Source organism: Momordica charantia (genome assembly GCF_013281855.1).
Source record: "Momordica charantia cultivar OHB3-1 chromosome 9 unlocalized genomic scaffold, Mcharantia_2.0 BLBB01000009.1, whole genome shotgun sequence".
Lineage (NCBI taxonomy): Eukaryota > Viridiplantae > Streptophyta > Magnoliopsida > Cucurbitales > Cucurbitaceae > Momordica > Momordica charantia.
In genome coordinates, this window is record NW_028275167.1 from 25,780,286 (window position 1) to 25,900,980 (window position 120,695).

At 33.7% G+C, this 120,695-nt stretch overlaps 8 protein-coding genes and 1 non-coding gene across 16 annotated transcripts; 3 read left to right on the forward strand and 6 right to left on the reverse strand.

Annotated features, from left to right (window-relative positions):
• The first annotated feature begins 16,235 nt into the window (after window positions 1-16,235).
• On the forward strand, window positions 16,236-21,852 carry ARP5 (actin-related protein 5). 3 transcript variants are annotated; one of them, XM_022283596.2, is made up of 12 exons: window positions 16,236-16,571; window positions 16,691-16,761; window positions 17,062-17,186; window positions 17,432-17,476; window positions 18,288-18,390; window positions 18,674-18,783; window positions 19,307-19,416; window positions 19,497-19,581; window positions 19,732-20,172; window positions 20,383-20,510; window positions 20,677-21,019; window positions 21,129-21,852. In XM_022283596.2, the coding sequence occupies exons 1-12, from the start codon at window positions 16,471-16,473 to the stop codon at window positions 21,624-21,626; spliced, it is 2,160 nt and encodes a 719-aa protein (XP_022139288.1). In that variant the 5' UTR covers window positions 16,236-16,470; the 3' UTR covers window positions 21,627-21,852. The 3 variants fall into 3 exon arrangements, with proteins under 3 accessions (XP_022139288.1, XP_022139287.1, XP_022139289.1); XM_022283595.2 differs by having other exon boundaries at window positions 16,239-16,571; window positions 19,491-19,581; XM_022283597.2 differs by lacking the exons at window positions 16,236-16,571; window positions 16,691-16,761 and having other exon boundaries at window positions 17,092-17,186; window positions 18,283-18,390; window positions 19,491-19,581.
• Window positions 21,853-22,112: 260 nt separating this feature from the next.
• On the reverse strand, window positions 22,113-26,481 carry LOC111010243 (telomere repeat-binding protein 3). 2 transcript variants are annotated; one of them, XM_022283600.2, is made up of 10 exons: window positions 26,181-26,481; window positions 25,338-25,476; window positions 24,428-25,244; window positions 24,102-24,305; window positions 23,941-23,994; window positions 23,771-23,850; window positions 23,356-23,600; window positions 22,861-23,178; window positions 22,710-22,773; window positions 22,113-22,623 (listed from the first exon to the last, which is right to left on the reverse strand). In XM_022283600.2, the coding sequence occupies exons 2-10, from the start codon at window positions 25,416-25,418 to the stop codon at window positions 22,432-22,434; spliced, it is 2,055 nt and encodes a 684-aa protein (XP_022139292.1). In that variant the 5' UTR covers window positions 25,419-25,476; window positions 26,181-26,481; the 3' UTR covers window positions 22,113-22,431. The 2 variants fall into 2 exon arrangements, with proteins under 2 accessions (XP_022139292.1, XP_022139290.1); XM_022283598.2 differs by having other exon boundaries at window positions 24,428-25,247.
• A 9,834-nt stretch (window positions 26,482-36,315) lies between these two features.
• On the reverse strand, window positions 36,316-38,031 carry LOC111010204 (NDR1/HIN1-like protein 6). Its single transcript, XM_022283553.2, has 2 exons — window positions 37,642-38,031; window positions 36,316-36,899 (listed from the first exon to the last, which is right to left on the reverse strand). The coding sequence occupies exons 1-2, from the start codon at window positions 37,935-37,937 to the stop codon at window positions 36,500-36,502; spliced, it is 696 nt and encodes a 231-aa protein (XP_022139245.1). The 5' UTR covers window positions 37,938-38,031; the 3' UTR covers window positions 36,316-36,499.
• A 14,317-nt stretch (window positions 38,032-52,348) lies between these two features.
• Window positions 52,349-53,918, forward strand: LOC111009989 (expansin-A6). The gene is made up of 3 exons (XM_022283237.2): window positions 52,349-52,552; window positions 52,939-53,257; window positions 53,342-53,918. Exons 1-3 carry the CDS (start codon window positions 52,408-52,410, stop codon window positions 53,649-53,651), a joined length of 774 nt encoding a protein of 257 aa, XP_022138929.1. The 5' UTR covers window positions 52,349-52,407; the 3' UTR covers window positions 53,652-53,918.
• Window positions 53,919-56,899: 2,981 nt separating this feature from the next.
• LOC148209261 (small nucleolar RNA snoR143) lies at window positions 56,900-57,045 on the reverse strand. The gene has a single exon (XR_015787509.1). It is a non-coding gene; the product is annotated as a small nucleolar RNA snoR143 (small nucleolar RNA).
• A 1,797-nt stretch (window positions 57,046-58,842) lies between these two features.
• PAT2 (protein affected trafficking 2) lies at window positions 58,843-66,677 on the reverse strand. 2 transcript variants are annotated; one of them, XM_022283336.2, is made up of 11 exons: window positions 66,228-66,677; window positions 66,027-66,103; window positions 65,522-65,771; window positions 64,679-65,308; window positions 64,142-64,315; window positions 63,781-63,907; window positions 63,598-63,707; window positions 62,247-62,447; window positions 60,622-61,592; window positions 60,017-60,286; window positions 58,843-59,467 (listed from the first exon to the last, which is right to left on the reverse strand). In XM_022283336.2, the coding sequence occupies exons 1-11, from the start codon at window positions 66,441-66,443 to the stop codon at window positions 59,098-59,100; spliced, it is 3,396 nt and encodes a 1,131-aa protein (XP_022139028.1). In that variant the 5' UTR covers window positions 66,444-66,677; the 3' UTR covers window positions 58,843-59,097. The 2 variants fall into 2 exon arrangements, with proteins under 2 accessions (XP_022139028.1, XP_022139029.1); XM_022283337.2 differs by having other exon boundaries at window positions 66,022-66,103; window positions 66,228-66,269.
• Window positions 66,678-69,084: 2,407 nt separating this feature from the next.
• LOC111010041 (protein INVOLVED IN DE NOVO 2) lies at window positions 69,085-76,024 on the forward strand. 2 transcript variants are annotated; one of them, XM_022283310.2, is made up of 8 exons: window positions 69,085-69,442; window positions 70,043-70,980; window positions 71,123-71,304; window positions 72,849-72,938; window positions 73,034-73,321; window positions 73,694-73,921; window positions 75,032-75,276; window positions 75,595-76,024. In XM_022283310.2, the coding sequence occupies exons 1-7, from the start codon at window positions 69,162-69,164 to the stop codon at window positions 75,245-75,247; spliced, it is 2,223 nt and encodes a 740-aa protein (XP_022139002.1). In that variant the 5' UTR covers window positions 69,085-69,161; the 3' UTR covers window positions 75,248-75,276; window positions 75,595-76,024. The 2 variants fall into 2 exon arrangements, with proteins under 2 accessions (XP_022139002.1, XP_022139001.1); XM_022283309.2 differs by having other exon boundaries at window positions 69,087-69,442; window positions 75,592-76,024.
• Window positions 76,025-78,206: 2,182 nt separating this feature from the next.
• Window positions 78,207-82,101, reverse strand: LOC111010124 (ras-related protein RABE1c). 3 transcript variants are annotated; one of them, XM_022283455.2, is made up of 9 exons: window positions 81,942-82,101; window positions 81,731-81,840; window positions 80,853-80,925; window positions 80,432-80,532; window positions 79,859-79,924; window positions 79,273-79,370; window positions 79,031-79,093; window positions 78,838-78,930; window positions 78,207-78,740 (listed from the first exon to the last, which is right to left on the reverse strand). In XM_022283455.2, the coding sequence occupies exons 2-9, from the start codon at window positions 81,801-81,803 to the stop codon at window positions 78,657-78,659; spliced, it is 651 nt and encodes a 216-aa protein (XP_022139147.1). In that variant the 5' UTR covers window positions 81,804-81,840; window positions 81,942-82,101; the 3' UTR covers window positions 78,207-78,656. The 3 variants fall into 3 exon arrangements, with proteins under 3 accessions (XP_022139147.1, XP_022139146.1, XP_022139148.1); XM_022283454.2 differs by having other exon boundaries at window positions 81,731-81,869; window positions 81,942-82,086; XM_022283456.2 differs by having other exon boundaries at window positions 81,731-81,837; window positions 81,942-82,081.
• A 2,106-nt stretch (window positions 82,102-84,207) lies between these two features.
• On the reverse strand, window positions 84,208-117,682 carry LOC111010161 (uncharacterized). The gene is made up of 18 exons (XM_022283501.2): window positions 117,211-117,682; window positions 113,358-113,437; window positions 100,892-100,942; window positions 99,475-99,993; window positions 99,082-99,339; window positions 98,448-98,513; window positions 97,862-98,041; window positions 95,768-95,819; window positions 95,379-95,663; window positions 91,366-91,476; window positions 90,385-90,573; window positions 89,501-89,776; window positions 88,216-88,839; window positions 87,113-87,615; window positions 86,928-86,988; window positions 86,742-86,810; window positions 85,202-85,847; window positions 84,208-84,654 (listed from the first exon to the last, which is right to left on the reverse strand). Exons 1-17 carry the CDS (start codon window positions 117,430-117,432, stop codon window positions 85,761-85,763), a joined length of 3,633 nt encoding a protein of 1,210 aa, XP_022139193.2. The 5' UTR covers window positions 117,433-117,682; the 3' UTR covers window positions 84,208-84,654; window positions 85,202-85,760.
• Window positions 117,683-120,695: the final 3,013 nt, after the last annotated feature.

The window sequence follows — 120,695 nt, forward strand, 5'->3', positions numbered from 1 at the left end:
TCTTTTATCTTCCAACTGTGGGAAGTGGGAGTGGAAGAGTCCCTGTTAAGTAATTTCTAACTCAAATGTAAATTTATTGATTAACCCAAACAAATCTTTATTAAATAATGAACCAAATTGTGTAGTATTTGGATTGTGTTGATTTGAGTTATCCAATTACTCATGCAAAATATTGTTTAACAAAAAAATAAAGTAAATGTCAAAACAAGCCTTGCTTAGTGGTAATTGACATATTCCTACATGTTGTACTAAAACAAATAAGGGGTAGTTACAAATATGACAAAAACATTTAAGGAAATAACAAATTTAACATCTACATTTTAGATTTGCAAATATAGCAAAATTTTTTAAAAAAACTGAGGTCCAATAATAAAATGTCAAATTTACCCTCGAAGTATTGATATATCATTGAGCTATGCTCGTTTTGGTAGAAAGATTTGATAATTGAACTGGGGTAGTGATGTGATAGGTATATTATACATTTTCATCACTATAGTAGTTAAGAATTTGTTTGCAACAATTTTGTCAATTTGGGATAAGTTATTGCTCGGATTAAACATTTAATATAACGACGATATAGTTGAAATATGTGAATTCCTAAATAAATATTATACTTGTATCAATATAGTTTGTTTGGGGATGAAATATCCTATTGCCACGTGGAGGACGGGGACTCGTCATTGAAAGAAGATTCAGAGGAACAAATTGAGGGAGTTCCATCTTGGACCCTTCCGTGATGGAAGTACTGTCATTTCCTATTAAGGAACCAACCTGTTATCTCCAAGAAAGTGTCTGAGTTCGATCTGCTCGAACCCGACACGTCCGATCTCAAAACCGACCAAGGAAACTGTCTGTTATAATCCATGTCGGAACCTAAACCTATAAATAGAGAGCCTCATTCCACTATCAGGTATTGAATTTTCTCTTCGAACTAAATATTGAGTCCGAGCTGCTTACTGACTTGAGCGTCGGAGATTTTGTCCTCTTGTATAAGTTTTCTCTTCGCATTTCAGGTCGGAGCAAGGATCGGGTTCGAGCTAGATTGATGTTGTGCAAATCATTGCATAAACATAGTTCCTAAATTAAAATTCCATAATCATACACATTGATCCAATTATTAGGATGAAAAATGATCTAACTTGAATTTTTATCACACATGTTTGAAATTAACCCAAAGTTTTTATTTCATGAATGACGAGATAAATATTTCTTCAGCTCAGATTTTGAAACTTTAGTAAACACTTTATAATTAAGTTATTTGGATTCTTTATATTCGTATATTTTGTCGGAGAAATTGATATATACAATTTTGAACCTAATCTGTAAAAGCTGCTCTCAACAGACATCTGCCCAAATCAAGATGAAAACAAAATCCAAGTTATTAAAAGAGAAAAAAAGGTATTTGATTCAATTACAAAAATCAGACATCTCAAAGACCAAAATCTTAGGAAACCTCGAAAAAAATAAATAAAGAAAATAAAGTAATACAAAACCCAGAGACATCAGACATTATTGTATTTCTTTCAGATAGATTATGCAACTGAAAATGCAGATATTCTTCAGTAGATCAGTTGGTGCAGCTCTGGAAAAGCTCATATAAAGGAACTATGTCTACCGATAAAAGCAACCATTTCACTACTCAGCTGAATTCTAAATCTTTCTCGTCCTAAAAGATAGGACATGTTTGATTCATGGGTCGAGTTTGAATAGTTTCGATATTAGAAAGTTGGACCTACATTCAATTATCATTACGATTTTGTTGATGTTAAGAATTACCTATTATAAATCGATGATATAAATACTTCTTTTAAATTTATATCTTTCAGATAATTATACTAAAGTCTTTTTAAATTAATTAAGAAGCATATGCAATTATAAATATTTTTTAAAAGTGTTTATAGAAAGAGTACTCCACTTGAGATCATCTCTCAAAAGAGAAATCAAATTCCATTAAATTTTTTAAAACGATTATTGGTGTGTTAAAATCCACCCAAATTTTTTTTCCAACTAAAGACTGAAATCAAAATATGAGCAAAATAACACAAACCCACATCTCCAAAACACATTTTTCTACACAATTAAAATACACATCACACAAATTCAGACTTTTCAAACCCACGAAAACGATCGAGGTTAAGAAAAACGATCGATTATATGTCATACTAGCAAATATAAATTAGGTCATTTTATCTAGCTAGGGATCAATTATGAATTAATTTTAATTAGCACCTATATCTAGCTAGTATAGGCTTATCCAAATCTTGCTACTTATTGAATAAGTCTTGAGATTATATTCATTAAAAAAGATCAACAAACTTAACATTATGAATAATCAAAACCCAGAAGCAGATCTCCAGATATTGTTAAGAATAATAAAGGAAAAAAAGAAGAGAAAGAAGAGAAAAAAAGCAACAGATGAGTTTCACCTTTAATTATTAGCAGTCTCTGAAACTGTTGAAGGGAAGGTTTTTTGAAACCATTGATTGCCGCTGCAGCATCATCAAGATTCTCATGTCCTCCATCAGAGGAGATCGGACAATTGACGAAAAACGAATTTCTTTTCTCCCGTCTCCGATGGCGATCTCATGTGAATCTTGAGGATGCTCCGTCGGAAAACAATGGCTGGTTGGAGCTTTCGGTGATCGGGGAAACAATGTCAGCTGCTGAAACTTGGTCGGAACCTAACCCTAACCCTAAACGATGCCAAAGAGGTGAAGGAAAGGTAAAGGTGTGTGGAGAGAGCTTCTATATTGTAAGGGATTCAATGAGATCCACAAGTGTGTGTATGTGCAATTTCAACTTTTAGAATTTCTCACTTTGAGAGTTAGAAAAAAAAGAGGTAATTTTGATGAACTTTCAAATATACAATGATGGAAATATAGATGAAGTGTGAGTTTCATAGTAGTGAGAAATTATAAACACTTTAACAATAGCAGAAGAAAAAAACTTCATGATAACCATCTACGTATCTTAGGAATTAGTAATTGTTCCTATGTGTTTTCAAACACCAAATGTTGAAGGGTCAGACGGTTGTCCCGTGAGATTAATAGATGTGCGTATAAACTGATCCGGACACTCACAGATATAAAAAGATAAAAAAACAAAAGCAAAGATAGCAGAAGAGAAAAAAATTACAAAATAATTTAAATGGTTCAAGAAACCTAAGAATTATTATTTGGATTGTCTCACCTCTTAAGATAGCTATTTTAGAATCTTCATCATCCATAGATGATCTTAAAATAGGCTAAATTTCTCATATTTTTTTTTAACAAGAGTTAAAAAGTTGCTTCAAATAGCACTATTATTATATATCTTCAAAACTATTAGATTCATTGTGCGACACCCAAGTAGATCGCGGGTACTATGAATATGAACCGATATACGGCATTCGAGTTAAAGAGAGATCCTGATATAATGGTTAATAAAGATTTCTTTAAATTATATATATAGGTGTTCTATACCCAAATATACTAAGTCACTGACAATGTGCATTTTTTTTTTTGGTTGAATTATCATAGGAACTACAAAATTAAACATATTTGACTCGTAACAGTACTATAATTCGGTGACTTTCATTTCTAATAATTTTTCTTGTAAAACAGTGAGCGAGAACCTAACATCGTGAAAGAAAAGTAATTTCATTCATAATTCAAATTCAAGATATTCATATGCATCATCCTCACAAAACCTGTTTTAATGGACAAAAATATAGTAATTATGGAATTGAAACTTCAACATCTGGATTAATATTAGACAATAATTAGGTTAATATATTAGAATAAATAAAGTTGAACATCGAAACTACAAAAGCACAAAAATTAGCCAAAAAAAGAAAATATACACATATACAAATGACTAATTTTATTTTGTTTTATTATATACTTTTTACTTATCTTTCAATCATATCATATGAAAGAAATAATTGTTGGTGGCTTTCAAAATATATATTTTAGTTCATGCATTTTTAAATTTTATTTATTCTAGTGAATATCCTTTTAAGTATTATGGGTTGGCTGAGGATTTTTAATTTTATTTTTTGCTTTTTTAGGGTTTTTGGTAAGGACACATGATCCTGACACAGCAATGTACTGAAAGGCTCAAGAGAGAAGTGCTTTTTCTGTCTTTTTTTTTCTCACTCTTTGATCACTTATTTGCCGCTTTAGTTTCTTTTGTTGCCTTTTTCTTTATCACTATCACAGTGCAGTTTCCATTTATGGCTTTTTCTTGCAATTTCCTATTTGGTTTCAAATCTGCTTTCATTTGTACAAACATAACCTTTATTTTCATCTCAAGTTTAGGTACTATTCATCTTTTTAGTGATCAATGTTTGGTCTTATAAATGTGACAGCCTATTATTTTTATAATTATAATTATTTTGAAATGTCCTATTGGTATAAAGACATATGAAGTAAAAGATGCAGTTTAACTTTGAAAACCAACAAGATGAAAGCGTGTGATCTCTTCATATAGGCTACAATTAGGGGTGCACACAATCTAACAAAGTTAATTTGATCGGTTTTTTTGCCAATATGAGTGTTGGACGAAAAATTCAAAGAAATGAACTTGATAGAGAACACAACAACGGCACCACCTCGTCAACACCCAAAGCAGCCACAGTGACACCACCTTATCAACATCCAAAGCAGCCAACTAGACCCCAGTTGCTAGCTAGTAATCATCTCTCTCTAAATCAGTATCTTCCTTAATTACTACTGCAATCGTAATACCTTATTCGTTACAGCCAGTTACTTGTGTAATTAGCGTATCTGTACCAAAGCCTAAATCAGTAAATTCTGAACCAAAGCTAAATCCTTTATGGTATCAGAGCAAACACAGAAAGAATAGTATCTTATTGATCCTTTTTTTTTCCTCCCCCCTGAAATTCAGAAACGATTCAATGGAAAACCAACAAATGCCACTGACCATACAGACTTTCCACCAGTGTGCTAGCCTAGTATCCATCAAATTGAATTCTTCAAACTATCTATTGTGGAAATCGCAAGTTTTACCGCTGATCAGAACACTTGGACTTGAACAACACCTCTCAAAAGATGCACCTGAAGTGGGAAAATCAGTAGATGAGGAAGGGAAACCAGTGAATAATCCTCAACTCAACACATGGACCAACAATGATGGCCTTCTCACCTCTTGGCTATTGGGAATCATTGGTGAAGATGTGTTGGCATTACTAGCAAAGGAGGTATGGCGTTCTCTTGAAGATCTACTCTTAACCATGACTAAAGAGAATGAAATACACTTGAATGAAGCCTTGCTCACTCTAAAGAAAGGATCTTTATCTCTAGATGAATATATAAGGAAATTTAAGAGTTTGTGTGACAAGCTAGCTGCTATGAGAAAACCTTTAGATGAAATAACAAAAATATTTCATTTAGCGAGAGGGCTAGGACACAACTATAAGGATTTTAGGACAGCCATGTTGTCTAAAACCACCCTATCCCTCTTATAACCAATTCATACTTGCTTTGAAAGCACATGATCAGTTTGTTTCCATTGAAGAAGAAGAAAAAACAGGACAAGTGAACCTTAATCAAGCATTCTACTCAAGTCGTGGAAGAAGCAGAGGGAGAGGAAGACAATTCACATCCAGAGGAAGAGGTTTCTATCACAGCAAACAACCTACAAATTTGAATTCAAATAGCAACATATCAGAAACTAAGCAACAAAGTAAGATATATCAAAAAGGCAACAACTTGACTAGTTCAAATGGGAGTCCTTCAAACTTCAAGCAGGAAAAAAGAATCGTTTGTCAAATCTGTAACAAATTCAATCACACGGCTCTTGAGTGTTGGAAAAGGTTTGACCATACCTATCAATCTGAAGAAGTTCCTGAGGTTCTAGCTGCACTTACATTGAATGAAGTGGAAGATACAAACATATATGCTGATTCGGGTACAACCTCGCACATACTCAATAACCCAGGTACAATTCAATCCTTAAGATCCTATAGAGGATCTGACAAACTGTATGTTGGAAATGGTCTAGGCTTAAATATCACCCACACTGGAAATACAATGCTCACAACTCATAAATGCCATATTACTCTTAAAAATGTTTTAATTGTGCCAGAAATGAAGAAAAATCTATTATCCATTAGCAAGCTTACTAAAGATAATGATTGTTCCATATCTTTCTTTGCTAATAAATTTGTTATTAAGGATTCTCAGGGACAAGTACTAGCGGAAGGTTGTGAAAAGAAGGGACTATATGAACTGCAAACACTGCAGCCGAAAATTGAAACTGGAGCCGTTGTTGAACCTGTTGTTTTTGTTGCATCTACTGCTATTTCATTAAATAAAGCTTCTCATATTGTATGACATAGAAGACTAGGACACCTGAATGACAACTTCATGAAAATTCTCTCCAATAAACAACTCATCAATGTCTCAAATTGGAAAAAGGAACAACAAGTTTGCTCTTCTTGTCAATTAGGAAAAAGTTGTAAACTCCCTTTTAAGATTAACAAGAATGTGTGCTCAAAACCATTGGATAAAATTTATTGTGATCTTTGGGGACTCGCTCCTATCTCTTCTTGTCAAAAGTTCAAATACTATGTTAGTTTTATAGATGATTACTCTACGTATGTGTGGCTTTATCCTTTGCGAAAGAAATCTGAGTTTCTTACCTGCTTTACAAAATTCCAACTTTTAGTTGAAAACCAACTTGAAAGAAAGATCAAAGTTTTTTAAAGTGATGGTGGTGGTGAATTTCAATCTATAGCCTTCAAGACAATTTTAGAAAAACATGGAATACATCATCAATTTTCTTGTCCATACACTCCACAGCAAAATGGAGTCGTAGAAAGAAAGCACAGACATATTGTTGAAACTCGCCTCTCTCTCATTTTTCAAGCTTATATGCCTCTAAAATATTGGGTCGATGCTTTCTTGACTAGTGTTTATCTCATAAATAGGATGCCTACAAAGGCCTTAAACATGAACTCACCCTTCCAAAAACTTTTTGGGAAAAATCCCACCTATGGTAACATTAGGATTTTTGGATGTCTGATATTTTCCTTATCTAAGAAGCCATCCTAATACTAATAAATTCTCAAAAAGGACTTATCCTTATATTTTTGTTGGCTATAGCATGGTTCATAAAGGATATAGGTGCCTAGATCCTTCTAATAATCGGGTTTATATTTCTCGACATGTAGTCTTTGAAGAAGAAGTCTTCCCTTTTGAGAAACGAGATACTGATAGTTGTAGCAAGAAAAACACCTCCCTTGTTATCACTGATTTTGCAGGCACTCTAGACAAGGAAGAAGGATCACTTAGCAAGGACATTCTTGGCATTCATACCAATAGAACAAGAGCCAATGTGTGGGCAGATACAATGGCTTTCGACCAGGCTGCAAAATCTTACTCAGAAGGCACACAACAGGCAGACAACGAGAATGAATTAGGTGTTACTGATGCTGGAGTTAATACACCTCCCTTAGAACCATTGCAAATTGAACCACACAATGTGCCATCAGAGACAGCAGCCACCACCAGCTTGGACTTCTCTACTACTCAAGAAGCAGATCCTACATTGACCAACTCAGAAATTGATACAGATTTGCTTTCTTCAACTCTAAATACTACTCCCCCTTGCTCTAACTTAATAAATTGTGGGTCTCTCCCTGATATCAGCAATAGTATTTACATTGAACTTCCCTTCTCTGATGCAGAAAATACTCACACACCTACAGATCCACCAACTCACTCACAAGATAACAACACTCACAACATGGTCACAAGAGGGAAACTGGCTAAAAATCCTCAACTTGATCCAGTCCTATCCAAGGAAGCTCATCACCTGAAGGTTGCCAAGAATCACTCATATATTGCTGAAACACTACATTCAGAACCTAAGAATTACAAGGCTGCTATAGCATCTCCCCATTGGAAGTAGGCTATGGAAGAAGAAATGCAAGCACTGCAACTGAATCAAACTTGGAGTCTTGTACCTAAAACCACAAGGTATAAATATTGTTGGTTCCAAATGGATTGTTAAAACTAAGTGCAAGGAAGATGGGACAGTTGAACGCTACAAAGCTCGCTTAGTGGCCCAAGGATATAGTCAGGTCCAAGGGTTGGACTATGAAGAAACATACAGTCCGGTGATTAAGCCTACAACAATCAGATTAATTCTAGGCTTAGCCACTAGCGCAAATTGGACTCTTCGCCAATTAGATGTCAAAAACGCCTTCCTCCATGGTCATTTGAAGGAACAAGTGTTCATGAAACAACCTCCAGGTTTTGTTCATCCTCTCTATCCATTTCATGTGTGCAAGCTTCAAAAATCTCTTTATGGGTTAAAACAAACTCCAAGAGCTTGGTTTGATCGATTGGCTACCTTCTTACTTCATATTGGATTTTTATGTAGTCGCTCAGATCCTTCTTTATTCATATTTAAAAACAAATCAGTTCTAATCCTTATGTTAATTTATGTTGACGATATAATCCTCACGGGAAATGACATCTCTCATATTCATAAGCTCGTTCAAACTCTAAGCTCTGAATTTGCTTTGAAGGACCTAGGTATGCTGCATTACTTCCTTGGAATTGAGGTTAAATACATATCCAACGGAATCATGCTATCTCAAGGAAAATATGCTCGTGATCTTCTAAAGAAGACTAAAATGCTAACGCATCCCCTATGAGCACACCAATGGCCACATCCACTCAAGCTTCACCAAATGGCTTCACCAAATGATAATCAACCTACTGATGCGAAGCTATATCGAAGCATTGTAGGATCTTTACAGTATTTGACACTCACTCGACCTGACATCGTGCACTCAGTAAATCGAGTGTGTCAACAACTCCAAAAATCCAATGACTAAGGACTTCAAGGCTGTGAAAAGAATCTTACTCTACGTCCAAGGAACAATGGATCATGGAATCACTCTTTATAAACATAGCTCCACTAATTTATATGGTTTTTGTGATGCAGATAGGGGCGGATGTCCTCTCACTCAATGTAGCACGACAGGATTTTGCATATTCCTTGGAGCAAACTGCATCTCGTGGTCATCCAAGAAGCAACCTACTGTTGCTCGATCAAGTTCAGAGGCTGAATATCGCGCCATAGTCAGCACAACAGCTGAACTCACATGGATTAGCTACATCCTCCCGGACATTGGAATTCCCTTACTAAACACTCCACAACTATACTGTGACAATATGAGTGCTCTCTATATGTCCATAACCCAGTTTTTCATGCTAGGACAAAACACATAAAGTTGGATTATCATTTTGTCCGTGAAAAGGTGGCACTTGGACTCCTCATCACTAAATATGTTCCCTCCCGAAAACAACTCGCCGACATTCTGACAAGCCACTTACAAAGGCCGTTTTCAAGGAATTACGAGGCAAACTTGGCATTCTTTCAACCACTACCTTAAGTTTGAGAAACAATGATAAAGAACACAACAACGGCACCACCTCGTCAACACCCAAAGCAGCCACAATGACACCACCTTATCAACATCCAAAGCAGCCAACTAGACCCCAGCTGTTAAATAACAAAATCAGCCATGAAATCAGCAATGAAATAGCCAACTAAGAGGTGCTAGTAATCATCTCGCTCTAAATCAGTATCTTCCTTAATTATTACTGCAATTATAGTGCAGCGTAATACCTTATTTGTTACAGCCAGTTACTTGGTGTAATTAGCCTTATTCTTTGCTTAATTTTATTTGTAATAATGCCTTGTAAGATTATGGTGATTGAAGCATTTTACCTTAGATGGAAAAATGCTATTGAAATTCTTTCTGTGTATGTTTAAAAGAACCCTTCGGGATTTAGTAAATGATTCAGAAATTCCATTGAAACTCATTTTTCTACTGTTTTTCTTAGCGCTGTCAAATTCTGAACTAAAGCTAAATCCTTTAATGGATGTAGTGTACAATCTCTAATGTATGATCTTCTGATGCTTTCTCTCATATATAAACTTTAATTCAAGGATTTGTGAACTTATTTGAATGAATGGGGTTGATGTCTTCCGCTTCTTGCTTGTCGAAAGATCTTTAAAGTATTCGACTTTAAGCTTGTTAAAGAATCTTTGAAGTCTTCGATGTTGAGCTTGTTGAAGATCTTCAATTTGTTGATGAAGTTTTTAGGCTCGTAGCTTAATGAAGTTCTTCGACTTGTAACTCATGAAGTTCTTCGACTTATTAAAATTCTTCAGCTATGTAGCTTATTGAAGTTCTTCAACTATGTAGTTTGTTGAAGTTCTTCGGCTTATAGCTAGCTTGTGAAGTTCCATTGATTGAAGCATTTTACCTTAGATGGAAAAATGTTATTGAAATTCTTTTTGTGTATGTTTAAAAGAACCCTTCAGGATTTAGTAAATGATTCAGAAATTCCATTGAAACTCATTTTGCTACTGTTTTTCTTAGCGCTGCCAAATTCTGAACTAAAGCTAAATCCTTTAATGGATGTAGTGTACAATCTCTAATGTATGATCTACTATGCTTTCTCTCATATATAAACTTTAATTCAGGGATTTGTGAGCTCGTTTGAATCAATGAGGTTGATGTCTTCAACTTCTTGCTTGTCGAAAGATCTTTAAAGTCTTCGGCTTTAAGCTTGTTAAAGAATCTTTGAAGTCTTCAATGTTGAGCTTGTTGAAGATCTTCAATTTGTTGATGAAGTTCTTAGGCTTGTAGCTTAATGAAGTTCTTATTGAAGTTCTTCGACTTGTAACTCATGAAGTTCTTCGACTTATTAAAGTTCTTCAGCTATGTAGCTTATTGAAGTTCTTCAGCTATGTAGTTTGTTGAAGTTCTTCAACTATGTAGTTTGTTGAAGTTCTTCGGCTTATAACTAGCTTGTGAAGTTCTTCGACTTGTATCTTGTTTGAAGTATTTGTATAAGACTCTGAATGCACTTATGGTTCTAAGTCTCCAATTCTTTTGAATCTCTCCCGAATGTCTCCAAATGAGAAGTGATTCCATTTATTTATATAGTTTTTGTAGGTCTTATATATAGATCATGTGCGGTTTAATGGGCTTGGGCCCAGTCTCCTCATGGGTTGTCCAAATAGTTATGTCATCGAACAATTATAAGAGAGACACGTGACATAATTTGATTCGTCGATTTTAAAATTAATTTAGGATACGTATAATTTTATGGTTGGTTCTAAACATAATTTTAAATTGTGACGTGACATTTAGTAATTAGTTGAATTTTCTCAAACGATAATGAAAATAGCCCATCATTAATTTGCATCTATTCCTTCCCAGAGGTGGGAGGTTTAAATCTCATTCTCCCAATTGGTTGGAGTAAAAAAAATTTGATCAGTTATTTATTTTTTATTTTTAATGTACATACCGTTAATTTTTTTTTTGGACTGACATCACAAGTAAGTTACTCACTTTAAATTATATATGTCAATTTGAGTCTTAGTGTTAGACCAAAATGCAGAGAATTTAAGGAAACACGAAATCAATCAATCCGAAAATCCAACGGTAGTGTTGTTTTCTCAAAACAATTCTTTTCACTCTATGATGCTCAAGGTAACACGAACGATTGTCTCTTAAGATAAGAAGGATTATCAACCTGTGAATGCAGTATTTCACAACTCAAGAAACTCTAATCATTTAAGTCATCATATAGAGAAGGAGAATTTCGAGGGAAAAGTTCTTCCCTTTTTCAAACAAGCTATGACTTATATATATATTCTCAGGTAAGGGGAGTGTCTTTTGATATAAAGGACAAGACTTTTCTATTTCTCATTTTTGAGAAACGTTTAAATATTAGATATAAATTTTGAAAACAACAAAATTAAGTTTTTTTTTCTTGTTTTGTTCAAGTTTATTTCCAAAGTATAGACAAAAAGATTATTTTATCATTTTACTCATAAAATGTATAATAAATATAAGAAATAAATGTATCATAAATAATTAGAAATTTTAAAATTTTCATATAAAACTTTTACCTTTTTTTAATCTAAAAATTTAGAGACTAAGAAATAAGAAAAAATTATTATTTCTCTTTCCTTTTTCGATTAAAAAGAAAAAAACAAGAAACAACATACAGAGTACTAACATTCCACTTGGGAATGTTAAAAAATCTGATGACCCAAAAAAGCTGATTAACCTAACTCAACTCATATGCTTTGGATTGGGTTATAAACTTGTTTAGGTTTGGTTGAGTTCAAATAAATAAACTATGAGTTGAATTGGTTCAAGGATTCGTCTAATATAAATTTGTGTTAAATGGAAGTTATTATTAATTTTAAAACTATTTCTAATACTCACTATAAAAATTATATTTAGTCATATTTATTTTGATTTATTTTATTTAATAATTCTTTATGGATTATTTATTGTACAACAATTTTAAAAAAAGTTTTTTGAGTGTATTTTTTCACCATATAAATAAACATCGACCTACGAATCAAATAGAAGTTTAAGATATTATCATTACTTTCGCTCCAATAAAATATTGTGGAATTTTTACTTTATTTTATTTTATAATTATTTATTGTATAACGACTTTTAAAACAAAATTTAAAAAGTTTTTGGAGTGTATTTTTTCACCAAATAAGCATTGACACAATCCGTCCCAAAATACCTACTAGTTCTAGTCGTGTCTACCACACCTGTGTAAAACAGAAGAGCTCAGGGTATCGTTCTTCTTTGTCACAAATATCACTGGTGTGCCATGGTGACACGCACTAGGTTTGATAGCCTTTATCAACTTAATCTGGTAATTGCCTCCTAAATTCTTTTAACTCCGTGGGAGCCATTCTAGTCATAAAAATGCTCTTGCTCAAAGTCTATTTTAACCTCATGGTCTCTTTTCTTATGATTGCCCTTATGGGTTAGTTGTATCTTGAGTTTCAAATTCTTAATTAAAACATGCGCATTATGCCACCTCGATGCATGACTTTCTACAATGCAATGTATATCACACATTCATTGCCCGAACTATAATACATCTACTACTCATGTTAACACATGATCTTTATGCTTTGATATCATACTGAACTACCCTTACAATATATAAACTTCTTCTCAAAACTTTTACCAACAAGCTCTACATGCTCACACTAACGGCAAAAAAAAAAAAAAAAAAAAAAAACTAAACAGAGGACTAGTAGGTGTGGCTCGATCCAAGATTAGTAGATATTTTGGGACAAGTCATATCAAACATCTAACTTACGAATCTTGATTTAGTGTTAGACAATATATAAATAGACCGTTTAAGACATTATCATTACATTTCTTATTATATAATATTAGACTAAGTACCTCGAATAATACTTTGGATTGGGTTAAACTTATTTTTAATAAAAATTGTTAGGGTGGAATACAAATTTATAACCAAGTAATTGAATTGCATATCATTTAACCCAACCCAACACAACTCATGATACGCGTTAGCCTTATACCAGAGAGGAAAAAACCTAGAAATTAGTCACCAGCATTAATTGGTAGGTCCACTGACTAGTCCCCAAATCTTGTTGAAAAACTATATTCATTAATTACACACTTAATATTTCTATCTTTTAAGACCGTGAAAGAATCATAAATGAACAATCACTTCGCAAAAAAAGGCGAACGTTATTTCTATTTCTCATTACAATTTCTTCTTCAAACTATTTGCACAATTCAGAAAATCATTTACAAAATACCCCAGAAAAAAAACGACCCGACAATAATACACTTTGGAAATTAAATAGATACAAAATCTCAAGCACAAGCTTCTGGTCTCGGAGCAAATAAAATCTCCAGATCCGGCGGCTGAAAGTACCCGTCTTTCGGCGGAGCCTTCCGTTTCATACGAACCGGCTTCTTCCTCGGCGCCGCCGGGCACGACGGAGCCACCGGAGTCCGAGAGCTTCTCCGTCGCGGCGTCTGGCAAACATCCTTCGTCTCCTCCGCCATGGCTGCGATTTAAAGAATCGGAGAATAAATATATATTTTTTGAGTGGTGAAATTCGAGATTCAGTTTGAGAATTTATATTGGAGAGAAACTTATTGTGGAAGTTACAGTGGCTTTGGCTTCGGCTTCTAATTTCCCGCTCCAATCCAAACGTGTAGTCGAAGGTACACCACAGTTTCCCTCCGGTGACGTGGCGGGAGATCCAGAGGATACCGGAAGATTCTTTTCAATCCCCACCGCACGATTGCTCTCCCCCGCCTCTTTTTGAGCGGCTGTGATTCGTTGCTTTTCAGTGGCTTGTGGACTGTGGAATTTGGTGGACCCCACGGGAGTATTAATGGAGATGCGGTGAATAGTTAAAAACTTCTTCTCGTGAAACTAATAGATATATTTTCGGCTGAATTAAAATTAAAAAAATCCTAATTTCATGCCCTTTCAAAAATACATCTGTCCATTCTAAAATTTTAATACTATTCATCTTTCCCAAAACGTTTTTAAAATATCTTTTGAATTAAGTCTGTTACTATTTTCAACGAAAAAGTTTACGTGATATAATTATATCACAATGTGATAATTAATGTGAAAACTTGTTTGGATTGAATTTGAAAAGATAAGAAATACATAATAATTTATCGACTTTTAAAAGGGATTAGGTCAAAATTGGGTGGACAATGGAGAAGCGAACCCTTTTTACCTCGAGGAATAAGATTTTTGGGGTAAATTTGGGATCCATATGCCATGTCAACTTCCATTTTATTCGAGATTCTACAATGTCAACTTACTTAATAGTATTTTTGAAACGTTTATGAAATGGTAAGGGTAGTATTGAATTTTTTTTGAAAGAATAGGGATATTTTATAAATAAAAGGTAAAGTTCGGGATATTTTTATAATTTAGTCATTATTTTTACGAGGGTCAAGGGTGGGATCACTATTTTCGTTATTTTGAATGGGAGATAATACCCTACTACAATAATATTAGAAATTTTTCCATAGATAAATTGATTCTTTCGTAAATAAATTAGCTTAAACATAATTTATCGGTCAAAATATAGGTAATCCCTTTTAAAGGGCCAAGTTCAAATTCTCTCCCATATGTACCAAATAAAGTACGGTATTTGTCAAAGATATTCTACTAAATTTAGAGGATTGATGGTAGATTAACAAATATCAAGCCTTTTTTTATAATCCTTTTGTTTTTAGTTCGCAGAAGTTTGTAAATATTACTTTTATAGTTTTTTTTTTACTTTTTATAAACATTTTTTAAATCTCAACCAATTTGAAAATTAAAAAAGACAATTTTAAAAAAATTATCTAAGAATTCAATTGTTGTTTTGGTGATTGTGATATCCATTGAAGTAGTGGTCTTGGTGGTCAACGGTCACTCCAGATAGATGTATGGGTAAACTCATACAATTTCAAAAGATATAAAATGAAAAGATAGGCCTTAAAACAATCTAATTTGTTCGTAACAATTTTTTTTTTTGGAGAAAGCACAACAATATATTATACTTACAATTACAAAAACTATATATTAATTTGGGAAAAAGAAACTACCAACGTATTACAATTCAACTTTCAAAATTATTTTTGCTTTTCCTTTTACAAAGGAACTTTCAAAATTCTTTGCATTCTAAACATTTAACGATCTAACTATATAATTATATGTGATAAATAGAACAACCTTTGGTTTAAGATTAAAATTTCCTATTTTTATGTAATTGTGTAATAAATATTTGAATTAAAATATATATATATATATATATATATATATATATAAAATAGGTGAAAACAAAATCAAAATTTTAAATACTTATCCAACACTTTCAAAGACCTATGAAATACAATGTTAAAAATGTAGCATGAGACAGTTTTTAAGTTTATAGAACTATTAGACACAATCAATGTTTTAAATGTCGATGTCGATGGAAATGTCAAGCTCTCAATTTCATTGAAATATCGATAGAAATATTGATAAAATGTCGATGTAGATGGATATTTCTGTAAAAGTTAAAAAAATTAAAAAATCGTAAAAAATATTTAAGTTAACAAATAAACATTTTCTTATTTATAAATTAATTAAAAATAGTTAATATTAATATTATGTATATATTAATGATATTTTGTTGATATTTTTTATATTTTGTCGATTTTCTTTGTACCATGATGGAAATATCGGTTTAGCCTCATGTCGATGACGAATCCATAGAAACATAGATATGTCGATAGAAATGTCGACGTGTCGACAAAATATTTAGAACCATGGACACAATTTGAAATAGTTAAAGAAATTACCCCCGTAATTTAACTTTACTTTTTCAAATTTCGAGTACCAAGTGTTTATCGGTTCTTCCGGGGAAATGTGTGATTGCCGGTTCATTTAAACCGGACCGGTTTAACCGAACCTCCGGTTATCACGCAATTCCAGCCCTGCCTTCAACTGGCCTCCTCCTATCGAAGATCATTCTGCCGTCATTCTGTTCTTCCTTCTCCAGCTCGCTGCAAGCTAGGGCTAAGAAGAAATCTTCTTCAAATACCAATTATTTTGAGTTTCAGCTTTCAGAATCACAGACATGCCATTCGTATCGGAAATACAGAGGCAATCTGATTTCAATCACTTTTCCTCTACCGCTCCCATCGTCATCGACAATGGCGCTTCATCTTTTCGCATTGGGTATCTCCATTTTCTGCCTTCAACTCTTAGAATAAACGTCTGGCACTTGCTTTTGTGTTTACGGTAGTATATACTGTGTTCCTTTTTTCCTGGAATTTAGTTCTGTTTGATTCCTTCAGATGGGCTGGAGAGTCTGATCCTCGCGTCATTTTCCGTAACATTGTCCAGAGGCCTCGCCACAAAGCCACTGGTATGCTTACTGTCCATCAGCTAATCCGTTTTGGATTTTTGGTTCGTTTGGTTGTTTAGTTAACGGCCAATAGTAGCTTATTTCTTTCCCATTTCTGAAGAATTCCCACTTCTGAAGTAAAATGAAGAAAGAAGAAGTGATGGAAATTTTCATTTGGTGTTTAAGTTTACTTACGCGTTTGTGCGGAGGTGTTAGTGTGTCATTCTTCCTCCACCCAATTTCTGCGTAAAACATCCTGATCTTCAGGCTTTATAAGACTTAATTTAAGTGTGATATTCCGTTCTCCTCGTTGCAATTCAGGTGAAACGGTTACTATAGTTGGAGACCATGATCTGTCTTTGATGAAATACTTCGATTGCACACGCTCAGGTCCTCGCTCTGCTTTTGATGGCAACGTTGTTTATCAGTTTGAGATTATGGAATATGTAAGTTGGATTATTGATTTATCCAGTGCCACTTTGAATTAGGACCTACATACATGCACTAAACTCATTGTATGGACTTGTTAATTGAGGTAAGCTTATGTGGGCTATAAAAGTAATGGATAAATTTTAGACGAGTGAATAACATCTTCTTGGACTGGGTGTCAGTGAGTGCATGTCCATGTGTACTTATCTGAACTAAGAGAATGTGGTGATATAGCTTTTGAATATTTCGTTGTATCTTTTAGGTTCTTGACTTCGGATTCGATCGGCTGGGAGCAAATGGATCAGAGGTAATTATGTGAACATTAAGTTTCAACCTTTTTTTGGTGTCTTGTGCTGCCATTCCTCCTTGCATTCTCTCTCCGCTTCTTGCTAGTAATGTTTGTTGTATCTTTCCAGTCTGATTATGGGCTTCTGTACCCCATTCCATGATCTCTCATATAACCCTACTATTTTGGTAGACTTCTAGTATATCTTCTGTTCCTAGCTTGAACATCAATATGATGACGGAGTAAGCTGTCTTGGATCCTCCACTTCAGGATAAAGGCTGTTTGTTATGGAAAATTGGTTTTGTGCTGTTTGGAATAATTGGTTGGAAAAAGAAAAGGGAGAACCACCTTGGGTTTAGAATTTAGATAGGACATGCTTCGTGGGAAGTGATTTAGAGTTGGTGCATTTTTGCTTAGCTCCTTTCTTTGGGTACATAATTTGAAACTTTTTCTTATCGTTCTTATACTATTTCTTTTTGCAATCACCAACAGTTGGGGCTGCTGCTTATAGTATTTGTCTTATCAGGGCTGGCTGCTTTTGGGGTAATGTGTTGAAATGAATGTTTTGATTCATAATTTTTATTTGAACATAAACTTACATATAGTTTAGACATTAATGACAGTATAGAATATGACTTAGATGGTGAAACTGGTAGTATTAGTATTTTTATTTCAATATGCATTATTCTTGTTTGTTACTATTGCTTAACTCCAATGAACGTTTGAATTTAATTTTTTTACTTACAATTTCAAATAGTGCTAGTTTTTACTAGTCCATAATTATTTTTACAAAGTCCTTAATTTGATTTATGTTCATTTGAGGGCAGAACAGATTGATCACCCTGTCCTGATAACAGAATGTGTATGCAATCCAGTTCAATCTCGTAGTAAAATGGCAGAGCTTTTATTTGAGACCTATGGAGTTCCTTCAGTAGGTATGGTACTTGTTGAATTTACTATGTTCTTATAATGAATGGGCACCATAATTTCACTGAAGTAATGTTTTTAAGCTCTTTTCTTTGGCTGCCCATCTCTGCTGGGCTATATATATATAATTTTGCAAAAGAAAAAGGAAGATCGTGTACAAACTTTAAACTATTATCTTTGGCTTGTTGTAAAAAGTAAAAACCTCTAGACATAACCTTTAATTAAATTTACTTATAATATTGGGTACTACCTGGTAATATTTTTACCTTTCTCCCTATCACTTTACTGCAGCGTATGGTGTTGATGCGGCATTCAGCTATAAATACAACCAACAACTTGGGATTTGTGATAAAGACGGCCTTGCTATCTCCCCAGGATTTACTGCAAGCCATGTTATTCCGGTTTGTATATTCTTTCATCCTCCTACTAGTTCATAGAACTCATAAATTAATTATTGTTTTTGTTTTTAAACATCGATAATTATTTTCATGTCAGAAATGTTACTATCTCTCCCCTCCCTCCCAGAACATTCTTTTGTAGGACCAGACTTAATCCAGAATGTTGAGGATTAATGTTATCTGGGATATACAGTTTTTCTTTCTATGTTGGTAGCCACTGTGCATACTTTTGCGCTCTTGCTTACAATGCACCAAAGCATCTTGCTTTTGATCTTTCTGACCATAGCAAAGTTGGAGTCGGTATTAATATTGTTTTTAGTCAATTAACTTTACTTTTCTTCAATATTTGGGCATGGTTGTAATTTTGTAGATTTGAGGTTGAGTGTTTGAAGCACTCAACTTTGATGTTTTTGGTTGTGCTATTCATGCATATATTTCAGAATTGACTGTTTAATGAACTGCATCTAGAACACTTGATTTTATTGGAGAGTCGATGATAGTTTTTATCGCTGATCTTTATTATCAGTTCATTGATGGGGAGCCCATTTATAAAGGATGCTGCAGAACCAATATTGGTGGATATAATGTGACTGATTCTCTGAAGCAGCTTCTTTCACTAAAGTACCCTCATCACATGTAAGTAGAATTCATTTAACATGTTTAGTGGCTGTAAAGTTGTCATAAAATCATTACTTTTATTCATGGGATAGGACCAGATTCACATGGGAGAAGGTCGAAGACCTGAAGATGGAGCATTGCTATATAGCGTCAGATTATGCATCAGAGGCTCAATTGTTTCAGGCAATCTTCTTGGCTTTATTATCATTATTATTGTTAATTGTTTCAGGCAATCTTCTTGGCTTTATTATCATTATTATTGTTACTATTATCATTGTATGTGTATCGGTCCCTTCACCTCAGTTTGAGATCATCTCTTGAACCTATGAACAGAAAGGGACCAAGGAAGCAGAAGAGAAAACTAGGTGTTGGCAACTCCCATGGATTCCACCACCTACTGAAGAGCCTCCTTCAGAAGAAGAGATTGCAAGAAAGGCTGCAATAAAGGAGAAACAAGGTCAACGATTGAGAGAAATGGCTGAAGCAAAAAGATCTTCAAGGATCAATGAACTAGAAAATGAAGTGCGTGGTTTGGAGTTTCTTTTGCAGCAGCTTGTGCAAGTGGCAGAGGCTGATATTCCATCCTTCTTGTCAGAGACTGGCTACGTCTCTAGGCAGGAAATTGAGTCTGCTCTGACGAAAGCAACACAATCTTTGCGGAAAGCTAAGGGCGAACCAAAGGATGATCAAGTGGAAACTGAGGAACAGACAGATGCCACAAATGAAAAGTTCCATCTCATTAATGTCCCTGATGACATGCTGTCACCTGAGCAGGTAAAAGGCTGCTTATGTCTGATAAGCACCTGAATGCTTTAAATATTTGTTCTTTTATTGTTCACCATTGCTATATATTGTCTAAATATGATCCTGACAAGGTCCCAATAGATATTAGTGCATTTCTTCATAAGGAAATAACTTCCTTGCCGAAATAAATGCATCTCGTTTATAATGATTGAAATTCATGCAGTTTGAGTTTCTTGGCAGCTCAAAGAGAAAAAAAGACAATTGTTTCTTAAAACCACATCTGAAGGACGGCAGCGAGCCAAGCAGAAACGTTATGAAGAAGAGCTGGAACGAGAAAGGAGAAACCAGCTAGATGAAGAAAGAAGATTGTATGCACACATTTTTCTTCCTACGTTATAAAGAACTGCTTGGTGGAAGTTATCATTGTTCATTTGAATGGTTGCAATACTATGATGCCATTATACTGGATTCGTTTCTATGAACCACTGTTTTATTGATACTTGTTTTCCCCTTTCTATTTCTTTTCTGTTGTAGGGAGAATCCTGAGCTTTATTTAGGGGAACTACGTGCCAAATACAAAGATCTTTCTGAAAGAGTGGAGCAGCGAAAACGACTGAAGACTAATGGAGGCCATACAAATCGGAATAATTTGTCTGGAGGAGTAGGGCGTGGTGAGAGACTGAATGCTGCCCAGAGGGAGAGGATGCGACTTTTAACCACAGCAGCCTTCGACCGTGGGAAGGGTGAGGACACCTTCGGTGCAAGAGACGAGGATTGGCAGCTTTACAAACTTATGAGCAAGGATAACAATGATGATGACGATGAAGGTCCTGATGAGGAGGAAGCTGAATTAGTTCGTTTATCATCTAGGCTCCAGGTCAGTCGCAACTTACATAAGTCATAGTCAGCTTTACCTATTACTAATTTCAATATCTTGATCTTGAGTTGGCTGAGATATCAATCTAATGCCTTACTAATGTAACTAGGACATAGACCCCACTTTTATTCCCAAGTCAGATGTTGTTCAACCAACCGAAGTGCCAAAACTCCGTCCTCTTACCAAGGAAGATTTCCAGATTGTTATGGGGGTTGAAAGGTTCCGATGCCCCGAAATTCTATTTCATCCCAACTGGATTGGAGTTGACCAGACAGGGTTAGATGAAATGACAGGTGTCTCGTTACGGAGGTTGCCGTCGTACAGTGACGATATTGCAGAGAGATTAACCAATTCGATACTCATGACAGGTGGGAGTAGTCTTTTTCCCGGCATAAGGGAACGCTTAGAAGCTGGAATCCGGATGGTCAGGCCATGCGGTTCACCTATTAGGGTGGTCAGAGCATTGGATCCAGTTCTTGACGCATGGCGGGGGGCCTCTGTTTATGCTGCTGCCCCAGAATTCACAACACAAACTTTCAGTAGGATGGATTATTACGAGAAGGGTGAGGATTGGCTTCGCAGATACCAATTACGGTACTCGTTTTAGTTTGAGTTTGAGTTTAAGTTGGCTAATGGCTGCTGTATTCTTGTCGATTTATGGTTAATTGATGTATACTACTTACTAGCCATAATCTAACATGCTTCTGAGTATAATGTCGATAATCAATACATATCCTTAGCAAATACCTGCCATTACAACAACCATGTATTTTTTAGGTGAAAGAAATTCATTTTACACTTGCACTTTGCTAATTGAGCAAGTTAGTTTGGAAGTTTAAGTTCAATTTTATTAAATTAGACTTAAAAACTTGCATGAGTAGAAACTTAATATCTATATTGCTTGATAGTCAACCTTTTAAGTTAACTAACAAAATATCCAATTCCAATAAAAAAACACTCAAACTTGGCCACCAAAAAATGCTCAATCCAACACCAGCCTAAATTACATCCAAATAAATGTTAAACTCGAGATAACTTTGTCCAATGATGAGATCATCCATATCTAACTACAAATTTCTTAGAAGCATAGGAATAGAAAAAATAACTTGGGTCAAAATATTACCCAGCAAAGATTTACAGTTGAGTTTCATGACATTGATTTGACTGCAATAAAACCGAATACATTGAATGTCTACAGACAGAAAGAATTCTGTTAGAATTTCATTATTACAAGAATCATATTTACAAATGACAACTCTTCCCAATGGGAAACTAAACAACGAATCGAAGTGTGAGAATACAGCAATTTGAAATGCTTACAGTTTGTCTTTCTTGATTTGATTACAGCAAAGTGTCAATTTTACCTATTCCTTTTTACATATGATGTGGGTGTCTTCTTTAAGATGACAAGCCTAACTGCTGGAGCCCTCAATGGCCTTCACAACTCCAGCTTGATGATGCTTGCCACTGTGTTGCTTTGCCTGATGTTGCGACCAATAAGCGTGTGCTGCCAGCACCCGGTCCAGAAGTTCTTGGGGAACAGGCTCGCCCCTTCTCTGCTGAGGCGATATTCTCGCCGTATGAACCAATGTTTTCCATTTGTCCTGCAACACATCCTAATCAGGTTACAATCTTACTTTTTAAGTATAGAAATCGATTGCCCGAACACATTAAGGAGAAGGAAAGCCACCTTTAAATCCACGTAAGTTCGGTGATCTGCATTTTCAAATGCACGGAACTTAACGTCCCGCCACCTGCAAAAAGGAAACACATGGTTTGAATCTTTTGTTTAAACTTGTGTTTCGGTAACGGACGGTGATGTTGTTATAGCATCGACAAACCTTCCAGTTCCTAGCTCCTCAACGGCCTGAACTAGTGCCTCTACTTCTGAAACAGAGAAGGGTCTCCTTGTTCGACGCTGTACAACTTCGGAACGCTTAGATTTTGGATTCAAGGGAACTACAGCTAGTGGCTCCATAGTCATCTCTGGAACAGGAACTAAAGCTTTGCAATCTTGTAAAGAATCGTCAGGTAACTTGTCAATGCTTGTTGTAATCAGTTCGTGTTTATTTTCATCTTGGTTTCGGGAGTTGGTCAACGTAGTGTTAGGTAAGGCGACATCACGTATTTCCAAGCTCGAAACAGGATTTACAGGCGAGCTGTAAAGAAAGTGACATAGCATATAAGCTACATCAGACAGTAGCTAACATTTGAAGTATACGAACTCTTGATAGGTACTTGAACCAAGGAAACAAAAGCAAAAACTTCCCAAGCCCTCCAAAATCTCGAGATAAAGGAAATAGACTCAAGTTGTGTGTTTGAATGTATTGATATACCTGGGTAGGAGTTCGGACGTGTCATGTTCTAACATCGAAGGAGGATCGTCGGAACACAAAGGTATAGTTGTATTATGCACAAGATTTGGCTCCAACGAGAAACCAACAGTATCCAAATTATCTTTACAAGAAAGCCCGGTCTGCAATAGGGTTCTGTTGTCATCTCTAACCTTCTTCCCGTGAACGAGAACCCCGACGCGTAATCCGCCCTTGAGAATAGCGGTTACTGCCTCAAGTACTATCTTCTGAAGAAAGTTACAGGACAAAAATAACTTATTCAGGAAAGGGAGAAAGATCCTTTACCAACATTCTTCATTCACATAAAGAAGTTGAAACACATTATAGGATGAAAGAAGTAATTTACAAGAAAATACAATCTATGTTTAGTTCAAAGGTGAGCTGCACTTCATTTTACCTTCAGGGAACCAACCGTAGCATCTTCGGGCACATCAATGAATAACTCTGGTACCTTGAATGATCTAATGCTAAATTTCACTGTCGAACAATTGACGAGCAGGCAATGAGAAACCGTTTCGTTACCAAATTTACAAGATCAATGAAGTACTCTTCAAGAAACTTTCATACCATGAGCATCTTTGGAGGGGAAGGATGCTTGTTGGCCTGATGTTGCCATACTTGCTGCAAAAATACATAGAAGAAATATATTGAGATTACTAGAGAACAGAAATGTTGGTTTCAAAGGTCAAAAAAGAACTCTAAATTAAAGTTACAAAGTAGCTAAGGACCTCCATGCAATACTGCAGCTAAGCCAGTCTTATCGACATGGATGATCTTCTCGGGAGAGTTGGTAACGCTTTCACTGCTCATCCCTCCATCAGAATTCACCATGGAGCTTCGGTCGAAAAATCGCCTACGTTTACAAAGTCTATCACCTTGGAAATACAACTTCCTCTTGCGAAATGGGTTTCTTGTTTCCTCATCAATAGATTCTGATGCGAAAGCGAAAAGTAAATGACAGAGACAGACATTACACCCGGAGTGAGACATTACACCCGGAGCGAACCAAGACGAAAACTTGAAAATGTAGTCTAAAGCATTTAAGAAATCTCACCAGATCTAGGAACCTCACAGTCCTTCAGTTTTGGAGCTGCTTTCCAGTGTTTCGAATTCAGTAATTTCCTTATTCGTCGACCTGCAATTCGCGATGGAGGCCTAAACGAGTTTGAGTGAATGCTAGATTTATTGAACCTAAATTTTTCATCATCATCTCTACTTGCTAAAAAGTAATTCCTATATCTGGAAAAAGAACTACGAATTGCATCGGTCGACAATGGCGATTTAGTTTTGAAGCTCGAATTGGCCATAGTTGATGATTTCCCATAGGATTTTTTAAAGCCCTTAGAATTGTGTGAATCAGCCATGTTTGGAAATCCAATTCCAAATCCCTTAGCCTCGTGTTGTTCTTCATTTACAGTCTTCATACCAGTGTCAGTTGATTCTTGAAAATCAGGGGAGCCTTCCTCCGGTTTCGCACCGTAATCTCCAAACTCCGCCTTGCAAATCACATGCTTAACATCGCCACAGGCCTCGTCCGAGCAGTTAGAATTTACGACTACTGAAGTACAATCGAAAACAGTATTATTATCTACATATTGGGGTTTCTTCAAATTTTGCTTCTGATCAGTCTTTCCTAAGACAAGATCACAACTTTCGCAGCTACCACCATCACAGCATTCCACCTTGAAAGCTTTCTCTTCGCTCGATCGTTCTTCCTTGACAACATTCGTTCCAATCACCGAGTGATCCCCATCAGACGTGTTACTACAAGCCGTGCTTTCGCCATCCTGCAGAAGCTTCCCTGCTAAAGAAGCCAGCAATTCAATTGCACAGATCTGGCCATCTTCGAAATCTTCCTTCCGATGAACCCTCTTCTAGAATCAAAGACGAAACTCGAGTAATTACGATGCAGTTCAACATATCAAAGAGCGATAGAGGGAAATATGAAGACGCAATTTACTCACTCTAAGAGATCTCGGACCTCTCGGCACGGTCCAGTCCGAAAAGCCACTGAATCCATTATCCAATCTCTTCTTCATCACCATGTCTTAGGCATTCATTGCCATACAAACTCATCAAACGCGCAGAGATTCGCCACTTTCACTGTCATCAATCGAAACAACATTCAGAAAAACTCATCCAAATCTGAAACTTGGGATTTGAATCAAAGACAGGACGAACACCATATGAATAGAAATGCAGCAAAAACGCAGCTCCAGTTCGACAATGTCGAAGCAATGTTCTTATCATCCTCTCTTATTATTACCAACCATACGAAAGGAGCACTAGCTAAAAGTTTCATAATGTCAGCAAGAAAAAGAAAACCCAGATTTAGCAATCAAAGAACATGCAAAATTTCAATGTCACAAACATATTGATGGGTGAGACAGAAACTTGAACTGGGAAATCTGGAGCAAGAGATCGCAGTTCAAAAACTCAACTTGGTGCAGCTTAGAAGCAAAGAGATTAGAGAAATTGAAAAAAAAAAGGCAAATTCAGAATTCCAAATCAAAACCCAATTCCAAAACCTGAGCATCGGATCAGAGAATTGAACTTCGAGAAGAAAAGTCAATCCCCAGGATCCGATCTTAAACCCAACAGAAGTTTCAAACAACAGACAATTTCTGAAGACCCAATTCTTCACAATTTCAACAGAAATCAAACAAACGAGACCAAACCCTCCAAAGAAAGACAAATTTCAGACAGATTCCCGTTCTTCACGACAACCAAACAACCCGAAGAACACGACCCACAAAACCACAACTCAAACTCCATAATTCTCTGCGGAAAACACATCGAAAACCCACCTGTGGAAGAATGATCTTATTTCAAAACAAGATCCAAATTCGAGCTCAGATTTCAAATTATTCGACGAGAAGAAGAAGAATAATGATGTTGCCAAATTACACGAATTTCAAAGGGGGGATCCGGAATTCAGTGGGGAAACGGAAGAGATCCATGAAATCAAGAATCCAATTCCCGAAGAATTAATTGAGAGATCAAAATCCGAAATGAAATTCGTATATCTGTGGGTGAAAAATGGAGAGGAGAAGACAAAACCCCGTTTCTGGGTAGAAAAGAAATGAAAAAACAGGACATAAACAGTGGCTAAAACCTCTTACAGACATATATCCTAAAATATTTGACCATGAAACCGGCTCATCCGGTGGGCAGCCATCGTGTTACCGGCTATATCGGGTTAAACCCACCAAAACCCTTTCTTTTCTCTCCCTTTTCCGTGTAATTATCGAGAGACTGGTTCTCAACGTAATAACTCCCACTCCTACAAGATAGCTTTTGACACGTGGCACCCTTCTTTCCCCATACGCAACCTCCTTAAACTTTTCCCCAGCCAAAAAAAAAAAAACCATTACCAACAAAAAAAAATAGTGGTTCTTTGTAATTAAGAGTTTAATTTTTACGATCATGCTGGAAAAGAAAAATATACATATACTTAGCGAATGACGATTAGTGTGCGATTATATTTAAACTAAGTTTCTTGTAAATTTCTTTTTGGGTGATTTTGCTTGGAGATTAAATTTTGATGAAATTACGGAATAACCTATGGTAAAAATAAGGGTATAATATTAGAAAGAAGTGAAATGGGTAAAAAAAAAAGGATTAAACATGAAAACAAGATTGATTAGGCGATGTGCAATGTCTAGTCACATTCAAGGGTAAGTGGGGAATTTGGTGGACCTAAAATTTAATAATAATAATTATTATTATAAATGTAATATATTTTTTAGGGAAGAGAAAAATAAGAAAAAAAGGATAATTAGAGAAAATTGAAAAGTATGATGCGGAGAAGGTAGAGGCGTGAGAGAATGGAGAAACGAGTGGACCAAAGTGGTTTACGGATATCCCATTGTTTTTTTTTTCTTTTCTTTTAATCTAAATTTAAAATTTGAAAATTTGAAAAGAAAAAAAAAAGGGAATTTGCATTATCCGTGTGAGACACGTCTCGTCCAGACAGGTGGATAGATAAAGCGCGCTTTACTATACGCCAATTGTTATTTTATTGGATAGGCCCTTTGTTTCCCGCCACGTGTCACTTTGAGGACACGTTAATTCTCATGTAATATGAGTTGAGTGATCTCGAAATATATTCTCGAATATAGTTTTGATCCGAAGTATAATGTCAACATAAGCATAGTTCAATCGAAATGACATGTGCCTTACCTTATAATTTGAGGTTCAAATTTTCAAATTCGCATTTACTGTACTGTAAAAAGATTCGGGGTTAAATATTTATCAACATATCTATATTTCTTTGAGGTAACTATATATAAAAATGTATTTTAGAATACGGTGGGACGTTTAAAACTTTATAACAATAGTATAATTTAAAATAATTTCAAAAGGGAAGTTATATATTTGAAAATGAAAAGGTTATCATGTTTTAAAAAATATATACGAGTTTTTTCATGTTTGATGTTGATATAAGGAGGGGTTAATCAACAATTTTGAAAGTACTTTGAAAAATGTTGATGAGATTAAAACTTTTCATAAGAATACCATTGATGTGGATGTTAATACTAATATAATAGGGGTTTATAATTTATTTAAAATTTTGAAATATTTATTTACTGTACAATTTTTTTTATTTATTTTGATGTTATTTTAAGAAATATTCATTTGACCAATATTTTTATATTTTTATTGATAGGTCAACTAAAATGACCTTCTCTGGTCAAAAAATAACATTGGAAATATTTGGCGATATTTTAACTTATTTCAGGTTAGATTATTTTCTTTTTTCTATTTAAAATTTTCTTTTTGTATCATTATATCATAAATTATTTGTTCTAACATAATTATTTTTAATTTCTTTTTAGAATATAACATATATGTGATAGTAGATATTTGAGTCTTGCCGATTGATAACAAATATTACTAATGCCTTAATCAATTAAAAACTAATACTTTTTTTTTCTAAATAATTGTATAAAATGGGAGTTTTATTATAACCTTTTTAAACACATCTACACTAATATAAGAATATAACAACACAATTTAACATTTTCACCCTATTTTAATATAGAATTTTTCATTTTTGAGAAATTTACTTATTTAAACATTATTAGAATCATGATTGACCAAATAATTAAACCTTAATGAGGAAAAGAATCTTGCATTAAAATATTTTTTTTATCTAATTGATTATTTAAAATCCGTCCGTCCATGAGGTGATCTTGTTAATTATTTCTTTAAAACCTTAAAATTTTTGTACCTATTCTTTTTTTAAGGTCTTCCAACATTATGTTTAATTTTTTAATATCACATTAAACAAAATTATTTTAGTTATTATGACTTAAGCTTTTATAAGACGTTTAACAAATATATTACGAGACATACTTGGCGCATGTATCCGATCCTTAAAATATATACCCTTAGATTTTTATTAAACAGAACATGAAAAATTTAGGATAATAATTAATTTTTGTAAACGAAAATTCAAGGACAGAAAAAAAAAAGACGACAATTCAAAAACTAAAATATACTATTTTATTCTTAATTTCAGGGGAAAAAACTAGAAAACAATATACACCTTGAATATGACATAAAAAGAAAAAAGAAAAGGGATATATCGACATTGGTTGTCAATTAAACAACAAATCTTCCAGGATCATGTCTTGTTAATTCTTTTGAGAGTCATATGAAACTATTTATAGGTATGCATATGCTACAATATCTAATAATAAGTTTTTATTTTCCTCAAATTCAAACATACAATTAATAATAAGTGTCCATGCACCGCCAAAACCAGCATAGCTCAGCAATAATTAAGGTGGTGAGTTCAATCTCCACTCCCACATGTTGTACTAAAAAAAATGTATTCATGGACCATAGGTAAAAAATATTAAAATCTTAATTTCTAAAGATATCAATAAAAGAATCAACATCGACCAAAATATATATATATATATATATAAATAAGTGTACATACATCATACTTAAATAAACCAAAAAATTATTTTTTTTTTCAAAAGATAAAAACTCATTATTAGTATTTATTTTCATATCAATGATATTTTATTTATTAAACTTTCACAATACAACTAATATATCAATTAACCCATCATATCCAATGTCAAACCTTTTTTTTCCTTTAAATATATCATCATATTGGTATATATATCTTATTCCCTTATACACAATTAGATGGAGTGATTCTAGTAGAATACATGAGGTTAATTAGAAAAAGGGAGGATCAAGCACTAAACCAACAACCTACGAAATGAGTTAACGATGATGTCTGATCTTTTTAAATACCATAAAAAAACACATTTATGGTCCATGTACTTTCATAGAAAAATAACAATCGAGCCCTTAAACATTAATATACAACTAATTTGATCCCTATAGTTTAAAACTTTTAGTATCTTACAGTTTAATCCTTGTAATTCATATCTTACAAAGGCTTACGCTCGAGAATGAACCAATACCTAATTTATAACTAACATAAAGTAATTATTTTTCTTTTTTTGGATGAAAGAGAGAGGAGAGGAGAGAGAGAAGAGTATAAAGGAGAATAGTGTGAGATGTGAAAGACATGTGGAATCATGAGAGATCTAAAGGCAAATGGTGAAAGTGCATGTGACATTGCTTGTGAATACAGCTAAGGTAAGCTAAGAAGGCAGCCTTAAAAACTAAACAAATAACTTATAAACCCTAAATCCCCATCCTATCCCTTATCCCTATAATATCTTTATATTTACTTTATACCCAAAAACACAGCTGCATAAAAAGTGGAGGTGGTTGCCTCTCCAATAAGCCAACCCATCACAATACCCATTTCTTACTTTTATTACAAATTTGACCTTTATTTATTCTTTAGAAATGTTAGAAAAAATATTTATTCTTTTGCATTTCTTTAATATTCTATTTCTCAAAAATTTAGTAGTGGTCAGTGAATGATATAAAAATGGTTTATTGTACTTAAATGGTTCTTTTTCTCATCATCGAGTTTCTAGACCCTCTTTTAATTGGGTAAATTTTGTATTTTTCAAATTGTCTTTATATTATGTATTTATAGTAAGTATTTTCAGATTATTGTAACTTACAAATATACTAATGTTAACAAAATTTGGTCTCTTATCTAAGGTTGTATACTTGTCTTAGTTTTATTTCACTCAATTTTGCTATTGAATTGTTCACATTCCAACAATTTAATAGGCAGTTTAGAAAGGAAACAACATATTTATTGGTGTGTATATATATTACATATAATTTTAAAATAAAATAATGAAAGCTTAGGTACTAAATGAACAATATCCATATCTTTTGTGCAAATATTAGAGAGGCTAGTTGTTTTTACACAAATTCAATGTAATTATGAGATTTTTTTAATTAAAAAGATCAGAGCTCTCATGTTTGTTGCCATTTATACAAGGACAAAAATCTACATCTTCTAAAGAATGGGATTCTTTTGGTAATTGTTTTAAATTTTTGTTTTACAGAACTTTTATCAAATTAAGACCTTACGTTTTAGATGTATATGAATAAAAAATGTTGATAGGAGTAGAATCTTGCCATGTGTGTCCCTACGACATCATTTTCGTTAAATCGTAACACAAATCAATCAAGTATTTAGATTAAAAAGTCCACGTGAAACTTTATTATTTCTTAAATTTCACTTCGGATATTTTCCACACATCTTAAGGTAGAAGGTCCCGTCCGAATAATATTCGTAAGGTACTATTTTGGAAGAGCTAGAATTCTAACTTCAAAAGTTGCAGGCCAAAGAAACTGACCCAGAAATATTCAATACACAAATTAAAAACTTACAAAAATATTAAGTAATTGGTGTAAATATTAAAAACCAATAAAGGAGGCAAATAGATTGAGATTATAATTAATTAAGCTAAAGTTACAGCATACAATTGATGGATTAATAAATATATTTTTTGTATTAAAAGGGTATTGGTATATGGTTGGGGTGACAATGTGATTGGTTTGGAAATTAATTGATTAAAATAAGTTGTGGTATCAATTTAAACAAATAAAATAATTCGTTTATTCTAAAAATAATAATAAATAAATAGTTGGAGAGTCCTCTCAATGACCCATTCCAAGATCCATGAATGAGATTTGTCGGTTGCATATATTAAAAAACCTAAACCACATTATAATTCTTTTAACAGGCTTGCATTATTGTTAAATTTGGGGGTTGGATCCTGGATTTGTTCACTAAAAAAGATTAACATTTCATAAGCCTAGTTCATGAGATTACCAAATCTAAGCATATGATGAGTTGTGTAGTCCATGAGAATTATCAAATCTGAATGTGAGCATATGGTAAATAAACTTACGTGTCAACTAAATATAAATTTAGTTTATTGACTTTGAGTTACACAAATTTGATTGGTAAGTCAAAAGATCTTGTTAGTTGGAGTATAACTTAGTGAATAAGACATCTATTATCATCTAAATGGTTGATCGTTAAATTTCTACTTCCATCCTTGCAACGGTTAAAAGAAATAAATAATAAATAAATAAAATCTCGTTCATGTTTGTAGTGGAGGGCGAAATGCGACTGCCACGTGTCGCACCACCAGAACAATGCGCCAAGAAGTACTCCAAGGAAGGGACCATCATTACTACACATCTTAGTTTGTTCTACCACCTTCGAAGCAGTTGACGATTTTGGAAAGGAAGGTTAGTAAATGTGTTAACACAAATCTCTATAGAATCCTACAATTCGAGGATGAAATGACGAGGGGTTGATGACTTTTCCCCAACTATGATCCCCTATAAATCCAAACAATCGGAAAACTATTTGAGAGTGAAAGTTTGAATTTCTACTAAAAATTTATACATCTCATTCATGCTTACAGTAGAGGGCAAAATCTGACTGCCACGTGTTGCACCACCAAGACAATGCACCAAAAGGCACTTCAAAGAGAAGACTATCATTACTACATGTCTCAATCAGTTCACCACCTTCGCTAAGCAGTCGACGATTTCGAGAAGGAAGGTTAGTAAATTTGTTAACACAAATCTTCGTAGAATCGTGCGATCTGAAGAGGAAATGACGAGAGGATGATAAATTTTCCCCAATCGTGATCTCCTATAGATCCAAACGGCTAGGAAAACCATTTAAGAGGAAAGTATGAATCTCTACTAAAAATCTATATATCTCATTCATGTTTGTAGTTGATAAAGATAAACTTTCCCCTACAGGACACGTCATTGTTAGTTCGGCAAGGAGCCACGTGTATGAACCTCCCAAGGCGAGAGTTCGACAAGCCAATTTGGAGAACTGGTGCAACGTAATTGTCGAACTCTATTGTTTACATTAGAGGAATTTCCAAACTCGGTTCCAACATTCGAGTGGATAACTGTCATCATGACAGTGAATTTGAATTTGAATTCTTTACACCAACAGTTATATGAGCTCCCTAAAAATACCCTCAAGTTAAACGGTAAGGTACGCGAACTTTTGATATTAACATTTATTGAGCAAATTGTATCCTATATTGACAAAACTTTCGGAGTGCTAACTCATTTTTTGCAGGATCCTAATCTTCGAGTGTTCTTGAAGATCGTATTGATTTAATCAAATTTTTTAGTTAAAATAGTAGTGGAGGGCGAAATGCGACCGCCATGTGTCGCACCACCCAAGCAATGTGCCAAGAGGTACTTCAAGGAGGGGACCATTATTACTACACATCTTCAGCCTGTTCCGCCACCTTAGAAGCAGTTGACGATTTCGAGAAGGAATGTTAGTAAATGTGTTAACAAATCTCCGTAGAACAATCCTGCTCAAATGATGAGGGGCTGATGACTTTCCCCCAATCGTGATCCCCTATAAATCCAAATAGTCGGGAAAATCATTTCAAAGGAAAGTGTGAATCTGTACTAGAAAGCTACACACTAAATTTCAACTTGTACCGATTTGAGCATCTGAATGCTCTCCCTTTACCTTGTAAATTCTTAGATTACGAAAGGGATTCATTGACTCGTTTGGAGTGAATATTATGTGCCCAACCAATGTTCATGATCTATAGAGAAATTGGAAACCTATTTCAATCATGATTTTACTTTCTCAATGTAACTTGTGTTAAAAGAAATCAAATATTTGAAAGAATGCAAATGGGAAATCTATTAAGAAGGAGAAGACTTTTCTCCACTTGCTTCCCAACAATCAATGTGCCAATTTCTTAAACCTAAAGAACACCTTTCATTTCACGCTCAACCCATCTCCACCTTCCTTGCATCATAAATCACTCAAACTCTTTATTTTAAATCTTCATTCATTTTTCTTATATTATCAGCAAATGATTTAGAAATATCGAAATATTATACACTTAAAATTACTATTTACGATTTCAATAGATTGGCTTTTTCACATGCCATTTATAAAAACAAACTAAAAGATTTTTTTTTAAATTATTATTCAAACATACTTTTGTCAAACTTTTATTCTATAATGTTGGAGAAAATATTGTTTTAAACATATAGGTATATATTTAAATACTATTTTCATCCTTGAATTTTAACACTTTTGGTCTATAAATTTTTGAAAAAATATTTTTTTATTAGGTACTTTTTCTCGTTATGGTATTCCCCCTGTCTGTTTTTGGTCCAAAGATGAAATTTTTAATAATAGTTGGTTGTATTCACCTATTTTCGCAATAATAGCCTGTTCCACATCAGGATTAACAACATTTTATATATTTCGCATCTACTTACTTACTTTTAGGGACATCTGAACCTTTATTTTAAAAATTGCAGAGGAAAAACAAATAACTCCCTCTATTCAATATTATTGTGGGATCAATTTATGTCTTTTAACTTTCCAAAAATAAAGATTTTGGAGTTTGTTGTTATTTTGCACCTGCCTAATGTTGGTTCAAAAAATAATCAATTTAGTTGACTTATGTCATATCAGCATGTTAATTCACATGCTCAATGTTAACGATGACGGCCACAATAATTATTTTAAAAAAATCTAGAGACTAAAATAGACCTACTATTTTAAAAATATATGGATCAAAATAAAATAATCAAGGTTAAATTAATCTTACAAAAATATCTTGTGTTTCTTTTGAATTTGATTACTCTGAAATTAATTTGGTTGGGGCCTTTACTATGAAAAGAAAGCTCACATGATTGCTCTTTGAAATTTCCAATGGGAATGGATGAGTTTTTGGGATTTGAGTTGTTCAACCACTTCTCTACTTAATTCTTGTAGTTTAAATTATTTTGTATAAAGTAATAGTATATTTTCTCTTTTAATTTCACAATGAGTTTAATATGCCACTAAAATAAGTATAATTAATTAAATTTTAAATAATACAAATATATTAAAAAATTTCAACCACATTCTATGGGACTCTATTCTCCAAAACCAACTACTATAAATTTATTCTCTCTTTTTAAAATTAAGTTTGTCCCCCTTTTTTTCATTTTTCATTTATTGAAAATTTTCAACCACATTCTATGGAAGTAAACAATATTCTACTACTTTTAATAATTTACAAAGTTGCTATTGTTTTAGATAAAATAAGGAGTGGATGGTAGATTTCAACCTTTGAATGATTGCTATAGCCAGTTGAATTCTATTGAGCGATGATATAACTCTCTAAACTTTAAATCTTGCTTCTCTTCCTTCGTTAATTTATAGTTGGTTTTAATTTTCTGAATATTATTAAAACAACTCTTTGCATATAATGAAAGATATTAGATCTATGCTAACTTAACATAGCTTCGAGGTTAAGGCATACATATGTTTGACTAGAAGATCATGAATTTGAATTATACATATTGTATTAAAAAAAATATTCTAGCTCTAAAATATATTAAAAGATATTATAAATTAAAATAAATAATATATTCAAATTAGGTTGGTTAGTGTAATGTTAATTAGATTTTCTTAATGATAATGATTTTTTTTTTTATCTTTAGTTGAATAAACTTTCTAATGGATTGTTAATAGGTTAAATTACAAGTTTGATCACTAAACCTTTAGAATTGAGTCTATTTAGTTCATTTACTTTGACAAAAAATTCTAATAGATCATTGAATTCTTAATATTGTGTCTATTTAGTTTTTATATTTAAAAGGATATTCTAATAGATTTTATTTTATATTTAATAGGTCATTCACAAAGTTTAAAAGACGGCACCAAAAACTTTTTAAATTGCGGAGATCATATAAATTCAACAATTGTGATATTTCATAAACCTATTAATAAAAATTTAGAGTACACAACATTAAAATTAAATAATTTTAGATATAAAACCTTAACTTTGTAGTACTTTTTATAACTTTGAAGTATGAGAACCTTGAAAGTTCACGTACGAAGCTTATAATTAAATCTAAAACGTTCATAGGAAATTAAGTTCCAAGACGTACAATATTTTAAAAAATATTTCTTATTTAAAGCTATATATCATGAACACCACTTTTTTTTTTTGTTGAAACTATATCAACGTCACTAAAAAGTTTTAAATGTAAAAATAAGTGGACTAAAAAATAAGGGAAAGTCATTCAAATCTTGTTTTGATTCTAAAACATCGCGGCGCTTATTCCAATTTTTTTGGTATCCAAACTTTCAAATATTTTATCTTAATTTTCAAATTTAATGTTACATAAAATTATGTAAACATATATTTTATTCATTTGTCTAATAAATAATATAAGTACGTGGACAAGTTACAACATCCTATTCTTATTAGATGAGTAATGAAAAAGATAATGATAAAGATAGTATTAAAGATGACATGATATGTAATCATGATGCTTCATTGATATCTACCTTTGTTCTAGAGGTCATAAGTTCAAATTCGTCCACCAGACTTATTGTACTAAAAAGGGAAGATGACACAATCACATACATATAACATCAAATTAATCATAAATAATGAAAAATAATACCCTTCAAAAATATATAATTAACTCAAATAAATAAAATAAAAAACTAAAATATATGAAAGGCCAACTCGAGCATAGCTAACAATATATATTCTCGATCAAAAGTTCGGAAGTTTGAATTTCTACCTCCACCTCGACGTGACTCAAAAATTAACTAAATATATGAAGATATTAGAATATTAAAAAAAGATAAAGAGTAGAATTGAAAATCCCTAGACAAATTTCCAAAAAGGAAAAAAGAAAATTAGAGCTTTAACTTGAATTTACAATTACTAGCTTTAATACTAATGGCATTATTGGCAGTCAAGCTATCCACCACCAACAAGCATTCCCCCAAGATCTTAACTTTCTTAAGCTTCAACTTCCCCAATTTCACGGCCACCGGAGCCGCCGCCCGGAGCTGCAGCGGGATGCGCCCCGTCCGCTGTTGCTCCACCAGCGCCGCCATCAAAGTGCTTCCGTACACCGTCCTCCCGGTCAAATCCACGTCCAACGCCGTCTTGTTCCGGTGGCCGTGGTAGAACGCCGGCAGTGACCCTTCACAAAGCTTGTTCTCAGTGTACCAAACGCTCAAAACTCCTCCCTTTTCGTAGTATATTCCGATCTTCTCGTTCGGGTTGTACGCCGTTATCTTCACATCGAACCTACAAGCAAGAGCGGAGCCAAGAAGGAAGAAGTGAGGAATTGTCTCATTTAAGTTCAGAACAACTTAAATATTGTCCTACAATCTTTCACTATCTATTGACTGCCATTAAAATTTTTAAAAATAAAAGAGATAAATTTAAATAATGAGATTTTAATTTTTTTTCTTCTGTTTTTCAAAAATACAAAGAGTATTTAAATTTTTATAAGATATACTACTTACTAAAATAGGATATAGGTTCTAATATCTCCTCCAAATTTTTAAGAAATTGGCATAAATTTTAATGTTTCCTCTCTTATGCGGCTTAATTAATCTATCCTCTAAATTTCTATAAATATGTTATTATATAAATTTATAGAAAATACTTGCGTCCTCATGGGTGATAATTTATCTCTTATATTCTAATCACTAATAAAAAAATTAGCAGCCCATTATTTAAAAAAAAATACTTATTTTTATACTTCCCTCACTTCTCAGACGTTACGTTTGCATAGTAGTTAGGACAAGATATCAAGCTTACAAATATTTTTCTAAATTGATGGTAAACTAATTTTAATATTTACCAAAATAAAAATGGTATAATGAGAAAAATATTAAAATGTACTATTAAACATTAAGAGGTAAAAATATATATTCAAACTTCTTCTCTAATTTTTCTGTGAAAATTTTAGGAGGTAAAACTTTGTCCATATATAAAATAATATAGCTACAAAATTTGAAGTCCGCAGTGTACGTGGGCAAACCTGGCGTAGAGCGACATGTCGAAATTGAGGCGGAGGTCACTGATGTTCAAGGAGTCGACGGAGTACGCCGGAATCTTAGGCTTGAAAACGAGATACAGAATTCCGACGACGGCTCCGACGACGATCAGTAGAACCAAAATAATGGAGAGGCTCCAACACAACCATCTGCACAAACACGAATACCTTTTCTTCTTTGGAGGGACAATTTGGAGTTGCTGGCGGCCCTTCTCCGGCGGCGGCTGTTCGAGATCTGCAACTGGGTGGATTCTGATCTGATGATGGTCTGGGAGTGCCATTGGAAGAGTAGATTTTGGGTATTATATGTGTTTTATTTATATATCTCAACTTTCAAAACAGATAAATTTTCTTTTTTTTTTTCCCTCACCAAACATAGCCTTGTGAGAAGGGCGAATGGAAGTGGTAGTTCAACTAAGTTATACTTACCCATTTATCACATAAAAAGATTTTGGTTATAATAATACTTCTAATTTTTGTTTTCGAAACATTTGTTTTCGTTTCTGTATCTTTTTATTTTGGTCTTTTGAAGTTAATTTTATCTCATTTTTTAAATAACGAAGTTTAATAGAAATGTAACCATAATTTTATATTAGAATGTTTCCATTGTGTTAAAATTCTATCAACGTGGATTGAGTATAAAAATCAAAACTAGAGGAATAAAGTGAATAAAATCTGAAAATACAGTGATCAAAATACTATTTTAAATTTAAATTCTATTCTACTCTTTAAACTTTTGTGTGAAAAAAGAAGATCTTTTTTTAAACAAGGTAAAAAAAAAGTTGAATATATCATAAATACAAGATTTTAACTATGATAATAAAATAGTTAATTTAATCCCAATCTTAAAAGTTTGTATGTAAAAAATAAATAAAATAAAAATCAACTTCAGCATAGGAATTGATTAAGGTGTATATCATTTATCAAAATATTACAATTCCAAATTCCCTTTCAACTCAAAATATATACTATATATAACTCTTATATAATCCCTTTTATTATTATTATTATTATCATTTTGAAGTAGTCTTTTGGTGGAGTAATCCGTTTTATTATTAGTATTGAAAAAAGAATCTGTTTTAATTTTTAGTGGATATGGAATCCAATGAGAAATATGTTGGGTAGGCCCAAGCCTTAAAAATCGTTTTTTAGTAACTTAAAAGGCCCAACTTCAGAAATCGCATGTGACCATTATTTAAAAAAAAAAATAAAATATAGGCACAGGCACGAGCATGTGACCATTATTTATTTCTTTCTTAAACATAGCATAATATATAACCATATAGACTAATGGATGAAAGCCTTTTGAAATTTGCAACTCTTTCTAAAATAACTATTCTATGAAATTGCAACTATTTTTTTAAAATAATTCATTTAACTAAGAATTTGAAATCGTAGCACATGCTCTGTCCAATTGAAATTCTCTTTCTATATGTGTATATACATCTACGATTATCGAGCCTACTATTCTAATGTACCGTTCGAATTCTCTTTTCTATAAGGTACCTATCTATACTATATTAAAAAAGGAGTATCTTGGAAAAACATTTTTGGACTATTCTACCAACCTATCCATTTTAATTTACTAAGAATGTCATCTCTTATTTCTAATAACTTTAATTAATAAAAACATAAAAGTTATGAATATGAAAAGTTACCTATATTTACTCCTAACAATTTATGATTTTACTTTAATTGAAATTAATGGAATTAAAAGTTATTGGAATCTCAAAAGTTTTTCAACTCATATCCATTCCCTACATATGTGTGTATATATATATATATGAGTTCCTCCCTTCTTCCCACCATAATTTAGCTCTCTTCCTTAGTTTGCTTCTTTTCATTTCTTGATCAATTCTTTTAAATTTTATACATATAGATTTAGTATCGTCATAGTACACAATGGCGTAGCACGTTGAGCATCTCTATTTATAAGAGTTGCAGAACAATGTTGCTTATAAGTAGAAGTCATTGAATCTTACAATTTGATCTCAAACATTAATCGAAGGTGGACAATTTCTGAGAAATTAACGTATTAATCATTCTTATAAATGTTATAAATTATTTTACAGTTATGATTTTTTTATTCTATGTAATATATGGATGATAATTTTCTCTCCTATTTGTAGATTAAAAAAAATAAAAAAAATTATCTTCTACCACCATTAAGCAATAATGCTATTATTTTTATTTGTTGAGTTTGATTTAAAGGAAATAGCATATTTTTAGTAATTGTCAAATTAAAAGTAGTTAAAAAATGATATTCTATTATGCATAGGAATATTTTGTGCCGTTAAATTAAAACTCTAAATATATTTCTATTTTAAATTTATTATTACTCATTAACATTAATATAACAAATTAAAAGTGGATTAAAAATAAATATTATAGAAATATAATAATATAATAATTTTTATTACAGTAATTATTATATTTTTTTTATTAAATACCCAAATATAATAAGTAAAATTAACTTATAGACATAAATTTATGAGTATCTATTGTTTTAAAGAAAAATGTTCTTAATGCTAAAAATTAATTAGGGAAAAAAATCAGTCATATTTTTATTAAGTAAAAAGGAAATCAATTTTGAATAAAATGAAAATTTAAATGCACCTAATAAATGTATAGAATTTTAAAAATATTGGATGTGAAAAAATCATTTTACTTTCTTGAAAAATTTTATACTCTTCCAACATTATTTCACCAACAAAAATTGAGTTATATAATCCTATTCATTTATAAATGTTTCTTTCAAGTTTTTTAATTTTGATATATTTTTTTTTCAATAAATAGTGATATTTTTATTAATGAAAAATGAAATAAAAAAAATATTACGTACCTTGCACGTGGTGATACACTAGTCTATCAAATTACTCTAACATTAACACGGATGATACAAACTAATAAAAATTTGTGTTTCTCTTTTTACCGACACTTTAGTTCTTGTTAATTTGTCATTTACACCTACTTTCTTTCTTCTTTATTTCTTAATGCACACTTTTTCAAGGCAAATGCACGCCTTAATCCTATAAACGTTTTTTTCACTGTATCTATTTATTGTCATTAATCTTTCTAACCGATAAGGCATTTCTAGAGTAATTTACCATTAAACCCTTTTCATCAATAATAATCGGTCACAATAAGAATACATATTTCTTTTTATTGAATTGCCTTCAAAACACTCCCAAATACCATACCCTTTTATCCTTTAATTGGTAAATCACTTGGATTCAAAAGGGGAATCCGAATCAAATTATTATGGGAAGAAAATTAATCAAAATTTAAAATCAAATTCAATCAATCAAATCTTGATTTATTTAGATTTCCATAAAGCAAAATTTCCTTCAACATAATGAGCTTAGATTTTTGGAAACGAGTGTCGTTTAAATTCAAATTCCAATTCAAATAAGCAATAATTAAAGATAATCGACCCCACCATTTAAATTTAACAGAGATAATAATTAAGGTAGTAAAAATAAACAATTCAAGATAACAGTAAAAGAGAGATTAGTGGGAAAAAAATGTGTAAAGAAAAGTAAGTGTGAGATAAACATAGTTGAAACTATATTCAAGTATTCTCCCTTTTTTCAGGGGAAAAACCCCTCAAAATTGTAGCCAAACATAACATTTCTATGCATAAATTAGTTTTAAGTTTTAACCATTAAAATAATTTTTTTTACTATGATTAAAGGCACACAACTTACTCTTTCATCTTTAAAATAAAACAAAAGAAAGAGAGCAAAAAATGGAAAGCCCACTCACAGGAAAAGCTTTAATTTTAGAGTGATTCCACGGCAACTCCATGAAATTAGTCCTCATTGTTATTCTTAATTTCATTGATTTTCTAAAAAAAGTTCCAATTTTATACTACTCTGTGTTAAATTTATATATTCAAGCAAAAAAAAAAAAACATAAAAACAATCTTGTTTATCGATCATCACTGACCACCACTAAATATTTGACAAGTAGAAGAAAGAAAGGTAGAAAATTAGATTTTTTTTTTCGAAAAGTAAAGAAAGTGTCAAATTTTTATCCGTGGGAGCGGTGACGATTTGAAAACATGAAAAGTTTTTCTTTTTAGTAGAAAAAAGAAATGGCCATTAAAATTTCTCCTCTCATTGAAGAAAGCATGACATATGCAAGAGAGAGAGAGGGGTCAAAAAGTGATATATTCATTTTTGCTTGTTCATAATAGAAGACATGATTATTTATTTTTATTTATTTTTATCTTTATTGCATGTTGTATATATTGGAGGGTAGTTAGATTCTTTGATGTTTGGTAGTTATAGTCTCCATCAACCAATTCCAAAAGTAATAGTTTTTTAGTCCACAACCCCTCCACTATGATTTAAAACAAATTATCTAATAATAAAATGCTCTTTAACCTATATACATTTAAGTTCATATATAAATCAAACGCTTCAATATAGCTAAGCTAGTTAATATGAACTTCTACCTCCAACCAATAAGTCATGAGTTTGAATCCACATCTCCCTTATTGTATTAAAAGAAAACAGAAAAAGGATTTTAATGCACATCATTTAAATCTTTTGAAAAGTGAAATCGATTGTAAAATACTTTTAAATTCTTTTAATTAAAATTCATTGTGAACCACTAGAACGATTGAGTTTTTATGCTTCATTTTTAGATTAAGAAATTATTAGTAGACGAGCTTAATATTTGAAAATAAATAAGGAACCTTCATTAATCAAACTGGCGTTAAATTACACTTTAGACTAAACCGAACATTTAAACTATCGACAAAAGATTTTCGATCTCAACATTGGAGAGACAAGAATGTGTGGAAGGAGGAAGCAAATCTAAGAATATGATTTCAAACTTTGCTTGTATTAGAAACTTGGAATTATGCTCTTGGTTTTTCGTTCTTTATTTTTTTTTATTTTTTTTGTTGGGTGGGGGTTGCGTAAAGCTTGAGAAAGATATAAAACTAGAGATTCATACATTTTTTGAATCTAAAGATAAAGCAAAAATGATCAAAATAATTTGTCACACTATAGGGATCCACTAAAGTTAAGGCAACTTGAAAATTTAAAGCCTCCATAGAGCAACATTTCTTCAATGCTTCACTATATAATATGGTGGACTAGGGATAGCCATATTATTACACACATGTCACACCATAATTTTCATTATTACTTTTCACTGTCTTTATCACAATTTGTATCTCTAAAGTTTTAAAAATTTGTGTTATTGTTTTGTCCTTGGATTAAAGCCTTACTAGATATATGTTTGTGCTGTTTGAGGGGTTTGATTCTAGGCCATTATACATATTAGAAAGGAAGAGAAGAAGCCAACTTGTATATTATTTTAATTACCATATCCAAATAATCATACTCGAAAACACGATTTTTCCTTTTTAGTTAGTCAGTATAATTGTGTGAGCTGGGAGATTAAACCATCGACCTTATTTTTTAGTGCAGTAAGTGGGGTGAGGTCGGGATTCAAACTCATAACTGTTTGGTTAGAGAAACGTATTAATTATCGTTGAGCTAAGCTCATATTAGTATTAAACAATCGACGACCTTAAAGATAGTATGATCATTATCATTTGAGCTAGGCTCTCGATATTGGTAAAAACATATCAGCATTGAAAAGTAGAATAAGATAAGATAAAAATGGCAGTAAATCACATGTCTAGATTAGGGGATATTTAAAAGGGGGAATAAAATAAATCTTTATCTCATAATCTCTCCAAAAACTCAGGGGGATCATATGTGAGGGAGGTTGCAAGGTTGGTATGAAGTTGTTCAACCATATATTACTGCCTAAGGCTTAATTATTTTTGATGATGTGGCCAAATCTCATCACTTTTTTTCTTTATTATTATTGTAAAGTTATAATATTCATATTTTTTTTCTTCTTCCTCCTCCTCACTCAAACCCATTTCTTAATTCTAAAGTTGCCTGACCCCTTTTCAACTGATCCTAACTATGTTTCATGTCCTAATTGCGGACTTCAAAACCCTAATTTTCTTTTTCATCGTGTTTTGTTTACCTAAATTATTGGTGATAGAAATCAATAGAGTACTTGATCGATCCAATTAAGATTGGCATGATCTTTGTGTGTGTCGTATATCATGACTTGAAATATAGAGACGGGTGATTCCTAAAAAAATCAACAAAAAAGACAAAAAGAAACAACAACACAATATAAAGAAACAGAATGAGGAGGCTTACAACATAATCTTGACAAAAGTAGAACAACAATATTTATGTACTGACTCGTGAGCACCTATCTTTGTGTTAATTACTATTAAAATCTAACCGTTCACTATTTAGAAATATATATATATATATATATATGTTTTTTTCCAAAGTAAAATCGAAACCAAGGCAATTAAGGGAAATAGAACAAAGAGAATGACACAATTCAAATATATTTTTTTTAATATTTAATTTGTCCCAAAATATTATTACAGATTAAAAAATCAACAAATCAACAATATCCATACCCCGTACGTGTCAAAGTGATTAGCATAGTTCAGCAGTAACTTGTATATATCTTTTATTAAGAAGTTATGAGTTCGACTCCATCCCACATGTACTTTAAAATAAAATAAAATAAACGATAGGCGGAATACATAATTTTGTAACAACATATGATATGAAAAAGAGAATTGGAGTCTACTTTTAATAGATAAGGTTTGAAGATGGTTGAATATTCATCCTACCTATAATAAGAAATTAATTTTCTCATAGTGGCATTGGAGAAAGAGAGAAGATAATTTCATTTCTTTCAAGGTAAAAGCATAATCTTAGTTGCTAATTTCTTTATCAAATGTATCATTATCAATTCATTAAATTTGAACCATCCAAACAAGAGAGAACTTGATGTGTGAACACAAAATAGATTTTTGGTAAAGAGGATTATGATCCCCAAAGTGAGTCAAAAGTTTCATTTGGGATAAAAAGCATAAAGCCATAGCAAATATACACAAGCCACAAGATGAATGAATGTGATGTGTATATTAATAGCTAGACCATATGTTATTTAAATAAAATTCCAAATGACTCATCTATAGGAATTTCAAAGTATACTTAAGTTGCTCAACTAATTCAAATCAATTAGTGCAATAATTTGTTAGACAATTAATAATCTTTTTCTTAGCTCAACAAACAACCATGTAAATTAAAGGTGGAGTTTTGAAGTTCTGATTTTTAGTCGAGTATATATGTCTTATCTGTCTTATCTAGTTAGACTAGATTAACAATTCTATCTCGCTATCCATTGCTTTATCATTTTTTTATTGGATAAATATATATGATATCTATATCAAACTAGATTTTAGCTCAATAAATTATATATATATATCATACCAACTCAATATTGTAGAGTCATATGATTGTCACGTGAGATTTAGCCATGGTTCTAAATATTCGTCGATACGTCGACATCTCCATCGATATGTCTATGTTTCCATGGATTCGACATTGACATGAGGGGTAAATCGACATTTTCATCACAATATAAAAAAATCGACAAAATATGGAAATATCAACAAAATGTCACTAATATATACATAATATTTATTAATGATTTTTTAACTTTTTTAGAACATGAAAATGTTTATTTGTTAATTTAAATATTTTTATTTTTTAATTTCTATAACTTTTATTGAAATATCCATCGACGGATATTCCCATGAAATTGAGATTCCACACTTCCATCGACATTCACATTTAAAATTTTGGATTTAGCTAAGATGTACACACAAACTAACTCTTACCCTCATGATTAGTTAAGAAAAAACATTTAGTGAACGGAAGACACATATACTTCATTTATTAAAAATGTAAAACAAATGGTAAGTAGAAATTATTGAATAGGATCGTGTGGTAGTTGTTGCAAAATAAATTTTCTTATATATTATGGCTTTAAATTATATTTGTTTTTTAGTACAGCAACGTTTCTGGAGGTAGGAATTCGAATATGCAACATTTTGATCAATGTTGCACATATTAATCAATTTAATAATATTAAAAAAAATAATACTCACTATTAAATCATTTTCGGAGGAAAAAATAAGCAAATATAATATAATCCAATCCATTGAATCCGTGGTCGTGAGAATGGAAAAAGGGGTCAAACAAACGTACGGCTAATGCACGGCGTAATACGTGGACCGATGAATGCGGGTACCTCTCTCTCTCTCTTCGAGCTTTGAAACTTAAAAACTTTTCCTTTTTCTTTTTTTTTAATATATAAATTTAAATATTATTTTGATCTATCTAGTCTGATTTTGATTTATTTTGATCTTTATACTTTCATTTTAGTTTTTTAGTTTTAATTTTTTGTCTATTTTAGTTCTTTTACTTTCGAAACATCTATTTTGGTCTTGAAAATTGAACATTTTAGTCTATATTTATGAAATTTTAACACCAAATTTATACACAATGGAAATCCTTTCATAAAATTTATTACTATATAACAAGAAATTTAAAGCATGTTTAGTGACATTCCCGTTTCTTGTTTTTTCTTTCTAATTTTTGAGAATCATGAGCATTTAGTAACTATTCATGTTTTTCATTTCTCATTTTTAAGTTTTTGTTTGTTGTTCTAGTTTCCGACTTTTTCCAAACCATTATTTTATTATCTTTTCTTATAAAATGCATAATAAATATTCAAAAATAAATCTACCATAAAAAGAATTGTTAAATTTCGTATAAAAAGTTTACTTTTTTTAATTCAAAACTTTAGAGGAGGTCAAATAAGAAATAGTTCCAAACATATTTATGTTTTTTTAATTTGAAAAAAAACAAAAATAAATAAGAAATAGTTATCAACTACAGTTCCTTTTTCATTTATTGAAAAATTAAAAACATTAGAAGCATTACCAGACGAGTGAGTAAACTAACATGTTAAAATTGTAATACAAAGAATTGTGATAAAAATAAAAATGAAAGAATTAAAATAATCTATTTTTTTAATTACATACATTAAAATTAACAAATATTAAAAATACATAAATTAAAATAAATATTTTTAAAATACAGTTATTAAAATAAAGTAAAAGTCGAAAATTGAAGAAACAAAATAATATTTAAACTTTTTTAGGAAAATATTTAAAACCATATGGACAAAAAGAAAGTCTTGTTTGCGCCGTCTTGGTAAATTCAAAAATTGTGGCGTCGGCCACTCTCTCATTCCTACTTTTTCCGTAATGGAATTTCTATACTTTAATACAATATTGTGAAAATAAATATTTTTCCTTTTTTATCATATGAGAAAGACAATTCTAAATTATATTCTCTTTCTACAATTTATTTGTATTAACTTAGTTTAGACACAATTATACTTTTTAGTTTCTCAAGTTCATTCACCCAAAAGAAAAAGAAATTTCCTATTTTTCTAATTTAAGCGTAGTAAGGAGTTGATCTCAACTCAATATGGATCAATAATTACAAATTTCTACTCATTTCAAAGAGTTATTTATCTACCCTCATAATAATCGTATAATATATTAAAGAGAAGAAAAAATTCTTTTTAAGTTCCAATAGTAGTCTTTATTTCGATCCTAAAAATGCAATTGAGTTAGTTTAGTTTGAAAATTTCACATATTTAGTTTTATTGGTTAAACTTTAGTTATGTTATTGATGAAGAATCGAGTATCCACGTGGTTGAATTTCTTGGTCCCACATGATATTGGCAGCAGATCAATCTCGTCACAATAAGATCGTCGAGTTTCGAATGATATCTAGTCTCATCGGTGTCGAAGTCTGTTGCTACGAGACAATCATGTTCGAGGACAATCTCATCTCATTAGTAATGTCGACAAACTGGATTTTGGCATCAGGTTAGTTTTATTATTATTCTTATTTCATTTTACATTTTAAACAAGACTGTTGAAATCTTAGTCAACCTTTAAAACTATATAGGAAATAGAAAAACCAATTTTTTCAAAAAAAGTCGATTTTGAATTTTTGACTAAGATTTTAATTTCTTTCCTTTAGAAAAATTAGATTCAAGGAAAAGAATTGTATTAGTAGTTAATACACTAGCTTTAGATAAATAATATAAAGTATAATTGTTAACTTTTTTTCTTACATAAAATATAGTTGTAATCGAGTCAGAGTATTAGATAACTAAGACTCCGTTTGATAACTATTTTAGCTTTTGGTTTTTCTTGTTTTTAGTTTTTGGTTTTCTGTTTTTAAAAAAAAACAAACAAAACATGTTTGGTAACCATTTTTAGTTTTGTGTTTTAAAAAAGTTAGAAAATTGAAAATACATAATAGAGAGAGAAAATTTTATGTAGAGTAGAGATGGTGTGAGTGCGAGTGAGGATGCTCTCCCTCATTCTCGGGCTCGTGAAAATTTTAGTCTCCGTCTCCACCTCGTTCTTAGTTCCGAGATGTCCTCGAGAAAAATTATCGGTTTTATAAATGTTTTTAATTATTTTTAGAATTTAAATATAAAAAATGTGTAATATATATATTGATTATTTAAAAAATGGAATTGGAGACGGGGTCGAGACGTGCATTTTCTATTCTTGGGACCCGATTCTACGGAAATTTTTGTCTTCCCCTAATATAGAGACATGAAAATAGAGATGTAAATAAACTTTTGGAAGATAAATTTTAGAGATATAAATAAAAATATTTAGAAAAAATAGTTAAAGAAAAGTTAAAGACAAAAAGAGAAAAATTTTGGAGAAAAAATAAAGTCGAGAGGAAAAAATATGTTAAAGAAAAAAAAAAGAAATTATAAAGAAAGAGAAAAATTATAGTGGAAACAAATTTAGAGATAAAAACAATATTCAAAATATAATTTTTGTATAAAATAAATAAATACAAAGATAAATAAAAGTTAAAATTGAACGAGAAAATAAAATATAATTTTTAGAAGAAAAAATAGATTACGAAGAGACATAAAAGTTATAAAATATGAAATTTTCGAAAGAAAAAAGTTATGAAAAATATTAAATTTTTGGAGAGAGAAATGAAACTAAGCTGTTAGAGAAAAAACAAAAAATACAGAAAATTTTGGAGAGACAAATAACCATAAATATTCAAAAATATGAAAATTTTAGATTGATAAAAATAAAGTTTGGAGAGAGAAATTTAGAAATAAAAAAATTTTAGAATGAAAAATAAATTTTTTATAGATAAATATGAGAAAGAAAAAAAAAGTTGAATATTAAGAGAAGAAATGAGATTTTGAAAAACAAAAACGTGTTTTTGAAAACTACTTTTTTTTTTACATAGAATTTCAAAATGGTTTTTGAAAAATAAAAAACAGAAAACAAAAAATTGAATTGATTATCAAACAACCCTGTTTTTTTAAAACTAAAAACTAAAAATGAAAAATGAAAAATGAAATGGTTATCAAATGGACCCTAAATGATGGTTCACATTTTGAAAACCTTATTTAGATATAATAATTACAATAAAACATTAAATTGTAAATTTCAAACACATTCTCATAATTATTATTAGAAATTAACAAAAAAAAATACATGATTTATCCAAGCGAGCCTAATTTAGTAATAATTGACATATATCTTCAATGAAGAGATCGTGAGTTTGTTCTCTACCTTACATGTTGTACTCTAGAAAAGAAAAAAACATGATTTGTCAGGTCATGTCTTACAAAATGAGACAAAGACAATAAATAACAATAAAAAGAACTACCATGTAGTATTGTATTTTTATGAAATTAAAAGATCTTCTTATGAAAAAAAATTTAAAGGATAGGATATATTTTTCTTTTCTTCCTTTTTTTTTAAGTTCACTCAATGCAGATATCAGTAGCATAATATAACAAATATGTCTTTTTCACTCGACTATACTTAAATTTACATGCATCAAATAGTAATTTATATTTTATGTATCTAATTATGTTCAAATTGACTATGATTAAGGTGTATATATATATGTGTGTATTTGAGTCCAACAATTGTAATGTAGGAGATTGGACCAAACTTTTGGGATCAACAATAGTTGTCTTATTCGCAATTATATTTGGAATTGGCAGATTTAGCTAACTTAAAATTATCTTACATCCGTGTAGTGTTCGCGATTATATTTGGAATTGGAACACTACACAGATGTAAGGTAATTTTATTTGCAGGTTGCCAACTAGACCCACATCAAAGTCCATGTCAAGTCGCCTGCTAGCCGTGTCACGCTAGCTACAGTTCAATAAAAACTTAAGTTAGTATTTAGTCCGAGTTGGTGTCAGGTCGAGCTTATGTAAATACAAGAGATTGCATATGTTTAAGAATAGTCTGCATCTGCCAATAGTCAAAAGATCTTCTACGGGCGGAATTCCATCTCCTGTTAGCAGATTTCTTGTCAGTCATAATCTTTTATAGATCGGAGCCACGTAGAACCCTACTTCTGGATACAATTGGCCCTTCCTCCTCATCCTCGACGTATTTGAGCTAAGATTCGAACATATGTGCTTCAACGAGGGAATACCACGTATCTACACGTGATTCTGCCCCTTAACAATACCTATTATAATACATTGCATTATTGGCAAGGTAATATTCGAAAAAAGAAACAATAATAAACAAATAACACTATAAGGTCGATGAATTTAGAACTCTCTGATTTACATCCAACGGCTCCAAATAAATCACGAGATAATCCCAACCCATGGTTGTTCCCGCAGTGGATTATTTCTCTACCATTGGATACCAAATGGAGAATAACAGGACTTGTGAACCAAGCAAAACCGGTTTCATATTTACACGGTTTTGTTATGAGTTATGGCCCACTTCCATTCCACCTATACCCCTTGCCTTTTCTCCAAAACCCCAGAAGTTAAACAGACCCCAAGGGTATTATCGTCAATTCGAAAATAGAAAATGACAAAACTCAATATTAATACAATTATTAGCTCTTCTCGATCGAATAAGAGTACCCCATCGTCGAAGGAAGTAACAGTTTCCAAGCTAAATTATAATTTTATTTCTTACATTAAATATCTTTTTACTTTTGAATAATGAAAAATAAATTAAAATTACAAAGTTAGTCATTAGACTTGGAATATTCTCTGTTTATAGTTATTCAGCTTTTAAAAGTTTAAATTGATGATAAATATTAGATAAATTGGGAGTGAATTGATATAATATCGACAAACTAATAGACATATCACATCAACAAGTACTAATGGTGTCAAACTTGAACATAAATGGGTTAATACGATAATAATCTCCTTTAAATGTCATAGGTTAAAATCTCTATTTTCTTATATGAATTGTAATATCTTAGTTACTCAAAAAAAAAAAAATTGTAATATCCTCATAATAGAAATTTAAATTTGGTTAAGAGATTAATGATTTTCTCTAAAAGTTAAAGGTTCGAATCTTCGTACCTCAGTTGTTTGAACTAAAACTATACATAATAATTAAATTATATTTAATATAAATATAATGTTCATAGTTACATCATTTATTCGTCCAAAATTATACAAACACTTCTTTGCAGTCTTAAACAAACTTGTAACTTTTGATATGATGGACACTGATATGAACTTTAGAAAAAATACCAAGATTTGTTTGTTTTTATTAGGTCAAATAGTAAACTTTTGAGAGTTGTATATATATTTAGTCCAAGATATACATTTTTTTAGTTAAAAAAATGGTGAGTATTATATTTTTTTTATTACAACAACTCCAACTTATCACTAATCTATCAACCAATTTAGCCAAATCTAAGTCAAATGAGTATGTTATATCATAATTTTGTTAATGATATTAACTAAAGAAACTAAAAAAATTTAAACATAAAACAATATATAATTAAAATTTAAAAACTCAGGGAGCAAATGAGCATGTAATACTCAAAATTTATAATCTTAACTTTCTTTTCATTTGGATATTATCCATAATTTTGACTTTAATTTATTTAGTCTCTGTACTTTTTGATCTTTATATTTCTAACTTTTTCGCATATACTTTCGAAATATTTGTTTTGTTCTCTACGTTTTAAAAAAGTGACAATTTTCATCATTTCATTTTCATCTCATATCTTTCTATTAAAATTTCAACATGACATGTACTCACTAAATTTATTAAAATATAGCTATATATTTCTTTAAAGAGTTTTTATTGCGAATAAAATTTGTGTTTAAATACCAAGTCAAATATGGTTAAGTCAGAATTAGCATATATCTTCAATCAATAATTAAATTTTACCTATAGATACCAAAATTATCACTTTTTAAAAGTAAAAGTGACCGGTTTTTTTTTAAGTAGAAAAGTTGAAAGTATAGAAACTGAAATTGACTCTTTACAAAAAGTATGTAGATCAAAAATGAACTAAAACCTATTTTTCTAATTTTTTTTTAAGGAAAAACCATTTCAAATTATGAATTAGAAATAACGGATATATAATCCAACTTTAAAATAAAAAAAAGAAAGAAAATTGAAAATTATAGAAAGAAAATTAATTTGAGAGATTTTGTTTGATTGGGTAGATTTTGAAGAATCCGCAATTATGAGAAATATTTAAAAGGAAAACTGTAACGAAAAATGCTGGCCAGGCCGCTTAATTAGAAAACAGAAATAGGAGAATTTAATTAATTAAAGTAAATGTAGGGAGTAATCTCAGCGCTGAGACCGAACACCATTAATCAAGGGTCATTATTTCGTCTCCTCCAAATCACTTTTCTGACGTTTCTTTTTCCCTCTGTTTCCCTCCATAAATACCACCCCAATTCTCCCCTCTTCTTCTCACAATCTTCCCAATTCACACTCAAATTCCTTCCTTAACCCTAAAAATGGCCGCCATTACGGTTACTCTCCTCTCCATTCTCCTCTCAATGCTTGCTGTCGACGCTAGAATCCCCGGAGTTTACTCCGGCGGCCAGTGGCAGAGTGCTCACGCTACTTTCTACGGCGGAAGCGACGCCTCCGGAACCATGGGTACGCTCTCATTGATTTCTCCACAGTTGGATTTTTCAATCGAATGCTGTGTTTTCTCGAGCTTTCTCTATCGGAAGCCTTGTTATGAATGATTGTTTGAATCGATTGAGAGAGCATTGTGTGTATTTGGTCCAAATGTTGTGTTTACTTTTTCTTGAACTTTCTCTCTGGAAAACCTAGTTGTGAATGAGATCATTTCATTTGAATTGATCGACAGAGAATTGTGTATTTGTTTCAAATGTTGTGTTTGCTTTTCCTCGAACTGTCTCTCTCTCTGGAAAACCCAGTTACGAATGAACATTTGAATTGATCGAGAGAGAATTGTGTATATTTAGTTCAATTGAATAGATTTGAGAAGGAATTGAGCGTTTGTTTGATTGATTCAGGAGGTGCTTGCGGTTACGGAAACTTGTACAGCCAAGGGTACGGCGTGAACACGGCGGCGCTGAGCACCGCGTTGTTCAACAACGGTCTAAGCTGCGGAGCTTGCTTCGAGCTGAAGTGCGATAACGATCCGCAGTGGTGCCATCCCGGGAATCCATCAATCTTCATCACCGCCACCAACTTCTGCCCTCCGAACTACGCTATTCCGAGTGACAATGGCGGCTGGTGCAACCCTCCCCGCCCTCACTTCGACCTCGCCATGCCTATGTTCCTCAAGATCGCCGAGTACAGAGCCGGAATCGTCCCCGTCTCTTACCGCAGGTAAAAAACCTCTCTCTCTTTCTCAGCACACAACGGCGTCGTTTCACCACCGTTGATCTGAAACCGTTTGATTTTCCTGTACAGGGTGCCCTGCCGGAAACAGGGGGGAATCAGATTCACAATCAACGGCTTCCGGTACTTCAATTTGGTTCTGATCACGAACGTGGCCGGCGCCGGGGACATCGTGAAGGTGAGCGTGAAAGGCAGCAACACAGAATGGATGAGCATGAGCCGAAACTGGGGCCAAAACTGGCAATCGAACGCGGTTCTGGTTGGTCAGTCACTGTCGTTCAGAGTGACAGCCAGTGACCGGCGCAGCTCCACTTCGTGGAACATCGTCCCCTCCAATTGGCAGTTCGGCCAGACATTCTCCGGCAAGAACTTCAGGGTCTAGTTTTCAAACTTAATTAATTTGGTCCCTCCCGCTCGTTTTTCTTTTTGTTTGTTTCCTTTTCCTTTAATTGTGGAAAAAGGGATTTTGTTAGAGGGTGGAGTAGGAACTTTTTGACCTTGGGAAAAAGTTGGTGTTTTGTTTTGGTTTTTGAAGGAATGGGAGTGTTAGTTTTATTTGTAGTGATGAGAAATGGCTGAAAGTGGCTGCTACTCGGTATAGCCCGCAGCTGTGCTTATTATCATCAATATATATGATTTTACACAGTAATTATTTTTGCCCCTTGTTCCCTCCTTTTTTTACTGTTTTAAAATACATTTACTTCTCAACCTTAAATGTAATAATGATTATGTTTGATATAATGGGATGCTTATGTGGCTCATCATGTGTATAAATTTAAAGATTAGCCGTATGGATTCAACTTTAAGCCATTTATCTCTAACCAATAGATCATGAGTTCAAATTTCACACCCACATGTTATATAAAAAAAACTTGAGCATTTGTTCAAATTTAGATGGAATCGATCTTGAAAAGTATCAGATTTTTTAATTACCTATGCATACAAATCTATGCCCCAAAACTTGGTGGGGTGTTTGGTAATTTCTGTCAATTGATCTCTCGGATTTCGACGTCCCTAAGAGCAATTTGAGCAACACTCTTCTCATATTTCTCGGTAGTCTCGAGGAAAAAGGCTTTATAAAAATTGTTGCAAAACAAACTATGTTGAATTCAAAATCAATGAAAATGAGAATATTTTCGATACATAATATAGACAGAATTGTAAAAAAAGATCATTTTTAAAAAATTTAGGGTTTAGTTTTAATTTGGATGTTACAATTTTATCATATAGTTTAGGGGTTTGATTTTTACTATTAAAAGTTTGAGAGTTTAATTTTTTTCATTTATAAAAGTTTGAGAGTTTAATTTTGAAAAAAATTTACCAGTAAGATCTGGAAAAATAAAAAGGATAAAACTAAAAAACATTCTAAAATTATAATTAAAATTTTGTGTTATATTTGAAAATTTTAAAATACATCAAAGTTTCTGCACCTATTATAATTTCCCTTTTTTTATATATACTTTCGAGAAAATTTTGTAAGTAAAAGTTTTTTTTTCTTTTATCTTTTCTCAATTTAATAAGTATATCACAACTTTCAATTTGATCCATCACCTCCCATAAATTATAGGAAAATTATAGGAGTAGCTCCATATTAAACCTCATTAAGTATCTTATATTTTCAATGCAAAATCTTTAATAAATAAAACCATGTTTTCTTTTTTTTATCAAAATCTTTTTTTGTATAGCATGTTCGATGGAGGTTCAAGCACCAAAATCTTTTCATGCTTATCATTATGATTTTCAAGTTTTATAGAATTTAAAATAAAATAAATTATTATTATTATTATTTTAAGTAGAAAAAATTTAGATTAGTCTTAAAGATTAAATTGTAATAGTCTTATAGTTCAAGTGTAGTTGGTTCACTTTATAATATTTTAGGATTTAATTATAACAATTCATGAGTTTAGGAGGTAATTCATCCAATAGAAAGTTTGAAGATGTGATTGTTTTTTTTAAAACAGCATGAGGGTGGGTTTTGCAATTTTTTTATTTAGAAAATCTCTTTATTAGATGATTACCTCAACTCTAATTCAATATTTAAAAACAATTAGATAAATTATTACTTCCTTAAATATTTATATTTGTTTTAACAAATCTAAATAAAATTATTAATACAATATCATGATACATACTTAAGAAATAATCATACTTGAAGTTTAAATTATATTTTAAAGAGAAATTACACAGTTTTTGCAAAAAGTTGATGTTTTAAAAAATTTTACGTCATTCCATTTTGTTTTTCAAATATATATTAACTGTTATTTTTTTCAGTGTCTTTTATACTACAACTGAATTCCAGTTTGATTTTAATTGAGCTTCTTTTATAAAATTTCAAATTACCTGCTACATTTAAAAATACGTCTGAAATTACCTTACCTAGGAAAAAGAAGACAAAATGATATTAATGGCAAGTATTTTTCTTACCGCCCATCTGAGAATCATACATTGAATCCCCACCCTACTTAAAAAAGAAAAATTTAAGAGTTGAATGTACGAAATAATATTGGAAGTGGTGTTCCTCGAATTTCTGCTTCTAATTAATTGCAAAAGTTTTGAGTGCTACAGATTCTTCTTCCAAAATCAAATGAATTGTTCAGATTCAAGGTTAAATCAAATGGGTGCTAATTTATCAAATAGACCCAATTTCTTAAAAATTTAGAAATAAATTTACTTATTTTCAGGGTAAATTACAAAAACCACCCTGAAGTATGATTGTTGTTACAGTTGTATCCTTAAACTTTCAAATGTAGAAATTAAACCTTCAAACTTCATAAATAAAAAAAATTAGACCCCTAACTTTTCAAGTGTAAAAATTAAACCCTACCCTACAATTTGAAGAAAAAAAAAATGAAAGTCTCTTATTCACATCTGTTCTCCACAACATCTCACAGAATGCTCAACCACTGCCACCACCAAGCCCAAGAGGCATTTTAAGTTCTAGGTTTATTAGATGATGACCTCAACTTTTTTAGTTTTCTAACTGATTTTGGATTCTGGCCTTTTTTAGGCATTTTAAGTTCTAGGTTTGTTGGACATTTCACCGTTGTAACTAAATTTTCTAATCTTGGACTCTTTGACTCCCTAAGAAATCGTTGCTAGTGTCCGAAATTTCAACTTACATTTTTCTATTGAAAGTTTAGGGTCTAGTTTTTTCTCTTTATGAATTTTGAGAGTTTAGATATTGCAATTGAAAATTTAATGGTTAAATTAACAACTATGGTGGTTTTTGTAATTTACCCTCATTTTTAATATGAAAAATTTTAAGGTCTAATTTAGAGAAAATATGATGATAGAGCGACACTCTGCTGTCTAAATGGTCATTGAGCTCATTTAATCGAACTAACAAAATACTTGCAATAACAATTAATATGATCACATCTAGAACCATTTAGAATCAAATAAACTAAATCACAATTTATAATTATTTTACTTGTGAAACTTATCCGAAGACAAAATAAATACCAACCTCAAATCTTTTAGAACAAAAATCATTAAAAAAGCATATTTATATGTACATTCAATCAAAGCTGATGGAAATCCCACTTTGATGGATTAAAAAATCAAACTCACTTTTATAGGAGAAAAAAAAAGATGAAAGGAAAATCAAATGAAAGAGGGGAAAAAGAAGAAAAATATGAGATGGAATCAGTAGACAAAATGGGATTAAAGAACCCATCATCTGTGGATACCATCCCTACGGTTGTCTGGCCGCTGCCCGATCGCCCAAACCCCTTGTTTCCCGGAAAATTTTGAATTTCCCGAGAGAAAAAGAGATAGAACAATCAGGCTTTCTGTATAGCATTCATTTTTCTATGAGAAAACCCACAATAAAAAGCTGTTTCCTCACATCAAACGCAACGAATGCCAGAAAATTTAAAGTATCATTCAGAAACAAGAGAACCTAGTGAGGCTTAGGGCTCATATCAAGTGTATAGAATATTTCGAAGAACCCGTCACTGTGAGAGAAAACCCTAATCCAAAAAATCGCAAGAAAATTGAAGCGAAAGAAGAAGGAAGAAGTTCGAAGATACCAATGCCGTCCTTGCGATTGGAAGGCGGCGGCACCTTGCAACGATCTTCTCCCCCATCGATCGTTTACATTTCACTCGAGAAAGTGGATCGGGGTTTTCGATTGGAACCCCACTCGAGCCTCTCTCTTTGTAATCATAGCCCACGCCTGAGAAAGATGAACTCAAACGATCAGGGCAAGCAGTTTAAAGGAAATAGCGATTACGAGTGAGGAGGAATGTGATGAAGAATGAGAAATTTTTGTTTCTGTTAATTTTGTGATTCGAAATGGCGGTGATGGCTTTGAAGAAGCGGCGAAACTCAGCTTAAATAGGCTACAAATTCAAGTGCTAGGGTTTCCTCTCCCGAATCTTGATTTAGAGATGACGACATGTCGAACTACTTTGATTGGACTCGATCAAATTTTAATTTAAGGGACGGCCGGACGACAGGTCGTTCAGCAAGGGCATCAATACTTCTAGTTTTAATGGTTATTTATTCCGAATATTTAGAGTGGGTGATCAATTAAATAGCCGATTGCGGGCGGAACAAATTAAGGGTGTTCAAAAAATCCGACAACACGACGAATACAATTCAAATCATAAGGATTGGGTTGGATTAGATGAAGTAGGTTGGGTTAGATCTCGAATTCAACCTTTAAAAAATCAGGTTAACCCAACTCAACCTGAATTTATGCATAATATACGTGTATTTTTAAAATTATATTTATATATATATATATATATATATATATATATATATATCAATGTCAATCGTCTATTTAGTTTTAATCATAGTCTTTTATTTAAGGTTTTCATATTATGTTCTTCTATTTTGTATATTAATCTCGATCGTCCATTTAGTTTTTATTCTAATTCTCTGTTGCTGCAGTGATAATTAAAAATTAAAAAAAAAACACACAACCCGATAACCCAACCCAAAGATATTGGATTGACCATCCAATTCAAATCCAATGGTTCCTATATATGGCCAACCTGAAAATTCGGATTGGTTTTAAAACCCTTCCTAATCCAACCCATGAAGACTCCTGTATCAAATATCTTTTTCATAAGATAGTTGAAGAGATGATTTTGAATTAATGGTGTTCTGGGAAACTGTTTATCTTGAATTTACATTATTTTAAGAAATGTATTAAAATAATATCTTGTACTTTTGACATATGTTCATTTGGATTTTCAAAACGCCAACGTTTAAATTTCGTATAAAATGAATATCAAATTGTCACTTTTGAATAAATTTTAAAAGTATAGAGCTCGGAATAAAAATTTAAAATAAACTAAAGTCATATATTAATTAAAAGTCTAAATTTCTAGATTCCACTTCACTAATTTCACCCATATAAGATTTAATGGGATGAAATTAATATTTTAATATTAAATCAACGCACTAGTCTAAATATAGGAATTCAAAACGATATATATTTTTTAAATTATTCTTATTTGAAGTATGAATCTAATAAACCTATATAACAACCTCAATGTTATTTTTTCTTTTATTTAAAAGAAAGTAGCACTTACTATTTGCGAATAAACCTACTTATCAGATTTTCTATGAACAAAATTTTATAAATCAATAAAGCCATGATACAAGTGATATGAAAGATTTTTCTTTCAAATAAGAACATAGACATTTTATCCCATATGCTTCCCAACAAATTGAAACATGAAACTTGCACATGCTTCCGACAAGGATTCTTAATACGTGTTTGGGTTCCTAATACTATGCTCCAAACAAGGGTTTGGCTTCTGATGCGAAACCCACCTCATTCCAACTCCTTCCTCCAAACACCCCCTTAGCGTCTACTGGTTGGGAACGGGAGGACTTCCTAAGAAGTTCACGATTCTGTTCAAGAAATTCAACCCAAATACAGTTTCTTCACAGTTGACTTTCACAGTTACAAGTAGAGGTTCTAAGCATTTTCCTTCAACGGTCAGCGTAACCAAGCACGGGATCGAGTTGCTCAAAATCTCTGCGCTGAATCGTAGGCACAGACCAGTTGCATCGTCGAGCAGGGCAGCCACCGGGAGTTCCATTGATATGAGAAAGACGTTTGCGTTGCTGAGCATCTTCAACGCCAGGCTCTTGCAGATGAGAAGAAATTTATCTTCTTCTATTGGATCGTCACCCTTTCCGTTGTTTAGCTTCCCAAGGTGGTCAGTGAATGTGCCTCTGAAATACACAACAGAGCCAGAGTTAGAACAGCAAAGATGAGGTGGTTCCTTTCCACTACATCAGACTACTCATTAAGACTTTCATTTGCTATAGTATCAGATTACCAACTAAAAGAAATCAGACTGCCTTCTAGTTCTTTCATTCTCGTCAATTCGGGTGCACAAATACGAGTTTTAAGAACAGAGGAAAGTAATTATAGAGCACAAAATTAAACAAATATACTGCAAGAACTCGAGGGTAAAAACGGGGTTAGAACTTAGAAACAGTATGCTAAGAAGGGGAAAAAAATATCCAACAAATCTAGCTAATGGATGATACCCACATATAATATATATATATATATAAACTAAATATTGTAAATTAGTGTTCAGGTAAAGAAAAAGACGGACATGATTTTGATAGACTGCATCAAAAAAAATTTTTTATCAAGAAATGAACTTTTCATTGATTAATGAAAAATAACAGAATCAATACAACAAAAAATACATGCCGTTGCTTCAGTTTATTTCTGTAGTTTATAGTGAAAGGGAGTAGGGATCTACTAACCTCCTCATGTATTCAAACATTCCCGGTAGCTGAGACTCCTTAGCTGTGAAGGCTTCAATGTCCATAGGAAGTGGTCTCACAAAATATCCAATGTCAGGATGCAACTTAACAGGATGCTTCCTGCCATTACAGTACAAATTTAGTTTCATAGGCAAGAGGTGGTGATGGAACTGAACCTCGAGGATTCTATTGATCATCTGATCGGGTCCCAGAGAATCAATGTTTTCCATGGAAACTGGTGGTGTTACAGTGCTATTAGATGTAGAGGAGCTGCAGTATTAGCAAAGTTAGAAGAAGTTAGCCATTATATAAAAAGCTAACAGAATTGGAGAGTCATAGAGGAACAATGATTATTTATGCTGCTGGAAGAAAGAATTAAACTAGATTGCCCTGAAATTCTAACTAGAAAAGGAAAAGCATGCTAAAAACTGCAAGCCTAGTTGTTGAGTGAACTCCTACTTGGGAAATGGGTCCAATAAGGTAAGGACCACATTTATACGATAATATATATACAGATCCATCCATCTTACTAGAAGCATTAAGTGGTGAGATTATAAAATTTCATAAGATGATATGGGAAATAACATGCTCAACCTAAATCTCACCTCTCAGTTCCGACCAGAGCTTCATCTTTTGGATCTATAAGTTTGTCAGATTCCTCAAGGGACAACATTATTTCAGTCATGGGCTCAGTAGAACAATTTTTGAAGGATACTTCTATACAAACGTGCAGAGGAGATATGTTCGAAGTCTGAGACGAAAATGAGTATTCCACATTTAAGCCATTTCCTTTGGCAGGATCCAGGAGTTGATAGTTTTTACGTGTTACATGTTTCCCAAGATCACTTATAGATATTCTAGCGGAGGATCTTCGAACTTCAGTCTTCTCTGATGTACTCAGACCTGATAAATTAGGCTGTTCATTCAGCCATGATTCTAGGGCATTCTTTGACATCAACTCATCCAAATCTGTAGAACTAGAGGGAGAGGCTCCATTCTCAATTTTATGAGAATTTCCATGATCAGAAAGTTGGATCAAAGGATCAGCATCATCATTTTCCTGTTGATGATTTGCCCCATAACTGCCATCCCTGCCACTTGAACCGCTGAAAGAATGCTGAGAATTAGAATCAGAAGCACTCTCCTCATCCAAGGATCCAGATGATGACTCTGTATCATCAGTATTATATGAATCAGTCTCAACTGCTTCATCTCCTGATGTACTAACAGCTTGACCCAAGGTGCATGGTTTTGGAAGAGGTTCATAACCTGGAGCTGCATGAAAAACTATTTGTGAAAGAGATCCAGGAAGATAAAATCGATAATTGATAGGTTCAGGTTGGATTGCTTTTAGTTGTCCTCCAAAAATGCAATCTGCAAGTGCCCATGACTGATCTCTAGGTTTGGATAGACTTTCTTCAGGAACTTCATTATCCAAATGGGATGATAGGATCTTCTGAATAAAGGCAGCTCGGTCACGAAGGTCATAGTTTAAATCACATTTCCCCACTTCAAGCATGTAGCCTAAAATTATTTTAAATGTTAGCATATCTTCCCCCTTTGCTCGCAATAAGACCTACAGAACATGCAGAACGAATTAAGAAAGGATATTGAGTAATTAGTATTACTTAATTACAATCAGTTAATTAACAGTTGACCGAAAATATTTAGGTTTAAAATACTATTTAGTTCGTTGTACTTTCAGCTTTGATTTATTTTGGCCCTAAAACTTCAAAACGTCTATTTTGATCCCAATACTTTCAACTTTTGTCCATTTTAATCCTTCTACTTAGAAACGTTTGTTTTGGTTCGTATCCTTTTAAAAAATGACTATTTTGGTCTTGTTTGTAAAATTTTAACATAAGTTCTATACACAATGGAAACCCTTAATACGAAAGTACCAAAATGGTTATTTTTCAAAAGTACAGAGACCAAAATGGATGTTTCAAAGTACAAGGACTAAAATAGACAAAAGCTAAAAGTACATGGACTAAAATGGGCATTTTGAAAGTACAGGGACCAAAATGAATCAAAGATGAAATTATAGGGGGCAAAATAGTATTTAAACTGTATATTTATCTAACATTTTCATACATCTTATTCTCACACCAACCTTGAATTAAATTAACTCAAAAGGTTAAGAGCGGCTAATTTAAAGATTTGTAAACCCAAAAATAAATATAATGGAAACCAAAAATCTGAAATTGATAAATGCAGTTTCTCAAAATACCTTGACCATTGAATTCAGTATCTGAAGCTTTGTTTCCAATGCTTCTGATATAAATGACCTCGCAAGATACTTGGCCACAATAACCAACATCCTTGGAATAATATCCCCCAAGGTGCTATACTCCCCTACCATCCAAATAATCATGGCACGGGCAGCGGGAACCTTGACTGAATCCAAACCACGAATCAACTGAATAATAACCTGTAAAAAGTGGAAAGAATCACCTGACAATCATATTCCAAATGATATATCACGTAATTTTAAGGAAGGTAATATGCATTGCAACTGAAGCAAAGAGTTGAGAGATAGAAGATAGATGGTGCAAGAAGTTGAAGCCCGTCCTACATGCTTTAAACAATCAACAAGGTTTTTAAGCTCATCCACATGCAAATTGACAAAATTTTCCCAACTCCATCATTCATGCATAAGAACAATCATACATCTGGAACGGCTATCAGACTATAAACAGCAATGAAATGAACTTAGCTGTTAATATATATGTGTCAACAATAATCAATAGACCGGACAAGGGAGAAATACAATAAAGTGATCCTTATTGCGTAAAAGTGTAAGCACGGGCGTAACCAAGGATGTAACTGTTTTTAACTTGGGCCACAAAAATTTCAGGCTAAATTATAATAATAAGTTTTAATCAAAAACGTTTTTCAGACAAATGAGAAAAGTATAATACCCATCTAAATGCCTTGAACAATCGACAACATTTTAAAACTCGTCCATGTACAAAGACACATTGACAAAAGTTATTCATTCTTGCAATTATGAATTAAATATTCAATCATATATCTAGAATGACTATCAGATTATAAACTGGAAAGAAATGAAATAACCAGTTAATCATCAAATGAGTAAAAAATCATCAATGGACTGGTACAAGGAAAGCAATGCAACAAAGTAATCCTTATAGCCAAAAGGAAAAAACACTTGGCATGACCAAGGACGTTATTGAATTAACTAAGCCAACAAACTTAGAGCTAAATTCTAACAAGTTAATGAGTCCAGTGCCATAATTGAAATAAAGATAACTTATAAGACAACCTAAATGTAAAAATAACAGCTAAAGGAGAATAACACAACCTAGAAAAATGATTAATACATTATTTGCACCCTTCCATAGAAAGTATCAATGCTGCAAGAACCGCAAGTAGAGGTTTTAAAAATATAAACATCAGCACGTCACTATCACAGATTTTACTATCAGGAGGAAACCATACAAATGAAAACCTTTATATAAAAATAAAATAATGCATAAGCTCAACAATTTAAATTCATAGTAGGAACTTAAGGCAGGGATGTGGAAATGTTGTAGCTGAAAAGAGGTAGATAAGAATGCCTTCTCATGGCTGGCTGGATCTTTCTTTACAATAAACTTGATGGATGTGATTGCCTGAATCAGTACAGCTGCCTCTCCATCCATGGTTCCATTGTCACAAGCCGAAGTTTCTGCAATTTTAAATTTTAGAATTGGAAAGAATAAAGAACTTCAAAGAATACTTCACGAGAACAAATTGCATACCCTGCCTTAGTAAAGACAATAGCCCATCCAAACACATTTTGGCTATTTTTGGGAGCCGCCCTGCACATAAGCCAATTGCAGCAACCGTATCAGCTGCAAATCTTCTGTTTGGGTTTCTAATGTAATCCTAGAAACAAAGGAAAAGGCGAGTAAACATCTAAGGCTTGGAGTCTAATCAACCAAAGAAAATAGTATCATTCAATATAATCAGCTAAGATTCATTAGGTCCAATGATGATGAAAAATGACAATTACCCATGCAAGAGGTATGAACTCTCCACAATCTACCACTCCATATCAGCCCCACCTAACCCAACTCTCTCAGATACAAATAAGTGAGAATAGGGGTGCAGAAATATTACCTGAAACTCGTTAAAAATTGGTAAAATAGACGAATCAGTAGCAATGTATGATAGTATCTCAAGCTTCAATGCTTTTACTTGATATGAATCCGAAGAGCAGATGAAGAAGTCTTCATAGCGTGGAGCAAAGAGAGAAGGCATTGCCTTAGCAAACACTTGAATATTGCATAGAGCCTGTGGAGGTCAATTGACATTTCTTACCATCTGACAACAGAAAACTACCGGATGATAAAAATGCAATGAAAGAGCACATACAAGAGCAAAAATTGGATCCGGAAAATAGCATTGGTTCAGGTTAATTGAACCATGTATATTTAGAACTCTATATATTGCAGTTGTTCATTTTTTTCCGCATATATTGGCAATATTTCAATCTTAGTTTTGGAGTGAGAAAAGTTAAAAATTATTAGGATTGTCCACACTTGTCTCAGTGGATATATTAATATGAACTTAATTAGGAAAGGAAGCCATTTATAATGTGTAGTCCCCGACTGAAATACAAGATATGATAAATAATGTCAAAAATAAGCAAAATACCACATATTTTGCAGCATCACACGATCTGAGTAGAAACACTAATGGTTTAACAATTCTTTTTATGTTTTCCCTTGGAGCCATAATCCAATGTACGCTAGCAGCCGCAAGAACCACTGCACTATTGTTACTCCATAACAAAGGCGATGTACACTGCAATAAGATCCTGATATCATCATTCTCCTTACTAGACACAAAATGTCCATCATTCAATTTAGGAAAAACTTCATTCGAATAACTTAGTCGTGATAAATATTCATCTGGTCCTTCAGTATAACATCTGGATATCATATTTGTTAATGCTGTATCACAAAATCCATTCATCTCACTATCTTCTTTGGCTGATGTAAGATTGTTTGCAAAGCCATTCTTTTCTGAACTATAATTCTTCTCTGCAGGTTGCAAAGAATGCATAATGGATTCTCTAACAAGCCCAAAACTTGCTACAACATAGCGCAAAAGGATTCCAATCAAGATTATTTGACCCCATTCCTCAACATCAGGTAAGACTTCACATAACCTTCGATAATTTCTTCCAATCAGAGTCAGATCGTTTGGACAGATAGAAGCAAATGCAGCAGCCGCAGCACCAATGACACCAGGGGAGGAATCACTTAACAGTATCTGTACAGTCTGATAAAAAAAAAATGAAAGCTTAATTATAATTTATAATGCAGTAGCACTCAGCAAATATTCTATGGAGCAGAAATACTAAAGATAAGAGTTGAGCGAAGAATCAGCCAATAGAATAAACATTATATACACTTCCCCCTCTATTTGACATACCAATAATATTCATGATTTAATAGCGACACAGTTACTTGTCAAGCCATGAATCAAACAAACCTCTTTAATGTCCGAACCATTTTCTTCCAGGCGCAAATCATGAAGCTTTGGAAGAGCATTGGCTGCACATTTTCTAACATAAACAGATGGGTCCCTGGCACATTTCCTTACTGCCACGAGAACAAGCGGTGCAATGGCATGTAGACGAATTCCTGCCATGGTCCGCAATGCCCATGCCCTCACGAGGGGATTTGTATCCCCCAAGTCTTTCTGGAAACAATTGATCGACAGCAATGCTTCATTTGGACGCCTAAAGTGCAATACACAACTTACAGTAAATATAACATAAATTGTCACACCTTAAGCATTCACCAATGGACGACAAATCACAATTCAATAGCAGCTCATGATGATCGAACCTAGCACATGTTAAGATGCTAATGTTATGGCATTATAAGCCACGACCACCCACACCACAGCCATTACTCGAGGAAAAACAGATTAAATAAAAAGAATAAGGAAAGATAGTTATGATTCAGGAACTAAAATTCGGAATATACCATACTTTTCAGCATAATGCAACAGATACAAGTAAACCAGCTTCTTCACCTCCAACGTCTGTGATGCAACATTCTTGACAACCTGAAGTTCCATATCAAATAAAGGCAAAGCTCAGTCAATTAACTGAAGTCGAATTCGAGCAATTGAAAGTGGATACAATTAATAATTATTATAAATTAATTTGACAGTTCTTCAAGAACATAACCTGAGGGAAGAAGTTGGACACATCAAAACCCTGAGCAATGAGAGCGAGTAAGCGCTTAAGAGCCTCACACTTCTCGGAGTCGAATTTACTGTCGAGTAAGGGAGCGATGTTCACGTCCTCGGGGTCGTCGTAGAGGTGGGCGTCTGTGCCGATCCGAAACACCATGGTGGAAGCTTTACTCAGCGTGTCGGAGGTCGATCCAAATTGAGTGAACATTTTCAGATTCGAATTCCAGCGACTAAATTGTGGAGTTTTGCGAAGAGAAACTGGTCCGAGATCAAGAAGCTCGGTTGAGATTTTGGCCGGCGATGGCAGATAATTCCGGTCAGTTTGGACGGATTTGAAGAACGAATTCTATTGCCGCGCCATTGCCATGTTTGGTTGTATAGAGGCTGAACTGTTTGCAGAAAGGTGAGAGCACGACGCAGGCCAGCTGATTGATATGGTTAATTTACATTACAAAAAAAAATAACAAATAACAAAATAAAAAAGCACTTTCTATAGTTTTTTTTTATTTATTTAATATCAATTTTTTCCTGCTAAACTCTTTGGTATTTTTGTCGTTAAAATAGATTTTTTACAGAATTATTTAAAATAGACTAATAAAAAAAACCGCTCGTATCTAGCGATACAAGGGATTAGAGAAGTCATCAATAATCGCCAAGAAAAAAATGCAATGGCAACACATCCATAAAATATTTTTTGTAAAATTATTATACCTTAAACTTGATAAATGTTTATTTATCTTTTTTCTTTTAGAATTTTTTTTACACTATGCTAAGGAGGGGATTGAATGGCGAAAAGTGTTGCAATTTTTACCTTAAATAATTGTAAAAATAAATTTCTTTTTTTTTTGTCGAACTTAAGTTTAAGGTAAGTTTTTAACATTTTTTTAAATTAGTGGGTAAATTAACAAAAAAAATAAATAAAACGTAAACATAAGTTTTAAAATAAGAAAATTCAAAAATCAAAATATATTTAAACATAGAAAAATAAAACATAAAAATGTTAGTCGAACACGATAGCATATCAAATTGTGGATAATTAATGTGATCGTTTTTAACCATAGGCTACATTTATCGAGCAGAGTTCATCTAATGCGATATTCGCTGACATTTGGCAGGAGTACGCGTGTCATAGTATCTTTAGAGGCGGCTAGTGACTTTCAGCTCCATGGTATGGCCCATATTTTCAGATCACATTCTCTCAAATCGCTCCCCTATAAAATGAGGAGTCAAACCATTCTCAAAGGTACACATCATCTTGCACAACACTCTTAGCTCTTCTGAACCAAGTTATCTAACTTATACATCATAGTGTATTTTAGAGAGCACCGCACTTGATTTTGATCTTGAAGGTATGTGCAAGCAAAATAGGTTGCCACATCATCATCCGTCGACCACATCAATAAATGTGATTTTGGCACCAACACCGTATATTTAACAATAGTAAAATATTTGTAGCGGTGTCCAAGTTAAAACACACACACTCTTGTGAACCAAAATACCTTCTATAAATGTAGATAATGTAATGATTGTTTTTATACTAGTTTTTTTAATACAAAGCAAATGCGGGGTGTGAGGATTTCAACGTCCGACCTAAAATGAAGGAGTAGATGTCATTTATCATCAAACAATCCTAATATTGGCTAGTTTTATATTTGTCTATCTAAATATTAGTACAAGTGAGACTATATTTAATGTGCAACTTTTAAAATTAACCTATATAATAGTTAGTCATTAGAGCATGTGAAACAACTAAAAAGACATTTAAGAATTAGTATTACAAATTACTAATTGGATTAATAATATTACAAATTACTATAAAATAGGAGGTTTCAAATGCAATATCTAAAAAAACATTTTTCTCACTGGCACTGGCACTGGCACTGGCACCCGTAGTAAGTACTATATGGTTCAGGTCTTTAGTGGGTCTATTAGTACAAATCAATCGTTTATTCCCATTATTGACTTGGGAAGGGGTGAAGAAGATTAGAAAAACAATTATGAATATACATTTTTTTTTGAGATTTTAGACTTAGAATAAGTTAGAAAATAAAGAAAAAAAAGTGGATTCAACCTCGGTGTCGGGATCCAATTGAATTAATAAAAGAGTGAGAATTGAGTATCATTACAAGCTACTTTGAGTTTGATTTCTCACCCCACATGTTGTACTACCAGACCTACGCGCTAGCCAATTGCACCGAGGTTGGATCTAATTGAATTAATCCAAATCTCTCTTATTTATATTAAAATAAAAAAATTAAGAATTTTTACTTAATAAGTTATATGATTGTTCTTTATTATAGTAGGCAAGTTATGATTTGTCTGTAATTTTATAATTCATTATTTTTTACAAATATAAAAGAATTGACTATAACTGTCCCCCCCAAAAAAAAAAAACATTGACCATCGTAGTTACAATACACTACTGTTATAACTAACAAAATGTTTCCTATCCAAAAAACATCTCGCTACTCTCTCCCAAGTCCCAACCTCCTCTTACTTTTGTGGATTTGATTAAAATTTATTTTTTTCTTTTCTAATTCATATCCCAACTTGAACTGATGTGGACCCATAATTGATAGCTGTCAAGGTTATGTTACATTTAACGGCACAGAGATTAGATTTAGTGAAATAAAGGTGTCTTTTTTACTTATTAGTTATTAGTTACATATTAAAGAAAAGAGAGAGAGAGAAAAAAAAAGGTGTAGAGGGCAGACAGTCAATTATTGAAGTTAAATCGCGGGCGGAGCAACCCTCAAACCAAGAGTAATTTCTCAAAATATTTATAGGCGCAGCGCAGGCCTAATGGTGGGGGGCTCAGAAGTCAATGGTAAAAAGATTGAAGAAACTTGGTCAGACTCAGAGCTCAAAGCTGGCTTCAGCCATGGAGTTTAGCGCTTTTGGAGTGTGAGCCTGCTGACGCGCTCACATGCGCGTACCATTTCCCTCATCTTTTTCTTTTGCTCTCACTCTCAGCGTACCCATTTGCGGACCCCTCCCTGACCCTCAATTCGATTTTGTCGCTGCTGTGCCTGTGGCTCACTTTTTTGTACACTGTCCAGACTCGCTCCTCGCTCCAACCCCAACACTTCGATTCGCTCTAAATTCGCGAATTCAATTCCCCTTTTCTCAGCTCAGGGAAGCTCACCAACTCCTTTTTTTTTTCTGCATCAGACGCCTCAGGATTCAGGATTCTGCGATTATTGTCAGGTGATCCATGTTTTGTTCTGCTTTCGAAGGGTTTCTTTTGCTTTTGGGTGATGTTTCGTTTGAATTGGGGTGAATTACTTTAGATTTACCTGGTGTATTTCATGCATGGTTTGACTTCTGTTTCACGAACATTATGCATTTCTTCTTTGAGCTGATGGCTTTGAGACATTTCTGATCTGGTTCTACTGTTCAGGTTTAGTTTCGTTACTGATCCTTTTTTTTTCCCCGTCATCTTTTAATGTGGAAGTGTAGATTTAGCTGTTCAGCTACGGATTTTGAACGATGGCATTTGCTAGATTATTTTCTTTCTTTAATATGGTAATGGGCTTCACGGGGTTAGGGATTTGTGGTTGTCTGAACAGTTCAGTAGCGAATTTTCTTTACCCATTGACAAGCATGGTTTGAAGGTGTGTTTTGTTTGCTTAACCTTTTTTAATCCTCTGTGTTTGCTTAATAGCTTTAGTAATGTGAGTCGGCAGTTCCAATTGCTCTTTCTTTCTATGATCTGTGAAGCATCAATTGTGTCATCGATTGTCCTTGATTACGTGGATTCAAATATCACCACCAAATTATACATTTGACATATGAATTATTTGCTAGGTGCTCTTCATCAAGTTTTATGGGAAGTTCCGGAGATGACTCTGACGTGGACACTGATATGAGTGAATCTGAACTGGATGAGCGGGCAAGCAAGTCCTATGAAGAACTGAAAAATGGAAATCATATTGTGAAACTCTCGCACGAGACATTTACTTGCCCCTACTGCACGAGAAAAAGAAAGAGAGATTTCTTATATAAGGACCTCCTGCAACATGCTGCTGGAGTAGGCAACAGCACTTCAAATAAACGGAGTGCCAAAGAGAAAGCAAATCATTCAGCTTTACTGAAATATTTGCAAAAAGATATAGCTGATGCTGTTGGTCCATCAAAACCTGCAAACAAAAATGATCCTGTTATGGATTGTAATCATGATGAAAAGTTCGTTTGGCCTTGGAGAGGAATTGTGGTAAACATTCCAACTAGGCGTACAGATAACGGCCGACTTGTTGGAGGAAGTGGATCAAAATTCAGGGATGAATTGAAAGAACGAGGATTTAACCCCTCAAGAGTCACTCCTTTGTGGAATTACAAGGGCCACTCAGGTTGTGCTATTGTGGAATTTAATAAAGATTGGCCTGGCTTGCATAATGCTATTTCTTTTGAGCGAGCTTATGAAGCAGATCATCATGGGAAAAAGGATTGGCTGGCTACTGGTGCTGAAAAACTGGGACTTTATGCTTGGGTCGCTCGTGCTGATGATTACAACTCAAGTAATATAATTGGAGAACATTTACGTAAGATTGGAGACCTTAAGACCATATCTGAAATTATACAGGAGGAAACACGGAAGCAAGATAGACTTGTGTCCAACCTTACCAGTATCATCGAGCTCAAGAACAAACACTTGAAAGAGATGGAGGAAAGATGTAGTGAAACTTCCACCACCCTTAACAATTTGATGGGGGAGAGAGATAGATTACTTCAAGCTTATAACGAAGGTTTCTTATACAGAGATTTTAATTATTCTTTTGTACATTCTAAAACCAGGAAACCTGTTCCATATTATTACATATTACTTTTTCTTTCATGGAGCTCCCAAGTTGTATCGTTGAATTCATGTAATGTTTGTCACATCTACAGACATAAAAAAAATTCAACTGGGTGCAAGGGATCACCTTAAGAAGATGTTCGATGGTCATGAAAAACTAAAGTTGCAACTGGAATCTCAAACAAGAGAGTTTGAGTTAAGAAGAAGAGAACTGGAGAAGCGTGAAGCACAAAATGAAAATGAGAGCAAGTATCTGGCTGAAGAACTTGAGAAGGTACACTCTTATTTAACAGGAAATAAGAGATGCATTAAATAGTTAAGAAAGTACAAAAAGAGAAGGTACATTCTTTTATGGTTGATTCTCCTGACAAATATTTGTTGGTTCGTGATTTATAGAGGTGAAGGGAAAAACGATAGTCATCTTTCACCTGTCTTTGCCGTTAGTTTATCTTTGTTGCTTACCACAGTCCTAGCATTTGAAAATGTGCTTGCATCTATAACTTAACAAATAAATGAAATGTTTCTTCTGGGTTCTCCCTTGCTCCCTACTTCTATCTTCACCTCTTATACTTTTAAGAGATGTTTAACTCATTAGTCAGATTTGTAAAGTTTGGAGCTGTGAAATTGGGTAGGTAGGTTTACTTATATATATTTTTTTTAACAAGAAACAAACTTTGAAAACGATGTTACAAACCCCCAAAAGGAGCGAAAAAGAAAACAGGTAGGTTTACTTATATTAAGTCACAACTTTAGTAATCTCTTGGGCTACATTAATTCAAGCATCTAACTCGCATCTCTTAGGCTACACACTTGCTCTTACAAATCGCAAACTCACAGATCAAACCTAGACAAACTTATTATTTTTTTGGTATGAAATATACAAAAGGCCACAAGGGCAAACCTACACAAACTTATTTATCTACACAATCCAAACTCAAACTACAAATCTAGCTCCCCATCTGCAAAATATTAACACCATGGGCCAAACATCTCCTCAAGGGGTGGAATTCTATGTGAGTTAGCCGATGTAGTTGCACGTCTTATTTTGATAAATCTGTCTTCTCTCCATTTTAGGGGCGGGCTGCCATCATTGGGACTACTTATTTTATTTTATTTTTAAATTTCAGCCATTTTTGTGAATGTTAAATTGTAAAACCATAACTTTTAACCAAAAATAATTATAAGAAATATATCATATATTTATCTGATCCTATCATTTTTTTACCTCATTATTATTACATGAACTCATTAAGCTAGTTGCTCTTTTGATTATTCAATTCTTTGTGTTCTTCAATTTATTAATTTGTTAATTTATTTATTTTGATGATAACTAATTAAATTTATGTTTGGCTCTTTCAACTGTCTAGCTCTAGATCTGCCCCTGCACACTTACACGCACTAAGAAGGCACAGAATCATGCAGTTTGCCTTCGACATATCAACTTTTTAGCGTGACAAATATGCTGGTTTTATTTTATGTTGAGCAAATGCCTAAAGAAATGTTCTAGGGCATTCCATGTTGTTCGGAAATTGATTTAAATTACTTATTGATTAGGGTGTTCTGATTTATTGCTTTCTGTAATGTCTGAACCAACTACTAATGGGATACATGTAAGAGCTGCAGTCTACGACCTAATGAGCATGTGATGGTGTGTCACATTGAGTATCATGCTTTTTTGGGGGGGGGGGGGGGGGGGGGTGTATTCTTTTCCAGGGCAGTCAATCAAAATGAGTTTTTGAGAATATATGACTCAAGAGTTGGGGCATGAAGAGAGGAGAGGTTCTTGACTATTCAACTTATATTCCTTTTTCTTATCAGTATGAGGTGAGAAATAGTTCTCTTCAATTGGCTGCATTAGAGCAACAGAAGGCTGATGAAGATTTTATGAAGCTGGCAGAAGATCAGAAGGTTTGTTGGCACATGTGCTTTATTAATCATCAGGTTATTTCATTATCAAAATTGGAGAGCAGGGAGCCGCTTATTTGTAATTTCTAATGATTCAGATACAAAAGGAGGACCTCCACAATAAAATTATCCGACTGGAAAAGCAACTGGATGCCAAGCAAGCACTAGAGTTGGAAATTGAGCGTCTACGTGGGACACTAAATGTTATGAAGCACATGGGAGATGATGAGGATGTGGAAGTCCTCCAGAAGGCAGAGTCAATATTAAAAAGTTTGAGTGAAAAGGAAGGGGAACTTGAAGCTCTTGATGATCTTAACCAAACATTGATAGTAAAGCAGCGCAAGAGTAACGACGAGCTCCAAGAAGCCCGTAAAGAGATTATTAATGTAAGAGTATTTTCTTACTGCAAAGTACTTTTTAAGTCATGTTTACAAGATAAAATAACTAATACCACAATTGTTCTTTGCAAACCATTTGTAAAATGTGTTATAAGTTACGACAAAATTACTGTACAGTTGGCGAGTATGGAGGCTGTGTTTAAAAGTTTTGATCTATATCACGTGCATTTAGAGTCTTGGTTTATGAGAGAGACTGTATGCAAATTGATTCATTTTGTCAATGCATCTACTGGAAAAAGTGTTATTAATTTTTTAATCCTGCAGCAAACTAATTACTTTTATCCTGTGCTTAAGTTCAACAATTTCTTCTTGGTAAGAGATTTAAACTCCTGAAGCAGTTTAATTTTTATCATTTCTTAGGCTTTCAAAGACTTGCCCGGTTGTTCTCACTTACGTGTTAAGAGAATGGGTGAACTGGATACCAAACCATTCCTTGAAGCAATGAAGAAAAGATATAATGAGGATGAAGCAGATGAGAGGGCTTCAGAGCTGTGCTCGCTGTGGGCAGAATATCTCAAGGACCCAGATTGGCATCCTTTCAAAGTGATTAAGGTTGAAGGGAAAGATACTGCTGAAGGAATAGATAAGGTGATTCTCTTGCTAGCTCTTTTGATAATGAAGTAATGTTACAGAGGCTATACAATACCTAGGGATCTTGGATTTTATCAGTCTTTTTTTTTGTTTTGTTTTGTTTTGTTTTTTTTTTAAAATAAGAAACGGAAGTATATTAGTCACAAAAGAAGCCGACAAGTAAGGGCAGAGGGTGGAGGTCACCCTCCCCGGAGAACTTTTTTTTTTAATTAGTTCCTATTATTGCATTTGCATTAATTATAGAATCCCCTATCTCCCAGTGGTATAAAAATTAAAAGAAAGTGGAGGGCCTGTTGGGTATGTGTCTCGTGTTTGTAGAAAGAGAGATATAAATGCACATGGTAACTATATTTGCTCCTTGTTATCTTGTGTGTGTGTGTTTTTTTTTCTTTCTAATTCGTAAAGAAAGAGATATATGTATAATCATATTAGGTTCTTGTCCTATTAAATAAACTGTTTCTTGATTTTGAATCTCTGAAAGTTCAAATTAAAAAGAATGGAATTTTCATTTGAAATTTTTTTTTTTTTTAACATCTTCAATTTTAAGTTGTTTTATATATTATAATATCATATGTGCAATGTATAAGCCAAAATGATAAAAATAGGATCAATGATTTGGATAATTAGTACCAGACAAACTGCAATATCTGCATTTTTTACCTCTACATTTACTAGGAAAAGTTTTTAGTACTATTAAAGTGCCTCCTCCATCCATTTATATTCAGCCACATGATTAGTTGATATATTATTTTCTTATATAGGCTCAATCTGATATGGTTGAAAACCAGGGTAGTATGGAATACAGTCCTACTACAGGATTGTTGCACATTGGAGCCGCAGATAGAATGTTTACCATTGTAATATATTTTAAAATTTTCTCATGCAAGCTTCCCATATAGTACATTTATGTGTTCATAAAAATTCTTGTATTTGTATTTTGATTTTTGGCTCACTGGGATGATTCAATACTTGTATAGAAGAAAATCACCAATTATGTTAGCTTTCTGCACTGTCTTCTTTGATGACGTTCTTGAGCTACCTAAATTTTCCCTACCTGAAGGCCCTTCTGATGTTTATGTTTAACCATTAGTCATTATGCTGTTTTAGGAAATTGAAATTTTGAATGATGAAGATGAGAAACTGCAAGATCTGAAAAAGGATTACGGTGAGGAAGTGTACAGGGCCGTGACAACAGCTTTAAAGGAGATAAATGAATACAATCCCAGTGGAAGGTATATAATTTCGGAGCTATGGAACTACGAAGAGGACAGGAAGGCGACGTTGCGAGAAGGCGTAAAATTCTTACTGGACAAGCTGAATTGAAGCAACTAGAAAAGATGAACTCTATGAAGGTTGGTATTTAATGATGTGGTTGATAAATTTACAAGCTTTTTTTTACTGGAAATAAGAATAAAAATGCAGACAAATTGTGAAATACTGTGCAACCGAGTCTAAATGCTACTGAATTTTGCGTGTGAACTCTGAATAAGATAAATTCGAACTGGTTACAATATCATCAAAATGTGCAAAGTTGAACTTGTTATTATACCAGTTAAATCCTTTTTCAAGGCATTGCTACTCCAACACATTAGTCTTCTCCAAGTAATTTGCTTATCTGTTGGTTTGTATCATTTTGTCAATAACATTAGATTATTAAACTGCTGCAGCAGCCACGATGATCAAACCAACATATCATTGCCTCGAAATAAAATGCGTTTCTATCAGGACAGCGTTCTCATATGGAGTTCTCTTCTTTGCCAACCGCAAAACATATCACCAGGAGATGGGATGTGAGCCAATAAGTAGTGTCAGTGTATGTTTTTAAGGCATTCCTCACCTGTATATCAATTATTTCCAGAGATCATAAAGATTCGGATAATGTTGACTTGCTTATATATCATTCACTGATCTTACTGTTTAATTTGTTTTGAAGAACCTAATTTACTTTGTCGTTTTCGATCAGGGGGGCGACAATTGTAACCTATATTTAATGTCCAGTCTTGAGACTTGAGTGAGTGATTATTACTATCTTGTCTATGAATAATCTAAGTGCTTCTGAGCAATTTTATGAATAGCTTGGACAGCCATTGTTGAACTCAAGGATGGTTTAGTTCATTTGTATGCTTCTTGTATGGTCCAAAATAAGGTAAGGTTTTTTCTGCTGCTTAGTGACTGAGTTTCAATATATTACAACTCTCTGGATTCTCACATATTTTCAAGTGTGGTTTAAGACCCATTTGGCTTGTGTGGAGACAATTTTATCTTATGGATTGTTGAAAAAACAAGGTTAAATTACATTTTTACGCTTTGTAATTTTTTAATTTAGTCATTGTAACATTTATGGACTATGGTTGGTTTAAATATTGTTTTGGTCATTTGGTTCGTGTACACTCTCAAAACCTCATTTTAGCTTATATGTTTTTAGCTTTTGTTCATTTTAGTATTTATATTTTCAAATCATTCATTTTAGTTATAGTGTTTTTAGAAAGTGACCAATTTGATTCCTACTTGTAAAATTTAACATAAATTTACCTACAATGAAGTTTATTCTATGTAAATTTATGGTTATATTTCAAGAATTTATTGAGTGAAGTGAACATTTTAGTAAAAAAAAAAAAGAAAGGACTAAAATTATTATTTTTTAAAACTGCAGAGACCAAAATAAATATCTTGAAAATTGGATCTATGTTTTTCTAACCACTTGGTTCTTACAAATGTTTGAGTATTTTAAAAAATAAATTAGTACATTAAGAATTGGTTTTTTCTTTACAAGAAACAAAGACAAAAATTGAAAAATATCATAAACATTGAGAACCAATTTTTGTATTTGATCTTATATTTAAATATATCATATTCATACCTGTAAACCAGATTTAAATTCAACTTTCATATTAATTCTTTTATGCCCTGTTCTAATCAATAGTCATATTTTAATACCCGTCTTTAAATTTTCCTTAGATATATTATATATACTTGCTCTAAATTTATAAAAAAAAATTTAAATCACTTGCTTCTTTATTATCTTTTATTATTTATATATAACTTGAAATCAAAATAAGTTTTTTCATAAACATACCTTACTAGAACTAAAGCTTATTTCATAACATTTTTACTTCATCTTCCGTTCATAAACTTTATTCTAATTCATCAACTCTTTTTTTCTTATTTTTTTAATCTTAATTTACTTTTGAAGTCATAGGCAAAATTTCAAAAATCTACAATTTGTTTCAAAAATTGACCAAGATTTCAAAAATATTTTTAAAAGTAAAGCTAAACAAAGAAAACATATACATGTCAATATCTTAAGCTTTTAACTTCCAAAATATAATTGGAAAATCCTAATGGTAGTTCTCATTAATTTTCAAACTATACTTCCAAACAGTCTGAGAAGCACGGACACGGACAGGACACGGCGATACGTCAACTTCTAAAAAATTAGGACACGGACACGTTGGTGATACGTTATTTATTTATTATTTTTTTTAGGATATAGGTAAATTTAACATAAAAATGCTAAATATACTTCACTAAAAAACATAAATGTCAAGTAAATTTATTGGGTTAAAGATGTACCCACTAAAAAGCATAAAAATAGTAAATGTAATCCACTAAAAAAATCCTAGAAAAGGATTTGAATTTAATTATTGGATCGAAGTTGTCATAATTAGGAAAAAGAGGAAGTAAGAATAGAGCTTATTTTATTTAACTCACACAAACAGAAGGGTGGGTCACTAGGTAGCATTTTAGGGTTTTTTTTTTTGTAGTTTAAGTTTTTGAGATTTCAGCCAAACTTCTTGGACTTCCAAAAATTGGGCTAAGGAAACAATATTTTTTTATCTGGCGTGTCCCTCCCGTGTCCAAAACGTGTCCCCACGTGTCTGAAATTAAAATAAAAAATTTAATATTCGGACACTTTAAATTGCGTGTCGGACACGTGTCCGGAGCGTGTCCGGACATATCCGTGTCCGACACAGACACTCCTTTTTTGCCGTGTCCGTGTTTTATAGCAAACAGTATAACAAAAATGCAAATTACCCGAGTAATGCATAGCTCAACAGCTAACATGAACATAACTCAACGATAATTGACATATACTTCTTTCGAGATCGAAAGTTCGATCCCCATATCCCCAAATTGTTGTACTAAAAAACAGGTACATAACTCAACTGATTAAAGCATATATTATTGATAAAAAAGTTGAAGGTTTGAATCCCCCACATGTTGAACTCGAAAGAAAATGAATTGCAAGAACTTACGAATCAACATCGTTCCATTCCAAGAGTTAACAAAATATCAATAATTGCAATTAGAGTAGAGTGTTAAAAGGGTCTTATAATCCGGATTACAGAGCAAGTGATGCAGCAGAGCAGAGACCATCATTCTTCCTTTTCATAGTAAAGGAAGAAGAAGCTTTAAAAATCCTGATTATCTATCTACACCAAACCAACACATGTAAAATAATTGAACCAGTCCTAAATCCCAACCTCCAATATATAAAAATAAGAAGAAAAAGGGAAAGATCAGACTGTCTTTTGCCAAAATAGAGGAACAAAAAAGAACATTCAACACACAGACTGATGATGATGATGATTCACAGAAGCGACAATCGGGATGATAGATGAACTAGCCCACCACAATCTAACCAGATTTGGTTTCGTTCCCGGGAGGCACCACCACCACGGTATGAAGAGCGTTATCGCTCTTTCAATTGGTTCAATTTCCTAGTACCATATTAGGAGCCACAGCAAGCTGACTTTTGGGCTGCTTGACCATCACCGGCTGCTCCATCTGGCTTGTTTATCTTGATTGTTTGAGGCTGGATTACACAGAGATCCCATCCACATTATGGATTTATTTAGTGATAACAAATGGAAATTCAAAGTAATTCAGAAATAGAAACAAACAGCAAATACCTCCGCCTTTGAATCTGTGTCTGCAAGCCTTTGCTTAATGTCCCTGGCAATGGAAAAGAAAACCTCCTCTACATTCAGGTTTGTCTTGGCACTCTGCAGGAAATATTCTTTGAATGCAAGTACTAAGAAGCACCAATAAATAAATACTAAAAGGATTCTAATTATAAGCGATCTTGAGGCATTTCAGACTTACGGTTTCGAAGAATTTGATATTATACTCATCAGCAAGAGCTTGACCTTTTGAAGTAGGCACAGCCTGTGACAAAACAAAAAGAGAGATACAAGGTAAACAAAAGATAACATCAACTGATATTTTAAAACTGAGTATAAGCTTCAAAGTGAAGTTACATTTAGCTTCTTGAACTTGTAATTATTCGGTGCCGAGCACTAAGAAAAACAAAGGTCGAGAGAAGTTGAGCCATAAAAAATGCTTACCCTTTTACTTTCATCCATATCAGCCTTGTTTCCTACTAGTATCTTGTTCACATTATCAGATGCATGCTGTTCAATATTGCGAATCCAATTCCTAATGTCTGAGTAAGAAAAGAGTAAACTTTATAATAGATGCAAATAAGATAGCTGTAGAAGTGATGAGGGACCGAAGCTAGGGGTGCAAGTTCAATAACCCAAAAATACCCCAACAAAAACTGAGTTGGTATTGTCTCAATCAGTTCAGTTTGATACATAAATATAACTAAAAATTAAACGGTTGGTTCAGTCCAATTTTGGTCAGTTTGGTGATTGGCCATTTTAGTCCAAAAGGTAAGTTTCTGCATCAAAATTTTCAGTTTTATTAAACTAATAGGTTAAATTGGTATAAGTTTTGACAAATAACCGACCCACTTGTACCCCTAACCGAAAATTGATGGTTATATAAACAAATTTGACAAGTTAGACAAATATGAACTTGAATAGACAGAATGAACCATGAATCCATCAAGGTCAAAGATTTATTATGTAAACAGATGAGCAGAGCAATTGCAGATCAAATACATTATAAATAGACAATAAAATAACTCACTGTTGAAAGATGACTCGTCAGTGACATCATACACCAGCAAAATACCCATGGCTCCACGATAGTAAGCTACAGGACGATAATCATCAAAGTTATAGACAGAATAAAGTTTTCACTTCACTAAACTTGTAACAAAAATTGGTTTCAGGGAGTTGTAGAAGCGAGTTACTCACTAACACTTCTCTTTCCATATCTCGTAACAAAACTTAGAAGCACGTGGACCTTGATACTAACAGGAATAATCCCTTTCTTTACTAAATTGAAAAACTTGAAATGTTTGATGTCAAAATAAACATCAAAATAAGTGAACATACCTAAATGAATCAAATTATTTTTAAAAAATTTTGAGCTTCCAGCTTCAAGATTTATTCCAAAACTTTTTCCAACAGCGTAAAATAAAAAAGCATGAATGGTTACAGAGAACTTTGGAGAGACACCACCAATTACATGTAAGAAGGGTAAAATTATCCCTGATTTCCTCTCTACATTCAAATAATACAAAATTCACTTTCACAGAGGAGGCATCTGTCCAATTACAATATCTAGGAGAAATAATATCAAATATCAGATACAAACCTGTTGTGATAGTCCGAAAACGCTCCTGGCCAGCCGTATCCCAAATTTGCAACTTAATTCTCTTCCCATCAAGATCAATGGTTCTTATCTTAAAATCAATACTGCCATAAGATGTATATGGCTGATATTAAAGAAACGCACTTGTATATAGCTTCCAAACTATAAGTTCTTAGATAACATATGGAATTTCTTACGCTGTTACGCATATCAATCAATACCATACAAATGATTACCAGTACATGAAAATGTCAAACCAGCTATCTGATAAACTATAATCGTTCCAAACACTCCTGTACCTTATTTTCAGCTAATAGTCCCACCTATGAGCCTATGACCCTTACTACACCTTTTGAATGTATTCAAATTTATACAACGCTAAAACGTTTAATGGGCAAGCTTCAAGGGTACACAGATTACAAACCCAATTGTGGTGATAAAACTGGTTGTGAAAGAACCATCAGAAAAACGCAGAAGCAGACAACTCTTTCCCACACCTGCAAAAAAATTGAACGGAAATGGCTTACGTGAAGACTACTAGTATGCCAAAGTGATGGGCTCATAAATCTATCGCACAATTTCCATGGGACTCGTATAATTAAACTTGCTATTCTTGAATAGAAGATAAACTTGACTTTTCTAGAGGTCTACTAGCTCTAAACAAATAAAGCACTTAACTCAGCAAGAGGCAGTGAGAGTAACATATTGCATATACAATGCTTCAAACTAAACATATGGAGAGGCAGAGGCACTAACGAAAAATATCAGTCTATTACCATGAAAAATAACCACGATTTTTGCATAAAACTCAACTATCATGCGCAATACTTTAAGATTTAAATAAAAAAAACAGTATGGTTTTCGAAGGGCGATCCCAACAACCACCCTCCTCATATTGAAAAATAAATAGAGAGAACAGAAAAATTTCTAGTTCTCTAAGGATAATCCCACCCACATTGAACGTCAAAAGATCACGGCCCCTCTTAACAGGTACACGACGATGTTGCAAACAGAACCACAAATTTGAACCCAAAAAAAAATCCTGGATAGGGGGAGAGATCGACAAGAATCGACCATTTCCAAATCAAAAGGTCCAAACAAAAACCGAGAACATGCAATAAATTAACTCCCACCGAAACAAGAAGAACCGAAATCACATTGATGTAAACAAATTCCGTGCCACACTACACACAACCCATTCATCAGATCTCCAACAGCAACTTACATTCCCATTCCCATTCCCATTTCAAATTAAAAACTAAAAAAAAAACGAGGGTAGGGTAGGGTAGGGCACATATATACCGCTATCGCCAATAAGCAAAAGCTTAATGAGGTAATCGTAATCAGCACGAGCCCTTGCCGGTGGTGCAGCCATCGGTTTCCAGTATTGTTTAACGAAATTTGATTCCCTTCTGGACCCAGAACAGAAAAATGAGTTCTTCTACAAAATTAAACGATACCTCCGTCAAAAGATCAGACAAAGAGACGACGAGAGAGAGCAGAGATGGATGACCTTAACGAAGCTCAGGAAGTCGTCGGCGACATGGAGCGGAGAGAGAGAGAGAGAGAGAGAGAGAGAGAGAGAGAGAGAGAGAGAAGAGAGAGATCAAAACTGATACTATGATTTCGCGCGGGGATTGGCCGATTGGGACCGTTCGAAGACGCATGTATACGCGAGCGCTTTCTTTTACGAAAATGAACTCACTCTTTCTAATCCTACACTCGCCTTCACTTGATACTTACTCCTTTTATCTTTTCTTTAGGCTAAATTAAAAAAAAAAAAAAACTTTTGTTTAAGTATAACATTTTTAGTCTTCGCAACTCCTTGTTGGATATATATATCAATGATCATTTAATTAATAAATTTTTTTTAGAATTTAATAAAAAATACTTCTATCATCGGATCACCTATCATAAACAATTTAGAAATAGAACAAATATCTTTTTGTTTTTTGAACAAAAAGTTTATGTAATAGAATATGTAACAACAACGTAATAATTAACGTAGAAATCTACTTAAATCGTAATGTTAAAAATATATTTTTGAAATCTTTATAAACATGAATAGTAGTATTCAAGTTTTGGAAAGAATGAGGACATCATCAAAATAAGGGCAAAGTTTAGAAGTTTTTTTTTATTTAATTAATTATTTTTAATTTGGTCATTACTACACTAAAGCGCAAAGAAGAAACAGACAAAATATGAGCACTTCCATCGCTTAAAATATGAATTTACCCATAAGCCCATAGAAAACTTCCCAATTTGTGTACTTTTTTTTTACATCTCCATACACAAAACGAAGTCAAATTATGAATTTATTTTTTCAGGGTTTAAAATACTCTTAATTTCTTTTAATTATTTCATATTCTGTATTAAAGTTTGAATTATTCAATTTTAGTACCCAGACCTATGCATGAAAAATTAATTATAATCGTTATTATTAATTTTTGGGAAATTATTTGTCAAAAGCTAAATTTGATGTTGTTTGTTTGTTTGTTTAATGAATGGGTATTTACATAAACAAGTCTTTAAACCACAATGTAGGTTAGATGTCAAGTTTCCAAATGAATTTGATACCTATTAATATCTTAAATGAAAAATTAACAGTATAAGTTAAACTAGTTTTTATGTAAAATCTCGAGACTAGAACCTAGTTTAGAACATTTTATTTTCCGCTTATTAAAAATATACTTATATGGGAAAGATTTTCAAAATACTTAATTATTTCGATAATGTTCACATGATAGTCTTGTATTATGTACATGTTTTCTCTATTAACTTTTTATGGTATAATGGAATATCAATTTTCAAAATACCTCTGCAAAGCTCTGAGTTACAAAAACCATAGCATAAAGAAATGTTACATATAAATTTTCTAACTTTGAAGGAAAGTATTTGCACATAAAAGAACAAATTCCTCTTCATTTTGCTTCAAAATGGATGTAATTTCGCATTAAAAATACTAAAAATGTAATATTATTCTTTTTAACTTCTTATGTTTCTCTAAAATACTTGTTCTATATTTAAATTAATTGTTTGTCACCATAAAAACAAAAATAAATATATTTTTTAAAGCTAACTCATTTCCTTTTAAATCTGTATTGACGTTACCCAGTCAAAATTTCTGACAGATTTAAGAATACAAACAAATCTCTTAAAAAAAGTCAGTCAAGTTCAGAAACCCTACTTTCACTCGTTTTTGTTATTTAGTTTTTATAAACATTTTCAAAATTTAGTCCGAATTTTAAAAATCAAAAGGAGTAAAATTTAACTCAGATTTCAAATATGTTTTCAATAGAGGTGAAAAACTTACCAATAAAAATTATACAAAAACAAGCATAATTTTTTAGGTAACTGGAAGTCGAAACTTTACTCCCCTATACAAAGGGAGACCCCCGCCCACCTCCAAATCGAGACTCGGGAGACGTAAAATTTTTTTTTTGATATTAAACTCACCAAAAGGTTCGAATATAAAATCTTTAAGTTAGTATAACCAAGAGATCTCAAACCATTGCCATTTGGACAGCCCATTAGAGGTAAAAACAAACTTAATTTCTAGAAAATAGAAAACTAAAATGGAAAAGGGTTATTAAATGATTTTAAGCAAAATGATCACCTGAATTCTTCCATTTCTTGATTCATAAATCCGACCTAAACTACATCAGCATGGCAATAGAGTATCTACTAAAAACAAAATTATCATCTTCTTCTCTACACAAACAAAAGGAAAATTATAAGGTAAGATTTTCAGCAGCCACACAACACTAGAGTTTCAGATATAAAGACAACAAAACAAAATGGAGATTTCAGATCACCAAAAGAACCATGCCTGTGTAAAAGATGAGCACAAAAAGATTACTGTTATCACGAAGATAGCTTCCAGAAAAACCCATACCAGGAAAGCAGGCAGTTTAATGTCCTAAAAATATTGGACACCTGCAAGCAATGCTCTGGAAAAATGAGACTTGTGAGCCATGTGGAGGATACCATTTTGAAGAACTGATATTTTCTCCATCACTCAAAGCTGACTTTACAGACTTGGAATAACAAAGAAGATTCCAGGAAAAAAGATGAAAAAAAGGAGAAACATGGTTAAAGATTGCCTTCAGGAATGACAAAAACAGAAGAAGGCTTTGTTGGAGGGTAATGTGGTTCTGTACAAATGAAATGAATCTTCTCAAGTTTCACTTGCAAGTCGTCCGAAAAACATTATACACAACATACAGCTGTTTCCACCAAAAAGAAGATGTATCAGTGCAACAACTGGAAAAAGAAGTATCAGATTCAATCAACGTATATGAGTCTATAATGTGATAGATTTCTTATAGTATTCATTTGGAAAAAGAAAGCAAATAAGAGAAGCATAGTTTCAAATAATTGAATCCAAAAGCTTAAGCTGATAAGTTACGGTGAATTTAATTATTTTTTATATTCTAACATTCCTTCTCACCCGTGAACTTGAAAATTAGCATAAGACCAAACAAATATTATCAATATTAATTGTGGCGGAAAAAAAAATTATAGAAGTTCGAACTCAAAATCTCTTACCCTAATACCGTTCTAATACCATTTTAAATTTGACAGAATAATAATATTCTTTCATATGTGTCACCTCATTAGAAATAGGGAGAAAAACTCAGTTACAAAATAAGGAAAAATAAAGATATTAAAGATCATGTATTGGCAACTAATATTTACTAACGAATATTTACAATATGAGAAAATCCAACACATAGAGATGGTATTTAAATTGAAAAAGGTTGTAGGTAGTACCTGATGTAAATATCAAAACTTCCATCTCCAGTGACCTGTGGCATAATGAGGCAAACAAATCAACCGATGGAGTAATCTAAAAGGTTTTCCCGAATGCCTTAGTTGCCCTGTCCTCGACGTATACTTGGCAAGAAAAGTTAATTGGCATAGCCGAGGTGGGATCTCTACAACAGTTAATCTGCAGGCCGAGTCATCAAATTAGCTCACCATCCTTGTGCGTGCTTGGCAAAGAAAAATCACAGAGTTGATGGCTGATTTAAAAGAACCAACTGTACAGCGGCAAGACAAAAACCGGAATAATCTAATGAACAAGATCATCTCGTTGTATCGCTATTGCCTTTCTCAACGGATGGTCAGTCTCCTAGCTTGATCTAAATTAAGTTCCCTCATGAGTAGACGAGCTCTGTCATGTACACTTCGGCACATTTCTTCATATGTTCCAAACATGGAAAATAAAGTGAGTGATTGAACACCATGGGTATCAGTACTTTTCCAAGCACCCCGCAGAATGAAATGTATCCATGTCAAGAAGAGAATGATTCCAGAAAATGAAATTTAATCACAATTCAATGCCCATATCATTTGCCAGCTTAAGTATACCACGCATCTGAAGGTATGGATTTTCCAACAGCTTCTCATTATTGCTCTGCATGGCGAGAGCAGAAAACAAGCATGTTAGCAATTCGAGCTTAGATATCAAATGAAGAGATTATCTTGGCTAAATGCAATTTCAGCAATATTATGAGACTTGAGGGGACATTTGGCATGCGTCAACTGGAATATAAAATCTTAGAAGCCAATGACTATGTTAAGTAAGTGGAAATGGACTTTATGATATGTGATGTAGATTTAATTTATTATCTAGATTCTAATTATATATATTCTTTATAAACAAGTTAATGTTATAAACAAAAGAAAAAGAGATGTGAAAGCAAGCAAGGATATAATCTTCTTCTTCTTCTTCTTCTTTTTTTTAAAATAATTTTATCCCTTTTTTTTCCTCTTTCTGGGGACTTTCACTACCAGAGAGAACCCCAAATCCCCAACCCCCTCTTCATGTGGCTGACTGGAGAGCATTTAGTAATCTCCCAAATTGTGAGAGTGACAGTTGGGTTTCTACTTTCCCTCCCTTTTCTTATATGCTCTTTCTATTGTAATACAAGTCATGCTTCTACTTTAAAATGAAAAAAACACATACAAAGAGATTAAGCCAGCAGCATAATCGAAGTATCTACTAAACAGAAAGTAGATGAAATGCGAGCAAAAACTAGCTGAAAATTATATATGAAACCTACAATCTCCAAGATGTAACAAATCCATTAAAAAAAAAGGATAACTAAAGGGCATGTCTAGTGTAAAACCCCAATTCTTTCTTCTCCATCTCCCATAAATCATTTGGTAAATCAAACAAAACTTTGTTTATGCCCAGTCAGAATAGTAGAGATGATGTGATTGACTAATGCAAATATATTAACGAATTGTCTGCAGATGCATTTATCAAATCAGAATCTGTAATTGACAAAAAATGCGAAAACATCACCTGCTGAGCTTTAATTACAAGACTCTGAAGCATGTATTGGTACTTTTCAGGTTTCTCTGTCATCATACGCTGAATACCAAAAAATTTGTAATAATTAACAAACAGAAAAAGAAATTTGAAATTTCATACAAATATACTTCGCATTCTGAAGAAATTTTAAATCATTAACAAAAGGGATATCCTTGCCTTCAAAAGAAAGGCTGAAGAGTAATAAGCCACCCTTGAATCTGTATCATCTAGAAGCTCTCTGTAAAAACCCAAGAAAGCAACTCTTTATAACATCCACCGGCACCCATTGAATGCAGATTCAGGAAGGGAGAGAGAGAGAGAGAGAGAGAGAGAGAGAAAGAGAGAGAACAATGAGAGATCACCTGAAGAATTGTTCCCCGTCCACTTCTTGGAAAGCAGATGAATCAGAACTGCACTTAGCGATCAGGAGTAATAGTAGCGCTGCCCGTATGTCAGAGGCAGCACCTGGGTGGTTCCCTCTCGCTTGGCTTCCAACAGCAACACCCAAAGCAATGTTGTCTGTTGCTGCTCCAGCAAGTTGAATCAAGGGCCAGTAGAAAAGAGCAGCAGGGACATGTGAAATCAACTGCATGGGGACAATAGTCTGTCCTTGGAGTAGTAGTGCTGCCATGGAGGCTGTCTCATGGTCGAGAGGATTGTTGTAATTTTTACTATATCTGCTTTTATCCTCCTTTAGCTCACCAAAGTAATTGCTGTCGAATGTAGCTTCAAATTCACGGGCCCCTATGGTTTTACTTTCACCTGAATAGTCCATAACTCTGCCACGGTGCATTTCATCTCCAATTGGTAAGTCAGAAGCTTGTGGTACTCTCAAGCATAATTGAGAGAAGAGTATGTCACACATCTGTTCAGGAATAGCAACGAGTTAAATACCAGATAAAAATGATGGAAGGGAGATTCCGTCGCTCAGCATATGGCTCATAAAACAGTGCATCAAACAAATATCTATCTATATTCCATGAGCATCATAAACATGAAATACTAAATAAAAAGCAAAATTAAGAAGAAAGATTTTTTTAACGCTCAACTCTGGAGTTATAGTGGGATCCAGTGCATTAGTGCTATTATGCTAAGAAATTATACCACGGATTAAACTGTAGAAATAGACCTGCTGGTATGATAGGACATAGATTATACAATAGAAATAGACTCATCTCTTCTTTTAGACTTTTTGATGCTCCAACAAGACCAGAAATGGTACAGATAAGAAACGATTGTAAATCTTAAAAGCATATTACATCTAATAATAATACAAAAACAAAAAATAAAATCATTCGTGAGATTATAAAGAAGATTGAGTAAACACATAGTAGCCTAACATCATCGATGTCTGAGGTTCCACAGGTGTCTTTATCTATTGTTTTTCAGTTTCTCAATTCCACGACTTTAATAGGTAGAATAAAGAGAATTTTCTGGCAATATGTTCATATCATTAACGAAGTACCTTTAAAATGTTGATGCGATCTGTTTCATTTATCTGGAAGACCAGGAAAAGAGCACTGCACATTATGTCTATCACTGCATTAGCTTTCTCAAGACGGCTATCTTTGGGTGCCTGCCCGAGATCATTGCTGCCAGAATTTCGCCATTCATTCTCATTCAACAAAAATTTGCATCCCATAAGAAGTCTTTCTACTACAAATAGAAAGCCCCATCTAATGAAGTTGTGTTTTGACTTCAAAAGTCCACACATAAGCCAGATAGAAATGGGTACATCTGAAGTAGTTGAATAATCATTTACACCAGCGTATGCAATTCTCTGCTGTAATCTTTTCACATTTGTCCACATGCTTTCATCCCTTTCACCAGTTATTTCTTCAAAAAGAAGATCCCCTAGCCAGACATAGCCATTTTGACGATAAGCAATTCTCTCTGAGTGAAGAAGGGAATGCAGAGTGGCCCATGATAGTTTGGATTTCATGCTAACGCCATTTCTTAGTACTGAACCTTGAATGCTATCAAAAAGCTTGAGAGATTTGGTTATCTGTATCATATGAGAGAACTCCTTGTCCAAATGCGTAAACGATTTGATTATTGTATTAAATTTCTCCATTATGTTCTCCAAGAGCTGCAAAAAAATATGAACAATCAAAAGTTGAAACCATCATCGAACTTTAATATTTAGTAACAAATTACCCCTATGCAAGGTTCAACCAAGCTTAATTATAAATGTTGCACTAAGATATCTCTTTCTTTCTAAAATAGTTACTCTTAGACGAGATTAATAAATGTTTCTTTGTATTTGGATTCCACGTCCCCACAACTGAAAATGGATATTTCTTTTTTTTTTTTTGGAACAAGATACGAACTTTTCATTGATAAATGAAAATGAACAAGATTGTTCAAAGATACAAACTCCCATAGGAGTGAAGATACAGGAAATAAATAAAATGGATATTTCATCACAACTGTTTAAAGAAAGGATGGGAAAAATAATAGTTCCACCCATAATTCCAGTCATATTACGTTTCCTCATCCATCTCATATTAGATTTGAAAGAATTTCAGGTAGAAAGAGATATTTTGAGGGGGAGTAGAAATTGCTAAGGATATATATGCCAAGCTGCCACCACGATTCCAGAAAAAAATTATAACTCGAACCAATTAGAAACTGCTTTTTGACCAAGCAAGTTGACACACCCTACATTAACAAATTGAAATGAGTCCTCACTGTTTTTTGACCATGCAAGTTGACACACCCTACATTAACAAATTTAAATGAGTCCTTACCATATTTAGTCGCTCACTATTAGGATATCTAGACAATGCTGATGAGATAGACGCTCTCAAGATCTCTCCAACACCTTCCACTCCAAGCTTAACTGAGATGTAAAGAGCCTCAGGTGCATTGGCAAGAGTGAACAGGGCTGCAAGGGGTTGTATCTCATCATCACCATATTCCATAACTCCTGTTGTGATGCAAGAATCATTTATTTGATACAAAACATAATCAAAAAGCACCAGAAAGAGATTTCTCCGTTCTTCTCTTGAGTTTGCTAGAGTATACTGCATAAGAAAAATACTGAATATTAGCATAACCAGATAACTTCTGAGCACAGCCAGATAACTTCTGAGCACTTCTGAGCAGTAATGAAAATATCATCATCCTAAATATTAGAAACATTAACATATGATCTAGTATACTATATTGGTGTGGTTTTTTTATCCTTAGGCAAGTAAAGGAATTAATGCCACTTTTAATCTTCTGGAGAATTAAAAATGAACTAAGACTGCCAATATACTAGTCAAACAATTCAACATACCACAAACTGGGAACTACCTTAAGGATTTTACACGGGGAATATATCAAATAATCGCTGAGGTATATAATAATAAGCTTCCCAAAGGAAAAAATGGATGTAATAACGAGATTTTTAGCAGTTACGTATAACTGAAGTTTCTCATAATTTCTTCCATGGAAGTTGTTTGGAGAAATATTGATGATAAAACAGGCAATCCTCATAGCCATGACCAATGCAAATAACATAACTAGCGTACGCCTCCAATTTCAAATCATTATCATGATTCCATATCAAATATCAGGACCATATCTCTATTCTATATGCACCGGTCTTATCAATTTATGCTGCTGAACTGTAAACAAAATAGTATACCTCAAGGAAAATAAACTTAGTTCCTCCAACCAGATCCACCTGATCTATAAGAAATATGGGACTTGACTCATTCTCTGTGGAACTCTCAGGGACTTGATAAAACATATTCGTTAACAGGCAAATAAGCCTGCAATGAACTATTTCAGCCCAAGAATTTCTTCTGCTAGTTTCTAGGAACGCCTTAATAACCTGAAGAAGGAAGAAAGAAAGAAAATAAAGCATGATGCCGTGTTATCGATAAGGCAGTCAAATTAAAGATAAGAAGAGAAAAATCTAAGAATAGCACTATTACAATGTACACTTCACTCTTGCCAATAGGCCAAACGGGCAGAAGCATAACAGGTTTAAAAATCTCGAGAGAGTAGGGGAAGTGCCCAATGTATTTGCCACAGGAAAAGAAGATATGATTTGCACGAAAACTACATGGCTTACATATCAGCTAAGCCTTTTCTATAAGAACCGAAAGCAAAACCATTTTTTAGCACAGGCTGTTCATTTAACCCATCGGTGAGGTTGAATTCCTTGGTCTAATCCTCTCATCTCTAGTCTATATATTCTGTGCAAAATATATTTTCATCATCTATTCTAAAGGAGTAATCAACATTATCTTCCCATCGTGCCCATTAAATGAGACAGATCGGGGAAAACACCCAGATTTTCATTGTTGAAAATTAGCCAGAGAGATTTTTTAGAGAAAATGAATAAATAAAAAAACTTCAGAATATAAACAAAATGAATAAATAAAAAAACTTCAGAATATAAACCAGAGAGCTATTTTGTAAGTCTCTTTACTACTGGAGAGAGTAGAATGTCTTATTTCTTCTTCTTTTTGTATATTGCTTCTCTTCTTTAAAGAAGATGTTACCCGTCAGAAAGAGACGATACTTGGAGAAAATCCATGATAAAATATTACAGATTTGCCCAGTGTAACTATTTGACTACAAAAACTTCTGAGGCAAGAAGAAACAAATAATAACTCACCCTTATGTCAAGACCCTTCAGTCGGCTTCTCCTGAGTCTGCCTCTATCACAAACAAAATAAAGTAAGCAGCTCAAAGCAGATGTCCAGACAGATTCTTCCTTTTCTTCAATCTGTAATCACAAAATAGATTTTTAGATATTGAAAAAATAATGGTTATCAGAATGAGCTTTTCAGTCATGAGAAAAAATTGTGGTTAAACATCAGCCATTAAAATTTTTTACAATGCCCACACTTTTGCCCTTCATAAAAATACAAATCTTTCTAAGAAATAACCTTCACACAAACTTGGCCAAAGAGTTCCCTGCTAATCAAATAATGAGTCCCTCATTTATCCCTCATTTAGTTTTTTCCTTTTCTTTTTTTATGAGAAACAAACTTTTCATTAACAAACATGAAAGCAAATACAAGGAAATACAACAAAAAGAGTCTTGACTAATAAAAAAACAACAATCTAAAAGAATTTCTTTTTTCATTTTTTCTTTTTATGATAAACCACGCTTTCATTGAGAATAATGAAAGAAGAACAAGAAGGGCATAGAAAAAAATAGGCCTGCACAACACTCTAAATGAATAAAACCTGCTCATAATTGCAAAACGGTTTAGAATCGAGGCCCATAAAGAGGTATTAAATCTAACAAGCTCTCACACCTAAACCTCTTCCCTCTAAAAATTATACCATTTCTCTCCATCCATAAACCTCATAAAAGTAGCAAAAAACAAGTCTGCCAAAGAACTCTATCTCTAAAGGAAAGAGAATGAAGAACCTCCTCTAACATAGAACAACAATCCGTATTACGAACTCACAAGATCACAAAAGCCAATGCATAGCAACTCCATAAATCCTGAGCAAAAGAACACTCCCAAGGAATATAATCAAGATCCTCTTATGCGTGCTTATACAAATACACCAAAGAGAAATGCCAATAAATATGGTTCAAGGTGTTAACTCTCCCCTGCAAAATATGTCGAGCAAAGAATTTAACCTTCTATGGGATCTTAACCTTCCTAAGAGAGGAGGGGACAAAGGATTGCATATGATTTGTAGCAGAGTCTACAAGAAAAATCCCGCAAAGGGTTGGGGGCCCAAAAACAAACGTCACTCCTCCTTGGACCCATTTGAAACCTGAGGAAGCCTAACAAAAGAGATAAGTTAAAACCTGAGGAAGGTATTACAAGCCACCGAATGCAACCACTTATTGAAAGATGATATAAACGAGAAAACAAAGCACCGAAGAAACAGTCTCTCACCTAATCAAATGGGAGCTTCCTTCATCAACTCCTTCTCATAGGAAATTCGTCATGAGTTTCTCAAACCTTCCACTTACCTCACAACCTACCGAAGAAGCCCATGTGTCTAGTTTCTAAGAATCACGATTGATTCTCAAGACCGAACTTTTTCCTCTACTAATCTTAAGGCTCGAAATAGACTCGAAGAATGAAAGCTCTCATTCATCAACTCCTTCTCGTAGCAAATTCGTCATGAATTTCTCAAACCTTCTACTCACCTCACAACCCACCGAAGAAGCCCACGTGTCCAGTTTCTAAGAATCACAATTGATTCTCAAGTCCAAACTTTTTCCTCTACTAATCTTAAGGCTCGAAATAGAATTAAAGAATGAAAGAAGACCATTAATATTAACAAAGGACCTTTCCTGAAGCTGAATGAGAGAACGTCATCTGCAAACTAGAGATGAGAAATATGTGTACTATCCCTTTCCACCTTAAAATCCTCAATAACACCCTTCTCCACTCCATTTGAGACCAGTATATTAAAGAGAAAAAGGGACTGGGGATCGCCTTGCCAATAACCTCTAGAAACAAAAATCTTACCTCTAAGTCTCGTTGACTAGGATGGAGTAGTCAACTGTTCTTATACGACTCCACATCCAAGGTCTCATTTGAATCCAAACCCTTTCTTCGAAAGCACCTTATCCAAAAAGTCCCCATCAACATGATCGATTTTTGAAAATCAATCTTGAAGACCACTCCCTGATTCCTCTCATTGGCCACCAACACTTGGTCCAAGTTTTGCCTTCCCTCAACAGACCCTTGTGAATTAGAAATCGTAATAAAGACTTTTCTCAATATATTCACCAATGTTTAGCAATAATCTTATAAATACTCGTCATTGGAGTAATTGATCTGAAATCCCTGACCATTTTGGCTTCCTTCTTTCTAGGGATAAGACAAAGACAAGTTCCATTCATTGAGGCATCAATAATCCCCCTCTCATGAAATTCACTGAAAACCTTCCAAAGAGCCACATCAATCCATTCCCAACTATCTTGAAAGAAAGCAATAGTGAGAGGGGCTTTTAGAGTTTTGTTATTCCAGTCAGAAATGGGACCCCAATCCAAACCTTCAAAGAAGGGTCTAGGGAATGGGGAGGAGCATCGAGACCAGAAAAGAAAGAGACAATCTCTTTCTCGATCGGCCTATCCTCTCTCATCACCTCTTCATTGTCCTTTTTTAAATAGTAAATGTATTTTTTATTCCTCGACTAACCTTAGCTTTTAGCTTTTTGTCTCCAGTTGTTCATTTAGTTATTTATTTAATTACCTGTGACTAGTTATCTGCTAAGATACGTAATCTCATTCACGTTGTGGTCTAGACCATAATAGAAATAACAAATATGAATCTTCCATGCAACAGTGGAGTGCAACATGCAGGATATTTTTTTTTTTTTTTAATAAGAGAATTCATGGGATTTACAATTCGGAAACACGGTACATAAGGTAAAAACTGAGTTAGATTAGACATGTGTTTCTCATTGAACTTTTCACTCTTCAATGAAGTTGCTTTGTCATATAGAAGGGATTTACTACTAAATTTACCCCTTATGCTAGCATGAAGAGCTCTTGGTATGCCATTGACAAAGGTTATAATATCTTTGAAAGAAATGTTTTGTTCGAGGTAGAAGAAGGAAATTGGGTTCATTTTTTGGAAGACCATCGACCAAGAAAGGAGGATTCTTAAATGCTACTGATGGAAGATAGGCTGTCTTTCAGAAGGATTTTCTTGATAGGGATGTACAGGTGTAAAGTCAATAATATAAAGATTTTTTGGCATACTGTTCTTCAAGAAAGACACTCGAAGATGGATGTTGAATGGTTTGGTGAAGCAAGCTATGGGTTGGCTCCATGTTCAAATGCACAAGTTGTAAAGTCAGATGTCTTTGAAATCATGGGTTTAAACATGATTCCTAATGACATAAGAGCCTACTAATTTTTTGACCTCTAGTGCTGTAGGGTAAGTCAGTTGTGTCATAGAATTAGTCAAGGTTCGCAACAAGTCCAGATTCCCACAATTATCCAGAAAAAAGAAAAGGCGAAAATGACCCAGGGACTTGACTTGCAAATCTATACTCAACTTCCTTCCAAAATAGAAAGGGAATCCTCAACCCCTCAAATAAGCATCTGTGAATAAGCTAACCGAAAAAGATCAAGTTCTACCTTTGGTCAGCCTTATGCAAACTAATAACTTTCAATTGTCCAAACATTGGAAAGCGAAAGTAATAGCTACTCTGATGGGATTTCTTTTTCTTTAAAAAAAAGGAACTGTTTAATTTCATTGGAATATTATTTAAAAGTAGAAACAAAGGACCATGGGAGTTACAAAATAATCTCTCTAGTTGGCGGTAATGGAAGAGAGATTGTAATTAAAAAGGTTTGTGTAAAGAGCTCCAAGAGGAAGAATAAAAAAGAATACTCCCATAAAATGACTAACACTCCTATCGTCCCCAATGAAATTTCTGTGGTTTCTTTCCAGCCAAATTTCCCAAAATAGAATTTATTGCATTTGATAAAGCACCTTTGACCTTTCTTTCTTTTTGGAAGTACTACATTTTTTCCTGAACATTCTTGGTTTTTCAAATTACCAGCAGAAATCAGAAGCAACCTTTTTGCCAGATTTTTCAAAGAAGCTGAAGTGGAAAATTTTGCCTGAGCTATACAATTGAAGAGAAGAAAGACTTCTTCTCTCTTTTAGCAAAAGCATGAAATATCATACATACCTGGACGAGAAGAAGCAGAATCTCACACAAGATGTTAAGAATCCAAGATTCAAATTTGTTAATAGATGAAGTTGCACTGATATTGTTAGGAGAATCAGGATTTTTCTTCCCCTGTGAATTAAATTGGGATTCTTCCGTAAGATATGATTCTTGAGAATACTCTTCTTCAATCGTAGAATTTTCATCCAACACAATAGGTTCTAATAAGTGAGCATGAACGCCAAGGTTCAGGATTAAATCAAATGCACGAACTCTGCATGTCGACCTTGGAGAACTAAGCATTTCCTATAAAAAAAAACAAAAATAATGTTAAAATGACCTTAACTGGAAAAAGGTACGCTATTTTAAAATTTTAAGAATAATAAATCAATCCAAAACTGATACATCACCTGAAGCATGGATAAAGTGAGAGGTGCAGCAATACCAGAATCCAAAACATACCTGAAAGAGAGATTATTGAATAACTTTATTTATGCTTAAGAAATACACCAAAAAAAAAGGTAAATATAGTAACCACTGAACAAAATAAATATAAATGAGTGAATGAAGACATCAAATTATATTCAGAAATCCTTCAAGATCAGAACATCTGTTCAAATATTACATCCCTAAAAAAAAAATCTGATTTATCAGATTTTTTTGTATCTTGAATAAGGTCAAAATTGAATATAAAAGAAAATAATGCATATTGCTATATCTAAGAATCCAGATTAGAACAAAATGAATAAAATATTCATGAATAAAGACAGAAAAATATACTCAGATATCCTTCAAAATCAGAACATGTGTTAAAACATCAATTGGTTCAATAAAAATTATTTCTGAAGCATTGAACTTAAGAAGTACCTACAAACTTGGATTCAAGGTGACCATTAAATTCCTTAAAGACAGAACATGGATTTACCAGACTATATACATCAATAAGGTCAAATTAATATAATTGAAAATGGTGCAAATTGTTATATCTAGAAAATAAGATAACTCATCATTCCAAACAGCTGTTTCTACAGGCAACCTTAGGTGTAAACAGCACACTGCTATCTATTCTAGGAGTCAGATAATCATCTAACACTCCTTACAGCTCAGAGTGCCTCTAGAATAGTTGTATTGAAGGAGTTGTTTCCTTTTAGTAATTACAAATTCTTTTTTAGTCTAAGATGATGATTGATGTCTTGTCCTCTTGATTATTTTTTACAAATTCTACCCCTTGCCTAGCTGTTCTTTTTTGTGATTAATACATCTCTTAAGTTTCCTATCAAAAACATATACATATATATTTTTTACAAATTATTTTTTCTTTCCTACCAGCGATATACCCTGGAGAGAGAATATTATAACTCAAAATTGAATGTATTGAAAATATACTGCCAGTTCTCCTATTACAAGCTAGAAAGAGTTATAAAGTGACTCCCAGTCTCCCACAATCCTTGCTAGCCAAAACTCTACATTGAAGTAATATCTTAGTTTTCCTTTCCTTCACAAATCACTCCAATTCCCAACGCTAACCAATATGCTCACAGAATCTACCTAAGTCGCCCATGACGAAGTTGCCACATAAAATGGAGCAACTAAGGTACACCTTCCCCCCCTCCTCATCTTAACCTACATGAACCTTATTAAGATTAATTGATATCCTAAGCCAAAGATACAACCCTTGTTCTCGAGGGAGAAATCAGGAACTGCCTACAGATTTAGCAACTGGCCCAACAGCTGTTATTACTTTCCATAAAATCAGAATTTCAGATTGCAGTTTGTACACCTGCCATGGCCACTGGTTCAGTTAACAATATAATCAAATGTAAGATGGGTTGGTAACTCAACAGTAAGGTGATATTGATCAGTTGCTTTCCTAAGCTGTGATACATGAAACACCGAGTAAATTGTAGACCCCCCTGACATGGGAAGCTTGTAGGACATAGCATTCACTTCTTTTCAATGAAAAAGACCATACTTTCATGGAGCAAATGAAAGACTATACAACGGGGATAAAAGAACAGCCCACAACAAACAGAGCCAAAACAATAACAGTGGCAAAGCTAAGACTAGAGAGAGTTTTTGAATGATTCTCACATTTCCAGCTATAGCTAGCAAAGCTCTACATTGCCCCAATCTTATATCCTTCATTGATTACTATAATTTCTAAATCTAATATACTACTGGCAGCACTGCTCACAGAATCAACCTATTCACCCCTTAAAAAGTTGTGTAACATGGATAGAGATACACTAAGTTTTCCTTTCGCTGCTCTTTCTCCCAACATAAGTTAACATCAACATCAACTGTGGAACAGCAACAAGTTCTGAATTTTAACATCTATAATGCACAACATTGTTTGCTCCAAAAACATATGGCACACAAGTGAAATGAATGAGAGGAGTAACAAACACATATGTGCACCACAAGATGAAATGAGAGAGAGTAATGAATAGTAGATGGAATTTGCAACATTCAAAGTAATATAAGCATCAAAAGCACAAACATACATGTCAATAATGAGCTTTACAAGAACGCTCACGGCCACATCCATCGACGGCTTGCCACTATTTGTACTTAACCTAGACGTTACTGTTAGGGGATTAGCGATGGGTGAAGACATTTCTGAGCAAACTGCAGCAATAACCTCGCACACCTCAGCAGGATTCAGTCTCAGAGGCTGCTGTTCACTGGTGGACATGATGTTATTTTGTGAGGTACAAATGCAACCACAAGATATTAAGAACTTAATGAATAAAAACTTATTGCTTGAGTTCTAGTTTTTTCATACAATCATGCTCAAAAGCCTAGATGTTGTTACATGTCCAAAAGAAAGAAAAAACTTTAATGTAATTTCAACAATGCATGTAAGTTTCCTATGTTGCATGCAAATGAGACCACTAATTTTCATAACTGAAAGACCATCATTCATGAGCAAAATCATTTAAACAGTGATCAATTCACAATTTCAAATGGCAATTACACTCTAATTGACGCTTTGTGGATTCATAAATTGAAATAAACAATTACTAACATAATCATTTAGTATACCTCATGAAATTACAGGGTTACGTGTCAGAATCTATTGTTTTTTACCTGTAGTAACGATACTGGAAAAGTGGTCGGGCCTTTGGTCGAAATGTACTCCCGGGAGAATCTTCCCTAAAATATGTTATTAAGATATCAAGATGTTATTAACGATTGGACATCAAATATATACTTGAGAAAAATGAAATTTGTTTCTTATTTCCAGCTTCCAATGATGGATACAACCTAAGCCTGAGACAAGACAATTGGGCAGAACAAGGAGATTTATGACTTATCTTTATAATTTCTACAATATTTTTGTGGGGGTGGGGTTGCCAATCTAAACTATTTTAGTTTGTATTCTTTCCAACAACTTTGTTATTTTAGATTGTACTCTATCCAGCACCCCTCTATTATGGAGAGGCATAAAATAGACCCGCATAACGATGTGCACTGTGTTTCCCACCTGACCATTTGGTTTCTGAACAGAGCTCTTTCATCTCAACAAAGACCAAAATTTGACTTGGAAACAATTTTTATGAGGCACTGCCCAAGCTTAGTTAATGCTTTTATGGACAACGACCCTCTAGTATGGGGATCAAAAGTTTAGTTTAGATAAAACCTCTCTAGTGAATCTACACACTAAGGAGCTGAGGTAATAATAACTCAAAGTCGAGAATGGACTTAGATGAAAAACCTATACCAGATCTGATGCAAGCCTGGTTTTGTGCGCTTTGATGCAGTTATAGCCCTCAAGTGGAGACGAGCAGAGGAAGAATTGGTTATAGTTGCAACTGGCGAAGGCAGCAAAAGTTGATCAACATATGGCATATCAGCTGTTCCAAAAGATTTCAAAGGTTGATCCTTCATTTTAGCTTCTGTGTCTCCCACTAAAAGTGCTGCTGCACCTACTTCTAGAAGATTACGTGTTCTCAAATCTTGGGTAGTAACAAGATTATCACTGTACCATCAAACAGATCCAGCATTGATTTAACCAATGCAGAATAAACAGAACCGGAATGCAAATTAACTTATACTACAGCATGCATTAATGGGAAAAAAGAAAAAGAAGGTTACTTGAAAAACTAATTATTACCTATCTCTTTGGAAAAGAGATGGTCGATGTTCCCCAAGCCATCGCCATTTCAGGACATCTAGTGCAATGTACTCAAGGTCGACCATACCATCAACCTCTTCAATGTTGGATAAATTTGATGTAGATAAAACTGCAGAGTCTTTATGTTCTGAAGATTCTCCACTACTTGCAGCATTTAATTGTGAATTGAAGGATCTACTTAGCATAGACGACAGTGCAGGAAGTGACTGTCTTGACGTTGAAGGTGCACCAGCAAAAGTAGCTGGTTGAAATGATCTCCTTGGAATATGTTGAGCCACCAAGGAGCGAACATATTTCAGTGATTTTATAAGCGCTCCAGAGGCAATACTTGATACAGGCAATGTTGAAAAGGTAGCAGAGGTCGTAGATGCAGCAGGTGGTTGACTTAAAGATTGAGACCACGGTGATGACCTTCGGTTTGGATTAAAACTACACTCGCCAATTGTGTTTAAGCAAAACCGGTCTATCTGCATTAAGGTTTCTTCAGATGGTTTGTATCTGCAAAGCAAAGGATAACACAAATTTGTATCAGATAACAGCAAAAATGAATCTTCAACAGGGATTTTAGTAAGGAAAAGCCATGTGAGGATTCCAGAAAAGAGCATCCAGAAGTAGCAAAAATTCTCTTTTTTAACAAGCTACGAACTTTTGATAAGAGTAGCAAAATCATTTAACTCCAAATTATTGCCATACGGAACAAGTTCCAAAAAGCATAAAAAACCAGAAAGAAGATTCTGTTGCAAATGATCAAGTAGGAAGCCAGAAGTCTGGAACAACTTGTTTCATCTGGAAATAATAATCATTTCCTATCATTCATATTGATTTTTTCTTGTTTCGTTCTTCAGAAAATGGCTGAGCAAACTTTAAGCTTACTCTCTAACAAGACAAAGACAGCAGCTCTATTGAATATTGATTAACCAGTGACCAACAGGCATAAATGATATAAAACTGCAAGTCAGCAAAATCACTAAGCCTGTTCCGAATATGAGTTTGTACTATTGAATTTGAAAGAAACAGTTTATAAGAGGAATGTTTTTAAATTATAAGCAATCACTGAATGAGGATTGAATACATGGTACAACATGGCTAAATGTTCCAGACAGACAAAAGAGTTGGAGAAAAATTGGAACTTGACTTTTGTATGAAAAGAAGAAAAGAACAATTTGAGATAATAAGAAATTCTAATGCATTATAATGGACGGTGAGTAGCTGTAGCGTTAATGTATTCCAGTTCAGTAGAACAAAACCTGTGACGCTGTGACATCAGACGCAAATTTTGAAGTAAAAGAACAAAAGGTACATTTTGAAGGAGAACGAAGTCCATCCCAAGTACATTAAACTCAGTTCAACAATTATAAGAGTATAACTGAAATACAAGATTATTTGATTAACATACCTAAGAAGGTAGCGTTTCAAGAGTGCCACAGACCTTGCAACTACAGCTGGGCTGGATGCACAAAAAGCCAATGAGTTGTAAAACAGAAATTGTACTGGAAATGCAGAATGTCTATGCGCAAAGAAAAATCAAGAGACGAGAATATTTACAATATTGTGCATGCATAACAAAGATAAATGTTTCTGTCAAAATATGACTAGCGGGTGGCCAAGTATATATGATATTGAATTGGTGAATGATCAAAAAGAACTTACAAACCCAAATGCTTTCATGTCATGGCCCAATCCTTACAAACACCAACATAACATATAATATCTCACGAGTTTCTTGAAGCCAGGGTTATAGGGTCGTACAATTGTCCGATGAAACTAATCAAGCAATATGCATAAGCTAGTTTTAACACCTACGATTATTGAAAACAAATATATATGCTAATGATGTAGTTTCACGCTAGATCTAAAGCAATTTCATGCTATAATTTCCTTTTTCTTTTCTTTTTTTATAACTGGGAGTGAAAACTTTTCTCCCCTATATCCAGGAGCATATGCGCCTGGCCCAAGGCCCAGACTCAGGAGACATCAAGGATTTTTGGTATTAAGCTCACGGGTATAATTTCCAATTTTTTTTTTTACAAGAAACAAACTTTTCATTGATGATATGAAAAGGAAGAAAAAAGTTCAAGGATACAAGCTCCCAACGGAAGCAAAAAAGGAAAAAGAAAAAAAAAACAAACAGCACATAGAAAACAAAAACCCATAGAAATATGAGAACTGAAGCCCAAGAACAGAAGTTGAACACTGATTACAAGAAAGCTCGCCAAAACAAAGGACAGACTGCTGAGGAGGAATCCAAAACCATCACTTAACACAAGCTAATCGCCAGAAGAGAAGAAACTAAAACCTCCCTCCACCAAGAGAAGACACAAAAGCGAAAGAAGCTCAACCCTCAAAACTGCTGTGAAGCAGAACCAACCAAAAACCTGATGCCCATAATAAAAGCCTACCTAATCAGTGATTGGATCTAGGGTAAGGCCAACATCTTCAAAAAGTTTTATAAACCTTTTATTTTCTGCGCAAGAAGCTTTTTCGACTCCCAAAGTCTCCTCTCGAGAAGGAAAAGGAATGGAATCTATTTTTGCAGAAGAGTGATTATCCTCTACAAAAAGTAAATTAAATTCCTCTCATAGGAAAACCTCTGATAAATCATCATTAACAACCGCTTCCTCCTCCAAATACTCTACTGGATCTTCACTACTAACACTAACATTGAAATCTTCTTCATCTTCAGACAAAACTTTATCCATAATTAGAAGATTGGTCTGCTCACTTGTAGAATTGAGATACCATGGTTGAAACGTGAAAAGCCCGTCTGGAACCCTCCTCTTTCCTTTGCTTGCCTCGAAGAGTCATTCTTTTTCCTCGAGTAAAAAAATGGCAGGGGGAATAGTCCTAGGCGATAGTACATCCGCGTCAAGGGTCAGGCTACTATCAATCTGGTCGTCAGTTGTCTTGGCTACCTTAGCATCTTCTAAAGTTTGAGGATCAATTCTCAATTCGTTATCTTGAGCAGACAAGAGTTTCGGCGAAATGCTATCTAAAATAGGAAGAACATTTCGACTGCCCTCTGCATTTTCAAACCTAACTTCAGGTTTAGAGTATGTCAGATGGAAACTCATAAGAAGGCTCTTCATGTGACAGCAATAAATAAAGCCGTTGAACATCTATCACATTTGAGGATCTTGCAACCAACATCTTACTGGAGATCAAACTCTGTTTTTTCTCAACACTCTCGACCTCCTTCACACGAACTATAATGCTGCCAAACTTTGTGTTGATTTTAACTGATGCTGGTAAGAATCCATACGAGTTCTCTTCCACTTGAATCAGGGCTTCTGAGCAATCCAAGAGATTTAAGGTTTTGTAGGAAATCCTCTTTAAACCACCAAGATGAACTCCTATTTCTTTAAAGTATTGCTTATTCCAAAGATTTAAAGGTAAATCGCAGATCTTTAGCCACCCTCCAAAGCATTCCACCATTTCCTTCTTGCTATGGTCTTCAAAGCTCCATCTCTCTAACTTCAAATGGAACTCTCCTACTTTTCGCCACGAGCCATTGACCCACTTTGAGTTCAACAATCTATCGTCCCCAAACTTTAAAAGCCCTTTATTTGCCAAAAACAGGTTAATCTGATAGTCTTGACTCTTGAGAGAACTTTTCTTTAAGTGCCACGGCTATATCCTTCCAGCTGTCTAAGGCACAAAATTTCGTGATGACCATCATATTGTCCCAATCACTCTCCAAGACTTCAGAATCCTTCCTAACCCAAAGTTGCTTTAGAGGACTTGTAGAAGAGACTCCCGTATTCTCCATAAGAAAAGTGTCCACCATACCTTGGAAGGCATCCGTACCTTTTAAAGGTTCAGAGTGAGAATAAATCAAATAAACCTTCAGCATATCCCAAAAGGCTAACCAACCTGTTTTCCTTGGTCCTGAAGAAACAACAAGCTTTCTTCTTCCCCCAGTTGAAGGCCAAACCAAACATTCAATGCTGCTTCTTCGGTTAGCTCTGAATTTCCTCAAATGTGCGAAGAAGTAATCATGCTCTGGTAGTTGCAGTAATTCAACCAACCGATTTTCAGACCAAGATAAATGGCCAAATTTCAAAGGCAACACCTCCCTGCGACTCATATTTTCGATATTAAAGCACTCATCTTCAATCCAAATGCAGTCAACATGGCAACGGTTGATTTCCATGTAAAAACCCAAAAAAAACACAAAAACTGCACTCGGCGGCGGAACCCTAGGTGTTGAACCGTTGTTGGCAACGGCGGACAGCGGAGAGAAGCGACGGCGAAATAATAATTCCAAATATTATAATTGCTCTTGATATTATATAGCCATGAAAATAAGGTATCTAGCAATATGTAAATAATAGCAGAGCAAAATGATTTGTCCTCTAGCTCTAGTAAAAACGATTAAACTAAGATCTAGACCCCAAAAAAGATTTCAAATTTTGAATTGCATGTCTCCTTTATGAAATTTTTTCTACATGCTTCAGTCTCAACATTGTTCAACAATTCAAATGTACCTTCACCAAACTCGTTTGAAATAATAATTGTCCAAAAATTACATCGATTTTGTACTTTAGAGCAATGTGTTAAAAGGCTAAAGAGAAACTTGAGCTCTTTTTCCAATTGAGGAGGCAAGGCAAAAGGCTCAAGGCTGGAGAAGGCATAAGCCTCCATTTTAATTAAAAGAATTTGTACCAAACATAAAATTTTGTGATCGTGCATAATAGTTATATAAAGTATTAAAAAAAATTCACCCGTCACTTGCCACTTAAATAAAAGTTCTAAAAAGGACATGCTCTACTGCTACCTAGATAACTGACAACCTGGTTAATAGCAGCCCTAGTCTTAACCCTGATTTACAGCCGCTTAGGACTATTATTCCTCCCCTGCCATTTTTTTATTTGAGAAAAAAGAATGACTCACCAAGGCAAACTGTTGAATTAGTTAGAAGTTAAGATTATGTAGACTTAGTTAGAAGTTGTTTTAAAGTTGTTTAGATTTTGTGTTTAAATTTAGCAAATAAATCTCCTTTTTTGTTAGGGAAGTTAGGAGGTTATTCCTAGATTTTGTTTCCTTTTGTAACCTGTAAATAGTGCCTCTATTCCTCATCTTTGATCAATCAATTTGAGAATTTATTTCTTCTCTCTTTTCTCGTGTGTGTCTCCCTGGTGTCTCTATCCTTAGTTTTTACAAACAAAGGAGAGAGGATGGTTCTAGAAGGACATTTCACCTTGCAGCCACAAACATTACATTGCACTCAGTGCTCCATGTGCCTGGAGCACTGAGCCTAAATTATGTTGCAATCTAATTTCTGTTCAGAAGTTGACTCATGATTTAAAGTGTCAAGCCCTGTTCACTGACTCTAAGTGTTTGTTTCAGGACTTGATAACGGGAACGACGATTGGCAATGCTGATGGCTTTGAAGGGCTCTACTACTTCAGAGGACCAAGTCTAAGAAATAAACAAGTTCTCCAGGTTGGTAGTGAGTCGAATTCTAGGGAACAACAAATTCTACTTTTACATCACCGTTTAGGGCACCCGAGTTTTCAGTATCTTCAACATTTGTACCCTTCACTTTTTCATAAAGATGACCTTTTTACTTGCGAAGTGTGTCAACTTGCAAAACACTCTCGTACATCTTATCCTTCTGTTGAGTATATACCATCCAGTCCATTCACAATGATTCATAGTGATTTATGGGGGTCGTCTCGCATCAAAACTATGTTCGGTAAACGTTGGTTCCTTACCTTCACTGATGACCACACCAATGTTTTAAAAGGCTTTTGAGGCCCGCCTCGAGGCAAGGCTCTAACTTTTAGCCTCAAGTCTTACGCCTTCTTTGGACTATAAGAGGCTTACACCTCTTTGAAAACGCACTGAGGCTTAAAGTATACGCCTCATGTAATGATTACAAGAATACTATTAATTTTTCCAATTCTTACAAAATATCAAGGTTTTTTTTGTATGAAATCCTAAGCAGGAGTTGTAACAATTCAATCTATTACTACTTTTACTACCTAGACTTTAAAAATAAAAAATATTGAAGACAATAATTTATAGAATAAGTAAGTTCTATTGGTGATAATAGTAGTGATGTTGTGATGTTTTTTTAGAATTTTTTAGTAGTGATGTTATGATGATTTTTTAGAATTTTTTTTTCAGTGACAAGTAACAGGTGGATATTTTGATAATTTTGTATAACTATTATGTTTGGTAATACTTGACCACACAAATTTAGGATTTGTTTAATTCTTTTAATTAAAATTGAGGCTTACGCCTCGCCTTTTCAAGAGAAAAAACCTCGAGGCCGCCTTTAGCCTTTTAAAACATTGGACCACACTAGGGTTTGTTCGGTCTATTTACTTAAAGAAAAATCAAAAACTGCATCAATCTTTCAACAGTTTCATTCTCTCATTCATAATCAATTTAATACGAGAATCAAAATTCTTCGCACAGATAAGGGGACAGAATATTTTAATCAAACATTGGGAACTTTCCTGTCTCAAAATGGAATCATTCACCAAAGTTCCTGTGTCATTACTCCCAACAAAATGGTATAGCTAAAAGGAAAAATAGGCATCTTTTAGAAACTGCTCGTGCTCTCAGGTTCACCAATTCTGTTCCTAACCGTTTTTGGGGTGATGCTATCCTTACTGCTTATTATCTCATTAATCGGATGCCCTCTCGTATTCTGAAATTTAACACTCCACTAGAAATCTTACTCACTATCTATCCGCAAATCCGATCTGTCCTCACAATTCCCCTCAAAATATTTGGATGTACTGCATTCACTCATGTTTATGATCATGAACGTCACAAATTGGAGCCAAAAGCCAGAAAGTGTGTCTTCCTTGGTTATTCTCTTACTCAAAAAGGCTATAAATGTTATTGTCCATTCACCAATAAATTTTACACTACCATGGATGTCACATTTTTTGAGTCTCAATCTTTTTTCTCCCTAAATTCCCCTCAGGGAGAGACTGAGCCTATTACGAGTAGTCTTGATGGAAATTTTTGGGAGATTGACGATCTAAATACCAGAATTGAGTCCCCTCAGTCAAAAATACCTGAGATTGATGGTCTAAATATCGAGTCACCTCAGCCAAAAATACCTATCCCGATCATCCCAATTACTCAAATAGAAGAGTCAGTTCCTATTTTTCCTGTAATAATGAAGATGATCAAGTCAACCCAAATCGAAGTGACAAGCAACCTGAGACTCTTGTTTATTCTCGGCGACAAACGGTTCAAAGAGGAGTGGAGCCACCACAGCCTCAACAGCAAAGTCATGAATCCATCTCGTCCTTAGGTACTGAACAATCTACCCTTGTGCCTCAAGACAATACTAATGATCTTGATCTTCCTATTGCACTTAGAAAGGGTGTGAGATCGTGTACTCAACATCCAATTGCTCGATGTATTGGTTATAGTCATTTATCTTCAGCAGTTCAGACCTTGGCTCTCAATCTGGAAGCCAATGAGGTACCAAAATCCATTCAAGAGGCTATGAGCAATCCACAGTGGAAAAATGCGGCAGATGATGAAATGAAGGCTTTAAAGCTTAATGATACGTGGACAGTAGTTGATCGTCCTCAAGATAAACCAACGGTAGGATGCCGATGGATCTTTACTGTCAAATATAAGGCTGATGGGTCCATTGAAAGGTATAAAGCAAGAATGGTGGCCAAAGGATACTCTCAGACTTTTGGGGTAGACTATCAGGAGACATTTGCACCCGTTGCAAAATTAAACACAATCCGTGTCCTCTTGTCCCTTGCTGCAAATCTGGATTGGAAACTACAACAATTGGATGTCAAGAATGCATTCCTCAATGGAGATTTGGAAGAAGAGGTGTACATGGACCTTCCTCCTGGATTTGACATTGGTAAGTATGATGGAAAGGTGTGTAAGCTGAAGAAATCTCTCTATGGTTTAAAACAATCCCCACGTGCATGGTTCGGGCGATTTTCAAAGGCTGTTTGTAAACAAGGATATACCCAAGCTCAAACTGACCATACAATGTTCTATAGGCACTCTCAAGGTAAGATCACCATCCTCATGTTTATGTCGATGATATTATCGTCACAGGTGACCATCATGAAGAAATAGAGAGACTAAAACAGGCACTTGGAAAGGAGTTCGAAATAAAGGACCTGGGAACACTTCGGTGTTTTCTAGGGATGGAAGTTGCAAGGAGCAGAACTGGTATATCTGTATGTCAAAGAAAATATGTACTAGACCTCTTGAAGGAAACCGGAATGCTTGGATGTAAACCATCTGATACTCCAATAAGTCCTAATCATAAGTTGGGAGAGAGCCTAGATGGGGTACCCGTTGATAAAGGGAGATATCAGCGTCTTGTTGGAAGATTAATCTATTTATCCCACACTAGGCAGGATATTGCATTTCCAGTGAGTGTTGTAAGTCAATACATGCATGCTCCTACTGAAGAACACATGGAAGCCGTGTATCACATTCTTAGATATCTTAAAGGAACTCCAGGGCTTAGATTATTTTTCGGAAAGGATGATGACAGAAAGATTAAGGTGTTTACAGATGTTGATTGGGCAGGTTCTATTCAAGATAGGAGATCTACGACAGGATATTGTACCTTCGTCTGGGGTAATCTTGTTACATGGAGGAGTAAGAAACAATCAGTTGTTGCAAGAAGTAGTGCTGAGGCTGAATTCAGGGCATTATCTCATGGTATTTGTGAGATAATGTGGCTGAAACTCCTTCTCCAAGAACTCAAAATCAGGTTTGATAGTTCAATGAAGTCTATTGTGACAACAAGGCTGCAATTGCTATTGCACACAATCCAGTGCATCATGATCGTACTAAACATGTTGAGGTTGACAGGCATTTTATCAAGGAGAAGATTGAAGAGAAAATTATAAATTTGATGTATGTTCCATCATCAGATCAAGTTGCAGATATCCTAACAAAAGGACTCTTGAGACCCGTGTTTGAAAGGTTGTTGATCAAGCTGAAACTGTTCAATCTGTATAGTCCAGCTTGAGGGGGAGTGTTGAATTAGTTAGAAGTTAAGATTATGTGGACTTAGTTAGAAGTTGTTTTAAAGTTGTTTAGATTTTGTGTTTAAATTTAGCAAATAAATCTCCTTTTTTATTAGGGAAGTTAGGAGGTTATTCCTAGATTTTGTTTCCTCTTGTAACCTATAAATAGTGCCTCTATTCCTCATCTTTGATCAATCAATTTGAGAATTTATTTCTTCTCTCTTTTCTCGTGTATGTCTCTCTGGTGTCTCTATCCTTAGTTTTTACAAACAAAGGAAAGAGGATGGTTCTAGAAGGACATTTCACCTTGCAGCCACGATATCATCAATTCAACAAGTGAGCAATCAAATTTACATATCAAGGATAACGTTTTGTCTGATGATGAAGAAGATTTCAATGTTAGCATTAGTAGTGAAGATCCAGCAGAATATTTGGAACAGCAAGAGGTTGTTAATGAAGATTTATCAGAGGTTTCCTCAGCAGAGGAATTTAATTTACTTTTTGCTAAGGATAAATTCCATTCTTCAACAAAAATGAATTCCATTCGAGGAGGAGACTTTGGTAGTCGAAAAAGCTTCTTGCGCAGATAATCAAAGTTTTTTAAAATTTTTTGAAGATGTTAACCTTACCCTAGTTCCAAACACTAAATAGGTAGGCTTTATTATGAGCAACAAATTTTTGGTTGGTTCCACTTCGCAACTGTTTTGAGGGTTGAGATTTTTTCGCTTTTGTGTCTTCTCTTGGTGGTGTGAGGTTTCAGTTTCTTTTTTTCTGGCGATCAACTTGTGTTGAGTGATGGTTTTGGTTTCCTCCTCAGCAGTCTGTCCCTTTAAATTGGCGAACTTTTTTTTATTAGTGTTCAGCATCTATTCTTGGGCTTCAGATTTCATCTTGTTCATGTGTTTTTTATTTCTACGTTCTGTTTGTTTTTTCTTTTTCTTTTTCGCTTCCTTTGGGAGCTTGTATCCTTGAACTTTTTTCTTCCTTTTCATATTATCAATGAAAAGTTTGTTTCTTGTTATAAAAAAAAAAAAAAAAAAAAGGAATGCTCTACTACCACTAATAAGATTGACTTATTATTGTTTTTGAAGTTTATAAAGCCTAGTTAGTAATAATAGTAATATATTGAGTTGTCATGACTCACGTATTAGCATTCCATACCCAAAGAAACTTTATATTTTTTTAAGAATAAGGCAAATTAATATTATTCTTCTAATCATTCACGAGGAGTGAAGACTACGCCTCGCTGCATTTTCATGGAGGCATAAGTCTCTTATGATCCAAAGAAGGTGTAATTCTCGAGGCTCAAAAGCCTTTTAAACTCTTGAATCTGTATCTATTCCTAAAACTGTTCATGAAGCTTTGTCTCATCCTGGTTGGCGGGCTGCTATGTTGGAGGAGATGACTGCCTTAGATGACAATGGTACTTGGGATTTAGTGTCTCTTCCTGCAGGAAAGAAACCTATCGGTTGTAAATGGGTGTTTGCTGTTAAAGTTCATCCGGATGGATCAATTGCCCGTTTGAAAGCTCGCCTTGTTGCTAAAGGATATGCGCAGACTTACGGAATTGATTATTCTGATATTTTTTCTCCGGTTGCTAAAATGGCTTCTGTCAGGTTATTCATTTCATTGGCATCTATTCACCATTGGCCCTTACATCAGCTTGATATTAAAAATGCATTTCTCCATGGTGATCTTCAAGAAGAAGTTTATATAGAGCAACCACCAGGTTTTGTTGCTCAGGGGGAGACTGGAAAGGTATGTCGCCTTCGTAAATCCTTATATGGGTTGAAACAAAGTCCGCGAGCATGGTTTGGAAAATTCAGTCAGGTGATTGAGAATTTTGGAATGAAGAAGAGTAAGTCAGATCATTCTGTTTTTTATAAAAAATCTGAGTCTGGTGTTATCTTACTAGTTGTGTATGTTGATGATATTGTGATTACTAGTAATGATTCATCAGGCATCCTATCACTCAAGTCTTTTCTTCATAGTCAATTTCATACTAAAGATTTGGGAATGTTGAAATATTTCTTAGGAATTGAAGTAACAAGGAGCAAGAAGGGGATCTTTTTGTCACAAAGAAAGTATGTACTTGACTTGTTAACTGGAACAGGAAAGTTAGCTGCTAAGCTGCGTAGTACCCCAATGATACCTAATTTACAACTTACAAAAGAAGGGGAGTTGTTGAAAGATCCTGAGAAGTATAAGAGATTAGTAGGGAAGCTGAATTATCTTACGGTTACGAGGCCAGACATAGCTTATCCAGTCAGTATTATGAGTCAGTTTATGAGTTTTCCTACGACTGACCATCGGATCACATTGGAACATATTCTATGTTATTTGAAAGGTGCTCCTGGACGTGGCTTGTTATATAAAGATCATGGTCATCTTAATATTGAATGTTTTTCAGATGCTGATTGGGCAGGTTCTAAGGAAGATAGAAGATCAACCTCAGGATATTGTGTATTTGTCGGAGGTAATTTAGTTTCTTGGAAAAGTAAGAAACAAAACGTGGTTTCGCGTTCGAGTGCTGAATCAGAATATAGAGCTCTGGCACAGTCGGTGTGTGAATTAGTATGGATACATCAGCTTCTGACTGAATTGGGATTTGGCATCACCACTCCAATAAAACTTTGGTGTGATAATCAAGCAGCTCTTCATATTGCATCTAATCCAGTATTTCATGAACGAACCAAACACATTGAAGTTGATTGTTATTATGTACGTGAGAAAATACAGCAAGGATTAGTGGCTACAGGGTATGTGAAGACTGGAGATCAACTAGGAGATATCTTTACTAAAGCATTGAATGGAGCACGAATAGATTATTTGTCTAACAAGTTGGGCATGATTAATATATATGCACCAACTTGAGGGGGCGTGTTAGAGTAGATATTAGTATATTTTATATTTTTGTATTAATATTAATTTGTCATTTACCTTCTCCTTGTAGGATTAGGTCAACCTTATATATTTGTCTATATATATAGACTTTAATAATGAGAATACATGACATTGGATTCTCTCCAACCTTAGTCTCTACAAACATAAATCACCAAAAGTCAGAAATTTTGGGGATAAATCTTGGAGAGGATGAACTGACAGCTCTTCAATCCAAATTTGCTTGTAAATTGGGGACTTGGCCGACCACATACCTTGGACTACCCATTCATGGTAAGCACCGATCTCTCTCTTTTTGGGACCCAATGATTGAGAAAATTCAGAAACGTCTCCTATCATGGAAATCCTCCTATCTCTCCAAAGGCGGTAGACATACTCTCATCCAAGCCACTTTATCGAACCTTCCTACTTACTATCTTTCCCTCTTCCCTTTGCCATCAAAAGTAGCACATACTTTGGACAGCATCTACACAAGTTTTTTATGGAAGGGTAACAAAGACAATAGTGGACTACATCTCATCAAAAGAGACACTATACAACATCAAATCCATATGGGGGGCCTAGGGATTGCTAATATGAAGCTGAAAAACATAACCCTCCTTGCAAAATGGATATGGAGATTCATTACAGAGGAAACATCTCTTTGGAGAAAAGTGATCGAGGCAAAATTTGGTAAAGCATCATGGAATCTCAAACCTAACTCTACATCACAACCTTCTGCTAAAAGCCCATGGGCTGCCATTAGAAAGATGCAAAATTTGATTTTTGACCGATTGGCCTTTAAAACTGGAAATGGAATGAATATTTCCTTTTGGGATCACCCTTGGCTGAATAGCTTGCCTCTTAAACAATCCTTTCCCCTCCTTTTCGCTTTGTCAACAAGAAAGGACGCCCCAATCTCTGATATCTGGGACGAATCTACAAGTTGCAGGAATTTGGGATTAAGGCGGAACCTTAAAGATGATGAGATAATTGAATGGGCTGATCTTAACCTTAGGCTATCAGAGATTCATTTAACAACTGATAGAGACATTGTTTACTGGAAACTAGAAACAAATGGTTCTTTTTCCACCAGCTCCCTCACAAAGGACCTCACACATAGCAACCAAGCTCCACAAACTAGCCTTTACAACATTATTTGGAAAGGAAATTGCCCTAGAAAGGTGAATTTCTTCCTGTGGGAACTTAGTCACCGAGCCATCAGTACCAACGATAAGCTACAAAGAAGACTCCCTTTTATGGCTATTTCTCCACAATGGTGTATCATTTGCAAGAACAGCATGGAATCTCAACAACATCTCTTCACTTCCTGTACTTTTGCTTCTGATTTTTGGAATGTCATCCTCTTGGCTTTTGGTTGGTCCACAGCATTACCAAATGACCCTAAACTTCTCCTTGAGGCCACCTTAATGGGACAACCCTTCAAAAACATAAAGGAACAGCTATGGACAAACTTCATCCGAGCCTTTCTGTGGACTACTTGGGGTGAAAGAAATCAAATGATCTCCATTGACAAGTCACAATCTTTTGAGCGTTTTTTTGATGCTATAGTGTTTAAAGCTATATCATGGTGTAAAACTTCTCCTACTTTTCTTTACTATAGCTACACTTCCCTCTTGTCCAATTGGAAGTGCCTTTTGTAACCTATCTATGGGCTTTTGTACTCCCTTATATGGGCTCCTTGTAATTTCATATATCAATGAAATTGTTTCTTTCACAAAAAAAAAAAAAAAAAAAAAAAAAAAGTATTGTAAATTTGTAATTGTCAAAATACATATATATTTTTTAAATACAGATGTTTATGAACATCTACTAATAAATTATAAGGATATGAGAGATCATTTACATAGTCCAGAATCATCTACCTTGGCAGAATATAAAAATTAAAGAAAAGCATTAGGATTCACCAACCATCTTATGCAAAAAAAGGCAGTTCATGAGTCTTTTTAATCCAACATCATTAAAAAGTTTGGTTACCTTCGTTCCCTCTCAGCAATTGTGTGTTCCAAAATCACACAATACGCCAGGTCTGTTGTTGCAGGTGCTGCTAAATAGTCCTGTCATTTTGGTAAAGCTTTAGATGTTATAATTAAATTCTAATAAAATGATGGATTGGTAATAAATAAACAATTTTCATCAAATGAGTCTGAGGATAACAAGCTACACCAATCTCACAGAAGATAGTTGACACTAAAGAGTGTTTTGAAGGTTGGAGTCATGAACTACAGGTTTTTTTCCCTTTTGGATAAAAGGCCAACTTTCAATTAAAAATACACAAGTGGGCCACAAGAAAAAGAAGTCCCTAGTACAGCAGCCCAAAAAAACAACAAAGCATCAATAAAAATTTCTTTAATTGTTGAGAGAAAAAACAATGAATAATTACACCCACCCCCCACCAAAATATAAAATAAAATAAAATAACCCTTGTAGTTAATACCCTATAAGAAGGCAATAAGTAAGCTGCACTTCAGATGATTTGGAAGGAAAGGAACCTTAGAATCTGGTTTGCCTACAGGGGGTGGAGTTTTATTTTGATTTTCCTACCTAACAAATAGCTGAGTAGTTGATGGAAGTTATGCTAGGGTTGAGATTTAGAGGGAAATCCAAAATTCTATGGAATTGTGCAGTGAGAGCAACCTGCGGCTTATTTGGAAGGAAAGGAACCTTAGAACTTTTTAGGATAAATGGATTTCAAAGTAACTTTTGTCCATAGTATACAGCACTTGGCTCCTTGGTTGAGTTCAAATCACAAAGATTTTTTTTGTAACTACAGCCTGTCTATGATATTATTAGAAACTAGAAAGTTTTATTATGACAGCCAGTTACTAGGATGGGGTTCTCTCTACCCCTGCTCTTAGGTAAAGACAACCAACTACTAAAGAATCCGACCCATTGTTTTGGAAGGGAGGATGAACCGGCACCTTCTCCATATTCTGCACCACCATTCGGGATCAAATTCACTGAATGTTTCAAGCAATCTTCTAAAGTATGGAGTAAGGGTTTAAAGACATGATGCTACAGAGAGTTAAACTTGTTTCATCATGTTTGAATTGTATGGAGGAAGGTTTCACTCTTATTTTTAAGAGGATCGGTTCATGACAGATGTGCATAGTCATCAACTAAACAGATGTAACAATGAAATCCAACAATAGAAATGACAGGAGCACGGCCCCAAATATTTGAGTGCACCAATCAAAAATGTTGATTTAAATGTGTTTTTGCAAAAGAAAAATATAAGCCATGGGATTTTCCCAATTAGCAAGCATCACAAAAAACTCGTTTTCCATTGATATAAGAACTTTGAAAACGAAAACATAACAAGGCTAAGACTCGATTAGATTAGATGCATTACCGATACGTTGCTGACATACATTTTTAACAAGGTAAACACGAGACAAGTGTTATAAGAGCAATACTTGAAGACAGACTAAAGAACAATTGTTTTCGACAACATAGGAGGCTCCGCATGACTGATTGATGGGACAATTTAAGTTGATTGAGTTCTACATCAAGCCTATGTTCCAGCTACACCTTCTTGCTTTCTCTTGTCAGAGTGATTCATTGATGGCCGAATTATCATGAGTAAGCTTTGAGATGCTGAGAAGACATTTTGTCAATGCCGGTATACCATTTTTAAGAAAAACATGTGCAGAGTCTGAGTTCGATAAGATTACAGAATCACCAACATAATCAATTCTCAGTAGAGAACCATCACCAATTGCTAGAGAATTTTTGTCCTCCATACTCAACCTTTTCATTCAAATTCCTCAAGTCAAGAATGCGATTTGTGGCACCTATATTAGCATACCAAGAAAATTCTGTAATTAAGTTCGGTGCATAGGTATAGGTTGCTGGCTTCATTTCATTGTCCTCCCATGTAAGATCCATCAGAGATAATAACAATAGGCAGTTAAATGACCATGTTTGCCACAAACTTAGCAAGCAAGCAATCCCCAAATTGTCTTTATTCAAGTTTAGGTTCCTATGTCAATTTGAGGATCTTCTTCTTCCTGTGAATGATTGTGTCTATTGGTTGCCAGTTGCTGATGGCTGGCCAATTTGATCGGCCTTCGATATAATATTCGAATGTTCTGAGGTGTATTGTAGGTGGGCATTGTGGTATTAAATTCTTGCCAGGTCCAATTGGGTTTCTTGTTAACTTACAAGTAATTAGAAGGTATTCAGCATTGAGCCCAACCAAGACGAAGTTATTTTCATTATGATCGTCTCTCCAAATTTATAGTTCTCTGGCTGAAACAACTTCAGACTTCTTAAAAACTCATAGCCAACACTTGGATGCATGGAAGCAAATAACCATCCTAGCAAGTAGCAAGGATTGGTCAACACCGAGTCACTCTACGAACACTATGTTTCTTAATGGCCTCACTTTCCTCAGCTGAAATTTCCACTGTAAGTTTGGATTTTGTACCCAAACAAAAACCATGATAGCTTCGTCTTCTCAAAAGTGCTAGAACATAAATCTCCAAAGCATATAGTCATCCACGTTGAGTTTAAAATTTAAGTCCAATAAAATTGCTAATACTCGTGCTGTTACAGACCTGTGTCTAAGCTATTGAAGCTAGCTGATTTATTAAAGAGATGGAGCGGGAATATTCTACATCCTCTGCCACTTTTCGAGTGATTGAGGTTCCAATACCAGGAGTTTTTGGTGGCCATGGCTTGGCTAAAATAGTAAGAGATCAGAAAAGGTAAAAGAAAAGAGGATGGCAGTGATGGTGATTGCCTGATACAGCTCCAATAGCTAGCTAACTCTAATGAGAGAGGTTAGGTTGTGATTGGATAAATTCTCGGCTCATTTCTGCTGAGGTGAAAAAGTTAATCTTTATAGAAAGAATGTTGTACAACTTAGCCCTATTTGATGAACACGTATACAAAAAAGTAAAAGACAGGATACAAGTAATGCAAATCATTTGCATTCAGTCACGGACAAGCAATGGGTAGTCTGATGCAGCAATCCATGCTGTGACAAAGAGCTGCGCAACAAAAAACAAGAGCTCCCAACATGTCATTTAATCACTTGCCCCTATACATTTACATAAAATTGGAAGCTTTGGTAGTTAAAAAAATTCCGGATATCCCTAGTTGATCATTGTTGAAATACCAAGTAGCGGTAGCTAAATTGGTCCTAAGCCACTGACCTTCTATTTTCTATGTCATCATTAAAGGGAAAGCAGCACAGTGTTTTGCAGATACAAATAATATATAAATTAAACAGATAGCAAACGAATTATGATGAAGATAATGCCGATTCATTATAACTGGTGAATAATTAATATGAGGATTATCCCATGATGCAGATAAGCCCCAACTGCAATCCGCTCAACTTTTTTATAGCTCAGTTCGACATGAGTATTTGGACATTCTATTTTTGTTGTGATATATTTCTTTAAAATAATTGATTGACGGGAACGTATCCGCCTAAATGATGTAAAAATATAAATTGCCATAATTATAGTTCCACCTGAACGCTATAATTATTCACATGTTACCGATAAGCTACCAAAAAAAAAGCACGAACGATACTTCCAATACCCAATTCCGAAGCATACGACATAAACAACCAAATGCATATTGGCACAATCCAATCGCAAAAACAAAACAAACATTCCCATTTGCAAGAAACCCCAGGCATCAACCAGGTTAAAAATTAAGCTCATCCCCAACGGGATTCCCTTAAACACGCAGCTCAAGTCAAATGAACGGAGAGTCGAAACATAAAAACGAATCAGAAAAGGTAGATGTCGGAGCAATCCAAGCATAATTGCAAGATCCAAACAAAATGAATACCGAAAACGTGGTAATTACTAACCCGGAGAGTCCTGGAAGCTTCGGCAACGACGGCGGAAGCAGAGGGACCCCCATGATGCGAATTAGCAGCGGAAGAAGAGAGGCAATCAGCGACGGCCCTTCTCAGCGGCTCAGGAGGCTTCTTGAGCGATGAAGATCTCAAGCGCGAGACCCCAGACACGGCACCCAACTGTTGGAGCCTTGAACTCCCTGGGCTACGAGAAGGACTGAAGGTGGAAGACATAAGACCACGAAATTCCACAGAGAAAACGAAGAAGAAGAAGAAGAAAGTGGGTGAAGTTGTGGGAAGCTGGAGGTCGGAACTGTGTTGTTCTACATTTGAAACAGAATCAGAATAAACTGTTGGTTGTGGCTTCGCTTCGCTGCCTCTGCGGAAGTTTCAGAGGAGAGAGTGAACGAAAGACGAAAATCAAAATTTGCGAAGAAAAAAAATAGATTGAAGAACAGAGAAATAAAAATGGAGTTGGAATATTGGGATTTGGAAATAATAAATTTAAAAAATATATAAAAAAGATGAAATAAGAGAGTTAGAGAGAGAATCTTAAAATTCGCGAGAGTGGAATTAGCTGTCCGTATGGGCGTAATTTTATGAGGCTTATTAGCTGGCAAGCATGCGCTTTGTCAAATTTACATTTTTAAAAGATTAATAAAACTAAATTGCATTTATCTATTTTATTTAAAAAAAAAAAAAAGAAGAGAGAACAACATCGTTTTCAAAATGGATAAATTGGATTTTAAAGAGGGAAGGAAAGGTTAAATTGGGAATTGACATCTTGAGAGTTGAAAGTAGCTTTTAGTGATGAATAGATGTATATTTATTTATATATGTGAGTTTAATAAATTAATTGAAATCTTATAACATTTTTTTTCTCAAAAAAAAAAAAAGAAATCTTATAACATTTTTAAAAACTATAGATTTTATAAATCTAAAAAACAACGTTTTAAATTTTAAAAAATATAGTTCAAGTTTTTTCATATCTTCAATGTTTATCTCATAAAACAACGTTTCAATAATTATCATCACCCATTGATGTGGTTAGTGTGACTACAGGTATTATTCTTCAATTACTTAAATTTCTTTTAAAAAAAACACATATTCATGGATTTTTCATCATTTTTTTCCCTGAACATAACAATAAATAAAAGTAAATACAACTTTGTTTCAATTTCTTATTTGAGTCATTGAAAAATAAAATGACAAAAAAAATAGTGAGAGATAGAGATGCGTTCAGGACAGCCGTTCTTTGCCATGTTTGAGTTATAGTCCAATTCCTTGCCTTAACTCATCAGGAATGTCAACCACAGCCATGTTTCGATTGATTGCTCCGGCTATTTTCATCACATGATGATCACCTTACCAAGGAGGAGGTCATTGAGAGAGTCCTCGCGGTTATCAAGTGTCATCCCAAAGTGGATCCGTCGAAGGTGATTCGACCTTATCACTCATTTTCACTTTTCTTTTTCTAGTTAATTGAGTCGTTTGGAAAAAAAATAACTAAAAAAGTTGTATTCGATCAAACAACCTAACTAAATATAAGAAAACACAAGACATTGACTAAAGGAAAAAATTTACCTACCGAAAGAGAAAAGAAACTCAAGTTTTCATGAAGAAAAAGTTGGGAGAAAGAGTAAGAAAAACTGTTTATATAGGTGTAAAAAATAAAAAAGTTACTTATTAATTATAATTCAAAATAAATTATAACTTCTTAACATAGAAATAAAGAGACAAAACTCCATATTCCAACTCTTTATATTCTAACCTTTAAGAGGGAGAATTTATTAGAAAGAGAAAATTAATTTGAGAAACGTAAAATTTGTAATAATGGAGATTAAATATTTCAAAAGAAATGAAAAAAAAAAAAGGAAAGTGGCGTGGGAGGGAGAGAAACGGGAGTGAGAGAAAATTTTATATTTAAAGGATAAAATTGCCCCCAAAATATCTATGGGAATGTTGGAATTAAAAGGGATAAAAAGTTTCTCCCTATATACTATAGATATAGATATGTGAGTTTAATAAATTAATTGAAATCTTATAACATTTTTTTTTTCTCAAAAAAAAAAAGAAATCTTATAACATTTTTTAAAAATATAGATTTTATAAATATAAAAAACAACGCATTAAATGAGTTTATGTTAATTATATGGTTTAATCTTTTTTTTAGTCTCAATAGTTTAAAATGTCAACTCGAGAGTAGCTCAATTGGTTAAGGTATATATCTCCGATCAAAAATAATGAGTTCGAATTTCTACTTCACATGTTCTATTAAATATATATATATATATATATATATATATATATGTTGTTTAAGATATTCAGTTTAGTCTTTATGTTTCAATATTTTTTAATTTATCCTCTCACTTCTAACGAATGTTATAATTGACTGATTGACAACTTATTTAACATGATATTTATAAAAAATTAAAATTATCAATAACAATAATACATCTTTAAACTTCTAAAAATATCTTTAAATTTTGAAGGATAGATTACAAACTTTCACCTCTTAAATTACTTTTTGTTCTATTATAACATTGTGTTAATTGTGATAAATCAATTTTAATATTTACTTAAGATTATATTTTACAATATTAAAATGAAACTTGTTAAATCATGAAGAGTATGGTAAGAAACTTTTATACAGACTAAAATATATATTTAACTTTTTTACGTAGTAAATTATTTCGTTTGTGCTGTTTTTAATCGGTTTTTTATTTAGTGGTATAGTAAAACGATGTATTTTAGTTTATCATGACAACATTTTAAATTTTCGAATACCAATTCTTAGTTCTCGCGTTTTATTTTTCTTATTTATAGGTTGCTATAAAAATGACATGGTATAGTGTTGTAGTTAATTCTTCAATATCTCAATAATGATTTTAAGGGGTTGTAAAAATGTTGTAAATGAAATATATGTTTTCCCTTTTAATAATTTTTTCATATGGGTGAGAGTAAAATAAAATGATTATCGATGTTTTTTTTTCTTCAATCCATTAATAAGATGTATATTTATTTGAATATTAAACCTCAAATAAATGAATAATTATATTAACTTAATTATGATATGTTGGCGTGTATTTTACAATACTTGGAAGTTCGAGTGTGTTTGATCAGAAAGATGACCAACTCTATGAACCTCGGCTCAGACCGAGAGTTGCTTGAATGATGAGTTAGAAGGGTGACCTACAAAACATAACACACTCTGACGCTAAAAACAATAACTGGTCGAACTAAACTTGGGAGAGAATTTAGCATTCGCGTACCTTTGAACGGAGTAAATTGGCTCTATTTAGAGAGGTCTCCAACCATGTTCTCGATAAGGCCTCAATGACTCTTTAATGTTATCGTGAAATACGGCGTGATGTCGTGGAGTTTGTCAGATACGAGACTGAGTCGAGGTAAGGTCGATCGATTCAACCATAACTGGAGAATAAGATCTAAAGCTATTCGGCTCGGCCGGCAAATGAGTCGGCTCAATCAATAAAAAT

Excerpts from the sequence above, each read along its gene's own strand:
- ARP5 (XM_022283595.2), top strand. The coding sequence starts at position 16,471 with ATGCCATTCGTATCGGAAATACAGAGGCAATCTGATTTCAATCACTTT. Across the intron at positions 19,417-19,490 it reads CTAAAGTACCCTCATCACAT|GACCAGATTCACATGGGAGA; the intron begins GTAAGTAGAATT and ends TTCATGGGATAG. Across the intron at positions 20,173-20,382 it reads ACATGCTGTCACCTGAGCAG|CTCAAAGAGAAAAAAAGACA; the intron begins GTAAAAGGCTGC and ends GTTTCTTGGCAG.
- LOC111010243 (XM_022283598.2), bottom strand. The coding sequence starts at position 25,418 with ATGGTGATGAAGAAGAGATTGGATAATGGATTCAGTGGCTTTTCGGAC. Across the intron at positions 24,306-24,427 it reads CTGTGAGGTTCCTAGATCTG|AATCTATTGATGAGGAAACA; the intron begins GTGAGATTTCTT and ends CTTTCGCATCAG. Across the intron at positions 23,851-23,940 it reads CCCCTCCAAAGATGCTCATG|TGAAATTTAGCATTAGATCA; the intron begins GTATGAAAGTTT and ends ATTGTTCGACAG.
- LOC111010204 (XM_022283553.2), bottom strand. The coding sequence starts at position 37,937 with ATGGCACTCCCAGACCATCATCAGATCAGAATCCACCCAGTTGCAGAT. Across the intron at positions 36,900-37,641 it reads GACATGTCGCTCTACGCCAG|GTTCGATGTGAAGATAACGG; the intron begins GTTTGCCCACGT and ends TCTTGCTTGTAG.
- LOC111009989 (XM_022283237.2), top strand. The coding sequence starts at position 52,408 with ATGGCCGCCATTACGGTTACTCTCCTCTCCATTCTCCTCTCAATGCTT. Across the intron at positions 52,553-52,938 it reads CGACGCCTCCGGAACCATGG|GAGGTGCTTGCGGTTACGGA; the intron begins GTACGCTCTCAT and ends TGATTGATTCAG. Across the intron at positions 53,258-53,341 it reads GTCCCCGTCTCTTACCGCAG|GGTGCCCTGCCGGAAACAGG; the intron begins GTAAAAAACCTC and ends TTTCCTGTACAG.
- PAT2 (XM_022283336.2), bottom strand. The coding sequence starts at position 66,443 with ATGTTCACTCAATTTGGATCGACCTCCGACACGCTGAGTAAAGCTTCC. Across the intron at positions 66,104-66,227 it reads TGTCCAACTTCTTCCCTCAG|GTTGTCAAGAATGTTGCATC; the intron begins GTTATGTTCTTG and ends ATGGAACTTCAG. Across the intron at positions 65,309-65,521 it reads ATGGTTCGGACATTAAAGAG|ACTGTACAGATACTGTTAAG; the intron begins GTTTGTTTGATT and ends TTTTTTTATCAG.
- LOC111010041 (XM_022283310.2), top strand. The coding sequence starts at position 69,162 with ATGCGCGTACCATTTCCCTCATCTTTTTCTTTTGCTCTCACTCTCAGC. Across the intron at positions 71,305-72,848 it reads TGGCTGAAGAACTTGAGAAG|TATGAGGTGAGAAATAGTTC; the intron begins GTACACTCTTAT and ends TTTTCTTATCAG. Across the intron at positions 73,322-73,693 it reads CCCGTAAAGAGATTATTAAT|GCTTTCAAAGACTTGCCCGG; the intron begins GTAAGAGTATTT and ends ATCATTTCTTAG.
- LOC111010124 (XM_022283455.2), bottom strand. The coding sequence starts at position 81,803 with ATGGCTGCACCACCGGCAAGGGCTCGTGCTGATTACGATTACCTCATT. Across the intron at positions 79,371-79,858 it reads TGACGAGTCATCTTTCAACA|ACATTAGGAATTGGATTCGC; the intron begins GTGAGTTATTTT and ends TTTCTTACTCAG. Across the intron at positions 78,931-79,030 it reads ATATCAAATTCTTCGAAACC|AGTGCCAAGACAAACCTGAA; the intron begins GTAAGTCTGAAA and ends TATTTCCTGCAG.
- LOC111010161 (XM_022283501.2), bottom strand. The coding sequence starts at position 117,432 with ATGTCTTCCACCTTCAGTCCTTCTCGTAGCCCAGGGAGTTCAAGGCTC. Across the intron at positions 95,820-97,861 it reads GTAAAGCTCATTATTGACAT|GTATGTTTTGGATTCTGGTA; the intron begins GTATGTTTGTGC and ends TCTCTCTTTCAG. Across the intron at positions 85,848-86,741 it reads TTGTAATTAAAGCTCAGCAG|AGCAATAATGAGAAGCTGTT; the intron begins GTGATGTTTTCG and ends CTCGCCATGCAG.